The sequence below is a fragment of the Pan troglodytes genome, chromosome 12 (genome assembly GCF_028858775.2).
Source record: "Pan troglodytes isolate AG18354 chromosome 12, NHGRI_mPanTro3-v2.0_pri, whole genome shotgun sequence".
In the NCBI taxonomy this organism is placed as follows: Eukaryota; Metazoa; Chordata; class Mammalia; order Primates; family Hominidae; genus Pan; species Pan troglodytes.
Genome location: NC_072410.2, coordinates 36,614,455 through 36,758,633, shown reverse-complemented (window position 1 = coordinate 36,758,633; position 144,179 = coordinate 36,614,455). Strand labels below are relative to the sequence as shown.

At 45.5% G+C, this 144,179-nt stretch overlaps 2 protein-coding genes and 1 non-coding gene across 3 annotated transcripts; 2 read left to right on the top strand and 1 right to left on the bottom strand.

Moving 5' to 3' along the window:
- Window positions 1-25,361: 25,361 nt before the first annotated feature.
- POLR1A (RNA polymerase I subunit A) lies at window positions 25,362-111,904 on the bottom strand. The gene is made up of 34 exons (XM_016948898.4): window positions 111,722-111,904; window positions 105,985-106,189; window positions 104,629-104,778; window positions 95,865-95,972; window positions 94,827-94,912; window positions 94,608-94,711; window positions 88,944-89,030; window positions 87,459-87,564; window positions 86,674-86,836; window positions 83,957-84,127; window positions 83,702-83,824; window positions 80,915-81,145; window positions 75,912-76,166; window positions 71,125-71,316; window positions 58,443-58,592; window positions 57,122-57,305; window positions 53,461-53,543; window positions 53,185-53,343; window positions 51,466-51,564; window positions 49,906-50,058; window positions 49,567-49,649; window positions 48,429-48,594; window positions 47,267-47,488; window positions 46,183-46,397; window positions 44,882-45,049; window positions 43,829-43,964; window positions 43,202-43,359; window positions 38,159-38,285; window positions 36,772-36,882; window positions 35,830-36,135; window positions 34,696-34,896; window positions 33,103-33,220; window positions 32,394-32,558; window positions 25,362-32,032 (listed from the first exon to the last, which is right to left on the bottom strand). The coding sequence occupies exons 1-34, from the start codon at window positions 111,796-111,798 to the stop codon at window positions 31,932-31,934; spliced, it is 5,163 nt and encodes a 1,720-aa protein (XP_016804387.1). The 5' UTR covers window positions 111,799-111,904; the 3' UTR covers window positions 25,362-31,931.
- A 347-nt stretch (window positions 111,905-112,251) lies between these two features.
- On the top strand, window positions 112,252-143,854 carry PTCD3 (pentatricopeptide repeat domain 3). The gene is given in 24 exon segments (NM_001280214.1): window positions 112,252-112,370; window positions 114,364-114,416; window positions 114,514-114,550; window positions 117,125-117,170; window positions 122,240-122,308; window positions 122,766-122,870; window positions 124,644-124,767; window positions 127,198-127,313; window positions 129,419-129,480; window positions 130,713-130,800; window positions 131,173-131,233; window positions 131,513-131,598; window positions 132,879-133,023; window positions 133,659-133,709; window positions 136,365-136,454; window positions 136,800-136,828; window positions 138,037-138,143; window positions 138,895-138,973; window positions 139,063-139,153; window positions 140,009-140,094; window positions 140,557-140,705; window positions 142,239-142,280; window positions 142,700-142,858; window positions 143,187-143,854. Coding segments are annotated over 24 exon segments (2,070 nt in total). The 5' UTR covers window positions 112,252-112,266; the 3' UTR covers window positions 143,278-143,854.
- On the top strand, window positions 141,588-141,724 carry LOC112208274 (small nucleolar RNA SNORD94). The gene has a single exon (XR_002942688.1). It is a non-coding gene; the product is annotated as a small nucleolar RNA SNORD94 (small nucleolar RNA).
- Window positions 143,855-144,179: the final 325 nt, after the last annotated feature.

The window sequence follows — 144,179 nt, the reverse complement described above, 5'->3', positions numbered from 1 at the left end:
GAGACCCTGAGAGCCGGGCAAACATTCTCTAGGACAGACAGGCAGGAAGGTCAGAGGTGGGGGTGGAGGCACTGCTTCCACCCCACCCCCTGCAGAAGAGGCAGGATTCAGCTGGGACAGAAGGGGCAGACCTGTGAGAGGCCTAATTATGCATCCTCTTTCCTGCCCTCCCTGTGGCATCTTTCCTGTTCCCTGGGAAACACTCTAAGATGGACATAGGTGGGCAGACAGTTTATTGTGTGCCCCGGAGTCAGGACACACAAGGAGAAGGAGGGAGTGGCAGTGGGAGAAACTGGGCTGTGATACAGTCCCAACAAAGACCTTGGCCAAGCCCTGGAGGAGCGCTGGAGCTGGGCTGGACGCTGACAGCTGCCCTGAGTTGGGACAAGAGTACCTGGCCTTTATGCCTCTATATTGACCAGTCATTGGATTTGGGCTGAATTGCTCCCAAAGAGGGCTTAGCTGAGGGACAACCACTGGGGTGCAGGCCCTTCAGTCCTGGAGGAGTCTGGGTAGCACCGTGCCCAGTCCAAGTGGAACCAGGGTCTCCACCAGAGGCAATTTCCCTCTGAGTCTTGGAGGCCACATTCCTGAGAGAGAGAGTGTCATGACCCCACTCACTTGTCTGACCCAAGCTACCCAGGTCAAGGGGCACTGGCCAACCCATGGATTGACCAGTGTTTAGGTGAGGCATGCAAGAGTCTCCAAGCTAAATTAATTAATAAATTTAGAGACAAGGTCTCACTCTGTCACCCCGGCTGAGTCTTGTCATTCCTACAGGTGAATTGGTAGAGGAGAGACACAACCTGTTGGCTTCAGTGTGGGAAAAAGGCACAAAGAGGGCATGTGTCACCTGTCTGCCTCCCTCTCCCAGGTGAGCAGCTCCTGAGGAACGCATGTCTGGATTCGGGATCTCATATAGTGTCTGCCCTGGGAAGGCCCCCAACAGCTCCACCCTTTCCTGAAGAAGAGGAAGGAGGTGGGTATCTTTGGAGGCCCCAGTCCCATCTCATAGCACAGTACACAGGGGCATCTGCAGGACTAGAGGGACGACTCCCCTGCCTTGCACCCCCTCCTCCCCACCCCATGAGAGAGGTGGGGCTCAAGAACCCCCACACAATGTCTTCATTGACTCTTGTGGCCAAGTCAGCTTCTGGGTGCCATGGAAACCTCTCTTGGGAGCCCTGAGGGAAAGCAACAGCCCAGCCCTCTCACACTAAGCTCATTGTCCCCTGAGCAGTGAGAGCAGCCCCTTATCAGCCCCTTCCCAGGCCTGCAGATCCTGGCTTCCACCCCAGCAGCAACATGAGCTTTCCTCTTGCCGGCCAGGCCTGGGGAGCTGGAGGGGTCTCATCAGTCACAGAATCCACCACCTGGGATCCTGTACTCCTTGGCCCCTTCCTTATTCCCCATGAAATCAAAGGCAGCCCCAGTAGTGAGGCAAGAGAGCTCATTTTTTAGTTGCACTAAAAATTTTTTTAGTGCTCATTTTTTAGCTCATTTTTTAGTTGCGCTGAGCCTTGAGAGTGGAGGGGGCACCAGGCAGAGAGAGGCCCCTCCCTCTGTTTGGGGCAGCCTTATGCCCTGAGCCAGCCACAGTGTCCCTCAGGCCTGCAGGAAGAAGGCCAGGCTCTGGAATAAATCCATCTGGCCCACCCCATGCCTGGTTCTGGCTTCAGGCTCCACTCATTCTTTTCTCCTCCCCCAAGTCCTGGAAACTTCCCCAGAAGTCCCTCCCCTGCCAGTCCCTCCCTTCCTTCTACCTCCCATGTCTCCTTGGGCCAAGGCCCATCTGCACAGATCCTGGCAGAATAAAGTCAGAGAATGTCAGGGCCAGAAGAGGCCTGAGAAATCAGAGCCCCGCATCTCTCTGCCATTCCATCCCCACTTACCATTTTATAGAGGAGAAGCTGAAGCTGGGTATGAGGAGGGACTTGCCCAAGATCACAAGCCAGGGCCTTCCCCTCCATTGGGCACCATTTCACCGGCCTCATGGGCTGCTTCTCCCTGCTCTGACCCGGAACTTGATCATCACAAACCAGGATTCTGCTAGGTCTTTGGAAGCAGTAAAACCTATAGAGATTGGAAGGCCCCGACCCAACCCTACCCAAAGTAGGGGTGTCAGCAACTAGAAAGAAGAAAGGCTCAGGATTACAGCACCTCCTCCCTTCAGCTGTCTGTCACCCAGGTGTCCCCATAACGACTCCCTCCACAGATACCCAGATGGCCAACAAGGGCAGCTCCCTTGAAACAAATGTCCCCCAAACTCCTCAGCCCCAGGAGGGAGGGGCCATTGGGATGGGCAGCCCAGAGAGCCTGGGCTTTGCACCCAGAGCTAAGCGAGCTCAAATCCCAACTGGGCCACCTGGGACAGGTTATGCAGCCTCCCTATCACCCTCTGTAGAAGGAGAATCACAAAAAATTCTACCCACCTTATAGGGTTGCTATAAGGATTTTGCAAGATATTGGATAGAAAGTTTCACACAACACTGGGCACAGAGAACACAGAGTGAACAGATGGTGTTGCTGTTCTCATCTATGACAAACTTTTACCCTTAGAACTCTGGGCACCAAGTTAGGGGTGGGGTGCCGGGTGGGGAGGAGTGCCAGGGAGCCAAGGGGAGGCCCTTAAGTGACCCTCAGAGAGGTCCTGACCTTCCCCAAAGCAGGAGTCCTTGGCCCAAGGGAGAATGAGTTTCGGACAGCCATGTGGCCCCCAGTAAGGGGCCCCTTAACATTCCATTTGGGCTTTAACAGGGGGTGGCCCGGAATGTCCAAGAAAAACAATCTGGTTATTCTGAGTGAAATTACAGCCTGGCTAAGGCAGGCTGGGTCTGCTTTAAATTAAACATAGCATTTCTGAGATTCTTTTCATCTCCTTGCCACTGCAGGTTAGCGGAGACATTACCTCACCTCACCTTCCACTCTGAGGTGGGAGGCCGACAGGGTGTGGGCCTGGGGGTGGGGATGAGAGAGGGAGGCCGGAGAGCCCACCAAGGGGGGCCAGGGGTCCCTCCTCACTCCAAGAGCTCAGGCTCTCACTGGGGCTGGGAGCAGTGGCTGTGTGGGGAAGAGGCGCACCCATGCACAGCCCACTCCATCCTTGGCATTTAGCAAAGGAATGACAGCACTTTCAAATACACTGCTTTCCTAGGAGCACTTGGGGAAACTGGGTTGCGGTTTCACAGGTCCAAGGTCAGTCCCTTTCTTGCTCCCTGTCCCACACTTAGGTGCTGGGTGGCCGCGCCTGCGAGCTCCCCAGAACTCCAGGGTGTTGTCACTCAAAAACAGATGGAGACACCAGTTTCCTCACTGAGTGGTTTTGGTTGGGGGTGGAGCTCCCTCCTGGCTTTGGAAGTTGCTTTTGGCCAGCTTTGCCTGCCTGTGGAGTCCTAGAAAATTCCACAGTGCTGCAGTCGGGTAGACCCGAGTGTGAGTCCCGCCTCCCAGGATAAGGTTCACCTTATCTTACTCAGATCCTGAATCCCCTCTTCTTTAACATGGGGAAGGAGACAGGGTTATGGGTTAGATGAAATTAAGCATGCTTGAGGTTCTTGTTTTAGATGAAGTACACCCAAAATTCTTTGGTTATAAGTTTCTATGAAACTTGAGGAAGTTTCTATTTCTTATAACCAAAGAATGTTGGGTATACTTGAAACTTGAAACTTTGGGTATACTAGAAACTTGAGGAAGTTTCTATTTCTGCCTTGTGTAAAACGGAAATTTTTTTTTTCTGAAATCAGGGTACTCTCATGGAAACAGGCTGCAAAACCTCTCAGAGAATTGGAATCAGGAATTAGGAAAGGGATTTGCAGTTTCTCTCCCTCTGTCTCTGCCTGTTCTCGGGTATTTGCTTCCCTCAGGGCCTCAGTGGCAGGCTCCTGTCTGTACAAACCATTTACTCAGAGCCCCAGCCTTGGCCTGACATCATTTCCTCACGCTGGGTCCATGGTTAGAGCTCAGTGAAAGACAGCGGGTTTCTGTTGTGCTGCTTGGTTTTGCACATCAATATTAGCATGCTGAAGATTTCGTTTGTCCCTCCAGACCCACTCGCTCTCCTTTCTTCTCCACCTTGCCCTGATCCTGGGACTGGCCTGTAGGAACCACGTCAACTGAGCTCCCGCACCTTCTGGGTTCTGGTTGAGTTCAGCCCATCGTGGCCAGCAGCAGGGAATAGGAGGGCAGGAGGAAAGAGCCATCCTGGCACTTACTGTTCTCCCTCTTTGCCATGGGGGGTGGCTTGGTGGTGAAGTGTCTGGTTCCTCTACTGAAGGCCATGGCACCCTTTCCAGCAAGCCCCTCCTTTGGCTATAGCTCTGTCTGCGTTCTTTTGTTGTTATTGGTTTTTTTGTTTGTTTGTTTTTTGTTTTTTGTTGTTGTTGTTGTTGTTTTTTGAGACGAAGTCTCACTCTGTTGCCCAGGCTGGAATGCAATGGCATTATCTCAGTTCAGTGCAACCTCCACCTCCCAGGTTCAAGTGATTATCCTGCCTCTGCCTCCCGAGTAGCTGGGATTACAGGCGCGTGCCACCACATCCAGCTAATTTTTGTATTTTTAGTAGAGATGGGATTTCGCCATGTTGACCAGGCTGGTCTTAAACTCCTGACCTCAACCCACCCACCTCGGCCTCCCAAAGTGCTATCTCTCTGCATTCTTGATGCCACGTTCCCGCCTTGGTCCTTCACGCTTAGGGTGGTGATGGCTCCCCACTGTTACTAACCCAGAGGTGCTGCACCATCCTTGTTCATTTTTTTCCATCTTGCCCATGTCTGCTCACTGTATTCTCTCCAGCGACTGAACTGTAACTTTGAATTGCCATCTCTCTCCTGCTGGGACTCTGACTGATGCAATAAGATCAAGGGGAAGTCAGCTTTGTCTCTTTGCCCCACCTCCCACTCCGGCTCCCATAGGAAGTGGATGAAGAGCTTTAGGTTTGAGATAAACATTAGCAATAAGATAGAACTGAGCAGATACCCATTATTCTGCTAGAGTGAAAAAGAATGCATGTGCACTGGGTGGAGTTACTTCTTTTGTAAAAAACTTCATTTTCCCGGGAGAATGTGACCGCGGGGAAGAGGCAGAAATATGCTATCAATTTGGTCAGGGCTCTCTCTTTTTCTGGGCACACAGATGCCTAAAATTTCAGCATCATACAGGGTGTGGACAGAAAATATTTTTAAATTGTCAACTTCTAGGTATTTTTCACTCTCAAATTCATAGGATTAGTCACCGGAATCCCTGTCTTTTCCTTTCCTTTGGCAGTTTGGCTCATGGATATCTTGCTTTTGGCTTTGACTACTACAATAGCCTGTGACCCTGTCTCTGGTCTCTTTTTCCCTGTCTGTTCCACAGCCCTCTGTCAAGTTTGTCTTGGTTTGACCCAGGTCTATACATGTCAAGACCCAGATCAAAGCATTTTATGGCTTCCTGCTGAAGTGTCTGAACACTTCAGCCTGACATTCAAGGCTTCTGCAGCAGTCCTCAACTTTCTGGTCTACCTCCTATTTCAGGAACTTCCTACACCTGACAAATCAGATCTTCCTCACTGACCTTCCAACCCCTGCTCCCACTCTCTCCATCTGTTCTTCAACATGCTGTCCAAATCCCACATCCCAGCTAAGGCCTTCCCTGCCCACTCAGCTGGAGGTGACTCCTCACGGTTAACCCCTGCCATTCTGAAGTGGGAGTGCTCGGAGATTAAGGAGGAAGAGCTGATAGAAAGAGAACCATATTCATACACCAGTTGCAGCCTCTGCACTGTCCTGTTTGGATATCATTCAGGGACACACAGAGGACCCTCTGTGCACCTCACTGCACAGATGCATAGCCAACTTCATCCCAAAGGAGCTAAGGGGAGACCCTGTGGCTCCAGGCAGTGTCACCTTCTCTTCAGGCCTCTCCATTACCTGGTTTTGTCCTCTGGCTTCATCATGTGATAGTGCCGGTCACTCTCTCTTGACAGAAAAATCTGGGGCCCCAGGTTGTGTCATCTGAGTGCTTGGATCAAAGGGTAAGATAGGGGACCTTAAGCAAGTATCAGGAAGAACTTCACCCAGGAGGTGCCTTCACAGCACAATCTGCCTATCTTCAGATGGGGAGTCCTGACCTGGCCTTGTGAATGCTGTGGGACCCCAGGCCTCCTTTTGCCCATATAGAAAGTCCAAGTCTTTGCTGCTTTTGAGGTTAAGCATCAGTTGGTTTCAACTATCTTTGGCTACACACACACATACACACACACACACATACACACACAGAGCTTTGAGGATTCATAATACTTTTGCTCATTCAATCTTGAGTTGCAATTGCTTTGACCATAGCAACAGAGTCCTCTATAACAAAGGCCTTTACAACATTTTAACAGTGAATATAATGCAATTAATTTTTTGCAGCAATTAATTACACATGCGTTAAGAAACCATAAACTTGTAGATTTCTGTCTCTCCCTGGGAAAATTCTAGAATGGTTCATTAAACATTAGGTTGTGACTACATAGAATATAAATTAGAAATAAAAAGAATTTAAACTGGAATATTTTTAAGTTAAAAGAAAAAATACAAATCATTGGAAGCCAATATATTTTCTAAGAATATATCATGTCAAATTAATCTCATTTTCTTTTCTCGCAGAGTCAACAAGCTGATCTGTTAGAGATTTACTATAGATATAGATTTGAAGAATTTTAGGTGAAATGCATTGGTTTCCACAAAGCACATAGGAATCCTCTCATAAAAGCTGTGATAGTCATTACAGTGGTGCATAGATAATCAGTTTTTCCTCCTCTCATCCCCATAGTAAGGTTGTATTTTCTTGCCTTCTTTGAAGTTAGATGCTATCATGTAATCTGCTTTGGCCAATGAAATGTGAGTGGAAGGACACCCCATGATGAATGAATCAAGGTACCAGGTAGTTCTTGGATGAACACTCACAGACAATAAATGAAGCCACGCCTGGGCAGCATTATCAGTCCCTCCAAAGGGCAGGCTAAAGAGAGAAGAACCTTTCAAAGTAAATAATGGCAATGACTTTGGAAGCAAAGAGGTGTTAATCAGAAGAAAGTGCTTGAAGTGACACAAATCAGCCTTCTGGGTGAGACGTGGGGCCCAAGCACAGACACATCAGAATCAGGGTGGTCAGAGCCAGGAGGCATGACACCATGGTCTGTCTGGTGGCTGGCTCTGTGACCTTGGCCAGTTCATACCTTTGAGCCTCTGCCTCCTTCCCATATGTGACTGGGGGCTCGATGAGGGGTAAGTACATTTAGAGAGAAAAGCTGCCAATAACTTTTCCATCTCTGTGGAAAAGTCACCTTGGATTAGATCTTGGTTGTCTTCTCCCCCTGAACCTCACTGGCCACTCTGAATTGTGCAAAAACAAAAAAAGGGGCCCCTATTGCCACAGGGCCAATGTATAGTAGGAGCCTTGGCAGCCAAGCAAGATCTGTTTCACCCAGCACCCTCTGTATGCAGAGATGGCTGCCTGGGGGACAAGGAAGTTCCTGGGGAGGCAGAATTAAGACCCCCAACTGCTTCCTCTCTGAATATCACTGTCATTAGGACCTCCCTTGTGGATTGGAAGAGACCCTACTCAGGACATCATTATCGTGAAAGAAAAGGAGGGCAACAAGGCCTAGAGGATTGTGGGGAAAGGCTGCTCCTGGCCAAGTACAAGAACAAGTATAATAATGCCCTGGACACTCAGACACACACAACTTCTGCTGAGGCTGAGCATAGAAGGGTGAACTTGGAGTTCCTGCGCAGGAGGCTCCTGGGGAATCAGGCCAATGAGGTCATCACTGTAGAAGGGACAAAGCTGCAACATATGGGGCAGGACTAGTTTTTAACCAAGACACAGCATGGTGGCAACAGAAGCAACAAGAACAATCCCAAATCCCAGCCTCTTCTCTAGGCCTGGTGGCTGGGGCAGACTGGGCTCTTTGGATGGTCAGCCTCTAAGGGTCCTTGGGCAATGGTGTTGGCAATGGGGTGGGGAAAAGTGAGAGGAAAGCCTCAAAAAAGAGATGCCAGGCCTGGCGCTGTGGCTCACCCCTGTAATTCCAGCACTTTGGGAGGCCAAGGTGGGCAGATCACTTGAGGTCAGGAATCTGAGACCGGCTGGCCAATATGGTGAAACCCCATCTCTACTAAAAATAGAAAAATTAGCCAGGCATGGTGGTGCACACCGTAATCCCAGCTACTAGGGAGGCTGAAGCAGGCGAATTACTTGAACCTGGGAGGTGGAGGTTGCAATGAGCCAAGATCGTGCCACTGCCCTCCAGCCTGGGCACAGAGTGAGACTCCATCTCAAAAAAAGAGATGCCAGACCTCCCTGCTAATATACGCAAATGGGTGCTCAGGCAACTAATAGGGAAAACGGAACAGATACTTTGATTTAAGCTTGCAAAGTGAGTCAAAGCTATTACGTGAATATGTGTTTCCAAAGACCAGCCCACGTTTAACCTGTGGGATTGAGATAATAGACAAGAAAGTGAATTTGAAAAGAAGAGTTACACAGGCATGAGGGTGGCAGGAACTACCACTGATTCTCCCTTCCTTCTTTGTATTAATAGATTTAGTCTTCAGATTAAGCTGGGCTTATGGCTGTCCAAGTAAAGACTTCATTTCCCAGCCTCGCTTGCAGCAAGATGTGATCATGTGGCTAAGTCTGAGCCAATGGGATGTGAGTAGCAGTGATGTGTGCAACTTACAGATCACACTATTATCAGTAAATGGCCTGTCCTTCACTTTTCTTCTGTTCTGTGGACTGCATTGTGGACATGGTGCTGGTGAGTGAGCAGTTTTGATGATGTGGACAACCTCATTAAACTAAATGGCCTTCCCACCTTCTACTGCCAGTCTACTTCTGACCAATTTCATAGGCAAGGCATAGACTTCTATCTTATTTGAGCCTTTGTAGTCACTGTATTTCGAGGTGTCTGTCACCTTACTTGTATCTTCACTAATATAAGGAGTGGTGAATCCTACCACCAAGAACATTGTTCAGCTTCCTGCTTCTAAAGATTAATGGGGAAGCAATTTGTGGTTATGACTGTCTTGATATAATTTTTTCCATTCATTCAGCCTGTCAGTCAGTCCATCAATGTTTAATGAGAGCTTCCCAAGTGCCAGGTGCTATACAAGGGGCTGGAGATACAATGGCAAACAAAACAGACATGGGTTCTACTGTAATAGAGATTTCTGTCTAGTGGGGAGAGTCACATGAAAGAAATAATCCCACAGATAAATATTGAATTACATACTGTGATATGTGTTTGAATTAAAAGTACAGGATGTGGGAGGCTGAGGCAGGAGAATTGCTTGAACCCGGGAGGCAGAAGTTGCAGTGAGCCGAGATCGTACCACTGCACTCCAGCATGGGTGACAGAGGGAGACTCTGTCTAAAAAAAAAGAAAAAAAAGCACAGGATGTCATGAAAGGACATAGTAGGGTCTTCATTTAGTTTTGAGAACTTTAGAGGACCTTCTGTGTTGAGACTTAAAGAATGAGTGAGTAGGAATTAACCAGGTGAAGAGTTAGGGGGAAGTGTTCCAGAAATGGGAACAACTTATTTCAGAGGTTGATACTTCAGGCACAGGAAGGTTAGTGTGGCCAAAGGAGGGCAGACAATGAGGACAATGGCTTGGACCAAGTCAGAGGGAGAGAGACATAGAGGCCAGACCATGCAAGGCCTTAGAGGCCACTGTGGTAGGCAGGATTCTAAGATGAGCTCCAAGATTCCTTCCCCCTGTGTACACACCCTGTATTATCCCTTCCCCTTGAGTGCAGGTTGGACCTGTGAATATAATGGGATGTCACTCCTGTAAATAGGTTACATTTTACGGCAAAAGTAGAGAGATTTTGCAGATGTGATTAAGGTTCCTAATCAGTTGACTTTAATTGATAAAAAGGAATATTATCTTTTTTATTTTTTTGAGATGGAGTTTCGCTCTTATTGCCCAGGCTGGAGTGCAATGGTGCAGTCTCAGCTTGCTGCAACCTTCGCCTCTTGGGTTCAAGTGATTCTCCTGTCTCAGCCTCCCGAGTAGCTGGGATTACAGGCATGTGCGACCATGCCCGGCTAATTTTTGTATTTTTAGTGGACATGGGGTTTCCATGTTGGCCAGCCTGGTCTTGAACTCTTGACCTCAGATGATCCACCCACCTCAGCCTCCCAAAGTGCTGGGATTACAGGCGTGAGCCACTGTGCCCAGCCTGGAACATTATCTTCTTGGGTGGATGACCATTAGGTCAGTTGATGTGAGCCATTTAATGGAAGGCCTACAAGCCAGTTACAAACAGACGAATACTGTACGACTCCACTTATATGAGGTACCTAAAGTAGTTAAAATTACAGAGACAACAATGTGAAAGTACTTAATGCCACTGAACTGTACACTTAAAAATGATTAAGATGGTCAATTTTCTGTTACGTGCATTATGCCATAATTTTTTAAAAAAGGGTCTAGATGTCAGAGTCAGAAGAACCAGCAGAGATTTTCTCTCCTTGACCTTGAGGGAGCAAATTGCCATGTTGTGGAGAGGACCATGTGTTAGGGAACATCAAGCAGTCTTTAGAGGCTGAGTGTCAGACCTATAGCTGCAAGGGACCTGCTGAAAATGAGCAAGTCTCAGATGAGATCATGGTCCCCATCCACACCTTGACTACAGCCTTGTGGAGTCCTGGCCAGAAGACCCAGTTTAGCTGTGCCCAAACTCTTGACTTAAGAAACTGGAATTATACGTGTGTGTTCTTTTAAGTTACTACATTTGTGGTAATTTGATATGCAGCAACAGGAAACTTATACACCATGCTATAGGTTTAAGGTCTTCTACATACTTAGGAATAAATTTAACCAAAGAGGTGAAAGATCTCTATACTAAAGACTATAAAATGTTGATGAAAGAAATTGAGGAAGATACAAATAAATGGAAAGATATCCAATGTTCATGGATTGGAAGAATTAATATTGTTAAAATGTCCACACTACCTAAAGTGATCTACAGATTCAATGCAATCCTTATCAAAATATCAATGACATTCTTCACAGAAATAGAAAAAAACAATTCTAAAATGTGTATGAAACCACAGAAGACCTCGAATGCCCAAAGCAATCTTGAGCAAAAAGGACAAAGCTGGAGGCATCACACTACCTGATTTCAAAATATACTACAAAGTGATAGTAATCAAAACTGCATGGTACTGGCATAAAAACAGACTCATAAGCCAATGAAACAGAACAGAGAACCCACAAATAAATCTATGCATTTATAGCCAATTGATTTGCAACAAAAGAGCCAAGAACACACAATGGGGAAAGAACAATTTCTTCAATAAATGATGTTGGGAAAACTGAATATTCATACGCAAAAGAATGAAATTAGACCCTTATCTCCCACCATATACAATAATCTACTGAAAATGAATTGAAAACTTAAATGTAAGACCCATAACTATGAAACTACTAAAAGAAAACATATAAGAAAAGTTCTATGACATTGGTCTGGGCAATGACTTTTTGGATATGACGCCCAAAGAACAGGCAATAAAAGCAAAAGTTGACAGTGAGATCATATCAAACTAAAAAGCTTCTCATAGTAAAGAAAACAATTAACAGTACAAGACAGCCTACAGAATGGGAGAAATATTTGCAAACTATATATCCAATAAAGGGTTAATATTCAAAATACATAAGGAGCTCAAACAATTCAATAGCAAGAAAACAAATAACCCAATTAAAAAATGGGCAAAGGACCTGAATAGATATTTTTCAAAAGAAGACCTACAACTAACAGATATATGAAAAAATGCTCAACATCACTAATCAGCAGAGAAATGCAAATTGAAACCACAATGAGATATCACTTCATACCTGTTAGAATGACTGTTATCAAAAAAGACAAAAGATAAGTGTTGACAAGGATGTGGAGAAAAGGGGAACACTTGCACACTGTTGGTGGAATGTAAATTAATACAGCCATTATGGAAAATAAGATGGAGATTCCTCAAAAAACTACAAATAGAACTACCATATGATCCAGCAATCCCATTTCTGGGTATATATCCAAAGGAAATGAAATCAGTATGACAAAGAAACATCTGCATTCTCATGTTTATTGCAGCACTATTCACAACAGCCAAGATATGGGATCAACCTAAATGTCCATCAATAGATAAATGGATAAAAAGAATGTGGTATATATATATGCAATGGAATACCATTCGACTATAAAAAAAGTATTAAAATCACCCAGGCATGGTGGCTTATGCCTGTAATCCCAGCACTTTTGGAGGTCAAGGCAGGAGGATCACTTGTGTTCAGGAGTTTGAGAGCAGCCTAGACAACATAGTGAGACCTTGTCTTTACAAAAAGTCAAAAATTAGCCAGGCGTGGTGGGATGTGCCTGTAGTCCCTGCTACTTGAGAGGCTGAGGCGGAAGGCTCACGTGAGCCCAGGAGGTCAAGGCTGCAGTGAGCTGTGATTGTGCCACTGCATTCAGCCTGGGTGACAGAGTGAGACCCTGTCTCAAAACAAAACAGAAAACAAAATCCTGTCACTTGTGACAGCGTGAATGAATTTGGAGGCTATTATGTTAAGTGAAACAAGCCAGGCACAGAAAAACAAATACTGCATAATCTCACCCCCTTTTTAGATGTGGACTCTAAAAAAGTTGATCTTATAGAAGCAGAGGGTAAAATGGTGGTTAGCAGGGGCTGTGGTGGTTGGGAGCGGAGTGGTTGGGAAGATATTAGCCAAAAGATGCAAAATTTCAGTTAGACAGGAGGAAAAAGTTCAAGAGATCTATTTTTAAACATAGGGACTATGTTAATAGTAGCTATAATAGTAAATATAGTTAATAGTATATTAGTAAATATAATAGCAATAATAGTAAATATAGTTAATAAGATGTTGTGTTCCTTACAAAACAAAAATGATGACTATGTGAGGTAATGCATTAGTTTATTAGTCAGATTTAGTAATTCCACAATGTATATATACTTCAAAATATCATGCTGTACATAGTAAATGCATACAATATTTTTGTTGATGTAAAAATAAAATAATTTTTTGATGCTCATGATCTGAAGTCTAAAATAATACTATTTTTTTTTTTTTTGAGACACGGTCTCATTCTGTTGCCCAGGCTGGAGTGCAGTGGCACAATCATGACTCACTGCAGCTTCCACCTCCCAGGCTCAATTGATCCTCCTGTCTCAGCCTCCCAGGTAGCTGGGACTACAGGTGTGCACCACCACACCTGGCTAATTTTTCTTTCTTTTTTTTTTTAAGAGACAAGGTCTCCCTATGTTGCATAGACTGGTCTTGAACTTTTGGGCTCAAGCAATCCTCCAGCCTCGGCCACCCAAAGTACTGGGATTACAAGCATGAGCCACTGCACCCAACTTAAAATAGTAATAATAAATTTTGAAAAGAAAAAATAGAAATTGCTATTTTTTAAACTCTTCCCCTGTGTCCAAGGAGAATCCATGAAATAGTTTAAGGATGGAGAGCAAGAATCATATTTGCACTCTTGAAAGATTACTCTGGCTGCTTCAAGGAGGGAGAACATGGAGGCAGCAAGATCAGTTGGGAGGGGACTGCAGTAGCAGAGGCAAGATATAAAAGAGGGGCTGGAACTCCACTGCTGGCAAAAAATAGGGAGAAATGGACCAGTTCAAAATATATTGGGGAAGTAGTTGGTAGATTAGGAGGGTGGAGGTGAGTGAAGGAAGGGTCAATGATGTCTTCAAGGCTTGAGCATAATCAGCTCTGATGGGAAACCCTAGAAGGGAAAACTTGTTCATTGGACATGTTTCTATGGATTCCTTACTGGGAAATCACTGTGCTAGTTAAGAATGCATTTGGGCCGGGCGCGGTGGCTCATGCCTGTAATCCCATCACTTTGGGAGGCCAAGGTGGGCAGATCACCAGGGCAGGAGATCCAGACCATACTGGCCAACATGGTGAAATCCCTGTCTCTACTCAATATACAAAAATTATCCTGGCTTGGTGGCTGGTGCCTGTTATCCCAGCTACTTGGAAGGCTGAGGCAGGAGAATTGCTTGAACCCAAGAGGCGGGGTTGCAGTGAGCCGAGATCATGCCACTGCACTCCAGCCTGGGCGGCAGAGTGAGACTCAAAAAAAAAAAAAAAAAAAAGAGGCCGGGCGCCGTGGCTCATGCCTGTAATCCCAGCATTTTGGGAGGCCGAGGTGGGCGGATCACGAGGTCAAGAGAGATCGAGATCATCCTAGCCAACATGGTGAAACCCTGTCTCTACTACAAATACAAAAATTAGCTGGGTGTGGTGGTGCGCGCCTGTAGTCCCAGCTACTCGGGAAGATGAGCAGGAGAATCGCTAAAACCTGGGAGGTGGAGGTTGCAGTGAGCCAAGATCAAGCCACTGCACTCCAGCCTGGTGACAGAGCAAGACTCTGTCTCAAAAAAAAAAAAAAAAAAAAAAAAAAAAAAGAAGGCATTTGGCCACAAGTAATAGAAAACCCAAATGACTAGACTTAATAATAAAAATGTTTAATTATATTATAATTAATATAACAAAGGCCTAGAAGTAGGAGTTCCAAGATTGGGTCATGAGTTTGTGGAAACAAAAACTTACAAGCCATACATTTTTAAACTCAGCTTTGGCTATAAGAGTTTAATCCAAGCTCAAGCCTGCAAGTCTGAATCCATAGTTATTGAAGAACAATGACAGAATGGGCATCTAATGACATACATGCTTTAGGAAGACAAGCTCTGAGTCAGCCATTATAAGACAAAGAAAAGTTAGCAAATATTTCCATACCTATTACCAAACAAGGTAAGTTAAATCTATACCTTGTCCCCCCTATTTTTATCATAAAATTCAGTTTCCAAGTTTTTTTTATTGAGAAGGGCATAGAGATTTTCTGAAATAGTGATAGTTCTAATAGTAATAGTCCTAAGGATCATTGATTGACTTACAATCTTGAGACCAGGATATGTTTGTTACAGTAACATCTGCCAGGATGTGTGTTGTAGAAAACTTTTGTTCACACAAAACTGCAAATTGTGTTTGGCATAGGCATTTGATCTTATCTACCAGTTGAGGTGATTATTAAACCTGACTTCATTGATCTCAGTTTCATTTACTCACCTTATAAAAGAGGACTGTGCAGGTTTTCTTAAATTTAGGAACATGGTGAAAGGGATAGTCTTCCTTGTAAAATGTAAGAGTGGTGACAGCAAATCAACTTTAAAATATAATGCAGAGGCCAGGCTGGTGGCTCACGCCTGTAATCCCAGCACTTTGGGAGGCCGAGGCAGGTGGATCACAAGGTCAGGAGATCGAGACCATCCTGGCTAAAATGATGAAACCCCTGTCTCTACTAAAACTACAAAAAATTAGCCAGGCCTGGTGGTGGGTGCCTGTAATCCCAGCTACTCGGGAGGCTAAGTCAAAGAGATTCACTTGAACTCAGGAGGCGGAGGTTGCAGTGAGCCGAGATCACACCATTGCACTCCAGCCTGGGCAACAGAGTGAGATTCCATCTCAAAAAAAAAAATACAATGCAGAATGAAATGGGTCACAACCACTCAACCATGCCAGGGCCCTAGGTCAGCCCTCTGCCAATCTCTAGGCATGCCAGTGGCAGCAAGGTGACTGCCCCAGCTCCACACCTGCACAGGACGGTGCACAGAGGCAAGGGAAGAAGGGGATGGACCTCTCCCTATGGATGTAACTAGGTATTTTCCCAGAAGCTACTTACATGCCATTGATAAGGGTCTGGCCAGTCAAGAGCACAGGGGCTGGGGTTGCTATGATTGGTTTAGGCCACTTATAGCTGAACATATTACAGCCTGATTGAAACTGGGGTTTTGTCAGTAAGGGAGGCAGAGCAGGCAGAGGGGCTGCAAAGTAGGGAGTGAGATGTCAGACAACTGCCTTTGCTGCCTCCCCCTAGTCCCCCTTCTGGGAGCCCACTGTAGAAGACACAGCGGGCGGTAGGAAACATATGTGAAAAAGCTCGATTTTTACAATGCAATAAACATTAAACAGCTTTGTTGGAGAGCAAGGAGCCTCATAAAGTGAGTCACCCAGGATCCTTCTCACAGGACTGGGGCATGCCAAAGAGCAGGCTTTGAGTGTAGGTAGACCTGGCCGCCTCTCAGTGCACCTCTGATGGCACCAGCTCCTGGGCAGGGAGCTGTTCCCCCAGGGCACTGGCATCTGGGCAGGGCCAAGGAAGTCCTCACCTCTGTGACTCTGCTCCCAGGCACTCGACATCCTTCTTGGCTGGGAAAGTGTGACCTCCAGGAAAATGCTGGGGACGTGCAGAGGCCAGCGCCCTCTGCGTGGGTCTCCTGGGAGGCCTGTGAGGGGCCTGGGAAATGATCACAGGCTTTTCCCAGCCTTCCTTCATCCTTGGGAAATTCGCTGAAGGCCAGTCCCCTGTTGAGTGTGGGGCTCTAGGCCCTCTTGGGTCCTGAGCAGAGCTGGGCCCCGCTCCTTTCTCTTCCAGCAGTGACCGTAAGACACTGTCCCCAAGTGAGGAGAGGGAGCCCTGTGTGAACCGGCTGCAGGAAGCCCTTGCTCCTTTCTCAAGGCTGCGAGCCAAAGAGAGCAGGCTCCTGGGGCTGTCTCTTCACTATCCAGTCCAGCCCTAACAACCTACTCCTGCTTGGGTCTCCCCGCCCCCTACCCTCTGCCCTGTGCTCCCACCATCCACTTCAGGTGAAAGGGAGAGTGTGCTGTCCTGTACATGCTCACACATTCCTGTGCCTATTACCTGGCCCCTCACCTGGAAGGCCTGTCTTTGATCTTCCACCTAGACAGAGTTGCCCCCCTCTGGCCCTCCCAACATGCAGCCGACCCAGGATGGTCCTGCAGCCCACATTGGCCTCGAGGAGCACATCTCACAGGGCTAGGTAGGGGGCACTGGCTGAGAATTAGCACCCAATGGGGAGAGGCTGCAGCAGGACCAGAGCAGGAGCATGGCCAGGGCAGGATGCCCACCTGCAGCCGTCCCCAGGGGGCTTGGCCATGTGGCATGCACTGCTGGTGGACGAAGCTTGGCTGAGCATGGGGGCAGGGGAACAGGCCCCCACACACACTCAGATGCATGTTTACAATCACATGAGCTGCATTCTAACAGCTAGTGCATGTCCTTTTTATTCTCAAAAAAATTTTTTTACTGTAGTGAAATACACATAATATAAAAATGACCATCTTAGCTATTTTTAGCTGTACAGTTCAGTAGCATTAAGTACATTCACATTGCTGTGCAACTCTCACCACCATCCATCTCCATAACCCTTTTCCTCTTGTAAAACTGAAATTCTGTACCCATGAAACACTAACTCCCCATTTCCCCTTCCCCCAGGCCCTGGCAACCAGCATTCTGCTTTCCATCTTTATGGTTTTAATGATGCTAAGTACTTCAGTCTTGAATACTTTTCTCCATTCCCCACAGCACCCCGCTCCCCAGTCGCAGACACCCTTGCCTGCTCTTGATTTGCCTGTGACATTGCAGTGGTTAACATGGGTCCCCTTGCCTCCAGTCAGAAGGCAAATCAATCCCTTCCCTGCTCTAGCAGGATTGGAAGTCACTGAACCTATTTGCTTCTCATTCAAAGTGATGGCAGCCAGAGGGTGGTGTGGCAGTGCTGGGATGGGTGGGGTGCAGGCAGTGGAGATGGCAGGAAGGACAAAAGCCTCAGCTGTTCTAGGGGACAGTGGCAGGAAGAGCCGCCTGTGATCCAGACAGACCCCAGTATAGGCATCTGTGCAGCATCTCTAAGACAGATGCAGCATATCCCATACAGGGGGAGGAAAGAGAAGGGTGAACCCTTCACAAGAGACTTTCAATTGTCTCTGATGGCTCATCCCTACCTCACAGCCTGCTGTGATGCTTAGAGTTCTCTAGGCAGCCATCCCTAATTGAGTATAATGGACTGAATGTCTGTGTCCCCCCTCAAATTCATATGTTGAAGCCCTAACCCTCAGTGTGGATGTATTTGGAGATGGGGCCTCTAAGGAAGTAATTAAGGTTAAATGAAGTCCTAGGATGGGGCCTTGATCCAATAGGATTAATGTCCTTCTAAGAAGAAACATCAGAGTGTGCCATTCGCTCGTGCTCTCTCTCCTCTCTTCTCTCTCTGCCTCTGTCTGTCTCTCTCTGTCTCCTTGTGGAGGAATGAGGAAGGGCCATGTGAACACACAGCAAGATGGCAGCTGCCTATAAGCCAAAGAAAGAGACCTCAGAATAAAACCTACCTTGCGGGCATTTTGATCTCGGACTTCTGGCTGCAGACTGTGAGAAATAAATTTCTGTTGTTTAAGCCACCCAGTCTGTGGTATTTTGTTACAGCAACCCAAACTGGCTGAGACATCGAATCATCATGAAGCCACGGGGCAAAGGCATGGGAGTATTAACAGGCATAGCTTGTATCAGAAATGGGGAGTAGCATGGTGTGTCCAGAGGCCGTGGCATTTAGAGAGGGGTGTAACTAGAGATGGAATCAGAGAGCGAGAGCCTCTATATCATCTATGGCTATGCAGGCCATGCCAGGGCCTTGGGACTTACCCTAAGAGCACTGAGGAATGATCTTCACATTTGCATTTAGAAAGAGCTATCTGACTGCTCTGTGCAAGCTTGATCAGTAGAAGTGGGGAGGAGCAGTGGAAAGGGTGGGGATGAAGGGGCAAGAGATCAAGAGGCAGCTGTTCCATGGATCAACCATAGGGTAGATGTGGGCCATGGGAAGGGATGGGCCTGGTCACCAATTAGCTGCAGATGAAGAGGCAGAGCTGAATGACTCCCCAGTTTCTGGCCTGGATCATGATGAGTTGCACAAATAGTTATCCCCTTGACAGAGATGTGATTGACTCCCAAGCCTGGGCAGGTCCCAGGTTCCAAACAGAACAGAAGTCCCCGAATCTTATTTCTACCACATTCAGTTGGTCAAAGTTAGTCACAGGCCAGCCCAGATTCAGTGCTGGTGGGGCCTACCTGACGGTGTGAATACAAGGAGGCTCAAGTCGCTGGGATCATTTCATAACACCCCACCACCACATCCAAGTTCCAGACAGGAAGAAAGGGAAAAACAAAGCCAAAGGCCAGAAGCACTTGCCACCTAGCTAGGCCTATCCTTTTGAACAAGCTTTCCCCGAAGTCTCATTCAGTGCCTTCCTCGGGTCCAGAGAAAGAAATGGGTCACATGACTATCCCTAGCTGCAAGGGAGTCTGGGAAACAGTATTTTAACCTGAGCACACTGACACCACCAATAAAATCCAAATTCTCAGTAAGGAAGAAGGAGAGGATAGATCTAGAGGAAGCAACTAGCAGGGCCTGCTGCAGAGGCCATGGAGGAGTTGGGGGGGGGACCACCACCACTAAGTGCTTTTATGGGAGAGAAGCCACACTCAGCATGCACCAACTTATGAGAAAATGGAGAGGCTGGTTCATTAGGTCTGCGATGGGGTCCAAGGTGTGCATCTCCAACACGCTCCCAGGGCTGCTGATCCTGGCAGTAGGAAGATCACACTTGGAGTGGCCCTAAACTGGGTTATACTGGGGTCACAAGCAACCCCACATGTCAGAGGCTTAAATAGCTGAGATTTGTTCCTTACTCATGCAGCCTGTGCACTGTGAGTTGGCTGGGGCTTTGCGCCTGGGAGCCAGGTGGCCAGAGCATCTACCATCTGGAGCAGCACTGGTGACCAGGCCAGAGGGAAAGAAGTCATTCATGGCAAAGAATTAAGCAACTCTTAGAAGTCATTCAAGTCAAATGGCCATGCCCAACATCTGGCAGGGAAGGGAAGCTGGTACTGGTGAACCATACTACAGACTAAGACAGCTTCACAGAAGAGATGGGATTTAAGCAGAGGGGTCTTTGAAGGATAAATAGGAGCTTACTCTGTAGAGAAGGGGCCAGAACATTCTAGGCTGAGGGAACGTCATAAATAACTATAACACCAATGTTGAGCACCTGTCATGTACCAGAAGCATTCAAATCGTTTCCTGACTGGTCTTCATGAGAACCCTGAGGTATTATTAGTCCATTTTATAGAAGAGGAGGCTGGGGGTCTGAGATCAGCTGGCCACTTGCTGAAGGTCACAGGGCCAGAAAGTGGGGCCCAGGAAATCAAACCCAGTGTCCTAGTCCTTCCCTCCCCTGCCACAGTGGAGTCATGGAGCCTCATGACTGTGTGGAGTGTTTGCAGAATAATCTGTGGGCTGCTCTTTCTCTGGAAATGGCCCCAACACCCACAGGGTTTTTTGGGGGTGGATGGGGAATTATTAAGGGGTTGCAATATTTTTTTATTGTGGTAAAATACACATAATGTAAAAGTTATCATTTTCATCATTTTTAAGTGTACAGTTCAGTGGCATTCAGTACATTCACATTATTGTGCAACCATCATCACCATCGATCTCCAGAACTTTTTCATCTTTCATAATTGAAACTGCCTCCATTAAACATTAGTTGCCTATTCCCTCCTCACCCCAACCCCTGGCAACCACAATTCTAATTTCTGTCTTTAAGAATTGGAGTGTTCTAAGTACCTTATATACATGAAATCATACAGTATTTGTCCTTTTGTGTCTGACTTTTTATCTTAGAGTAACGTCCTCAAGGTTTACCCATGTTGTAGCGTGTGTCAGAATTTCATTCCTTTTTGTGGCTGAATAAGGTTCCACTGGATGTATATACAGTATTTTGTTTATTTATGCATCGGTCCACGGATACTTAGGTTGTTTCTACCATTTTGGCTATCGTCAATAATGCTGCTATGAGTGAACAAACATCTGTTTGAGTCCCTGCTTTGGGTCCTTTTGTGTATAGACCCAAAAATGGGATTCCTGGTTCTAGAGGAGTTTTTCTGTTTGTTTTGTTTTTTTAGACAAAGTCTCACTCTGTCGCCCAGGCTGGAGTACAGTGGCACAATCTCTGCTCACTGCTACCTCCACCTCCCAGGTTCAAGTGATTCTCCTGCCTCAGCCTCCCAAGTAGCTGGGATTACAGGCGCGTGTTACCATGTCCAGCTAATTTTTGTATTTTTATTAGAGACGGGGTTTCACCATGTCGGCCAGCCTGGTCTCAAACTCCTGACCTGTGATCCGCCCTCCTCGCCCTCCCAAAGTGCTGGGATTACAGGTGTGAGCCACCGCGCCTGGCAGGAGTTTTAAACATACAAGACAAAGGTGCCTGTGGGCTTCGTTGGGGTCTGGGAAAATGCTGCGCAGGAGCACTGCAGGAGGATGCCAGGCCCTAGGATGTCCTAGTTCATCTCCCTTCAGCTGGCTCTGGGGAGGAGGATCTGTGGGAGCCCCGCATCCCATCCAAGATACACAAAGCTTCTCTGCCAGTTGTTTAACTGCTTCACAGGCACAGACCTTGTCCCCAAGGAGTCGGAATGTTCTCACGGGAAAACAGTCGATAACACACCTGAGTCTTCCTTTCCTTCATCTATAAAACAGAGGTGCTGGTGTCGCCCGCCTGCCTCACAGACAGTTGTGAAGTTTGAATGAACTAATGCCTGCAAAGGATGCAGAGAGAAGCTGGCGGCTCATTCTGCACCTGCTGCTGCTGTAGGCCTGCCACGCCCAGCCCGCTTGCGGGTCAAACTGAGGCGCTGACAGGAGCTGCTGTCTGCAGAGGCTGGGGGCCTCTGGGGCTATTTCCACACACCCAGGCGAGTTCTGGGGCTGAAACAGCTAAAAAGAGGGCAGACTAGAGGTAAGATGGCTTCCTCATGACAGTTCTAGGGCCGAGGTTCTCAAACTGGAGCATGAGTGAAAATCCCCCGGATAGTGTTCAAACTCAGATAACAGCCTCCACCCTGCAGTTTCTGACTCAGGAGTCTGGGGTGCGGCCTGATAATTTGCATTGTAACAACTCCTCCTGCTCCGGCTCCTCCTCCTCCTCCTTCTCTTCTTCTTTTTTTGAGACAGACTCTCGCTCTGTCACCCAGGCTGGGTGCAGTGTCACGATCTCATGATCTCAGCTCACTGCAACCTCTGCCTCCTGCGTTCAAGCAATTTTCCTGCCTCAGCCTCCCAAGTAGCTGGGATTACAGGCACCCACCACCACGCCCAGCTAATTTTTGTATCTTTAGTAGAGACAGGGTTTCACCACATTGGCCTTCTGGTCTCGAACTCCTGACCTCAAGTGATCTGCCTGCCTCGGCCTCCCAAAGTGCTGGGATTATAGGCGTGAGCCCCCGCACCTGGCCTGCATTCTAACACATTCTTAGGGGCTGCCGTTGCTGCTTACCTGGGGACTTCACTGTGAGAACCACTGCTCTAGAAAATGAAGGAGAAAAAGATGTTCATTTTTGAGGACCGTGGACACATGGATTCCCTCCTCCTTCTCTTTTTTCCCTTTCCTTCCTTCTTTGTCCAATATTTAATTGAGCATTAAAATTGGGACTACAGAGAGAAAAAAAAAATGACAGAGTCTTGGCCTATAACAGAGAGTCTAGAGCTGGGCCGGCCAGATGGTCGCCGGCTGCCCAGGGCCCCAGCCTGTTGTGACCGGACGCGGAGGAATCCCAATGAGTCAGCCTGCGGGTGGAAGGGAAACACCGTGTCCCAGGCCAGGGGCCAGGGCAGCTTGTCAGGTCCTGTGAGAGCCCAGGCAGAGCCCGGGCAGCCCTGTCCCTGGGGTTGGGTGGTCCCCAGGCGGCAGGACGCTGGGTGAGGAGCCGGTTTGTGGAAGAGCATCTGCGACAGGGCTGTGCCCGCCCAGGCCAGGCCTTCAGAGGCCACGATGGAAGGCGGATGAGAAGTACAGTGAGCAGGACAGACGTCCTATGGGCAATGGAGTGGCCTTGGCTCAATTTGTTCCATTTCCCCTTTTCAATACTCTGCCCCTCATGCTGAGCCCCGCAGGCCACCTTCCCATGGATCCACCCTCCAGGCTTCTGTAGCCTTCCCTTCCCTCCCTCGCCGACCTGGCTTTCATTCCTCAGGAGCCTCCTATTTTCAAAGGAGAGAACTAGCCACTTTGATCAGCACGACCTAGGAGATGTCATCCTACACCAGTCAGAACCCGAGGACGATGCCAGAGGTGCCCCACGCAAAGGCACAGCTCCAAGAGGGGCAGCAGACCTGGCCTCCCCTTCACCACTAGATCCATTTCTTCAACTGTGAAATGGGGCCAACAGGACATGTGTCGCCGGGCTGTGGGGATTTGATGAGATGATATCATGAAGAGGTTCTTTGTAACTGGTACAGTCCATAGCCAGGTCCTCTCCGCAGGAAAGCCCCAAGGCTGGAAGATCCCTTTGGGTTAACCCACCACTATTTCCTCAAACTCTTCAATATTGACTTGTGCTTTGATTTGGGCCATCACTTGGGAGTCTCAGTTCCTTAAGGTGACTGCTTGTTATTCATTTGCTCTAATTTCATCTCTTGTGAGCTGCCAGCTCCCCAACTAGATAAACTGCAGACCCCACCTCCTAGTAGTCTCGTCTGTAGCTCCTAGAGACATGCCTTAGAAGAGGTGTTCTGGGGCCTGGAGAGGCATTTGGTGCCCTCACATCTACCTGCCATACCACATGCAGGGCAGCCTCTAACAAAGTCCCATCCTCAGGGTCTGTCCAAGCAAAGGGGGTGGACACAGGGAGGAGATTAAGGACTGGGACTCTGGAGACACCTGCTTGGCTTCAAATACCTGTTCCACAACTTGATGACTATGTCTTTGGGTGAGTTACTGTAAGATGAGGAGAGTCACCGTACTCCCTCACTGGGTGGTTGTGAGGAGTGGATGGATGAACAGGTATAAAAGACTGGGGCCAGCCTGTACCTGGTGAGCTCCAGGTCAAAGTGAGCCCCTGCATTTGTAAGCGAGCCAAGCAGAAGCCATGAATGACAGCAGGGCTGCTTCATGTTGCTCCTGACTTCTGGTAATTTTCTGCTCTTACCACAGTCCCCTCCAGCACAACTGGACATGCTGCTGTAAGTGTAGTCTTCTTATCCATCACAATAGGTAATTTGCCTTTTTAAAAAATTTTATTTTTGAGACAGAGTCTGGCTCTGTCACCTGGGCTGGAGTGCAATGGCACAATTTTGGCTCACTGCAACCTCCACCTCCCAGGTTCAAGTGATTCTCGTGCCTCAGCTTCCCAAGTAGCTGGGACCACAGGTGTGTGCCACCATGCCTGGCTAATTTTTTGTATTTTTAGTAGAGATGGGGTTTCACCATATTGGCCAGGCTGGTCTCAAACTCCTGGCCTCAAGTGATTCTCCTGCCTTGGTCTCCCAAAGTGCTGAGATTACAGGCATGAGCCACCATGCCCAGCTGTGCTTTTTCAATCAATCTATGTACCTTAGAAAAGGTTGCAGTGAGCCAAGATTGTGTCACTACACTCCAGCCTGGGCGACAGAGAGAGATTCCATCTCAAAAAACAAAACAAAACAAAACAAGAACAAAACAAACAAAAAAAACTGCTCCAGAAGCCCTAGCCAAAGTCTAAAGGTGGCCACTGGCCTGGGTGGCCAAGAGCTAACATCTTTACTCAAGGTTTTACACAATGCAGGGACTGCGCTGAATTCTTTACCTGGCTTGGGAGAAAAATGTTTAGCAAGTGACAAAAGGTTATCTATATCTATAGTAAATACAATTCTTTAAAATTGACAAAAGCAATACCAATAACCCAATAGAAAAATGGGCAAAGGATACAAATAGGCAGTTCTCAGAAGTGCAAATCAGAATAACCAATAAACATGTGAAAAGATGCTTAGATTTATTAATAGAGAATTGCAAACTGAAGTACAAATGAGGCTGGGCATAGTGGCTTACACCTGTAATCCCAGCACTTTGGAAGGTGAAGGCAGCAGATCGTGTGAGCTCAGGAGTTTGAGCCTGGGCAACATGGTGAAACCCCGTCTCTACAAAAAAATTAAAAAATTAGCTGGGCATGGTGTTGTGTGCCTGTAGTCCCAGTTACTTGGAAGGCTGAGGTGGGAGGGTTGCTTGGTCCTGGGACTTCGAGGCTGCTGTGAGCCGTGATTGCAACCCTGCACTCCAGCCTGGGCAACAGAGTGAGACCCTGTCTAAAAAAAAAAAAAAAAAAAAGATGCCACTGCTTCATCTATCAGAATGGCTAAAATGTAAATGATTCCACTTTGTAAAATAAACAATGTTAACCCGCATCTGTGTGTATGTGGCAGGGTTTCCTCAACCTCGGCATTATTGATATTTGGGGCTGGACAATTCTTTGCTGTGGAGACTGTCCTGTGGACTGTAGTTTAGCAGCATCTCTAGCCTCCACTCCCTAGATGCCAGTAGCACCTCCCTCCAGTAGCAACCAAAAATGGCCACAGACACTGCTGAATGTCCCCTGGGGGGCAAATTGCCCCAAATTGAGAACCACTTAGTATATAGGTAAACATGTATAGTTGTGTGCAATTTAATGAACACAATTAATTTTATCACCATTTTACATAAAAGGAAACTGAAGTGCATTTCTTAGGGTCCCACTGTAAGTTGAGGTCCTGAGATTCCAAGAAAAGTCTTATTTCAGAGCTCAGTGTCTTGCCCAAAACGCAGTCTCACTGCTCAAACACGTTCTTGAGGTTTGATTGGCTGAATGCACGTGGAACATCAGGTTCATGTTTCCAAGCAAGAATCATGGGTTGGGGAAGGCAAGTGTTTACTGTGGTCCAGCTGAAGACTGTGGTGTCTGAAACTCTGTCACATAGGAGGCTACAGGCCCGGGGCTGGCTTGGCTCCCGTGAAAACACTGCAGCAGGCAGCCAGTCCGGAAGGCAGCATCTGGCAGGGCCTCCAGGCCTTCTGAGTAAGGAAGACCCCAGCTTGCAAAAGACATAGAGGCAGCACTGTGACTGGAACTGAATAGCCACACCTATATCACCTATATTCAAGGGCAAAGGGCCAGCAACCACGGTGGAAGTGGGGGCAGGAGGTGGGGAGGGGATGGCTGGACTCCTGATTCTTTTTCAGTTTCCCTCCCTTCTGGCTGTTGAACACCCAAGTACCTCCCCACTGTCCTCTCCACTCTGTCCTTCCTACAAAGCACCCTCTAGAGTGCAGCCAGCTGGGCAAGGCATGGTCCTATAGGGGGCAGTGTGCATGTGCATATGAAGCCTGCTGGGTACCTCAGCCTTTGGCCTGATCATGAAGATGGTGAACTGGCTTGTTTGGGGCAGAAGACTACAAGTTCTGTGAGGGCAGGGCCCACATAGCTTGTGCATCTTAGGGTGCCTGGGACACAGTGGAGATCAAGGTTGGATGGATGCAGCATGGGGGAGGGAATGGTGAGGATGGGCATGGTCAGGTATCTGTCAGCTGGGACAAACCTCCCAGGCCATTGAGTCCAACTTGCACGAAGATAGTCACTGAGGAGCTGCAGTGACACCTGAGCCTGTGAATAAACCAGGTCCTATCAGGGGGCAGTGTGCACATGCACATGAAGCCTGCTGGGTACCTCAACCCAGGCAGTTACCCAGGTATCCTGCTGGGTAACTCAGAGTTGAGTTAAACCCTGCTCCTTGATGACCACTCGTGGTAGGGCAGCGATGCTGCTTAAAGAACTTAAGGAACGAATCTGATTAAATAATTATGATTTAGCATTTTAAGTGGAAACCTCTCATGGAGCTGCTTGTAGGAAACGCTGGCTGGCTGAGTTCCCTCCTTCTGCCCCTGCTGGACAAATGGCCTCACTCGCTGTGCTGGGCTGGCAGAGCTGCAGGCCTCCAGGTTTCTGCTGGAAGCATCATCCCTTTCTTCTTTCAGGCTTTGTTGAGCCCCAGGTGGAGCTGATGGTGGCATCCTTTGGACCCCACTGTAAAGTCCTTGCAGACATCTGTCATGGCACGATGACAGCTTTACTGCACGTGCACTCACTTGAGGGCAGAGATCAGATCTTAAGATCCTACTGCAGAAACCTAGGGCCAGTGACTCCTTGAGATGTCATCGTACCGATAGGTGGTGACGGTGGCCGTGCATTTCCACAGTTTAGGGCTTTTTCTGTCCGTGGCTCTCAATTCCGCTGCACCTTAGACTCTCTTGAAGATTTTCTAATGCCTAGGCCACACTCCAGGCCAATAAAATCAGAATCTGGGCAAGGCCTTGGGATCAATCTTTTTTTCAGACAGGGTCTCACTCTTGTCACCCGAGCTGGAGTGCAGTGGTGCGATCACAGCTCATTGCAGCCTTGAACTCCTGGGCTCACTTGCTCCTCTTACCTCAGCCTCCTGAGTAGCTGGGACCACAGGTACATGTCACAACACCTGGCTAATTTTTGTAGATACGGGGTCTCACTGTTTTGCCCAGGCTAGTCTCAAACTCCAAGCTCAAGTGATCCTCCTGCCTGGGTCTCTTGAAGTGCTGGGACTGTAAGCGTGAGCCACTGTGCCCGGCCAGAATCAATCTTTTTTTTTTTCCTAAGACGGAGTCTCACTCTGTTGCCCAGGCTGGAGTGGCGTAATCTCGGCTCACTGCAACCTCCAACTCCCCGGTTCAAGTGATTCTCCTGCCTCAGCCTCCTGAGTAGCTGGGTGAAACCCCATCTCTACTAAAAATACAGAATCGATCTTTTTAAAAAGCTTCCTAAGTGTTTCTAAGGTGCAAAACTGAGAGCCTCTAAGTGGACTTTGGACGGAAGTGGGGTGGAGGTTGATGGTGTAGGAAATTTGGAATTTTTGACTGTAGCTATTTTGGTGGTTGTAATTGAAGTAAAACTGCACCAGGGTCAGGAGACCTGTGGTAGGCCCAGCAACTCTGTGACCTATCTAAACTACACAACCTCAAGGGCAGGCTGTGGTACGGGGCTGCCCCACTGAGCCATCTGCAGAGATGGTATCACTCAACGATGAAAGACTCAACGAACCAGCCTTTAACGACCAGTCTTTTCTATTTCAAGAGCAGTCTGGACTCTGACAGCCCCTGATTCAGGTGCAAACTAAAAATTTTAAGATTGGCAAGCAACAGACACTCCTTAAGTGGTTCCTAACTCTCCACAGGTGCAGAACACTTAAGGGTCCCAACATCTGATTGAAACACAGCCCACACCAAACCACGAGAGATGGCACCTCATACACATTAGGGTGGCTACTATTAACAAGAACAAGGATGTGGAGAAACTGAAATTGTTGTACACCATTGGTGGGAACATAAAATGGTGTAGCTGCTGTGGAAAATGGGACAGCAGTTCCCCCAGAAAAATTAAAGAATTACCATATGATCCAGCAATTCCACTTCTAGTATATATTCAAAGGAAAGCAGGGTCTGAGTTTTTTTTTTTTTTTTTTTTTTTTTTTTGAGACAGAGTCTCACTCTGTCACCCAGGCTGGAGTGCAGTGGCGCAATCTCGGCTCACTGCAACCTCCACCTCTTGAGTTCGAGATTCTCCTGCCTCAGCCTCCCGAGTAGCTGGGATTATAGGCGCGCACCACCACGCCCAGCTAATTTTTGTATTTTTAGTAGAGATGGGGTTTTGCCATGTTGGCCAGGGTGGTCTCGAATCCTGACCTCAGATGATCTGCCCACCTCGGCCTCCCAACGTATTGGGATTACAGGTGTGAACGCCTGGCCTGGCCTCAGATATCTGTATATCCATGTTCACAGCGTTATTTGCAACAGCCAAGAGGTGGAGGCAACCCAAGTGTCCACCAACAGATGAGTGATTAAACAAAATACGGTATATACACATGTTGAGGTATCAGCAGCCTCAAGCAAGAAGGCAATTCTGACACATGCTACAGCATGGATAAACCTTGAGGACATTATGCTAAGCGAAATAAGCCGGTCACAAAAAGACATGCTGTACTTTTCCACTTGTATGAGGGACCTAGAGAAGTCATTCATAGAGACAGAACGTAGAACAGTGGTTGCCAGGGGCTGGGGAGGTGGAAGGAATAGGGAGTTAGTATCAATAGGGAGTCTGTATCAATGGATACAGACATTTGTACATATTATTTGGGGGTAGGGCAAAGTGAAGAGAAAAGAAGGTTCAAGTTCCAGACTGGGGATGAGACAAGGTGCTTCACCCCTTCCTCGGTTTTATTCTTACTCAATGCAGGATAGAAAATGTTTCAAAGACTCACAGGAATAATTGTGGGAATGCTGATAGTGTTTCTGGTGAGAACCCAGAAAAGAGACACTAAAAAAAATTAACTGGCCAGGCACGGTGGCTCACACCACCCAGCACTTTGGGAGGCCACAGTGGGAGGACCCCTTGAGCCTAGGAGTTTGAAACCAGCCTGAGCAATAAACCAAAACCCGTCTCTACAAAACAAATAAAAAAACTGTTAGAAGCAAGCAAGTAGGTATGGATATCACCCCAAAGGGCAAGGTGAGAAGGATGTCCAAACAGTGGCTAGCTAATGGCATCTGAGGATTCTGAAAGAACTCATAGCTCTGGCCGGCACGGTAGCTCACGCCTGTAAACCCAGCACTTTGGGAGGCTGAGGCAGGCAGATCACCTGAGATTAGGAGTTCGAGACTAGCCTGGCCAACATGGTGAAACCCCATCTCTACTAAAAATACAAAAATTAGCCAGGCGTGGTGGCGCATGCCTGTAATCTCAGCTACTCGGGAGGCTGAGGCAGGAGAATCGCTTGAACCTGGGAGATGGAGGTTGCAGTGGAGCCGAGATCGTGCCATTGCACTCAGCCTGGGTAACAAGAGCAAAAGTGCATCTCAAAAAAAGAACTCACAGCTCTCATGAAAAGTTTGTGAACCCCACCAGATGATCAATCTCCATTACATTTTGATTAAAAATGACAACGCAGATTAGTCCATGTTCTTGAATCCATCCATCAGATTTGACTTGGGCCTACTTTCCAAAACTCAAATGCATCCTCAATGGGCACTTACAGTCCTAAGAAGACTCCAAAGCCTCTGCCATCTTAAGCTGCCAAGGCCACTCTCAGAGGCTTCCGAGCATAGAGAACCACCAAAGTGAGCGTGTAATTCCCTAAGGCCACCACAGTGAGAGTCCTTGCTCATCAGGATGTGCAAGCTCCCAAATGTCTGTTTAAAAACCAGACATGCTGTCTTAATACTCATCCATCAGGAAAGACACAGGAATAAAACAGAGCTGCCCGGGAACCATGTGGATGGGTGGGGCAGGAGGGCATCCCTCACATCCCAACACAGGTCGGGGGTCTGATCTAAGTGTGATGGTCACAGCCCTGCCAATATGCAGGGCTTGCTCCTTCGCCTCTGCGCCCTCAGTGCCTGGGAGAGATGGAACCCACGGACCCTGTGTCACAGTCACCAGGTTACTTTGTGATCTCCTTTAAGGACACTCTCACAATTCTAGTGTGTGTAGAAATCATCAAGTGAATATGGCCTTTAACTCAAAGAATGAATGTCTTACCCTGCAGGCTGGGCCCTTCCTGCCTGCCTCAAAACTGTCATATTCCTCTGTGCCCATGCCTTGGTGAACCTGGCAGACCCTGTTAGGAGGTACTGATTTCTGTCAGGCTTTCCCCAGTGTAGGCCTAGGAGGTGCAGGCTGGGTCCTATTGCATGGATGTAGGGAGCAACATGGTCACTCTCCCTTGACAAAGCCTCCCTTGATCCCCAACCCTACCCCTAAGGTCACAGCAGCAGCCTCCCCACCCCAGGCCAAGGCTAGCACAGCTTCTGCATAAAGGCTTCTCCCCTGTGCTTCTCCTGGCCACAGGGCCAGCAGCTAGCTCTGGAAGGAGGTCACAGCAGAGGCAGGCCAGGGGGAGAGGTGGAGGAGGCTGCAGAGGCTGAGCTCTTTCCCCTAAGGCCTCAGACAAGAAAGCACAGGAAGAGGGACCCGAGACCTGACTGTGCCAAGAAAATCCCCGCCCTGGGTTCTCAAATCCAAATGCAGAAACTGCAAACCAAGGGAAAAAATTGTTTTTAAAAAAACCAACTTTTTTTTCTTTCCTAATAGCTAGTTCCAATGATGTTTATTACCCACCCTGAGCTGAAATAACAGTAGACAAAGATAGAAGCTAGCCTCTGGTTTTACAAAGCCTTTGTACAAGTCCTCTCTGTCTTTTCTGTCCATGCCAGGGAAATGTATTGCTGGTGCTAGAGGGAGAGGAAATATGGACGGCCAAGAACAGGGCGGCACAGTCCTCTGGGCTGGAGGCCTGTGTTCCTTCCCATAAGCAGGGCCTGTGGGGTGTATGGGGCGGAACATAGGCCTCCGCACCAAACTGACAGCAGAGAAAAGCCAGGCAACCTGTTCAATCGCCCTGCAGTGACCTGGGTTCTATGTGTGGGAGTGAACTGCTGTGGCCCTGGAGCGACTGCTCCAGCCTTGGGGCTGATGTGGTCTAGAAGGACACCTCGCCACACAGTGGCAGGGCCAGGACCCTGGCCAGGCAGAGAGGTTGGGTGGGTGGAGGACTGTGCTACGCTGTACTTGACTCAGGGAAGAAGTCTTGATGGGGACTCTTTGTGGACTCTGCCCCCAGGGGCTGGAGCAGCCGGAAGGAGCAGGCCTTGGGCAGCAGGCTCCACGTTCCTGCTCATCGGGAGCCCCCAGGAATCTTGTCTGTTGTCCCTGGCCACTCACAGCAAAAGAACCCCGCTTCCCTACTCCGGAGGTGCCTGGGGTCCCCAACAGCAAAGCATGGCTTCCCCTTGGTCTTCTCAGTGAATCGTGAATCAGGACTTCTCCTTAGGGGTTATGCCACAGAGGCCTCCTGCAGCACAGATGAGGCCCCAGCCATCTCAGGGGGACTCAGAAGACTTGGTAAACCTTGATAAAAATCCAGAGACAGGGAAGGGCAAGGATGAGCAACTCCGTCACTTTCCAGGTGAAGCTGGCCCAGCTCAGAGGCCCACTGCTTTCAGGCCCAAGGTCGCTGCTGTGCTCTGTACTGTCACTTGGAACTGCCCTGGATTCTAGTCTCCTGGTCCTCTCATGCAGAAGGCAGGCTGGGCCACGCCCTCACCGAGGGTCCTTGGAGCTGGGCAGATGGTGCCGGGGTAGCTGCTATCTCAGAGGCTGCTTGAGCTCGAACAGGCCTGTCCCGCCCTTGACGACCTTCCCGACCACAAGGCAGGCAGAAGGAGACCTCAGCTCATCGTGGGATCCTGACAGAGACACAAGAACACGTGTCAGGGTGTTGAGGTAGAAGTTGGGAATGTCATGAGGGGATTATGGGGCTGAACACTGAAGTCTCGGGACTCAGGTGGGTCCTGAGTCTCTGAAGCTGATGGGATCACGAGGCAGCCCCGCTCTAGCACTTGAGAGGGGAAGGCCCTCTTCCTGTTCCTTCAAAGCGTAGAGGCAGCTGTCGTGTCTGCTGTTCAGCCCCCTCCAGCCGCCCCCGCTCCCCTCAGATCCCAAGATCCCACTGGTGTGCAAGGAACCATGGAAAGATGCCCATGGGTGAGCCCGTGTGCCCAGAGTCATCAGTAGAGGGGAGGCCAGGGCTCCTGCCCACGCACTAACCCAGCATGGTGGCTTGCTTCAGAAACTGGAAGCTGGTTTCAAACGTCATCTGCTGTAGCGGGGAAGAGTTTGACCGGATCCCAAAGCGATTCAGTGGCTTGTAAACACCCTCGAAGCACATATAATCAGCAACCAGGGAGAGATGGCGAGGGTCGACCGCGATGCCTGTCAAACGGGAGGTAAAATTAGGAGGGATTAAGCAGTGACCACGGGAGCAGTCAGCAGACACAAGCCAAGCTGCCTCCACATCAGCACATGGCTTGGGAGTTAGACTCTGGGGCTCCCCTTCAGCTCCGCCACCTGCTCACGCTACTTAACCCTTCCCCGTGGTCTGGGGCATCTTTCCCTGACCCCTGCATCCTGCTTCCCACTTCCTTCCAGCAGCACAGGAAATGAGGATCTAACCGCACTGTTTTCACTTGGGAACTGAAACCCCAAAGGCAGGATGGGGCCAAGTTATCAATCAGGAGCTTTCTCTAAGGCACCAGCAGATGAGACACCACTGAAGCGGCCTCAGTGATGGGAGACGTCACCTCTTCACAGATCTGCAGTCTCCTACAGGTGCACTCACTGCACCCGTGCTGCAGTGCCTGCCTTGGTGCTGGACTGACTCGGTGCTGGACCGACACGGTCCTGACCCTCCTGCCGAGCCTTCTGGTGTCCTGGCTGGTGCCCAGACCTCGGGGTGTTATCTGCAAGCTCCCCTTACCATACACGGCAAACACATCCTTGATCTCCTTCTCGATCACCCGCAGCGCGGCCTCGATGCCATACGTGTTGGCCATGGCGTGGATGTCGTTGGAGTAGAGGCGGCGCAGATCCAGGACCTGGAGAGAGGAAGGAAGGGATTTATTTAGAGGGCCTGGCCTTCTGCTCCCTTCTGCCTGCGTATCTCCCCCTGGCCGCTCTCTCTCTCCTTGTGTCTGGCAGCTCGGTACAGCTGATGACAAAGTGGTCAAGAGGTGGCCCAGGATTAGCAGAAAGAAATGGCTAGGCAGAGCTGCTGACGGCTCGCTGGCCAGGGCCCAAGGTCTGTATCGTCATTACAAGAATCCAGGGATAACTTTGGACACGCTTTAGATTCAATAGGAAGAAAAGGATTTTTTCTTCTTATTTTTAAACTGAGATCTGTTTACTAGGATTAAGGCTTCCCTTAGGAAGCAAGGAAAGTTCCCCTAGCAGCGACACATTACACACCCCTCCAGGGTGCATGGAGTGGGGGCCAGTCAGCCGCACAGGCATGTGCCGGGCCTTACCAAGGGGCCAAGGTGCGGCTGAGCTGTCTTGGAGGAGCCTCTCACCCTGCACTCTTGGCAGGTGCCAATCTTCCTTGCTCATCCTCTGGGAAGTGTTTGGTAAAAGGGTTCAGGGGAGCAGGAGACTTTGCAGGGTGGTCATTGGTGGGGGCAGAAGTGTACGTGGCAGGGGGAGCTTTGCCAGCCTAGCATAGACTTGTTGGGGGGTTAGGCTAGAGGGCCCCAGTTCCTCAGTGTTCTGTGGGGGAAACCCAGAAAGTTCTGGGAGAGTTGGTGAAGTGGGAGTACTTGGAGACACAGCTCAAAGGACAGATGAGCTGGTGAGCAGGTGGGACAGGAATGCCAGGGCACCTCTACCCCTGGGACCCCCTTTACCAGATAAAGCGAACACCATCTAGGCAGGTGATGCAGCAATGATTTCTTACAACTCTACTTCGGAAGGGTCTTAATTTCTTTTTTTTTTTGAGATGGAGTCTCACTCTGTCCCCCAGGCTGGAGTGCAGCGGCGCAATCTTGGTTTACTGCAAGCTCCGCCTCCTGGGTTATCGCCATTCTCCTGCCTCAGCCTCCCGAGTAGCTGGGACTACAGGCACCCGTCACCACGCCCGGCTATTTTTTTTTTTGTATTTTTTAGTAGAGAAGGGGTTTCACCATGTTAGCCAGGATGGTCTTGATTTCCTGACCTCGTGATCCGCCTGCCTTGGCCTCCCAAAGTGCTGGGATTACAGGTGTGAACCATCACGCCCGGCCCGAGGGTCTTAATTTCAAGGAAAAAACTCTACTCAAATTAACCCGGGCGACTCTGGGTTGGATAAGTTCAGCAGGGTGCTTTACTGGGGACCTGAATGAGGCTAACGTGCCCCAGAATCCCCGGGAGGCGGACGAGGACACGCACACTTGGTTTGGGGAATGTGGCCTGGAAGCACGAATGGCTCAGGAAGGGCCAGAGTAAATCGCCTAGAGCGAGCCTCCCAGTGGCTGGGTCTTGAGACAACGTGGGGTGAGGACTAATGCTTTGTCCCAGGCCAGCAGACAGCCTGTCTTACCTCTGCATACTTGAACAGCTCTGGGAGGTTGATTCCTTCTGTGTTTAGCACAAGCTCCTTCTCGTTCTTATTGTTGGTTGTTTCATTCAGGAGGCACCGAGTGATGCCCTTGGTCGCATAGATGACGGCACCATGGGCCAAAGATACTACCAGGGAGCTCATGTCAAAGTTGATCTTCATCAGAGGGAGCTTCACTGTCACCTGCAAAAGGAGGGAGAACTGGGTAGGGTGACAGCTACCCCAGTCCCCACAAAGAGGACTGAGGCGAGACTCCTTCAAAACCTTTTCAGGAACTCCCTGGCTGGGGGAAGGTGGTCCTGCTGGGCAAGCCAGCAGGTAGTCTGAACATTGGAGATGGCTGAACTGTGTACAGGTCAGCCATCTCCAGTCCCCCAGATTCAGGGGGAAACAGTGGGGTTGTTTTCACAGCTGTCGGTGACAACATTGAGATTCACATCCACTCTGCACTGCCCTTAATGTCCTTAAAGACCACAAGGCAGGGTACACGTTGTTTCACGCGTGCAATCCCATCAGTGGTTCTTGTTATTACCCCATCACTTGGGAACCACTGAACTGGATCAAAGGAAAGACAAAGCGTAAGTGTGTGCACATGTCTAGGCATCCAGAACATCCAGGCTTTAAGGGAACCATGAAATCCCTAAAAAGATGGTGGCAGGGGCTGTGTGTGTGGGGAACTGAAGTGTCCCTGCCTGAGGGCACGAACAGTGTCTCTACAACACGTGTGGTCCATGGTAACATATCTGTTGTACTGAAGATTAAAGGAGGTGGTGTATTTGAAAGTACCTAAAGGGCCTGGTAGATCAGTCCTGTGTGTCTTGAAAGATCGGGGAGAAGTGGCTTACTAGGGGTTTGAAAATGACACGTGTGGGCCCTTTTTCGGGGCAGAGGGTTTATAGCCATCACCAGATTCCTAAAGGGATCTGGGATTAAAAAGAACGAATGACTCTCGCAGGCCCCAAACAGGAGGCCTGGGTGTGCTCTGAGTGGGAGACCATGGGGAATGTTGGCTGCCCCCTGCCCAGCTGTGCAGGGGAGCTCAGCAGGCCCCTCCCACAGAGGGATTTGGCCAGCTGGACCAACCACCCAAGCCCTGGCCTGCACGGCCACACTGACCTGGCACCACAGGCTCTCCTCGGTGTCGTACTGGTAGTCATCTATGAACGGGTGGATCTCACGCACAGCCTGGACCCGGCGCTCCATGGCCTCGGGCCCCTGGGGCTCCTGGCTGTGGGTGGGTTTCCGGGGCTGCGTCAGGAGGGCGGGAAGGGACGGGTCCTCCTCAGTGCCTAAGCCCACCTCTTCGTCTTGCTCTTGGGTCTTTCGAGCACCTTCCCTGTGGGGATTTCGTTCCTCCTCCATGTCTTCATCGTCGTTCTCCTCGCCCTCCCTCTCCTCCTCTTCCTCACTCTCATAATCAACCTGGCAGAAAAGGGAGCACAGGCTGTGTCACTTGGGGCCCCACCATCTACCTGGACTCTGCCTGTGGAACAAAGACCCCTGCAAAGCCTTGGCTGGCCTGGGCTACCTAGGCCCCACCTGCTCCACACTCCCGGCTCCTCTGCTCCGGCCTGGTTGGTCTTTCTTCTTCTTTTTGCCTTGAGAATGCCACCTCTCTGTCCCCCTGAGCCCCCCACAGAGGTGGAGCTCACCCTCACTCAGCCCTCACTGGTGTACCTGCTCACCGGTAAGTTCCCTCGGCCATTATGACAGCAGGGGACTGGTTTGTGGGAGGAGAGAGAGGTATATTTTCATTGTAAAAACCAGAGGCAGCCTGACTTTTTCTTGCCAGAAGCCTGTCTGGGTCCTTGAGTCCGATTTAAGTCCAGGGATGGCCACATCTAAAAGGCAGCCCTGGAGTGGACCCGTGCCAAATTCCCACCCTATGAACCCCATCTTCTCAAGAGAGAGGTATGCTGGGCAGGCAGGTGCTGCTTCAGGGTTCCTTGTGGGTTCATGACACAGAGGTGTGGCCTGGGTGCCGGGAGATAATCCCTCTAGGTTAACAGGGAAGGGGGCTGGGACCACAGCCCCTTCACCCCACACAGGGTCTCTCACCTCCTCCTCCTGCTTCTCCTTGCGTTTGGCATCAGAGGCATCGGCGTCCCCCTCCTCAGCTTCAGCATCCACAATGTGCCCCTCCTCTTCCTCATCACCCTCCTGCTCTCCCTGTGGTTTGTGGGCAAGGAAGAAAAAGATTAACTCCAATATCTAGTGCTCAGTGAATCCATCCACCCACCAACCCATCCATCCATCCGTGCCCCACCCTTCTAACCCCTTCTCCCATCCAGCCACCACCCTCCATCCACTGCCACCCAACCCAACCCGTCTACTGGCATCTACTCTGTCCAGTCCCAGAACCCAGGCCTCCTTCCCTTCAGTCTTCATCTTTACATGCACCACTTACTTGCAAAGTTTCATTCCCAAAAATTAAAAAAAAAGTGCCAGGACTTGCTTTCTTAGAAGAAGATGGTGTCAAATATTGTTCCAAATATTTTTGATCAAACCCAGTTGCAGGTGGGGATGAGGAGGAAGGGTTATCTTGTAGAATACTGAGTATCTCTTCCTTTCTCCTCCTGAACTTGGCTCCTAGTTTTTTATACTCTCCTTCTGGGTGAATTAAGAATCAAGACCAGGCAGCATTCTAAAGATAGTCCACACCCGCTTGTGCTTGAGTGAGCTAGCAGGTGAACTCACGGAGCAGGAGAGACCTAGCATTTTCCCTGGTGTAGGCCAGCCCCTCATTTTAGGGGTGAGAAGACAGACCCAGAGAAGGGTGAGACAACTGAGACCACAGAGCTGGTTGGGGGTAGTTCCAGTCCACATCATCCCCAACCCAGGCAGGCTCGCTGCTGGCTCAGATGGCACCCAGGGACCTGCTCCCACACCACCCTCAGGTCTGGCCTGCTCCTGGGTCTCCTGGCAGATATCTGATTATTTATTCCTGGACTATTTTGCTCCTCCTGGTTTTTTCCCTCTTCTTCCCCTTTTTGTCACTGCAGTCCAACTTCTCTGCTTCCAGATACCTCTCTGGTCCCTGTCAGTGCCCTGGTGGGCCTCAGTTCATCTTGCCTGGGCAAGTCAAAGGCAGAGCCAAAGGAAACCGGAAAAAGAACTTTCAAAGGCTCAGTGCACGCCATGACCTCGAGCCCCTCCTCAGGATGAAGACCAGTTACAGCGGGGTCTTGGAGAGCAGAGCTATGATGCGGAGGCCTGCCCCGGGGCTGGCTACACCATGCTGCCTGGCAGCCTCGCCTGCCTGGCCCATCAGGCCAAGAAGTGAATGCTGCTTCTGGGCTCTCAGAACAGCAGGTAAAAGCTGAGATAGGTAGGAGATGGGCCAGCACCAGGACGGGGCTGGAGGAGCACAGAGAATAGGCACAGAGCCTGCCCAGTCTGGGGGCTGTCCCTGTGCAACTCTAGCGACCCCCAGGGACTCACTCACCCGACTCCTCCCCAACTCCCCAGTGTTGTCCAGATCCCGCTGCGTAGCTCTTCGAGTGTTTACGTTCCTGAAGGTTGATGCTTTATTATTCTTCTTTTTGATGGATTCCATCAGAAGTTTAAAGAATCTAAAACAAGAAGAAAGCCAAAAAGCCCTGTGCAGTACCAGCATGTCCAGCCCTACCCTCATTTGGGGGATAGGATGCTGAGGGATTCCCACAGGGGATCAGTGCACGAGATGGAGGCCCAGCCTCTCCTAGCCACTCACTTGTCCCTACCCGCTGTTTTGGAACCGTCTCTGGCATATCAGGAACACCGGTTCCACAGTCCAACAGGCCTGGTCTCAATAGGTGCACTGCCACTCCCGGGGTATGAGTAGGACAGGCAGCTTCCTCAGCTTTAAGCCCCATTGTCTAGAAAATATGGGAATTACTACGTATTCTGCAATCTTGTTTGCTAACGATGAGAAACAACCCTATGTCTGATTCCTCTCACAGCGCCTGGCAGAGTGCGTGCTTGGTGAAGGACAGTTGTAGGTGCCGCTGTGGTCGTCCTCTAACAAGGAAGGCAGAATCTACTGTAGGAGAGGGGAACCCCACCCAGGACTAGGACCTTCCCCTGCCCACAACCTGCAGCATCTCCAGAAGGTGGTGTTGCTCTGGCCAGAGAACTCCCGTCCTTGGTGTGGGAGCCCCGGCAATGTGACGAAAGAACGAGGACTTCGGAAGGGCTCATCAAAATTTCGAAGGGCAGAGATAACTTAGCTTGTGGCAATGAATCGTGTCAACAAGTTAGAACCACACCAATTTAAAAGAACCAACCTGAAGCTCAGAACCTGGCCCCCTGCCACTTCCTCCAGAGCCATCTATTTTTAGGGCCCCTTAGGATCCACCCTGTCCCCTCCATACCACTTCTTTCCTCATGTAACCCCCTGCCTGTCTTTTCCAACAGGCCAGAATAGCACACCAAAAAGGGCTGCTTGTGACTGTGAGAATCGGGTCCCTCACACATCCAGCCAGCCGTCCCACTTTCTCTGAGCGCCTATACTGTGCCCAGCATGTGCCAGCCCTGGTGGCAAAGCAAGGACGAAAAGACAGACTCCAGGCCCTCAAGGAGCTTAGAGTCTTCATTTGAAAAAGTAGGCAGGTCAAATGTATACTATTTTGCTCATTAAAAACAAAAGAATGCCACTCATCTTCCCTAGTATTATTATTATTAGTTTTTTCTTCCCCCCCGAGATGGAGTCTCTCTATCCCCCGGGCTGAGTGCAGTGGTGCGACCTCGGCTCACTGCAACCTCCGCCTCCCAGATTCAAACGATTCTCATGCCTCAGCCTTCTGAGTAGCTGGGATTACAGGCACGCACCACCATGCCCGACTAATTTTTCTATTTTTAGTAGAGACGGGGTTTCACCATGTTGGCCAGGCTGATTGTGGACTCCTGACCTCAGGTGATCCACCTGCCTTGGCCTCCCAAAGTGCTGGAATTACAAGGGTAAGCCACTGCACCCAGACCCCAATATTATTTTTTAACTTTTTAAAGGTGTACGTGGTTTGCCCTTGGTAGAAAAAAAGCCCCCTCATCCATTAATCCAGAGAAGAGCTTGTTTACCAGGCACTGGGGACAGGAACAGGATAGCCAGATGAGAGAAGGCCGGGCTTGACTTTAGAAAGATACAATCCCACTGGAAAGAGGGGGTGGGAGAGATGTTTCTGTAAGGACAGGTTCAGGTTAAAGTCCTGATCCTGCCACAGACTGGAGAGGAGGGCCTTGATCTCATCTGCAACATGGGATCACTCTCACTCTGCACCCGAGGCTACTGTGCAGAGCAGAGGAGATGGAATGAGGCGGAGTGGAGGTGCGGGGCTCAGCTGCTGCCACACACAGGGCTGCTTCCCTCAGCTGGGCGCCCCAGCCTGTCTCAACTTGTGGCAATGTCACGGCTCTGATGCTTTTGCCCCCAGCATTTCACATCCGGCCTCAACTCTAACTGCCCATCTGCTCCCTCCACCCTGTGCACCCTTTGGGCCTTTGCTTGAGCGGCTCACTCTGCCAGTAACTTCCCTGGCCAATATCTACCTACTGAAGCTGTACTCATCCTTCAAGGCCGGGCCTCAGCTGCTGTAACTCTTCCAAGAAGCCCTCCCTGATTCCCCCAGTTGGGGATGCTTTCTGCCTTCCCTGCCTCTTTTGGTGACCAGGACTTGTGGAGAACGTAGGAGGGAAGGAGGTGAGAAGGCAGAATGAATGGCTGGTGAGTAAGTGGTAGGCATGCGACTAGCGTGCCAGTTTTCCTGGAGGTGCAATTTGCCCTTCTATGGTTTTGCCAAGAGCAGGGGAACTAATGGCCCACAGTGACTGCCTTCTCAAGGTTGTGCAGCTCATCGGAATGTAGCAACCGAAAGGGAACAGGAGGGGCAGGGGCAGAGAAGCCTCCCGTCCCACGTAAATAATTACAAACAGAGCACATGACCCCTGGCGGTTTCTGAACGCGCCTGGCAACAGCTCCACCACCTGCTGTTTGGAAAGTCAGATTCACAGAAGCTACAATTACAGACTGTCAGCTGGGTCTTTTCATGGCTGGGGACCGGAGGCCAAAACTTACAGCCCCTAACTCCTAGCTCAGTGCTCTTTCCACTTCACCTCCCCGGCCACCTGCCAGACAATTTACACAAACAGCCCATGTGATGGGTGCCAGTGCAGAGATCTGGGGGGCCTTCTACACTTGTATATCTCTACCTAGGGAACCATCTGTCTCGTGCTGTTTTTCTCCAGGCTCTGTCAAGGGTCTCATGACTCCACAGCTGGGAGAAGGGAGGGTGAGGGCAAAGAGAAAGAAAAGGAGGGTGGCAGAGAGGAAGGAAGGGGGAGGGATGGGAGAAAGGAAGGAGAAAAAGCTTCTTGGGGGTTGGCTGCTCTTTTGAAAGTGCACTCACACTTCCTCCCATTTCCTGTGGGCGGCCAGAGGCCTGAACGCAGCTGCTCTGCTGCCTGGGGCCTGACAAAGGGAGTCCAGACCGCACCCAGCTCATCCACTGCCCCATCTTTTAGCTCTGCCTAACCCCTCAGCCCCATTCTGCTGAGTCCTTGAGGCCACCTCCACCAAAAGCTACTGCTCATGGCTTTATTTATCACAGATTTTCAAGTGCACAAGCAAAACACAGGGAGGAGCTGAAAAAGTACTTCACGGCTGGGAACAAGCCAGGGCTGTCCCTCATCAGGAAGAAGTCTTAAAAAGTGATTTCCTATTTTCAATTCCATGAGGTAATATAAGTAAAAAGAACCCCAGCATGGGCTGGCGCCAGCCTCGTGCCAACCTACCTGCTGGGCAGGCCTGGGCCTCCTGTGAACAGAACTGGGGCAAAACATCTAACTCCGCCCACCCTTAGTTATTCTCTAGAGGCCATGAAATCTGAATTCCCATTTCCCAGAAAACCACTGCCAGGCCAGCACAAACGCCCCCTGCACTTGGTAGTTACGTTCCTCGCTGTTAATTAAGGAGCTGGCAGGCAGGTGCACAGAGCACTCCGCTGCCACTCTGCCCAGTGCCCAGATAGCACGGAGGACCACTTGACAGAAGGAATGTTCTCAGCCCAGGCTGGCACCAACGCAGGTGCTCCTGAGGCCCAGCCAACAACAACTTCACCCAGGGCTCGTGAACTGGGGCAGGAAGCACCTGGCCAGTGACCCCCGTCCAAAGGACTGAGTTCACATCCAAGCTCCTCCACCCCAAGACCCACCATCCCAAATGCCACCTGCACAGAGGGCTGGCTCGAGGCCAGGCCCCATAAGGTGAGAGGGCAGAGGGCTGAGGGCAGAAAAGTCGTACTGTGTTGCCCACGCCTGCCCCTGTGACTCAGCGACGAATGGGCATGGCTCAGTATGTGTTTGTGGGATGGCTGAGTGCAGGGAGCTTTCTGCTTCTGCTCTGTCATTGCTTCTCTATCGGAGCAGCTCCCAGAAGACCGAGAACTGGTCTAGATTAGAGGCAGTGGTCAGTGGCCTGTGGCCAGATCCTGCAACAGATGAGAACCATCTGGGCCTTACTGGGCTTTTAAAAACACATGAATTAGTTGCTGATGTTTAAAAGTCAGGAGACCTCAATTATATAAAAGCAAAGGCAAGTAAACAAGTGACCCAAGAAAGAAAAAAACGTAGGGGGTGGGAAGCTTGTTTTCTTTCTTTTTTAATCAAAAGATGTGGCCCCCCGGGCCTCCATTCCTGCATAGTAACAGGTGCCCCTTGACACAGGTTCCACACTCTTCAGTCTGCCGGGGGCCTCCCAAGCCTGCTTCACTGGCCTGTCACCTGCTGGGCTATGCAGCCTGTTTGTGTTCACACTTCACCGTCTAGGGTTAGCTGGTGAGTCAAAAGTGCTTCGTGGGCTCTTCCAGGCTTGCCCCAGTCCCCAAAAAGCCCATCCTCCTGCTCCCCGGAACTCAGCATTGTGGCCTCTGCTTTTCAAATATCTAACAGTAACTTGAACTTGAGACAAAAGTTCCTTTTCCCTACTGGACAGGAACTCGAGACAGGAACTCGAATTTCTCTGGAGGCAATCCTGGTTATAGAATGGAGATCTAACAGCAGCATGCCACCAGCACATTGTTCATTAGTCACAGAATCTAAATGCATCAGGAACCACATTATACTGCCTGGAGTAACACCCTAGCAAACATTAACAGCATGTGCTGCTCCGACACCACAGAAGCACCGCTTTGATGGTGCTCCCTTCTCTTTACCACACCCACATTTCCATGTCTTAATGCCTGCAAGCCCCAGAAGACAACAATCCTGACGTCAACCCAAGAGAAGAAATGGGCTCAGGGAGTGACGTGTGGCTAATAAAGTCATACCCACAAGCCAGATTGTGGTCAGGTTTCCAGATCAGGCTGCAAGGCCCTCTGCTTCCTAAACACTTCCCTTGAAGGGCTCATTTGGGCAAAGGCACTCAATCTCTGGGAGCCTTGTGGCTAGGTGCTTCCTGCCCTAGTTCAAGCGCATTCTCTGGGTCAAGGTCAATGACAATCACAGCCTGAGCCCTGACCTTGTTTCCATGAAGTGCAGGATGTCCTCGGGTCTCAGGCACTTCTCCTGCTGGTAATATGCATGTGGCAGGAACTGAAACCGCAGCTGGTACACCTGGAATTTATTCTGTTTTTCTTCCATACAGAAGGACTCCTGGACGTCAATTTTCTGCAACACCTGGAACCAGACGGACAGAGAGAACTTGACTTGTTCAGGTCCTAGGTGACTGCGCAATGTGAGTGGGTTACGAGACCCAAGGGTTTACAGAGACAGCAGCTGAGACCACAGGCCAAACCCCAAAGAAACCCTGGTGAGCTATACTGGTGTGGATCTGCTGGGGGACCCACAGCCTGCAGTCACCTCCAGAGAGTGGCCTGAACCTCCTAGGAGTGGCCTCAGCAGAGCGGGGAGGCAAACTCAGGAAATGGTTTATTTTTCAGGCACAGGAGGATGCTGTGGAACTAATGACTCTCTTAAAAGCTTCCTGGTCCATCTCTCCTCAGCACCTGGCAGAGACAGCTTATCTCTCATTGGTGGGAATCTGAGCCTAGGGTCAGAGCAGTAAGCAAAGCCTGTTCTTCACACATGGGGAGGATATAGGAACATGCCTTCACCCCGTCTGCAACCTGGGAAGGAGAGACGTTACCTCCCCCAAGCACACCCTGGTGAGTTGCTTCTTCAGGCTTTTCACTCTCTTCAGGGCTTTCTTGGTGTTGAGCACGGGCACGCGCATCATGGGTGTCTTGATGTTGGCGCTGGCCACCATGAGAATCTCCCGCAACCTGTCACAGAATAAGGGCACATCCAATCATGAGTGGCAACCAGACCTTCTGTTTGGGTGCAGCTTCTCCTAATGATGTCAGAGTTCTTTTGGAATCTGAGAGAGGCCTGGGGATCTCACAGGGATAATATGCTAGATCAGAGAATCCCAGCTCTGGCCTCGTGTGCAACAGTAAGGGACTCCCCTGTCAGTTTCCTCCCTGGAGGGCCCACTCCTTGTGCTCAGGGCTTTGTCTGATTCTTGTTTCCTATCACCTGTGCCTTGCAAACAACAGGTGCCTGCTGACGCTTACTGAATGAACAAACGAAGGCAACTAGCACCCACAGTGCTCCTGCTGAGCTCAGCCAGCCCTCATTGCCCGGATGTATAGTGGGTCCCAGCCTCTGGCCTTCCACAGAAGGACCCCCTGAGGTTTGGAAAGTGAGGTACCTGTCCAGAGTCTTTCTGCTAGAAAAAGGCAGGGCCAGGGACTGAATGCAGATGGGTCTGACCCCACACTCATTCCCCTTGTCCAGCACATATATTTACCTGAAGGGCCAGGGCCCAGGGCCACGTGGGGCCACGTTCTATGTGAATGGTTCCCCTGGAGTTGGGCAACCAGGCACCTTGTGTGGGGCTTGTTAACAATGTACGTTCCTGAGTCCTTCCCCCAGCAGTGTGCAGTCTCACGGGCATCCCCAGGAACTTGGATGCAGGAGTTGGCAGAGGAATAAATGGAGATCCTACCAGGCCTGGGCACCAAAGAAACCAGCCGGGCTCTGGAAATTCTAACCCTGATCCCCACTTTAATGAGACCCTGTCCCTCTCTCACACACACTCTCTCATTCACACACACTCACTCACTCCCTCTCATTAAATGGCTCCTTCTCCAGGAGAGGCTAGGACAGACCCCACCCCGTGCTCCCTTGTGCCCCATACCTTGGAATGCCCAGGGTGACGTTCATCTCGCCTCTGCCTGCAAAGTGGAAGGTGTTGAGGGTCATCTGGGTGGAGGGCTCTCCGATGCTCTGGGCAGCCAGCAGGCCCACAGCCTCGCCCGGCTCACACAGTGAGCGCTGCCACTTCAGCTGCAGCAAGGTCCTCAACCTAGAGACGGTGGTGGGGGGTCAGGGTGGGAGTTGTGGCAGGGGTCAGGAGCAGACACCACAGACTGTCAATGCTGCCCGAAACCAGAAACCTGAAACCTCTACCTCTTTCTGGACTTGTTTTTCCTAGGCAAAAGATCCCTCTAATCTTCAAATTCCCCCCAGTGACCCTGAGATGTCCTCAAATTACACAGCACAGATCCCAGCTGGGTGGCTGAAGCTCTAGACATTCATGCTTGGACTCCTCATGTTTGCCCCCAGAATGTCACATGTCCACTCTGGGCCTGTTACCACAAGCCCCCTAAGCAGGAGAATTTCTGGGTTCATTATTCACTTTTTCCTTTATCCATTCTTTCTTCTCAATTATGACAATTTGGAGACAGCTTAAACCTCCTGCTATAAAAATTAGAAAGAGGTTCACTAGGCCATTATGGGGATGGGGGTGATGAGAGTGTTTATATTTTTAGTTAGTGCAAATGGCTGCAGACCACATCAGAAGTATTCATGCTGCACAATTCTGTAATTTACTAACCATTTTTCCTATGAAGCCTGACCCTGTTAAGAACAGCCACTAGGAGCGCTGAGCTACACTGTGTGTGTGTGTGTGTGTGTGTGCTGAGCTACAGTGTGTGTGTGTGTGTGTGTGTGTGTGTGTGTGTGTGTGTGTGTCTGTCCTAGTCCAAGCTGAGGCCTTCAAATGGGAACCCAAAGCTCAAAGGATTACTGGAGTAATCAGATCCAAGGCCTCATGAAAAGTTAAGACCTGATGTCCCTGGGCATGAATGACCTGCCCTGGGTCACACGGTTGGCAGCAGGTGAACAGTGACCAGATTCCCTGATTCTCAGTCAGCCCCACCCACCACACCAAACCCAAGAGAGCAGACTTTCCTGCAAGCCTCTGTCCCAGCAGACCACTATCCCTATCTTGGCCCAGATGGGGGTGTCCACTCCTGCCTCCCTTGCACTTGTTCACTCCTGGGCCCTCGGGGCTTGTGCGTTGCCCCTGGCTGTCTTACTGCCCTCCCTCTAGCTGAAGTCTCAAACCCAGGAGGCAGCCCTCTTCCGGAGTGAGTAGGGCAGGGGCTAGGAGGCAGATTCTCCCGCACATGTTGTGCAACAAATCACTGTCAATACCTGTCGAGAGAAAGCTCTGATTTCTCATAACTCTTCTCTGTTTGAGCTGCCCACTCTTGACTGTAGTCATCAACCTTTGTTTCAAATGTTTCTGACACTGATGCAAAGTAGATGTCAGGACGCCAGACAGACAGACTGGGGTCAGGACAAGCGGCCGCCTTCTTCTGGTATTTCCTTCGGCTTTCCTCATCCAACTCATACCACATCCTCAGCATCTGAACAGAAGGATGGGTCTCAGCTATGTGGGAGGGATACCCAGTAGCATAAGAGGGATCAAAAGCATTGGCTTCCAATGAGAATAAAGGGAGACAGAAAGAAACCTGATTGCAATGAGAAACCATCTCCCCATTTAAAATGGGGAGAGACTTCAACCTGTCCTAGGGCACCCTGCTTGACTATAAGCCTAGCAGCTCTTCATCCTGGCCCATTCAAGCCCAGGGAGGGCAAGCATGTAATTTACTGAGCAAACTGGGCTTCTTTTAGAGTGAAACAGGAGACTGTTATGATTAGGCTAGGACAAGAGGCAAAGCCACGACTGTCTCAGGCCAGCTAGGATGCAGTCACTGTGCTGGATCCGTGGTTATTTCTGGATCCAGGCTCTTTCACACGCTCTGTGCCCTCAAGGCTGTCCTAAAGTGACTGCTTCAAAGAGATCCCCTGCTTCCAGCTTCCAGGTGTGCTTGGCTGATGGGAGGCACCAGCAGCAGAGGGAAAGGCAGGAGGAAGGGGATCCTGGTATTTATCCTCAACCCCCTTTAGTGGATCTCTACCCAGGGCTCTGTCCAGTGGCCCTAGCACATAGTCGTCCTCTCCGTTTCTCATGACTGCTCCCCATTCCTTCACACCTGGGATCGTGGGGAACCCCGAAGTCACAGGCCCCAGTTAGTTCCCCCAAACCCTGCCTACACCCTTGTTAAGAGTCCCCACCTTACATTCCCATTTGAGAGCCATTCTGTTCTGACTGACGGTGAACAAAGCTGGAGTTCATGATTCTACCTTCTCTTAGGAAAACAGCCCCTCATCCCTCACCCACTGACTAAGCCTGGACGTGCTGGACATTAAGGACACCACCTCCCTGCATCACCTCCTGAGTCCCGGGGCTGCGGCCATTGCGGTTTTCACTCTCAAGTTTCAGGGCTTTCACAGCTTCCTGAATTTTCTGGGAATAACTCAAGAAGGCGCCTCTTCTCAGCAGGGTGTTGGGGTGCTTGCTTTGCCATTTTTTGACAGCTCTGAAGTGGCGGAGAGCTTTTTTGGGATCTGCTCTGGATAAAACTTCATGGAGATGCTGTGATTTCATTATCACCTAAACAAACAAAAAAACAAACAAACAAATCACACACATGAGATCAAAGAGATGAGGGCGTGACAAGAGGGCCATGGAGCACAAATTCAGGGGACCCAGGTGGCTGGTGTGGAGCCCTCATGATGGGGCCGAGCACCACTCTCAGAGAGGCTGAGCATCCATTGTTAATCAGGGCCCTCACTTTGTGCAAACCAGATTTGGGAACCAATGGTCTTGGGAGCAGAGGGAGACACAGGAAAGAAAGCAGCACTCTCAGAGCCCCTCCAGGAGCACAAGGGAGTTTCTGGGAAGAAAGGAAGAGGGGAAGAGTGATGGCCAAGCTCAGGGATAGGAACCAGGATGGAAAGGACTCAGCACCAGAGCACAACCCTCAATTCTACCATCAGCTTGATGACCTTGGACAGGTCACATCGGTTTCAGTTTCCCTATCTGCCAAATGGGGTGACTGCCCAGTCAACAGTGATGGTCACTACAAGGGCATTAAGGTATACAATGAAAATCATGAGTTTGTGTCTGACGGGCCCATGTTCAAATGCTGGCTCTGCCACTCACTGACTGTTTACTTATGCTTTGATACTCAGTTGCCTCAGCTGCAAAATGGGCAGAGTAATGCCTACTTCCCTGGGTTGCAGTGAGGAGGAAAATGGATAGTATTGATAGTGTGCTTTAGCTGAGGGCCCAGCACACGGCAAATGGCCCCAAAGAGTAGGTATTATTCCAGAGGTGCTCGTGCCCTCCAGCCACCTCAAGTGATGAAAGTTCACAGGCTTTGAAATCGACAAGTGTTCCAGGGCACTGACCGGTGTCTTCTAAACCCTTCCCACTCTACTTTCCAGTGGCCACTTGGACTGGGTTGCAAAGCTCAGTGCATTCCAGTTCTCTAACCTCGGTGGGGGAGGCCCACTGCCCGGCCCCCAGGCTCCGGGGTCTAGCACACTACCTCGTAGTTGCTGGCCAGGAAGGGGAACTGCTTGGGCTGCAGGAACTGTGTCTTGGGGATGTCCAGGCCATCCTCCCCATACAGGAACTGCACCACACTGCCGTCACTGTCACGGACCGTGAGATCATACTGCACGACCAGCCCCTCCAGGTGCTTGATGATGCACCTGTAAGGACACCATCGGCTCAGTCCCCGCCGGCCCATCACCTCCCCAGGGCAGCCTCTGATGAGGTTTGGGGGCAGTGGAGGGGAGGGAAAGGGGGGCTCCTGTTCTGCAGGCAAACAAGACTTCAGAACAGGCTGGATCCAATGCCCCGGGGTCTGGGCTTGCTCCAGTGTCCCCCAGCCAGGGGCTGCATTTCCTGATGGTTTTCTAGGAGGAGGAGGCTGCAGCCATGTTACTGAGCGGCTTGGCTGCCACCCCTAGACCTGGGCTCCCATCTAGCCCCAGCTGCTGAGATGACTGCCTGCCCCTACACTCTCCCACAATGCAGAGCTCCCCAGAGACCAGTGTCCTTAGAACCAAAAGACGGGCGAAGCAGGGGAGCTGTCAAGGATTCTCAAACTTGGTCAGCCCAGGGATTGCCAAGGACACTAAGGGGTACTGGGAACCACATGCTGATGTGAATCCCTCCGCTGGCGGCCTTTCTCCTCAGTTTTATCTCAACTTCTCCTGCTCTCTGCCCTGGTCCTAGCCCCTTTGCTTACCTCTCCGGACACTCTGCCTAGGTTTCCCCTCCTGCCACCCTAACAGTGGGCTTCCCAGGAGTCACTGTCCCTCCACCCCAAGCTGTGGGACAGAGCTCAATGTTAGTCACTACTGTCTTGGCAGCTGAGCCTTCTAGGAAGCAAGACAAGCTTGCCACCGCCCAAGACCTTCTCCCACAGCCATAGCTTCCCCCAGGGAATGGCAGACCCTCAGAACACAGAGCCCTTGGTATAAGCCTCTGAGCTCATGCTCTACCGATCCTGCGAAGGGGAACAGTGTTTGCTGCTTTCTGTCTCAGGCCATTCATGGAAACTTTCCAAAAGTTTTTTCATCCAAGGAATCTTAAACGAGCTGTTGATATAATGTGAAAGACGATGGGAGGAAGGGCCCTGGCACTCTACCTCAAGGGGCACGGCAGATACATTTTACCTTTGGAGATAGCCTGAGCGGCTGGTTTTCACAGCAGTGTCCACCAGGCCCTCTCGTCCTGCCATGCAGTGGAAGAAGAACTCCTGCAGAGAATGGGACCCAGGTCCCAAAGGTGACAGTGAGGACAGTGCGCTTCCTGAAGGGCTCAGGCCAACACCTCCAGCAGCCTTTCCTGACCAGACAGGCCACTCCCTTCCCTGATCTCCTAGGACTTTTTGACCTCAACAGCTACAATAGCCCCCAGTGTCTTCTGCCCTACCCTGTAGGGCAGTCATAGTTCACCTACAATTAAGCCTAGAAATGAGGGAAAAAGCTAAATGGAAAAACCAAAATACATACAGGAGGTTTGATGCCGGTGAGGAATCTGCCAGTGACAAAGCCACCAGCCCTGGGGGTGAACTCATAAGGCTCAAAGCAGGGCAGTGACTTGCCAGACGCCATCAGCGGGGGTCTCCGACCTTCCAGTTCAATCTGGCCCAGCAGGCACGAGATCTGGAGGACAGGAAACCCACAGGAAACTGAAGATCCACATGTGTGTTTAACAGTGCTTAGTCCCAGCAGGGAAAGTATAATCTGACCTTGAAGAAAAGCTGCATGGAAACCGAGTTCTTGAAGGCTAACCTACATTTCTAAACAAACCAGGAAGCCTTCATTTTAAGAAAAAAAAAATACCTTCCTTTGGTTGACTGATCTGGATTTTCACATTTGGGGTCAGTTGAAAATGGGTGCTCTCTATAAAAAGAGCCATGTCTCAGAACCATCTCATGTTATACCTGTAAGGGACTGGAGGGTCCTGATGGGGAAAGAGAGGCCTGCAGGAAACAGCCATTTATTGCGATCCTCACATTCTAGAGCCAAAAGGGAACTCAGGGCCGGGTGTGGTGGCTCACATCTACAATCTTAGCACTTTGCGGGGCTGAGGCAGGAGGATCCCTTGAGCCCAGAAGTTTGAGACCACCCTGGGCAATACAGGGAGACTCTGTCTTATTTTCAATTAAAAACAAAACAAAACAAAACACAACACAACAACAACAACAACAAAATGGGAACTCAAGCTATTGAGCTATTTGCTTAGAAAGCTGCCTGTTAATACTCTTGGCGTGTTGGAGGAGAGCAGTATATCTAGGTTTCGATGTAGTCAGGGGATTTCCTAACGGCTTTTGGCCTTTCTGTTGTCACACTCAACAGACAATGGGGTGGGCCTTTAGACCCTCTCAAGGTCACCAAGGTTTAAGGTTAAGAAATCTCTAGGACAATGTTTATGTTTATAATTTAATATTATGAAAAGATCGGCCAGGTGCGGTGGCTCATGCCTGTAATCCCAGCACTTTGGGAGGTCGAGGTGGGCAGATCACAAGGTCAAGAGATTGAAAGCATCCTGGCCAACATGGTGAAACCCTGTCTCTACTAAAAATACAAAAATTAGCCAGGCATGGTGGCGCATGCCTGTAATCCCGAGAGGCAGGAGAATCTCTGGAACCTGGGAGGCAGAGGTTGCAGTGAGCCAAGATTGTGCCACTGCACTCCAGCCCGGTGACAGAGCAAGACTCCATCTCGAAAAAAAAAAAAAAAAGAAAGAAAGAAAGAAAGGATCATGCAAAATTACGTGAAAATTGTGTGAGTATACATAATGTATCTATATAACGTGAATATATGTAATAGTACAGTTTGTAAATTTGTAATATATATCTACGTTATACATATCCCATCTGCATATTCATAACTACATCTGCCTTTAACATTGGCATGTTAACAGTGGTTAGCTCCTGTAGTGATTTCTACACGCTTTCCTCTTTTTACTTGTCATGTTTTATAGGGAACAAACTGAAACCACCTCCTGCTATCCCCCACCTGCCTTTGCTGACACCTGTAAAGCTGCCAACCCGCCTCTGCACATACCTGCATCGTGTTCACAGTTGAACCTTTGGCTCCCGACTGCACCATCATCTGCAGGCTGTTCTCTGGGAACTGTCTGTGTAGGCCAAAAGGCATGCATGCCTGCAGATTAAATCAGCACAGTGGTCAGTGACTTCACCTTCTTTAAAAATCCCAGAATCAGGATGTAAATCCAGGAAGCAGAAGCAATACAGCCAGAATATTTATTCAGACCTAAGTACCAAATCCCACTCGAGGTAAGAGAAAGCCTCATTCAGCATTAATCCTTCCCTGGAACCCCTGAGAGGTCAAACAGGTGCTCCCTGCCCTGCACTCGCTGGACTTCCTCTGCCAGGATCCCCGAGGTTTCATTCATTGGCCAAAGAGCAGCAAAAAGGGAGAAGGAAAAGGAGAAGTAGAGGGGCTGGCAGATCCAGTTCGTGATTCTAAAAAGAAGCTGGAGAAGAATAAAATTTAAGGTGATGCCCTTGATTCGCCCAGCAGAGCCTGGCCTGGGTCCTCTCCCAGCGTGAATACCAACATCCGCATCATGTCACATTTACGAACATGCCACCCAAGCCCCATGTAGGAAGCTCTGTCTTGGCTCAAGAGCCAGCAGAACCAAGCATGCCCCTTCAGGGGGATCCTGGGGAGATGCTGAGAAGGGGGCTCTGAGTCTGGGGCTTCTAGCCTGTGCCTGGAATTCCACAGACTCGGCCCAACACAGGAGAGGCAGAGCCTGGGTGGGCGGAGGTGGTGGGAAGAGGGCAACTGGAGGGACAAGAAACCATTCTGAGATGCATCTGAAGACAACTTCCCTACTCCTAGCATCCCCAGTCAGCCCTAGAAGCTGAGCTTCCTGGTTCTCAGGGTGGTGCTAGGAAAGCTCCTGTCAACAAAACCCCTCAAGGATGGAACCTGTCCCCATGAGAAGTCGGTCTTCTCAGCAGCCTAAGGGATGCTAAAAGCCAGGCAAGAGAGCACTACAGACGAACTTTGACTTTTGACGAGCGTTGGCATTGCCTCCTCCTCCCCACTCCTCAGGCTGGGCCCCAGGGCCCAGGAGGCAGGGTGAGGGCCAGGCCAGCTCCTCCAAGCAGCAGGATGGAGAACCCTGGCTCTGGGGCAGAAAGGCAGAGAAAAGCAGGCTGTGGTTTCAGCTCATGCAAAGATTTCCCCTCTCCTTTCTCAACTGCCCAGGAACTGGCTTGGCATTGTGTACTAGTAGCTCCTGAAGCCTCTCTGCAGCCCTGTGAGGTGGTGCCCCTCACAGCCCCACTTCCAGATAAGGAAACCAAGGCAGGGACTGGTTATCTCACTTGCCCAAGGTCACACAGCAAGTTCAAGGCAGAGCCAGGACTGGAACCTGAGCCTTCATTCCTGGCTCCGCTGCACGAGCAGCCGGGGCGATCCGGGTCCCTCACCCTGCTTATTCACCCCTGGTGGCCCCATTCAGCCCCTTTAATGCAGTCACCCCAAAATAAAAACATTTATAAAGAAAAACAGCACAAAGCATTCTCTCTTGGCACTATTCTGAGGCCTGTATAGACCCTAACTGGGGCAGTAAACAAAGCCCTGGGCCCTTCAAAACAACGAGTTCTACCCATCCCACCTCGCATCTCACCTAGTCAGCTGTTCAACAGCCAAAGTGCTCTGTAGGGCCCGGGTGAGAATCAAAATGTAAGTTTTTTAAAAATCAGCATTCATAGTGGTGGGGATAAATGCATGCAATGCTGGGCTAACCTTGTTAATCTCATTGCTGTAATGGTTCACTTCCTCCTTGAACTTCAGATCAATCATGTTAAAATCCCTCTGGTCCTTGCCCAGATGGGCATCCTGCCATTTTCCTCGGACCTCATCATATGATGCGGCTTCTGGCAGGTTTAATGCAGCCCTGACAGCCTAGAATGAGAACAGAAACACAGCGGAGGCTGAGGCCAAACGACGAGGGTGTGGTTTTTGACTCAGCACACACTTCACCCCTCTAGGGCAGGCCACGGCCTCGAAGTCCCTCCTTACCTGGGGCCCGCAGTGGGTGGATTCTTCAATGATACGTTGCCTCTTGACATCTGCCTTTGGCTTCACCAAAATGTCTTCCACGCCTGTGAAGTGAAACAGACAAGCTTGTAGGGGACCTCAGGCCTGATTTCTCCCACCAGACTAAACTCAGTAAGGCCAGAGCACAGAGTCCAGTGCCACAGATGCAGGAAATACCTGAGTAAGGAAGATGATATTAACATCATTAACAGATTGCCACCATCTCTTAGGTGCTTACCAGAGCCCAAACCTTATAATCCCCATTTTACAAATGACAAAACTCAGGCTCAAAATTGGGCTAATTTCCCGTGGTCGTATGGGTAGAAAGTAAACCCAGGCCTGGGTCCCAAATTCATGTTCTTAGCCACCAGCTATACTATCTCCACTCCACAGACATGTGTTGGATGAATAGGCTGAAGGTGAAGAAGAGGTTTTGGATGAAAAGATAAGCTCAGGGAAAAAGAGAGAGAGAACATCTCAGTCTGGGGTCCCAGAAGTCACATGTCACAGGGGCCACCCTATATAGCTGAGTATACCTGTGTAGGCACACACACAGACACACCCAAGCCTGGGTGACAAGGACCACCACCGCAGGTCCCTCAGCATTGCTTCAGGAGGATGACAGCCTGGGTCACTTCAGTGAAGCCTGCCCTTCTGGCTCAAAGGGTTGAGGAATTCCTCATCCTGGGCAGCAGTAGGTCTTTCCACATCAACTCTTGATCAAATTAGTGTTTTTTTTGTTTGTTTTTGTTTTTGTTTTTTGAGACGGAGTCTTGCTCTGTTGCCCAGGCTGGAGTGCAGTGGTGTGATCTCGGCTCACTGCAACCGCTGCCTCCCAGGTTCAAGTGATTCTCCTGCCTCAGCCTCTCCAGTAGCTGGGACTACAGGTGCACGCCACCACGCCCAGCTAATTTTTGTATTTTTAGTACAGACGGGGTTTCACCACGTTGGCCAGGATGGTCTCGATCTCTTGACCTCATGATCCACCTGCCTTGGCCTCCCAAAGTGCTGGGATTGCAGGAGTGAGCCACTGCACCTGGCCAAAACTAGTTCTTTTCTGCAACTGTAAGTGCTACTGGACTCAAAAGTCCCTCAGCCAAGATCTGAGTGGGAAAGAAAACAGCAGGTGTACTGTTCAAAAGATGGGGCTGAAATATTTGGAATTCCCAATGCAAGGTCCTGGAGGGCTTCTAAGAACACGTGTGAACAGAAGGGGAAAGAAACAGTTCCTCTGTAAGCAGGCCACACCGTGAAAGTGGGCATTCCCATGGGTTCAGCTCCAGGCCAACTAGCTGTGCCCTTTATGGACCCCGCTAGCTGAGACGGGCTGGAGTGAAGTCAATCTCTCGCCTGTTCCCCCTTGTAGCCCCACTCCCAGCTTGGCCCTGCTTCCTTCTGCAGCCCTGAGCCTCTGGATCATCTTCACACTCAAGGGACCAATTGCTCTTTGTACCATGCACTAAGCAGAGCTAAAGCCTGGCACCTTTGTTAAGTTTGTTCCTCATCATGAGCTGGGTGTGGGATCTTCCTCTATTTTCGTTTCAAAAGCGCTCTGATTTTTTCTAGTTAGCAGAAATCCTTGTGCTTATTCTAGGTCACCATTTGAAACTGAAATATACATTTCATGAGGTGTAGTCATCATGCTTCACTTTCTTTGGTTATCCTGGAAGGTACTCTAGTCTGGTTCCCAACTGGAAGTGGGTGACCTTGGACCTTGAGCCCAGAAGTGGCTCAGGTCTCTTAGTGGAATTAAGATGGGGGAAGGTGAGTTTCAGCTGCCAAACAGACTTAACTTATAATCCTTATCCTGGTAAAATAATGGGACATATAAGCCAAGATGTTTGTTCAAGGATGCTCATCCCAGCAATAATGTGAAAATCTGGACGCAGCCTAAATGTTTAATTATAGGAACTGGTTAAATAAACTACAATATGTCCATAAGAATGGAATAATCTGTAATTACCAGACATGAGGATGTAGACTTGTATTAGCTGATCCCAAAGGACCTTTATAAATACATTTGGACATTTGGTGGGTGGTGGGTAAGGGAAGTAGAGTATGTAGCGTAGGATCCCACTTTTTCCAAATGTATTTGTACTAGAAAAGTCTAGAAAAACAAACATCAAATTACTATTAGTGGTTATCTCTGACAAATGCATGCTGGGTGATTTTAAATTATCTTCATGTATGCTTTTTTTTTTTTTAACCTTTCCATGATTAAATATATGATACAATTAAAATAGAATAAAATGTGTAATGCAGGCCCCAGTGTGGGCCAATGAACAAACTCCAGCTGCAGCAGCTGCAGGTCCACAGGCCCTACGCTGAGACTCCCACTCTGTCTGCACATGAGTGGGTCTGTGAAGCAAAGGAGCCTTACTTCCACCATGAACCAGACAACGCCTATGCAGACTGCGGTGCATGCCTGACACGCAGCATCTCGCGTCCCCCTAACGCGAACAGCGTGGAAGGGCTGGACCCTGCTCTGTGTACATGGAGGTGCAGTGTCCTCCATAAGCCTGGCCAGGGGCTGAGCCTTTGGACAGATCTGATCTCAAGCCCACACTAAAAGGGGCCAGGTGACTGCTTCAGGGGAGCCCCAGGGCAGTGAGCCCAGCACTCACCCAAGGTGAAGCCTCTTTATCAAAGCCATTTTCCTAAAACAGCGTGCACTCATTTCTGGGGTGCAAACAAGGTAGTTCCTCTTCGTGTCTTAGGATCACCCCGACAGGTTTGCCCAGCATAGTGTTTCCAAGAGTGCTGATGGCCCCACCGCAGTGGGAAGGCGTGGGCAGTTCTTTGGCTCCATCACCCAGGCTGGAGTGCAATGGCACAATCTCGGCTCACTGCAACCTCTGCCTCCTGGGTTCAAGCAATTCTCCCGCCTCAGCCTCCTGAGTAGCTGGGATTACAGGTGCTTGCCACGACATCTGGCTAATTTTTGTATTTTTAGTAGAGACGGGGTTTCTCCATGTTGGCCAGGCTGGTCTCGAACTCCTGGGCTCAAGTGATCCACCCACCTTGGCCTCCCAAAGTGCTGGGATTACAGGTGTGAGCCACTGCACCCAGCCGGCAGTGGGCAGTTCTGACAAAAAGGAAGCCCCTCTGTGGAGTGGGATGGGCCCTGAGAATTCTGAAAGGGCACTTGTGTAGCAGGGAATGGGGTTGTAAGAGTATGAGAAATCAGTCCGAGGACAGAAACCTGTAAAGGGAGGGGTTAGGAAAGAAACAGAATGGAAATGGGCACGAGGGTGCCATTCTGCACTGTGAAGGGGAATAAGCACTAGCTGTGGAGGAGAGGGATGGCCAAGTGAGGGCGCCTTTGTAGGAAGAGCCTGGTTACTTCCCAGCTCCTTCCCGAGAAGACACAGAAAAGAATTTCTAGCTGTGTAATGTAGCACACATGAAGCATATGGTCTACAAAGGAAAAGAAACCTGGCAGTTTTGGGGGTGAATGGACTATCTGTTAAGACCCTGTAATAAAGCGTGGTGCACTGGGGACCTGGAAAGACTTCTCCACTGGGAACACACAGAAGCCTTGGAAATCTTCAGTGTGGACGGCTCTCTCTGTCCTGGGCCTGGGAGACGGCCAGGCGGCTGCGCTGGCGGGTCACTGCCCCAGGGCAGCGAGCCCGGCACTTACCCAAGGTGAAGCCTCTGTAGAGCTGTAGGTAGGCGGTGAAGAGGCGGGCCAGGCAGGTTAGAACCTTGCCGCTGGTCTCGCCTCCATAGATCTCATAGCAGCAGTGGACCAGGCCGTAGGCGGAGCTCCCATAGTGCGCCTTGTCCAGCACTCCGCAGAGCAGCTCCCCTTCCCTGATGATCACCTGCGGAGGGCAAGGCCACCAATGCCGGGCTGCGGGTAGATGCCTCCTGTGGGAGCCACCCACCCTCTACTCCGTGTGTGACCCTCGTTGTGCAAGTCCCTCTACTGTGACCCGCCTAGAATCCTTCATGGAAAAAAGTAGGGCATATGTGAAACTAGTATTTTCTCTCTCTATATATTATTTTTTAATATAACAGAGGCAAGCATATACAGACCAGCAGTTTTTTTTCTTCCCTTCAGGGACTATACCACAGAGACATACACACACAGTCACACTCTTTCTCTCCATGTGTTTTATATCCCCTTCTCCCCACACCCACCCACGCTGACTTGAGGTCAAGTATCCTTGACAAAGACCTGTGACCGGACATGGGAGCTTCTAGTTACAAGGTCTTCCTGAAGTGGCGAGCTTCAACCTCATAACTGTGCCTCTGGCCTAGGTACTTCCTCCCTTGAACTCTGGGAGTAACAACAAAATCTTCCTAACATCCTCTAAGGCCTGAATGTGTACTTTCTCAAAGCTGGGTTAAAGCATTAGAAGCCAATGAACAGAAAAGCATTTCTAGCTGCGTAATGTAGCACCCATGAAGCATATGGTCTATAAAGGAAAAGAAACCTGGCAGTTTCAGGGGTGAATGGACTGTCCATTAAGACTCTGTGATAACGCGTTGTGCACTGGGGGCCTGGAAAGACTTCTCCACTGGGAACATGCAGAGGCCTTGGAAATATTCAGTGTGGACAGCTCTCTCTGCCCTGGGCCTGCCCTTTTGTGGCCTGGTTCCTAAGGCTCAGAGTTAGGGGTGTGGAGCCTTACACCAGTTTGATTATCTGAAGCCACTCAGCAGTCTTGCGGGAAAACAGGACTCTGCATTGCCAAGCTTTGCATAATCAATTTCAGCCTTTTTGCAGGAGAAGCCTTCCTAAACTGCTTGTGAGTTTTATACTGAGGGTCAAATGCTGGAGATCAACCCTGAACCCTTCCAAAACAAAAGCTGACAACAACTCAGGCACAATGCCTTCTCTTCTGAGGCACAGTACCTGCTTCTGTGAATGTGCCTCCATTTCTGTCTCCATTTTAAACCAATCTGTCTAACCCCGGCACTAGAAGTCTCCACTCCACACAGCTGGACAGCCATACCTGGGACTCGCACATCGAGTCAGGGTTAAAGCCAGGAACGGATTGAGGAGTTTCCTTCACCCAGGCTTTCCCAGTGATTTTCGCCTTTCCAGATAAGTTCAGTGGGATGTGGTCCTCTGGGATTATATTTATGAGCAGCGTTGACACAACCTGCAAAGAAAAAGAGGACAAACTGATGGCAAAAAGAAAAGTGATGGCAAAAAGAAGAGTTAAGAACTTCCCTTTTAGGACCTCCTGCCCTTGCAATGCCATTTCTGATGATCTCAGGTATGGCAAGAAAAACAGACAGGTCCACCTCCATACGACAAGGTGATTTCAGGTTTTATTTAAACCAATGAGGAATGAAAACAAAAAAGAACTTCACTGGGATTTTTACTCCCTATAATAGTTCTTAAAGTGAATAATCCCCTAGACTTGAATTAAATTCCTAAATAGACCAAAGGAAGGAGAGGAAAAAGTAAATTGTTTTCATTTTATGCCACATACTCAGATATTTCTTTACTATGACTGGAATTAATTATAGCTACTGAAAAGCCAAGGAATCTTTCCCTGGCCCCAGTTGGATCCCTCAGAGGGGTCATCCACCCAACAAGCACTGCTAACAGGAAGCCAAGAGAAGCACTTTCTCAAGCGGCTGCTCTGCAGAGAGCTCAAAGGGAGACAGCTTTATCTGGAGATAACCAGAGTTGGCTACAGAAGGGCCGAATGCAGGCACACACATTCCCAGAGAGGAAGCAGGGCAGGGGCAGACCGGCAGGTGTGACAGGCTCCAGGGCTGGGAGACTAACTGCCATCAACAGCGCTTAGTGTGCCTGCAGCAGGCCCCACAAAGTAGTGTCTTTAGATGTGTGCAACGAGGGCGCGGTGGCTCACGCCTGTAATCCCATCACTTTGGGAGGCTGAGATGGGTGGATCATGAGGTCAAGAGATCGAGACCATCCTGGCCAACATGGTGAAACCCCATCTCTACTAAAAATACAAAATTTAGCCGGGCATGGTGGCGTGCACCTATACTTCCAGCTACTCAGGAGGCTGAGGCACGATAATCGCCTGAATCCAGAAGGCAGAGATTGTAGTTAGCCAAGATCACATCACTGCACTCCAGCCTGGGTGAGAAAGTGGGATTCTGTCTCAAAAAAAAAAAAAAAAAAAAAAAAAAAGAGTGGGCAATGGGACAGGGCAGTTATAAGAGCAGCTGCCTTTTCACCCACATGCACCAGGAGCAGGGGACAATGGACAACAGCATTATTAAAGAGAGCAGAAAATATTCCGTTTTCTCAGCAGAAGATGACCAGAAAGGTTATGACCCACACTCTCCATGCCTCAACTACATAGAATGCCAGCACTGTGTGGTGAGTGGGGTGAGGGAGCAAAGGCAGGAGAGTGACACTTCCTGGGGTGCCTACTTCAAGCTGCACCTCAACCAAGGTGCCACATGCACAGTGGGGACCCCCCAGGCTAGGCATACTCAAGACTGGAACTTGGTGTGAAAGGTAACAGAAACACACCCATCCAAGCGCAGGGAAATATGACCTGCCACTTCATCTGTAAAATCAATGGGGCAGAAGAGCATTTGATAAACTCCAACACCCTTTCAGGATAAAAATACTCAACAGACTAGGAACAGACCGTCACCAACCTAATAAAGGGAGGCACCTATGAAAAACCTACTACTAACATGCTCAATGATGGAAGACTGGATGCCTTCTGCCTAAAGTCAGGACCAAGACAAGGATGTCTACACTTGCCATTTCTATTCAACAATGTACTAGAGGTTCTAGCCAGGGCAATTAGGCAAGAAAAGAAATAAAAGACATCCAGATTAGAGAGAAAGAAGTACAACCACATTTGCAGATGACACGATATTATAGAGAGAAAACCCTTAAGTGCCAACAAAACAAATTATTAGAGCTTGTAAATGACTTCTTCGAAGCTGAAGGATACAAGATCAACGTATAAAAATTAATTCTCTTTCTATATATTAGCAATGAACAATCTGAAAATGAAATTAAGAAAAAGTTCCGGCCAGGTGTGGTGGCTCACACCTGTAATCCCAGCACTTTGCGAGGCCAAGGCAGGCGGATCACCTAAGGTCAGGAGTTTGAGACCAACCTGGCCAACATGGTGAAATCCCGTCTCTACTAAAAATACAAAAATTAGCTGGGCATGGTGGCGGGTGCCTGTTATCCCAGCTACTCGGGAGGCTAAGACAGGAGAATCGCTTGAACTGGGGAGGCGGAGGTTGCAGTGAGCCGAGATCGCGCCACTGCACTCCAGCCTGGGAAACAGAGTGAAACTCCATTTCCGCCCCCACCAAAAAAAAAAAAAGAGTTCCATTTACATTAGCAACAACAACAAAAAAAGAATAAATTTAGGCAAAGAAGTGCAAAACTTGTACATCAAAAAGTCTAACACACTTGAAAGAAAGAGGATCTAAATACAGGCATATCTCATTTTGTTCTCCTTTGCAGATAACATGGTTTTTTACAAATGGAAGGTTAACGGCAACCCTGTGTGGAGCAGGTCCAGCACCATTTTTCCAACAGAAAGTGCTCACTTTGTGTCTCTGTGTCACATTTTGGTAATTCTCACCATATTTTCAAACTTTTTCATTATTATTCTATCTGTTATGATGATCTCTGATCAGTGATTTTTGATGTTCCTGTTGTTGTTCTGGGACACCCCAGGCTGGCACATCTTATAAGATGGCAAACTTAATCTCTAAATGTTGGTATTTTGACTGTTCCACCAACCAGCTGTCCCCCATGTCTGGCTGTCTGTCTGTCTGTCTCTCTCTCTCCTTGGGCCTCCCTATTCTCTGAGACCCAACAATATTAGAATTAAACCAGTTAATAACCTTACAATGGCCTCTAAGTATTCAAGTGAAAGGAAGACTCACAGGTCTCTCACTTTAACTCAGAAGCTAGAAACAATTAAGCTTAGTGAGGCTGAGACAGGCTGAAAGCTAGGCCTCTTGTGCCAAACAGCCAAACCATAAATGCAAAGGAAATGTTCTTGAAAGAAATTAGAAGTGCCACTTCAGTGAATATGTGAATGATAAGAAAGCAAAACAACCTTATTGCTGATAGGGAGAAAATTTTAATGGTCTGGATAGATGCTCAAACCAGCCACAACATTCCTGTAAGCCAAAGCTGAATCCTAATTCAGAGCAAGGCCCTAACTCTCTTTAATTCTATGAAGGCTGAGAGAGGTAAGAAAGCTGCAGAAGAAGTTTCAAGCTAGCAGAGGCTGGTTCTCAGGGCTTAAGGAAACAGGCTGTCTTTATAACATCTCAGCACAAGGTAAAGAAGCTAGTGCTGGCCGGGTGTGGTGACTCACGTCTGTAATCCTAGAACTTTGGGAGGCCGAGGTGGGTGGATCGCCTGAGCTCAGGAGTTTGAGACCAGCCTGGCCAACATGGTAAAACCCCGTCTCTACTAATAATACAAAAATTAGCCGGGCATGGTGGTGCACGCCTGTAATCCCAGCTACTAGGGAGGCTGAGGCAGAAGAATCACTTGAACTTGGGAGGTGGAGGCTGCAGTGAGTTGAGATTACGCCACTGCACTCCAGCCTGGGTAACAGAGCGAGACTCCGTCTCAAATTTAAAAAAAAAAAAAAAAAAGGCCAGGCACGGTGGCTCACACCTGTAATCTCAGCACTTTGAGAGGCCAAGGTGGGTGGATCACAAAGTCAGGAAATCGAGACCATCTTGGCCAACATGGTGAAACCCTGTCTCTACTAAAATACAAAAATTAGCTGGGCGTGGTGGTGCATGCCTGTAATCCCAGCTACTCGGGAGGCTGAGGCAGGAGAATTGCTTTAACCAGGGAATTGGAGGTTGCAGTGAGCCGAGATTGCGCCACTACACTCCAGCCTGGGCGACAGAGCGATACTCCATCTCAAAAAGAAAAAAAAAAAAAGAAGCTAGTGCTAAGCGAGAAGATCTAGCTAAGATCACTAATGAAGGTTGCTGCACTAAACAACAGATTTGCAATGTAGATGAAAGAGCCTTCTATTGGAAGAAGATGCCACATATAGGACTTTCACAGCTAGAGAGAAGTCTGGCTTCACAGCTTCAAAAGACAGTCTGGCTCTCCTGTTAGGGGCTAATGCAGCTGGTGAATTTAAGTTGAAACCAATGAACATTTACCATTGTGAAAAATCCTAGGGCCCTTAAGAATTATGCTAAATCAACTCTGCCTGTGCCTATAAGTGGAACAACAAAGCCTGGGTGACTGCACATCTGTTTACAGCATGTTTTGCTAACTATTTCAAGTCCCTGTTGAGACCTACTGCTCTGAAAAAAAAGGTTCCTTCAAAATATTACTACTGTTCATTGACAATGCATCTGGTCACCCAAGAGCTCTGAAGATATGCAAGGAAATTAATGCTGTTTTCATGTCTGCTAACACAATATCCATTCTGCAGCCCACGGATAAAGGAGTTATTTTGACTTTCAAGCCTTATTATTTAAGAAATACATTTCATTAAGGCTGTAGCTGCCATAGATAGTGATTCTTCTGATGCATATGGGCAAAGTAAATGGAAAACCTTCTGGAAATGATTCACCATTCTAGATGTCATTAAAAAATTTGTGATTCATGGGAGGAATATCAATATTAACAGGAGTTTGGAACAAGTTGATTCCAACCCTTAAGTATGACTTTCAGGGGGTCAAGACTTCAGTGGAGGAAGTAACGGCAGCAGTGGTAGAAATAGAACTAGAATTAGAAGAAGAATCTATAAAGGAAAAAAAAGAACAAAAAATAAGTGTTGGTGAAAATGTGGAGTAACTGAGACCTTCATACATTGTTAGTGGAAATGTAAAATAACACACCTGATTTGAAAAATAGTTTGAAAGTTCCTCAGAAAAGTTGACTATAGAATTACTATATGATACAGCAATTCTACTTTTAGGTATATACCCAGGAAAACTGAAAACACACGTTCATACAAAAACTGGTACACAAATGTTCATTGCAGGTTTATTTGTAGTATCCAAAAAATGGAAACAATCCAAATTATCCATTTATCAACTGACAAATGGATACAGAGTAAACAATGGAATGTTATTCATCCATAAAGAGGAATAAAGTACTATTACATACTAAAAAATGGATGGAACTGGAAAACATTAAGTAAAAGAAATAAGTCATAAAAGGCTACATATTGTTTGATACAACTTGTATGAAATGTCCAAAACAGGCTAATTTATACAGGTAAAAAGTAGTTGTCAGGGGATGAGAAGGAAGGAGGAATTGGGACTGACTGCTGTACCTATTAGGTACATGTCATCTTTTTGGAGTGATGGAAATGTTCTGGCATTAGAGTGTGGTGATGGTTGCACAACATAGCGAATACACTAAAAACCGACTTATACACTTTGAAATGGTCCTTTAAAAAAAAAGAGAGACAGGGTCTTGCTCTGTCACCTAGGCTAGAGTGCTGTGGCACAATCATAGCTCACTGCAGCCTCATATTCAGCCTCCCAAGTAGCTAGGGCTATAGGTGTGTGCCACCATGCCCAGCTACTCTACTCTACTCTCTCTACTCTACTCTACTGTATTCATTTATTGAGATGGAGTCTTGCTCTGTCGCCCAGGCTGGAGTGCAATGGCACGATCTTGGCTCACTGCAAGCTCCACCTCCTGGGTTCAAGTGATTCTTTTGCCTCAACCTCCTGAGTAGCTGGGATTACAGGCTCGTGCCACCATGCCTGGATAATTTTTGTATTTTTAGTAGAGACAGGGTTTCACCAGGTTGGTCAGGCTGGTCTCAAACTCCTGATCTCGTGATCCGGCCGCCTTGGCCTCCCAAAGTGCTGGGATTACAGGTGTGAGGCACCTCACCCAGCCTTTTTTTTTTTTTTTTTTTTTTAAATAGAGATGGGGGTCTCACTGTGTTGCCAGGCTGGCCTTGAATTCCTAGCCTCAAGCAATCCTCCTACCTCATAAAATGGTAAATTTTATGTTGAATATGAATTATATCTTAATGAAAAAAAAAATAAGGGACCCAGACAAGAGGAACTGAAGTCTCCTCTTGCACTAACATTCTAGAAATGTATAATTTACTTTCTGGTCATAAACTATGCTAGGGAGAAAAAATCTGCAATGTTTTCTTAAACCAAGAAGGGCAGCAATATCTATGGGAATTATTATTTATACTAAGCCTGTATTAACCTTAAAAAAAGTCTTAAAAATAAAATGGATTAAAAAAAATGTATTGAAATGTCTATATCCTTTGACCCAGCAATTGTACTTTAAGAATTTATCTAACAGATATACTTGGTTGGGAGGCGGAGGCAGGAGGATCACTTGAGGCCAGGGGTTCGAGACCAGCCAGTGCAACACAGTGAAACACCAGCTCTACAATAATAATAATAATAATAATAATAATAAAAGATATGTCAATGAAAGTACACTAACATATACAGAAATGGGTGTTCACCACAGCACTGTTTAGAATAGTAAAAACCAGGTAATAATTGGAACATCCACTAACAGAGGGACAGTTAAGTCATCTGTGGTATACCCATATCACTGAATACAACATAGGAGGGGTTAAAAAGAACGAGGCAGATCTACACGTACAGACACAGAATGAGCCCCCAGTACATCCAGTGAATGAAATCAGTCACAAGACAATTACAAAAACATTTGTCAGCATAGCCTATGAAAACATTTAAATGAACTTCTTGCCATATTTAGAGTGTGTTAGTGTGGTCCCAATGAAAAAGCAGACTGTCTGATATAATGGAGTTCCCTTTGGAGGACTTGGTGGCTCGTTCAGAGTAAGCCATCTTAAAGACCAGCCAAATCTGAGGTCCATGTGCCTGGCCATCAGGAAAATGCATGCTTCAGGTACCAGGATGTCATGGTCAAACAGGTGGTTGTAAATATCAGATTTATCAGGTGGTTGAATGTCAGATTTAATTGTGGTTCATGGTTCTCCTGAACAGTCCCAGGGAAGGTATGATATGATTTTATTATTTCTTTTATTTTTTTTGAAACAGAGTCTCGTTCTGTCGCCCAGGCTGGAGTGCAGTGGCGCAATCTCAGCTCAATGCAACCTCTGCCTCCCACGTTCAAGTGATTTTCGTGCCTCAGCCTTCTGAGTAGCTGGGATTACAAATGTATACTACCACCCCTGGCTAATTTTTATATTTTTAGTAGAGACGGGGTTTTGCCATATTGGCCAGGCTGGTGTCAAACTTCTAGCCTCATGTGATCCACCCACCTTGGCCTCCCAAAGTGCTGGGATTACAGGCATAAGCCACCATGCCTGGCCTCATTCTTATTTATTTTCTATGAGAGTGTGTGTGTATATGGAGAGTGGGGTTGGGGAGGGAGGGAGTTTTTCCTTTTATGTTTATCTTTATCAATAAACTTGTTTACTTTTATAGTTTAAAAGAACTTGAAGGACAGAGATCTAATAACTGAATTCATAAAGCTTGTTGAATATAAGGACAATATACAAAATTAATTGTATTTCTAGACACCAATCATAAACAATTAGAAAATTTAATAGACAGTATCATCTACCATAGCAGTATCCAGGAGTGAATCTAATGAAAAGATGTATAAGGCTTTTACATAATTGAAGGACATACTGTGTTCATAATTTAGATGACTCAATAGTGTAAATATGTTGATTCTCCCTAAAGTGACCTACAGAGGCAATGCAATCCCAATGAAAAATTCTAGCAGGTATTTGTGTGCACAGTGTGAAAGTTTACAAGCTGACTTTAAAATTTATATGGAAATACAAACACCCCAAAATAGTTGACAGTCTTTTTTTTTTAAAGGTATATTGAGATGTAATTAAAGCCTATCAAGGCAGTCTTGAAGAACAAAGCTGGAGACTTTTACTATCAGAAGTCAAGATTTAGTATAAACCCACAGTAATTAAGACAGTGTGCTGTTGGTGCAATGGAAACAAACAGGGTCCAGAAACACACCCACTCATATATTACTACTTGGTTTGTGACACAGGAGTACTAGCAGTAGAGAAGTGGACTTTTCAACAAATGATGTTGCATTCACTGGCTAGGAAATCCATATGGGAAAATATGACTCTTGACCCCTACCTCACTTCATGCACATCCACAAAAATCATCCCTAGGCAGATAGCAGACCTAAGTGTGAAAGGTAAAACAATATAGCTACTAGATGATAACAGAGGGGAATACCTACAAGACCTCAGGGCAGGCAAAGAGCTCCTATAGGACTAGTCACAAAAAGCCAAGATTAGCTATAAATTAGAAACTTCTGATCATTAGAAAACAGTATTAGGTGAAAAGGCTAGCCACCAAGTAGAAGGTATTTGCAATGTATATATCTGCTAATGGACTTATACCAAATTAGAACCTCTCATCTGTCAATAAGAAAATGACATAGAAATAGGCAAAAGATTTGAAAAGGCACATCACAAAAGATGATATCCAAATGGCCAATAAGCATATGAAGAGGTGCTCAACCTCTCTTGTCATTAAGGAAATGATAATTAAAACAGTAAGATACCACTACATACTCACCTGAACAGCTAAAATTAAACAAATAAACCAGAAAAAGAAAACAACAACAACAGCTGGGCGAGGTGGCTCATGCTTGTAATCCCAGCACTTTGGGAGGCTGAGGTGGGTAGATCACCTAAGGTCAGGAGTTTGAGACCAGCCTGTCTAACATGGAAAAACGCTGTCTCTACTAAAAATACAAAAATTTGCTAGGTGTGGTGGAGCACATCTGTAATCCCAGCTACTCGAGAGGCTGAGGCAAGAGAATGACTTGAACCTGGGAGGCAGAGGTTGCAGTGAGCCGAGATGGCACAACTGCACTCCATCCTGGTAGAAGTGTGTATTATTACAAGCATTTTGGAAAACTTTAGGAAACTATCTATTAAAGTTAAACACATATCTTATGACCTAGTAATTCCATGCCTCAATAGTTACCCACTGAAATGTATATATGTGTTCAACAAAAGATACACACGACAGTGTTCACAGTAGCCCCATTTGTAACAGTCAAATGAAGGTAAGTGAAGACAACTCAAATGTGTATCAACAGAAAAATGGATAAATACATGATGGCATATTCACATAATAGAACATTATAAAGCAATAAAAAATAAACTGCTACTATATACAATAACATGGGTAACACACAAAGATACATTTCATTTAAATAAACTTCAAGGAAAGACAAAACTTGTTTATAGTGTTGGAAGTCAAGTTAGTAATTACCTTTGACGAGGGGTAGAAACTGGGAGGGGCCATGGAGGGGTCTTCTGGGGGTGCTGGTGATATGCTACTTTCTGATCCGGGTGAGAGTTTGCAAAGATGTATTCACTTTGTGAATGTGCACTGAGTTATAAACTCGAGATTTGCAATGACAGGCAAATCTCTTTCTTTGCATGCTCTTTGAACAAATAATGAGAGACCTTCGGTTTGTAAATAGAAAATCAATCAAGAGGCTGTATGAAATGTCCTGGAGAAACACTCTAAGATTTCATTTCCCAGGGCAGTAGAAATAAACTTCCTAAGCTAAGTTCCTTATCTTCTGATTCTAAACATGGTTTTTCTCTGTAGCACCAGGCTGAACCATGAACAAATTCTTGTGTAGTATAGTCACTCTTGCCCTTTTCACCTATTTGCAAAATAAAAAAGCCTGTACCAACCTTTAGAGATACAATGAAAAACTTCACCCATGACAGAAGCAAAACCTGGGCCTATTTCCTAATTTTATTTGGTACAAAGGATTTGAAAAGGATCCAAGGTGCAGTCTCTAGGCACAATGAAATTAAACCGGAAATCAACAATCGAGATATTTGGAAAAGCCCTCAATATTTGTACTTCTAAATAACTACACAACATACTTCTAAATAACTCATGGATCGAAAAAAAAATCAAAAGGGAAATTAGAAAGTATTCTGAAGTAGATGAAATGAAAACACAACATATTAATTTGTGGGATGCTACTTAAGCAGAACTTAAGGGGGAAATTTATACATAAAATGCCTACATCGAAAGAAGAAAAGGGGTCTCAAATTGACTTAAAGAACTTAAAGAACTAGGAAAAAAAAAAGAGCAAATTAAAACAAAGTAAACAGAAGAAAGGGAGTGATAAAGTTCAAATCAACGAAATAGAAAACAGAAAAATAAAGTCAATAAAACCAAAGACTTTTTTTTTGAAAATAAAACTGATAAACCTCTAGGCAAACTGATCAGGAAAAAAGAGAAGACACAAATTATCAATGTCAGGAATGAGAGAAGTGACACCACTACAGGCAATACAGATAGAAAAGGTCAACAAAGGAGCATTATGAACAACTTTGTGCCTATAAATTCAGTAACTTAGATGAAATGGACAAATTCCCTGAAAAACACAAACAAGTAAAGCTCATTCAAGAGATAACCAAAAATAGCTCTATGTCTACTAAAGAAATAGAAATTTTAATTGAAAATCTTCCCACAGGTTGGGTGCGGTGGCTCAGGCCTGTAGTCCCAGCACTTTGGGAGGCCAAGGTTGGTGGATCACCTGAGGTTGGGAGTTCGAGCCCAGCCTGACCAACATGGAGAAACGCCATCTCTACTAAAAATACAAAATTAGCCGGGCGTGGTGGCGCATGCTTGTAATCCCAGCTACTTGGGAGGCTGAGGCAGGAGAATGCTTGAATCTGGGAGGCGGAGGTTGCGGTGAGCCAGGATCACACCATTGCATTCCAGCCTGGGCAGCAAGAGCAAAACTCCATCTCAAAAAAAAAAAAAAAAAAAAGAAAGAAAACCTTCCCACAAAGAAACTTTAGGCCCAGATGCCTTCACTGGTGAATTCTACAACACATTTAAGGAATAAATAATATGAATACTGTACTACACAAACTCTTACAGAAAACCAGGGGAAATACCTCCTAACACCTCATTCTGTGAGGCCAGGATTACCCTGATACCAAAACCAAACAAACATATTATAAGAAAATAAAACTACAGACCAATATCTATCACAAACACAGAAGTAAAAAAATTCTAGACAAAATATTAGCAAATTGAATTCAATAATATATAAAAAAGGATAATACCTCACGACCAAGGAAGGTTTATCCAGGAATGCAAGGTTGGCTTAAAAAGGAAAATCAAGTTCCAGGTCCACAGACTAAGAACTGGAGAGCAGGAAGAGACCTTAGAGATCATGAACTTGAAGCTGAAGTCATTGATTTGGGACCCTTTTTCTTCTTTTCAACCTAGGCATTTTATGTATAAATTTCCCCCTTAAGTTCTGCTTCAGTGGCATCCCACAAATTTTGTTGTGTTTTCATTTCATCTACTTCAGAATGCTTTCTAATTTCCCTTTAGATTCCTTTGACCCATGAGCTATTTAAGAAGTACGTTATTTAGAAGTACAAATATTGAGGGCTTTTCCAAATATCTTGGTTGCTGATTTCCAAATTCCATTATGCCCAGAGGCCACATCTTGAATCCTTTTAAAATCCTCTGTACCAAATAAAATTAGGAAATAGGTCCAGGTTTTGCTTCTGTCACGGGTGAGATTTTTTAGTGTGTCTCTAAAGGTTGGTACAGGCTTTTTTTTTGCAAACAGGTGAAAAGAGCAAGAGTGACTACACTACGCAAGAATTTGTTTGTGGGTCAGTCTGGTTTCAAAGAGAAAAACCATGTTTAGAATCAGAACTTAGCTTAGCAAGTTAATTTCTCCTGTCCCAGGAAATGATGAGGAACTGAGACACGCAGGGCTAAGATCACATAGCCAATTAGAAGTTGATCCTTAAGGCTGAACTTGGAGACTCAGGAACAGCAGAAGAACATATTTTACTGTTTTTCATTATTTGGTCGCCACATATCATGTAATTTGGTTACTTTGAGAGGAAGTATGGTATGATGCTTCTGGGGTTGAAAAGTCCTGGGTTTGATCTGTCTCCTGTAGTCTTGGGCATGTAATTTATCATCTCCTAAATGGAGATAATAATGGTGTCTGCATTGCAGATTAGTCGTGAGTATTAAATCAGATAATGTGTCTAAAGCACTCAGCAAACATATGGAACTTCCCAACAAATATTACTATTACTCCACCAGCACCACTGCCTATTACCACCATATTTGTATTATGAGGACACCAAATTTAAGTTAGAAGCAAAGGACAGAAACTATGCAGTCTACTTTTTTTTTTTTGTGGAGATGGAGTCTCACTCTGTTGCCCAGGCAGGAGTGCAGTGGCTGATCCTGACTCACTACAACCTCCACCTCCTGGGTTCAAGCGATTCTCTTGCCTCAGGCTGAGGCGATTCTCTTGCCTCAGCCTCCCGGTAGCTGAGATTACAGGCACTAATCCCACACCCAGCTAATTTTGTACTTTTAGTAGAGATAGGGTTTCACCATGTTAGCCAGGCTGGTCTCAAACTCCCGACCTCAGGTGATCTGCCCGCCTCAGTCTCCTAAAGTGTTGGGGTTACAGGTGTGAGCCACCGCACCAGGCTACTATGCAGTCTACTCTTGCTAGACACTCCCTTGAAGACACCCAGACTCAGGAACCCCAAACAAAGGGGAAAGAAAGTCAGACTATTGCTGGCTTAGCCATTTCTCTGTCTCTGGTCTGGACTCTTCTGAGAATAAAACCTTTTACATGAGTGGCCTATTTCCTTTTGTTACATACACTGGCTGTTCTCTCCCAATTACCTGTTTTCCTGTCCACAGCGCAAAGGGCTTCAGGATGGAAGGAGAAAGGAGCTTCACGCGCCCCACTTTGTCCGTGAGTCCTCGGTACACCAGCTCCATATACTGCTCCCGGGTGAAAAAGCAACCCCGAGTAGTCATGCTTGCCCCTGAAACCATGTGATCCTGGATCAGTCCCGCCAATGGTTGGCCATCCTATAAGCCAAAACAGACAACACAAGAAGAATGAAAATAAATCTTAAGTCAAACTCTAATCCCTAATCGCCTGCCTGGAAGCCACTTTCTATCAAGAGCCCTTCTTATATCCCTGTCTTGTCTTGCCCACATCCTCACTATGTTCTTGCTTGGGAGCCAACTGCTTCCCAAAGCACATGACCAGGGTTTAGCACTGGCTTCTACGTTTGCCATTTGCCCACTATCCTATATGAAGACTGCTTCAAACTCATCCCGTTCCCCAGGCCTTCTCTGTTTAATCCCATCTGGTTCTAGTTACTCCAGCATATTTTTGGCATTTATGCCTAAATTTGGTCTGGCTGCTGTCAGCTGTGTTCTTGTTTTTATACTTTGGTTTTATGCTTTAGTATTTTTCACACGTTTCTGGCCTGGCTCTTCTGTAAATCAGTCATGCACTCAACAAATATTTATCAGGAACCTCCTGAATGCCTAGGCACTGGGTAGGCTTTTCCCTACTCCAGGGGACCAAACAGACATGGTCCTTTATGACGAAGAAGAACTAGACAGTAAACAAATGATTGGATAAATACAATATCACAAAGTGTTTTAAATGCCAAAGAGGAAAATAACAGGGTGGGTCATAATATAGACTTGAGGTGAGGGGGATGGTCAGAAATAGCCTCTCCGAAGGGCAGTTTCACAGTTGAGGCCTGAGGGGTGAGCTGGCCAGTGTTGGGAGGAAGGGGTTCCGGCACAGGTTCCTCAAGAGAGCTGTGAGTGGGCCTGATGTGCATGACTGCAGAAGGGAGAATAGCCATTATTAGTTATCTCTTCACAACACAGCACAGGGTTCATGGTGGGCCCTTAATAAAGGCTGTTATCTACCAGATGCCAAAAAGAAAGGCTTTTATGAAAAGCCTGAGATTTGGTGAGTGCATTAATTTCATTTGACACTTTCACAGCCATTCTGATCCCCAGTCTCCTGAACCTTATCTGTCGGGTCTGTGTTCACAGCAACATAACGCACGCTGAAGTAAAAATAGCTATGCTCACTGACGTTCTTTAAGATGTAGATTTTGTAAACTTTTCAATGTTTATAGGAATTTGAGAAAAACCTGTGCCTTGGATATAAAGATTATTAATCATTTGATTATTTGTTAAATACTAGCCAACAGTATGGTCATGTTTTATAACTAAGGCTAAGGGAACTCACAAATGCAGTCTGGGAGAAGCACCAGAAATTTAACCATATGTACTAACTCAAAGGCTAAAAAAGGATCCTTGTCAAATGGTCTAAACACTACAGTGATGGGCTCTATGTAAACTCAAAGATAACGATTACAGATGGGCTGGAAAGGTGGCACAGACCTAAGGCAAGATCAGATGGAGCACACAGCCCCTCTTATGAAGGCTTTCACTTAATAATGTACATAAAAAAATTGTACTCTACCTCTTGTTGCCTAGATGGTCTTATTTTGCTTGGGGGAAAAACCCAAACCAGTATTATGCATTTGACTCATCTCACAGTCTTTGGGGGGCAGATACTGATTTTTCCTTTTGTTTTTTTCCTTAAAGAACATAGATTTTTCCTTAAAGAACACAGAACACAGATCAGGTTCTGTGATCTATTCAGTGCCTTTTCCTCTCTCTGTCCAGATTTTTCCATGACTAGACAATTACTTTGATGGCTAAATCATTTTCAATGCAATCATCACAAACTCTATGGCAGAATGCTGATTAAAGCAATTACTAAAGGTCTACTTATAATTCTAAATTTCCTAACTCCTGCTTTGGATCAGAAAGAACACCTCTGAATCAAAACCCCAGACAATTGTCAGCTTTACTATTCTCCTTAATAGCACAGCAAAATGACATTACAATTAATGTCTCTGGTGAGGATGCTTTGTGAATAGGGTATCCCTGTAACTTGAATTTTCTAGCTGACTAAGTAGAAGTCAGGAAACATATCTGAAGCCTTGCTTAAAAACTTTCCACAAAGCACAGGCCCTCAATAAATAAACAGAAGGAAAAAAAATTAGTCCAAAAAGTAACACATAAATGAAAAGTTTAACTGTTTTCATGGAAAAGAAATGAGTTCCATTCAACTCCTATTTTAAGTAAAAAGACGCCACAAAACTCTACTAAGTACATAAAACCAACGACAAAATGTACTTTAATTCAGTATTATGGTTACTTAAGGAAGATAACCTGGTAATAGAGAAGAAATTGAATTATAAATAAAGAAATATGGAAGCTAAGGGAAATAAAGATATGCTAAGAAAAATTACCTCAAAATACTGGTTTTCCTAGTTTAACCAAATCAGCTCTTGTCCTTTTAGGACTCTGCCAATAAAGACATGTTGCATTTTTATAACCATTAGCAAATATAAGGATTCCACTTCTTGGCATTTACACCAAGGACTAAATAAAATTTATCAAGAATCAAAAGCTCTTTACCTCCGACGAAAGTGAATGAAAGTACAGTGAATCTTCAAGCCATCTCCCATAAGCTTTTTTCAATAAATTAATTTATTGACATTAAGTTTATTTACCTGTGTTCTCCTGCCTCCCTTAAGTGTACGCCCAACCTAAAACTCATAGGCATATGAGCATGTGATGCGGTCCACTTGGATTTATATGTCAGCCCACTGCAGGACACAATGTAAGCATGAAGTCTCCTATGGCTTTGCACCGTATTCAATCAAAATCAAGCACAGCACATTCAAGGTCATTGGTCTGAGGACTTCAGAGCACCTCAACTCCCCACATAGCTAATGCCTCAGGTCACTCTGCCAGCAAAAAACCATCTGCTGCTCCCCGGTAGTGTCCCCTCTGGTGAAATATGACTCGGCTGCTATAGAGTCAGAGACCCACACAGTTCTGGCAGCCACTTCCTGTCACCTGCCTTCCCTTAGTCCCAGCCTTGGCTGTCGAGTGGGGCTAAGAACACGCTAAGAACACGCACAGCCAAGCACATGGGCGGGGGGGCGGGGGGGTGGGGTGTCGTCCAAAGCTGCTGGGTTCAAGTCTTAGCCTCATTGCTGGCTGACATGTTACTCACTTGGTGTTTCCTTGTCTGAAAATCACACCAACCTCATAAGGAAGGGAATGTCTGCAAACTGCTTACAGCAGTGCCTAAGGCCTGTGACCCACTTAATAAATGGCAGCTTTTACTGCCACCACCACAGAGCCACATTATTATTTAAATGAAAACATAAAAAGCCACTTTTCAAATTAGCAAATGTATTTTTTTTAATTTCCAAGTAATCTGGGTAGGCCCTTCACCACTTCTTCCTACATTTAGTCCCTTTGCTAATCCACAGCCAACAAAGGTGGGCAGAGAAGGGAAAGGCCAACTCAAACAACCGGGACCCTTGTGAAGCCACAGTGGTGCATCTGGTGGGAAAAGGGTCCGGGATGCCGGGCTCCTGGCCACCTGCCTGATTCCCTCGTGGCAGACGGCTGATGGGAATAGAGAAGCTCCAAGGAGCAGAGGATGCTGATTGACACTAGGCATCTCTGAGCAGCCCCTGGCACTCCCTGTGCACAGAGGTCTCCATCCCTGTGGTAGCACAAACCCTAGGAAGATCCAGGAACTCCTTGTCCTTCCTGCTGCTTCTCAGCTGAGTGTCCTTGGACAAGTTACACGAATCCTTCAAGTGTAAAATGTGGACATGAATAGCACCTACCTCCAAGGACTGTGGGGAGGGTGAAATGAGGAGCCTCTAAAGTGCTCTCTGCACAGTGTATGGCACTGAAAAAGTACTTGGGAAATGGGAGCCTTGGTTTGACGTTACGATTGTTCTTCATACTCCACCACAATCCAAATGAATGATGTATAACTATGAATCATTGTGGCGCAAATGGCTTATAATTTAGGAGGACTCAGACCTTTGGGTGGGTGGTGAGGGTGAAGGAGGCACTGGAACACACTCTGTCTTCTTTCCTGCAGCCTGCCTCTTTCCCCGCTCTGTCCCTCCCATGAGCACATGCTAACTCAGGCCCCTGCCACTCCTGGCCACGAGTCACCTGCTCAGGAGACGAGGGAGGAAGTTCTATCCTTCCCTCGTGTCCCTCTGGACAGCTGTGACCACAAGGGGTTGCCCTTGAGGAGTGAACTTGGAGAAAGAAGGAAAGGATTCAAAGGGGACAGAAGATGCCTTCACGGGCTGCTGCGGGATCTCTTCTGGGCCCTTGGGGTTAGGCTGCTTCTTAAAACTCATGTTTGTCAGAACAAAGGATCAAAGTCATCAGTGGACCATGAGAACCATTACAGTGTTGGGATGCTAATGCTGGCCGGGGGCTACTAAGTTGCAGAATCCAAATTTAAGTGCTGAACACAAGACCTATCACACAGTTATTAAGGTTGGCTTTCTGGGATGGCTATCACAATTTCTGTCCTGATTTACATTTTACAACGCAGCAAGACAGAAACATTTCCCAGCCTCTAAGCAACTAGATGGGCTAAAAGCCCCACCTGGGAGAAACCAGGACCCTCCATTCCAGGCGCCCCTGTCCTGGAGCTGCCCAATGACCCCAGGGGCTGGCAGGGCCCAACTTAAAAGTGCTAAGTCATGCTGACGATGACCACGGAACGGCCTCAAGGCCAGACCTACCTTGGGAACAAGGTACTGCTGATCGGTGCAGGCCAGGACGTAGGCCTCGGCCCGGCCCAGCTCACTCTGGGGGAAATGGGCATTCATCTCGTCTCCATCAAAGTCGGCATTATAGGCCTTGCAGTTGGCATAGTGGAGCCGCAGCACTTTCTCTTCAGGCAGGATGCGGGCACGGTGGGCCTGGATGGAGGGTCTGTGCAGTGTGGGCTGTCGGTTCAGTAGCAGAATGTCCCCATTCTTCACATGCCGGCACACCTGGGAACAGAGTGGACAGGTGGGTGATCAGTGCAAACGTCAGTATCACCACGGCTCTTTCCAAGTGCTCACCTCAGCTTGACCAAGGTGTGGCTTTTGTCTCACGTTCTAGTTAACTAAATGCAAGGGGAATTTTTCATCTGGAGCAAAACCCTGGAAATCTCTGAGAAATACGTCCTAGGCCCTTCTGGTCCTGGCCCTTTACAACCCTGATCCTGGCTCTAGGCTCAGAAGTATAAGGAACAAATAAGACCACAGGTCTTTGTCTTCTTCAGAGATGCATAGCCGTCCCAGGTTTCTGGATTACTCTGAAAACTAATCCAAAGAAAGAAATGGATACAACTCCTGAAGACATAACCATAACAAAATGAAGACATAACCATAAAACCACTGGGTTTGAAAGGCATTGGCAGACTTTCGAATCCCCCCCCGTGATCACATGTGAGTACATTATTCTAAACAGAAATTCTACATTTCACAAAAAGTTTGCCCAGCTTCATATAGCAGAGCCAGAAAAGGGTTCTTAGTTAGTTCAATGCCCTCAGAGAACACTTTATTGCACTTCAAAAATTAAGAGCTGTAAATTGTCATAGTCTTTCGGGAACGGAGTTTGAAAATAGCAATTAAAACACTTAAAACACATTTTCTGTTGGATCTTCAAGAAAAAAAAAAGCACCCACACAAGGTTAGATGAGTATGTATGTTTGTGTAGCAGCATTTACAGCGGCAAAAACTAGAAATAACCTGACTGCCCCATAGAAGGGGCAATAGTGTATCCACACTATGGAATATTATGCAGTGATGAACAAGGATAAGGTAAATGTATACAAGGCCTAAAATGATAGCAATAATGTATTACAGCAAAGAAAAAAAAAACCCAGGTGGCATGTGACATGATGAAAAAAAAAAAACAATTTCAAAACCAACCCAGCTTCTCTCTCTCTGTGTGTGTGTGTGTGTGTGTGTGTGTGTGTGTCTATGGGAAAGGGGTGGTTGGATCCTCACTAGGCTGTACTATTTTTCTGAGACAGGGTCTCTCTCTGTTGCCAGGCTGGAGTATAGTGGTACAATCATGGCTCACTGCAGCTTCAACCTTCTAGCCTCAAACGATCTTCCCGCCTTGGCCTCCCAAAGTGCTGGAATTACAGGCATGAGTCACCACACTCAGCTACTTTCCTACATCTTAGCATTGTTCTTCCTATAATGAGTATGTGATGCTTCTGTAAATTTTAAAAAAGGTCTTCGCTTATTTTTAAAGAAAGAAAGAAATATTGAACAAGTGCTATGCTCATTGCTAGAGGGAAAACAGAAAATACAATTTAAAGATAAGAATTTAAAAATCACAAGTAATTGTACCCCTCTAAGATAACCACTGCTCATACTTTTCCCCCCTTATAAATATCTGGCTGGTCATGTCCTTCTGACAGACATCTCTCTCACAAAGCTGACTTTCCTGTACCGCCTATTAAGACCCTTACCACCCTTATCTTTAATTATATTAACTACTGGGCCTCCTAAACACTGAACATAAAGTGACACCTTAAAAGACAAATGTATGAAGGTAACTGCCACCCCATGCATCCTGAAGGGCTCCTCTAAGTAGTACAAAGGAATTATGAAGACTTGGTGAAATCTCTGCCACCCCAAATCTCCTCTAAATCACAACAGATAGCAGGCAGGAGAAAACAACAAATTATTGGAAGTCTAGTTTCTTCTTATGTTGCCCACATTTATGAAACTGCATTGGAAAGTTCATTAAAGAGAGAGGCTAGAAGTAATTAAGAGATACTCCCCAAAACTCTCTCCCCGATTCCTGTTCAGTGAGGTTAAAAGTTTTCTCTCTCTAGCTCAGAGAAGCAGGGAGCAAAACCCTCAAGTGCTACAAAGCAATCTTAAAAGTACCTAGCATGGAGTCCGTCTTTTTGCTCCCGAAGGAATTCAAACCTTCCCCTCCCCATTGCCAAGTCCCATGTTTCCAAGGAGACCTAAACTCTGAGGGTTCCCATGAGCATCTGCCCAGGGCACTGGCTGCTGTCTGACTGCGTCATACAAGCTGAGGTCTTCTTTCTTTAGCCTCTCAAGGGAGAAACTGCCTAGACCTGTGGCCCAAGCCCAATAAGCCAGGCTGGGCCTAGGATTTGAGTCTTGCAAATTTGAGACATCCTCCAGCGTAAGCAAACTCGCCACAGCTGGGAAGGTACACAGGCCAGTCTGGTAGGCACCGGCCAATCCAAACAGAAGCCCTGGAGCACAGGGTATTCCCCTTGCCAACCCAAACCCAAGGCCCTTCCTTTCTCTTGTCTCTAAATAAATACTGCAGTGAAAATTAGCGTGCCCCAGTGCCCCAGGGTCAGAATTTTCAGAGGCAGGCTCGGAGCCAAAGGCCTGCTTCTGGCAGGCTGCTGAGCAGGGCAATGAGCCTTGGCTCTCCGGGCCATTTCCTCTTTTATTTACAAGGCCCAGGGGATGGGGCAGAGCTTTCATACTTCATAGAGGAAATGGGTCCTTTTGGTCTTTCCCCTCCTCACCTAGCCTGTGGTTCCTCCCCGGACGAGACCTCAGTGTTTCCTTCCCATCAACCTCACACAGCCCCTTCAGCCTTGCCCTGACCCATATGCAACACATTAACCAAAGTCTTCAAAAATTACAGGCCAGGAGCAGTGGCTCATGACTGTAATCCCAGAACTTCGGGAGGCTGAGGAGAGCAGATCTCTTGGGCCTAGCAGTTGGAAACCATCCTTGGCAACATGGTGAAACCCCATGTCTACAGAAAATACACAAACTAGCCACACCTGTGGTCCCAGCTACTCGGGAGGCTGAGTCAGAAGGATCACCTGAGCCCAGGAGGTGGAGGCTGAAGCAAGCTGTGATTATACCACTGCACTTTAGCCTGGGAGACAGAGTGGGACCTTGTCTCAAAAAAAAAAAAAAGAAAAAAAAAATCACAGGTTTTGGTGGGTAGCAGACTACAGTTCTCAGGCTGGCCACCTGGTTCTGTAAATAAAGTTTGATTGGAACACAGCCATGCCTATTTGTTTGTGTACTACCTGTGGCTGCTTTGGTATTAGGTGGCAGAGCTGAGCAGCTACAGCAGAGCCTGCATGGCCCAGGACCACAGAAATATTTACTATCTGACCCCAGAGGAATGAGGGCTTGCTAAGGCCTGAGAGAGCAGCAAGAATTCGCTGCCTTCAGTCCCCTCTTTAGCCCTGAGGCTGGCCCCAGCACCTGGCTCACAGTTGCCTCCTGATGACCCCAAACTCTCCCTGCCCACTTGCCCTGCACATTCCCCTCAAACTTGTTTCTTCTTGGACATTATGTGCTTAAAGTCACTGTCTGTCACTGCTGTTCCCTATGGTGTCTACCACACCCCTCCGCAACAGCAATACATTTATATGCTCACTTCCTAGTGGTTCCCCCACCATGCTGTCAACTCCAGGGTGGCGAGGATCCGTCCGCAGGGACTGCAAAGTGCTAGCATGCAGGGGGCATCAGTACTGCCTCATCCCTCACCCCTTCTCCTAGTCTCTTTCTCATCCTTTCCTATTGTGAGTCTGTTTCACATGTTTGACCTGAGTTAAATGTAAGTGAAGTGAAACACACCTTGCTTCTTTTTGCATTGCTCACACAGTGCCTAGCGAAACACCAGGCACTTAGGAAAGGCAGACCGATTCTACGAACCTGAATACAAACCTTACTTCGTGCACTAGAGAAGAACAAAAGAGGTGACTTGATCTATGTTTGCATGTGCCCTGTCACCAAAGGAGAATACAGTAATACAGGCGGTGTATTACTGCTGCCCCTCAGGACGGCGGTGAGAATGAGAGGAAGCAAGAAGGCCTGTGATGAGCACTGATGGGCACCGCCACAAGGCCAGGAGCATTTCCTTTTCCTCTCGGTTCCTCCAAAGTTCCTTCAAGGCTGATGCAACTTCGCAGAGGTGAACTCAGTGTTAAAGAAGGGCAGGTCAGCCATGGGTATGGGTGGGCAGAGGGCAAGGAGAGGCCTGCCTGCTGTGCAGGTGGGTGAGGAAAATCCAGGCAGTCACCTATTGACTCCAGTAGTCACTTGTGGGTTACATCCAAGTCGAATCCATTTCCCTCCAACAACTGCTGCCACTGTTGCCTAGTTAGGGGTCATCTGCTACTCCCCTCCCAGCAGGAATGGCTATTATGTGACAGAGCCACAGAGCTGTCACCTGCTGATTTCATGCACTCAGCAACATTGTTAATCGATCATGTGCTCCTTCCAGTGGAACCCGATAGAGCCTCAGGATTCCCTACCACAGCACTATGGGCTGGCATTAGCAATTGCCCAAATTGGAAACATTAGTTATAACCTGTCATTTGTTGGTTATCACTGGCACAGAGCACTCCCTTCCTAAGAGTGGCTCTCAAACATCAGCATGCAGAAGAACCCTCTGGAAAGCACGGTAAAAAAAGATTCCGAACTCTATTCTCAGAGATTCAAATTCAGTAGAGGTGGGGGGATGTGCATTGCTCACAAGCTCCAGGGATGCTGCTGATGCTGGTCTGGGGACTGCCCTTTGAGTAGTCCTGTTTAAGGGCAGCCATTCTTCTGCCCGGAGTCTACAAGGTGAATCTAAAAAGCCACCCACGTGTCGGGGAGCTTCCTCCTAGGGATGGGCTCCTGTGTCAGTGCGCACTGGAGTCACACCTGATGGCCACCAATCACCAGGATCCGAACAGGAGCCGGATGGGTCCCTGACCAAAGCTGCCCTTACTCACAATTTTTGTCCCCTGGGGCTTAGGTGCCCCCATGGCTGGGGTCAGAAGCTGCTTGGCCACGGCCTCTCGCTGGGTCATGTCCACAGCGCTCAGGGCTGTGCGGCTGCCGTCCTCATTGATGACCATGGAGGCTCCTGGGTGCACATTAGGGCCGTTGATGACCGCTTGCCTAAGTTCCTGAACATTCCATGGGGTAACTGGCTGTGGGTAGGTCAGTTTTGTGGCAAACACCTGGAAATGAGGAATGGAGGTAGAAATTCAGGGCAGGGATAAAAAAAGGTCTGATGGACCCCAAATCTGTCTCAACAGGCTGTCTTTTCACCCAAGATGTGGAGGAGCTGTTTGACTTGGCCAAGAAGGTCTTCCAGTGAGCAAAGTAACATCCTGCCTGTCTTCTGCTACTCCCTTAATGGTATAGAGACTAGGCCTCCTTTTCTACCAGTTAGTCTGAGGAGAATAATTTAAGCGCAGCAGTTTATATAATTTTTTTTTTCTTTGAGATGGAGTTTCGCTCTTGTTGCCCAGGCTGGAGTGCAATGGCGTGATCTCGGCTCACCACAATCTCCGCCTCCTGGGTTCAAGCAATTCTCCTGCCTCAGCCTCCCGAGTAGCTGGGATTACAGGCACACACTACCACACCTGGCTAATTTTGTATTTTTAGTAGAGACAGGGTTTCTCCATGCTGGTCAGGCTGGTAGCAAACTCCCAACCTCAGCTGATCTGCCCGCCTCGGCCTCCCAAAGTGCTGGGATTACAGGCGTGAGCCACTGCGCCCAGCCAATTTTTTAACCCAGTCTAAAACTTCATTTTCTTATCTGCCAATAAATTCAAAGTTCCCAAAGGTGGCATGGGGCACTTCCTTGAGACAGGTGGCAAATGCCTGTCCTCAAATACCCTGACATCCCTCATCCACCCTGGCAGACATCACTAATGCATCATGGTGCTGTCCCTGAGCCCAGACATGGCATCAGAATATCTCAACTCCACAGTTCTGGCAGCCATTACAATCAAGGTGGTACTTGAGATAAAACTGATGCATTCCTCTGATACCTAAGAAAATGCAGTGTGCTGTGTTTAAAGCTGGGCCTGGGATACGCTCCAAGTAAAACAAGTTCCCTGTTAAATGAGTTTTTGAGCTACTGAATATTATAAACCTCTAATGCTTCCAAATGTACACAAATACACCAGAGGCTCTGAGATGTCCTAAATAAAGGAACTTGTCTAGCTTTGTACAGGTCCCGCGCAGCAACACTTTCTCAGAAGGCTCCTGGGGCTACCCCAGCCTCTGTGTTCCTCAGCTTGAGCCTGCTCTACTGTTGCTGATGCACTTACCACCCATCACCGTTCAACAGAGCATACATATACTTGTCTATCTATTTACTGTCTGTCTCCACCCCTGGACACTGCTTTATATGGGAGCACATTAGTCTGTGCTTCACTGCTGGTCTCTAGCTCCTTGCTCCTGTGGCACCTGTCAACAGTGCTCTATGGGAAGCGTGTGATCCAAGGGGCCAGAGGCAGTTCTATCCACTCTAATCTTCCCAGCTATCCTGTGAGGAATACCTACGCCCCAGGCCACCATGGCCCTGAGACTTGCGGCAGTCTGCAGGTGGGCAGAGAAGTGACTTCGGGGTCTTTCCTCCAGGGACAAGCCACTACCAAACAAACCCAGATCTAAGAAAGAGAACCCAGCACCTAGAAGATAGAAAAGGCAGCACAAAAGGTCTCTCACAGAGCTGGGACACTGTAGGCACTATGAAGTCAAGGCCAACAAGGGTGGCCCCTGCCCTGTCCAGAGAGGGCAACCAAAAGTTGCTACATGTCTCCTCAGGGCCTCAGATTTGGGAATGTCACCACTGGACTTCGCAAAGCTGGTCCTCACCACATGATCCAGCCTTTGAATGCAAGGACTATGGTTCCCAGGAGGCAGTGGGTACAGGACTGGGCCTTCTCAGACTGCTGTCTCCTGACACATCACGCCTTTGTCCAGGAAACCCAAGTGTGCCACAAAGAGATGAGGCCATGGGGACACAGGATGATCGGAAAGAACACTTCAGCGCTGCTCATCACCAGTCCCCAGAGAGGGGTGGAGGGGGTGGCGTGCAAGGAAATGAGGCTCTCCACGGAGGGAAATTAAACCACCTTCACATTACTGACATAGAGGCCGGCCCATTAAGGAGGAAGCCGATTAAAGGCTGCTGCTGCTGAGCACCACGGCATGAAGTGCTAAGGATGTGAGAAGACGAAGCTGGCTCCCGGAGGGGGTCGGGGGGAGAGCACTAACAGGTGAACAGCAAGCTGCTGACCCTGAGAAGCGAAACAGGACCTGGGCAACATGCACACGCCTCTCTCCGGGACTCACTCCCTTTCCTCTTCCCAGTAACCTGGGGTACACATTTCTGATGCCTGGAAAGTACACAGGACTGATAACTGATATGCCCCATGCCCTCTTCCTCTCCCCTGTCATGTATTCAATTTGGTGAGGAAGGTCAAAAGACTAGGCTGAAGTGGGCAGGAGGAAGCTATGCGGGCGGGGATGTGGAACACCCTGCAGTCAGCTCCCTGGTGCTGACTTGTTGGTAGGAGGTGTCTGTAAGCCTAGCAAGGAGTGACAGCAATGCCATCATGCAGCTTCCAGTCACCTCCTTGTGGGCTGGCCAGGAAGAGGCAGAAGCTAGTTCCGCCCAAGCCAGAATAATCTGCTGCACATCCTGTCCCCAGCCCTCTGCGGCATTCTCATCTGCCACCCACGGGGAGCAAATGAGACACACACACACACACACACACCATGGGAATTCCAATTTCGTTGGTGTTGATGTACATGTCTGGGCAGATGACTGAGCGCGCAGCGTAGTCCACTCGCTTTCCCATCATGTGTTTTCGGAACAGGCCTTCCTTCTTCTCCAGGATCTTTATGGAGAAAAAAGGCCATAAAAAACATTCAACAAGAATTCCAGTAGGCTTATTAGTTTCTTGTTTCAATACACAATGTTTATTATTTATCTTCTGTAGCTAGCAATGGGAATCCAGTTTTTTGCTCACCTGCCTAATGCCTGGGTACTTGTCCATCATTAGTTTGTCCATCTCGCTATCAAACACAATATTGACGTGGCTCTGAAGGCGAATCCAAATGTTGTAAAGTTTGTCTATGAGGGACTGGCCTGGAAGTGTACTCAAAAAGGATCGGTCAATAGCAATCAAAGAGTCTTTTTCCTGGAAGATGAAACCAAGAAAACAGGGATGATGGAAAAAAGCTCCAAAAGGCCTGGCTTGATTTAATTTTTCTTTCTTACCCTGGATCTGACAACTATGCACTCTGGAGTTTATCTCCTCTGAACCTGACAGATCAGAGACAAACATGCTAATAAATCAATCTTGTAAGTACATGTCAATAAGACATATCAGCACTATTATATATTTACCAGCCTGTCTCTTTCTAGTAGTAAGATGAACTCAAAATTTATAAGCATGCTTCTTTCTTGAGGCATTTTTGCTGAAATCCCTTAATATGCAATTCCTAAAGAAAACTAAGAAGTCCTTCCCACATCAGTACATTTCTTATGAAGTTCTGTTATCTTGCCAGATAACCAATTCTCATATGCAGTTTCAGTTTTATTTACGGCTTTGAAAAACTTGATCCAAACCAATTACAAACATGCAGGTGGAACAATTTCTTAAAAGAAACTAGGTTTGCCATACGATATTCTATGTCATCAACTAAGATGTGGGTCTCCAGCTGAGCTATATCAAGTTAGTGGCTGATTGCCAAGTCTCATTGGAATATTTAACCAATCCTTTTTTAATATTTTTGCCCCTAGCCCTGTCTCCTCCTCTCTCCCACTCCCTACCCAGGGGACAGAAATACACAGAAGCCTTCAGCTGGCTTAGAGCACCACCTATTGATACTGTCTGGCCATCTACTGGCCCAATCGACTGGGTATGACACAAGGAGACAGATGGTCCCACGTCTTCCAGTGTGGGCAGATAAGAGAAGAAACCTGTCAGTGTCTTGAGGTGGGAGGGTGAGGGTGGGTGAAGATTCAGTAAACGAGAATGTTATGAAAACCCAGTAGTGATGAAGTGGGCTTGTCATCAAACCTGAGGAACACAGGAATCTTCTTTAGCTCTAGGGAAAATAGATGTATTCTACATAAAACACTCAGGGTCCCCTTCTGGCTGGAGTCCCAGAGGGAGATACGATCACCTGCATGATGACTGGGCCCTGTTAGCCCAACTCACTGCTCATGGCATTACCTGGCTCAAGACCAGTGATTGTGAAATGAGTGAGAACTTGTCTCACTGGAGTATCCCCAATGCCTAGACGGTGACTGGCAAGGGCTGCCATGAGGATGGAACACAGAGAGTAAGGGGGGAGAAAAAACACATCCTGTCAATCACAAGGAAAGAGGGCAGTGGGACATAGGAATCAGAGGATGCTATTTGCCCCTCAGAGGCGAAGCATTTGTTTGACAAAGGGGACGACCAATTTTTCTTTTTTTTTTAATTATTGAGATGGGGTCTAACTCTGTTACCCAGGCTGGAGGGCAGTGGTGCGATCACAGCTCTCTGCAGCCTCGACTTCCCTGGCTCCAGTGATCCTCCCACCTCAGCCCCCTGAGTAGCTGGCACCATAGGCGTGAACCACCATGCCCAGCTATTTTTTGTATTTTTGGTAGAGACAGGGTTTCGCCATGTTGCCCACCTGGTCTAAAACTCCTGGGCTCAAGTGAACCTCCTGCCTCGGCCTCCCAAAGTGCTGGGATTACAGGCTTGAGCTATCATGCCTGGCCAGGCTGCCCGATTTTTAAGGGACATCAAACTAAGATTCTCAACCCTGGTCACTGGGTACAGTTATCCCATGGTCTTTTCTTGGAAACTGCACTAAGGCATGCACATGGCCGATGTCTTTTACACTAAGGAGTTTTTAAAAGCACACCAATGCGGGCCGATCAGGAAACAAGCAAAACCACAGAAAGCCCCAAGTGTAACCTGCACCATAAGTGTCCAGGAGACAGTGGCGCCACCTTGTGATGGGCCTGGCAGACAGCAGGACTGTCGCAGTGGCTGGAGTCTGAGAACCCGGACTGTCTACCCGAGGCTGCCTATTTGCATCCAGAGAGTACTTTAGAGCTGGGAAGGATCTTGATGACCTCAGCAAGCTTCCTGGGTGCCCAATTCACCTTTGTACCCACTGAAGACCTACTACTTAACCCGGCACACAGAAGGGGCTCAGGAAATGTTAGTTGAAACTGTCCTATTCTGAGAGGAATTTCCACTCTGCAATACTGCTTTCCTGACCCCAATGCTGGAGACATTAACGTGTCCAAAATAGAGCTGGCAACATGAGCTCTAGTACTGTGACCCAAAAGGGACACTCTTAAAGCCTGAGGGAAGTAGGCTATTCTTTCTAGAGCTGCTGAGAGCTGGTAGCCCGGAACAGCCTAGGTGTGAAATCTCACCACAAATCACATGCACTTTATAGCAGACACTAGTATAAGGAAGTGACTCAACTAGGGTCACCTGGCGTGGTCGTTCGGTGCAGAAGCTAGACCAGAACCCACACCTTTCCATGCTCAGACCCATGTGTGTCCCCCTAATGTTCCTAGGTGCCCCCTAAGCCCAGAGCTCACACTAAGGCTGCTGCCAGCTGCACAGAACATCCCAGGAAGCATCTCCCAGACCCAGTGTCTACATCCACAGCTCACAGAGTTAGCACTAAGCATGTGTGCTCATCACATCAGCAACAGAGCAGCCCTGACCTCATCTGTAGTGGGTGTGGCCACTTCCTCTGGCAGGTTCTGTTCTTGGGCCATCAATGCCAGAAGTTTTTGAATCAGAACTACATCCTTCATGACAGCCTGCAAGTTCACCGTCTGGCCATTAGTAAACATCTGGTCTCCTAGGCGACTGACTGGGCGATACCTGCAGGGGGACATACGGAATAAATGAATGTTTAGTGTGAGGAAAGGGTCATGTTCTTCAGCCTCTCACCCATGCCTACTGTAGGGAGCACACCCCACCATGCTCAAAACAACCAACCTTCCTAACCAACATTCCGGCTGGGTGTGGTGGCTTAAGCCTGTAATCCCAGCACTTTGGGAAGCCATGGCAGGCGGATCACTGGAGGTCAGGAGCTCAAGACCAGCCTGGCCAACATGGTGAAACCCCATCTCTATGTAAAATACAAAAATTATTTGGGTGTGGTGGTGCGAGCCTGTAATCCCAGCTACTCAGGAGGCTGAGGTAGGAGAATCACTTGAACCCAGGAGGCAGAGGTTGCAGTAAGTCAAGGTCATGCCACTGCACTCCAGCCTGGGAGACAGGGCAAGACTCCGTTTCAAAACAAACAAACAAAAACAACCAACATTCCTATTGCGTTCACAACAAACGGGAAGGAAAGCAAGCCCTCCCACCACCTGCACCTGGAGCGGAACTGCAGCTTTGTCTCTCAGTGCCCTTGGCCCTTTCACCTCTCCTAGAGGTCACATTTCAGTTCCTTAGTACGCTTTTTTTCAGGTGAAATAAGTTAATTAAAGGGTATTACCTTGAGGGCGGCACCACCAAGAAATCTAGAAAGAACACACTGGGATTGAATCTGGATTCCATACCATCATCATCCATTCCCGAAAAAAGGTAGTTCAGAAAGAATCCTGCGTTGGAAAGAAATAAACCAAGAAGACCATTTAAATCTATCACTAAGGGCATGGGAGGACAACCATAAAAATATTACTGAGTGAGGAAAAAACAGAATACAAGATAATATGTAGAGTTAAGGTCACAGTTTTCTTTTTTGAGAAAAGGTCTCACTCCTGTCGCCCAGGCTGCTGTGCAGTGGTGCGATCATGACTCACTGCAGCCTTGATCTCCCAGGCTTAGGCAATCCTGCCACCTCAGCCTTCCAAGTAGTTGGGACTACAGGTGCGTGCTATCATGTCCAGCTAATTTTTGTATTTTTTTTTTTTTAAGAGATGAGGTTTTGCTTGGTTGCCCAGGCTGGTCTCGAACTCCTGGGCTCAATTGATCCACCTGCCTCAGCCTCCAATATTGCTGTGATTGGAGGCATGAGCCAATGTGCCTGGCCTCATTTTTCTTTATAAAAACAAAAAATAGCCTCTGTGTACATGACAGTTTGTATGCAGGGGATATGATAGCATAAAAATGGGTACTACAGGGACAATAGCTCTTAAACCAGGGACTGAGATGGGCAAGGATGGGGAAGAAACTTCACTTGTTTTTAATCACCCTCCTGGACTATTAAAACATAGACATCACACACATCATTATTACTTTGATCTTCATTAAAAATATGTTGAATAAAAAAATTTTTTTTTAAGTTAGCCTCCTCCCACCCCTAACAGGTACTGCCGAGAAAGGATCTTCTGTGGATCAAAGCTTTATTTCAGGTTTCTGGTTACTTTAAAAAATGCCTAGAGAAAAAGATTAAAATGTGCTAGGGTCTGCCACAGAAGCAATCATACTAACTCCAGTGCTTTTTTTTTTTCTGATACCTCTTTAACAACATGTTCATTTGTAAGCGCTTATTACACAGAGGTTATAGTCAGCGTTCCACAACATACTCTCACAAGGGCTTGAATATACTGCGTAGGTTTTGTTATACACTCAAAAGGAAAGAAGGATTTCCCTTATAGTAAAGTCCCAATTTAAATAAGACAGAGTTCATTCTTTGATTCACAGAAGGACAAAGCATTTTACTTACGGGCATTTAAAATAAGTTACACTGAACCTTCTAAAAATATGCCAACCTGTATTAAGCGAGGCCCACCTGCAGTTGTCATTTGATAACCAGGCTCAGCTGCGATAATTGTCAAGTTTTTGGTGCTGGGTATGACCTCTCCTGCTCTATGACTCAATGTCAATGTGCCCTGAAGACTGCCCCAAACCTCTGGATCAGTTCCAGGAGGGAGCTACAATCATTACAACTTAAAAGAAGTAATAAGGCAGGGTTAATGAGTCCAGGAAATAAAAGCCTAGAGAAGATCAAGGCTATTTCTTTAGCCTGATACAGCACCTTCATTCTTCCACAGGGCAGAAAGGTGTTCGCGGGCACTGGTGGGTGTTAAGTATCCTCGTTTTCCTATCTGAGCTTCCTCAATTCCTGGAGCCAAGGAGGAGAATCAAAGTGCAATAAATCAGAAACAGGTACTCTTTCTGCAATGGGATTTATCAATTCTTTATCCCCAAGCCTGCAACTTGACCACAAAAATCAATCTCAAGGGTAGCATATTATCAGGCCTGGATTCCCTCTGGCCCTTAATCTCATTTCTATAGTAATAAAAACCATATGGCTATTGTATAAAACCTAAAAAAAAAAAAAAGCAAACTAAAAGAAAACATTACCCATAATCCCATCACATTAACAATTCCTATCACTTTTATATATTGTTTTCCAGGCCTTTTTGTCTATACACGTATTTTACACAACTGTAATCTTCAGTGTGGATTTATTTTGCACACTACTTTGCCCTTTTAGTATCATCTCATCAGCATTTCTGCATGTTGCTATGTAGCTTTTGCCTGATCACCATTTTTCATGGCTATGTGATATTCCATTAAGGATGATTCCTAATTCACTTAACCATATTCTCATAATTGGACATCTGGATTGATTTCCATATTTTGCTATTATAAGTAACATTATAATAAATATCTTTATCTACCTGGTTTTTACCAGAAAAGTTCACATAAGTTGAATTATGGATAAATAAGTATTTTTATGGGTAAACATATACTGACTTCTTTTTACAAATATCATACTGGTGTGTGAGGAAGAGATTGGGCTTGGTTTCTCACACTAAGCAAGATCACTCTGGGATGCCATCTACCAGCAATACCCAGGTTACATTAGAAAACCAGGCTTGGGACTGCCATTCAGGAGGTAGGGACCAGGCATTTAGATGATTACCTAAGACAAGTAAGTAGTGTGTCTTTCAGGTTCAAAACTTTCTGGGCACTTTGGGAGGCCAAGGCAGGCAGATCACCTGAGGAGTTTGAGACCAGCCTGGCCAACACAGGGAAACCGTGTCCCTGTGAAAAATACAAAAATTAGCCGGGCATGGTGGTGGACGCCTGTAGTCCCAGCTACTTGGGAGGCTGAGGCAGGAGAATGGCGTGAACCCAGGAGGTGGAGCTTGCAGTGAGCGGAGATCGTGCCACTGCACTCCAGCCTGGGCGACAGAGCGAGACTCCGTCTCAGAAAAAAAGAAAATACTGGACATGACTGTAATCCCAGCTACTAGGGAGGCTGAGACAGGAGAATCGCTTGAACCTGAGAGGCAGAGGCTGTAGGGAGCCGAGATCGCATCACTGCACTCCAGACTGGATGACAGAGTGAGACCCTGTCTCAAAAAAAAAACAAACCCAAAACAAAACAAAACAAAAAAACCCAAAAAAGCTTTTCTGGATACATCCACTGAAACTAAGCATTACTCAATTTTCCCTTTTTATTCACGTATCAGGACAGGAACTATGCCTTGTCTGTGTTCCTAACACTTGACAGGGTGTCTAGCTCACAGCAAATTCTAAATTAAGAGTATATGGCTCAAATATAAAATAGCCTAAGATAGTCTACACTTAAAAACACCACTCTTGGCTTTTCCTTTTTTTTTTTTCCAAGACGGAGTCTTGCTCTTGTCACCCAGGCTGGAGTGCAGCGGCACGATCTCGGCTCACTGCAACCTCCACCTCCCGGGTTCATGCGATTCTCCTACCTCAGCCTCTCGAGTAGCTGGGATTACAGGCGCATGCCACCACGCCCTGCTAATTTATGTATTTTTAGTAGAGACAGGGTTTTGCCATGTTGGCCAGGCTGGTCTCAAACTAACGACCCCATGATCCACCCACCTTGGCCTCCCAAAGTGCTGGGATTACAGGCATGAGCCACCGCGCCCGGCCTCCTCCATTTTTAAAAACTAGCTTCATTCCACCTCCAATTCTCCAGCTAGTTTCTTTAAAATCTGCAGAGGATATGTCATCATAAGTTTTTAGAGAAATCCCTAACTTGGAGAACAATTAACAAATGCACCATAATTTAAGTAGTCTCTGTTACTAGGTATTTAAGTCATGTCCAGTATTTTCTTTTTTTCTGAGACAGAGTCTTGCTCTGTTGACCAGGCTGGAGTGCAGTGGCACAATCTTCGCTCACTGCAAGCTCTGCCTCCTGGGTTCACGCCATTCTCCTGCCTCAGCCTCCCGAGTAGCTGGGACTACAGGCATCCACCACCACGCCCAGCTAATTTTTTGTATTTTTAGTAGAGACGGGGTTTCACCGTGTTAGCCAGGATGGTCTGGATCTACTGATCTCGCAATCTGCCCGCCTCAGCCTCCCAAAGCGCTGGGATTACAAGTGTAAGCCACCGTGCCTGGCCCATGTCCAGTTATACAGTATTCAAACAACACTGTGAGTATTCTAATTCCTTAGGATAAAGTCATCAAAGCAGAATTGCTAAGTCAAGGAGTCTGCATGTTTAAAGTTTTGATGTCGATAAAAGCAGAATATTTCAATGAGTTAACGCAATTGAAGGAAGCATGGGTATGCAATGAAGAATGGCCTTGACCTTCAGGGATAACCACAGCATTAGAAAGCTACATATGTTCAGTGGGAGAAAACAGACCCCATTAACCTGCATTTTGTGGGCATTTCTGAAAATGAGTGTCTGAACTTTCTCTTCTACTAAATAGGTTGGAAATGCTGAAGAAGATCGGTCAAATCTCCTCAGCTCCTGTCCCAGCAATGCCCCCACTGCAGTTTAGTCACCGTGAAGGCAGAGGCTGTTCTTCAATCACAGGATCTTAGAGTCAGAAGAGAGCTGTGGAAGCCCATCTCCTCACATGAGCTGCATCCCCTCCTAACAAGAACTTCTGCAGCTTGCAACAATGACTTCTGCCTAGCTGGGATTTCAGAGCATCTTGAATGTGTCTTTCTTTCAGCTGTAAGAGGTGCCATAGGAAAAAGGGATTCAGAGGTCAAATAACCTGGGATCACAATGGCTGGAAGTGTCTTGGCTATATGAATTCTCATTTTAAATGTTAATGTGCCTTGTGGGGCTCAGGGGGGCACATGGAGCACAGGGAGCGCACTGGAGCCGCACGTGTGGCATTTCACAAGCTGACAGAGCTCCTTGTGGGATCACCAGTCCATGGAGACTACTCAGGCACAGCCCTCACTTTTTTTTTTTTTCTTTGAGATGGGGTTTCGCTCTTGTTGCCCAGGCTGGAGTGCAATGGCACAATCTCGGCTCACTGCAACCTCCGCCTCCTCGGTTCAAGCGATTCTCCTGTCTCAGCCTCCCGAGTAGCTGGGATTACAGGCGTGCGCCACCACACCCGGCTAATTTTTTTTTTTTAGTAGAGACAGGGTTTCACCATGTTGGTCAGGCTGGTCTCAAACTCCTGACCTCAGATGATCTGCCTGCGTCCTGACCTCAGATGATCCGCCTGACTCGGCCTCCCGAAGTGCTCGGATTACAGGCGTGAGCCACCACTCCCAGCCTAGCCCTCACTTTTTGATTCCCTCTGATACCAGGAACATGGTCAGACCCACGCTGAGGGTGCTCACTTTCCTCCACATCACCTGCTCCCCAGGGTTACTGATCTGTGTCACTTGCAGCCCCTTCAGAGAGCAGAGACCACATGGTCTGGTCTGTGTCCTGGCATTGTGCTCATCACAAACATGGTCCTTGGCATAATGCTGAGCACCCAACAAATAAATGTGTGCTAAATACTGAATACCCAAGCCTGGAGCTGTAGAAGACTATGGTCTACTTGTTTCTAATGCACAGACTTTTGGTTGCACCATCATATTCGCATGGCTGCAATGAAAGATGACTTTAGAAGAATGGGTTTGGTGAAGGCATTGAAAGACTACTTACCTGCCGGACATTTGCCCCACGAAAACTATCTTCTAGAAAGAATTCTGACCATCTTTGTTCTCAATCTATGAACATTTTATAAGGCATCCTAAGGGCTACAGAAGCAATTCCCAACTGGTATTACAAGAAAATTGTTTTGAGGGCTATTTAATGGTTAAGTGTAGGAAAATCCACTCTTACAGTGTTAACTGCCAACCATGAAACAAAATTAAAAAGGCTTTCTAAATGCAGTGTGGTATCCTGGGTTGGATCCTGGAGCATAAAAAGGAAATTACTGGAAAACCAGCAAAATTTAAAAAGTCTGTAGTTTAGATAATAGTGTTGCACCAACGTTAAACTCAGTTTTGACAAATGCACCATGGTAATCTACTATGTTATACAGTAGGGCAAATGAAGTAAATAGTATTAAGGAATTCTCTGTACTATGTTTACTACTCTTCTATTAAGTCTAAAAATTATCCTAAACTATAACATTTTAAAAAAATAATAAACAGGTTTTTCATTTAGTCCAGGCCATGCCAGAGTGTTCAATGTAAAACATACATCATGCATCTCCAGGAGGGGATCTTATTTCCATGCTTATCCCATATTCTCAAACCCTGGTGAAAGGTTTATTAACAGTATCTGCTATGGACTGCCATGCATGTAATTTCCTCAATTCTAGGCAAGAGGCTTTATGAATGCCATTATACAGAGTTGGAAATGGAAACGCCTCAAAACAGCCTTCTATCTGCCACTCAGAAAAAGTGGCAGAGCCAAGTGACAATTGCAGGTTGTGCTTTTTCTTTCTTTTTCTGAGACGGAGTCTTGCTCTGTCACCCAGACTGGAGTGCGGTGGCACGATCTCAGCTCACTGCAGAGTGCGCCTCCTGGGTTCAAGTGATTCTCCTGCCCTAGCCTCCTGAGTAGCTGAGATTACAGGTGCCCGCCACCACGCCTGGCTAATTTTTGTATTTTTAGCAGAGATGGGGTTTCACCACGTTGGCCAGGCCGGTCTTGAACTCCAGACCTCAAGTGATCTGCCTGCCTCAGCCTCCCAAAGTACTGGGATTACAGGTGTGAGCTACCGTGCCCAGCCAGGTTATGCATTTTCTACCCTGGCACACTGATGACATAATAAGAAATGAACAGTTAACATTTACATAGCACATATTACACAGCAGGTACTGCTCTCAGTGCTTCTCTTGGAATACTCTATTTAATCTTCTGACCACTTCAGAATGAAAACCAAAAAACATTTTTTAATAAGCCTATGACTATAAAAATTAAAAAGTGGGAGTATTAAGTTATCTCAAAATTTTTCCCAAGCAGAGCTTGGGTAGGGCAGAGCTGAGGAAAGAACTCTACCTGGGGGGATCTGGGTGGACAGCCAGGAGTAGCCTGCAGGAGGCGCTAATGTTTTGCTGAATTCTTGCAGTTTTTCTTAAAAATTATTCGCCTACATTTTATTCCAAAATAGATCCACACTTGTTTTACAGTAAAATGTTTCAAAATATCTGTCAGGTAAATTTCTTAATTTCTTCCTGAAAAACCTTTCAGACAAACGACCACCTAAGGCAAGAGGCGCCTGTGGGGCACTGCCTCATAAAACAGCCCCTCCCATCCATCAGCTCTCCCATGTGAGAGGGCTGAGCTGGGCGCTCGCCAGGGTCCCCTCAGGCCTGAGAGGCCTGCACACTGTGCCTCTGCTGGCCCCTCCCAAATGCAGCGGAGAAACACGTGGTGAGGAGAACCAGGTATTCCCAGGGTTTAGGACACATCTGCTGGCCTCACATGGAGCTCCTCTCCAGACCCAGCCTGCTCACCCAGGGGCTCAGAGTCCTTCTGGCCAGCTGTCCTGTGCACCATGGCTGGAAACGTGATAGTCAACTTGCTGTTGTGTTCCTTTCGGACAATGGATCGCCCGGTCCTGTGCAGGAGGACAGTTGTGATTGAGGAGAGAAAAAACCCAGTAAGATATTTAATAATAGCAATGAGTGACTGCCCAGAGACGTCTCACCTGGGGCAAGGGCCCTGATACTTACTTGCAGTGGGGACAGCGCTTAGCATTCATATGCGCCTTCCAGAAGAGAGCAATGAGCTTGCTCCTGCTCTCACACACGTTCTTTACCTGTTTTTTTAAAAAAAGTCAGAGAACCTTGGAGTGCCATTTTGAAGAGAATCCAATATATTTACTTTATGGTTTTCACCTTTTATTTTTAACCAGAGGAAACACCCCCACCACCACTTTCTTAAACAAAATCTTCCATAGAACCCTAATACACTTGAACTCTGACAACTACTGAGTGACCTCTTTAAGCCTTCAGTTTCCTCAATTATAATATGGGAATAAGAATAGTAACCACCTCAGTAAGCTCTTACTAAGACAAAGAATCATGAATGCAGTGGGGGCCTGAAATACAGCCAGTACTCAATAAGCGCTAGTTACTTTCACTTGTAAAAGGAAGCCTTCTGGATGCAGCTGGCCTGCCTCAGAAGGACCTCAGGGTTCTAAGGAAGGCACATCCACAGTCCAGCCACCTGAGTGGCTCTGCACCTGGCAGCAGATGGGAATCATCTGGGAGCTTTTGTAACTCCACTTGGACCCTACCCCAGACCAATTAAATCAGCATCTCTGGTGTGAAACCAAGGCATGAAGTGAAGCAGATTCCAAGACTAGTATCACAGATGAATTATCTACCCATTCATTCATTCGTTGAACAAATTAATACTTAGGCAGTATATGAAGGGGAGAATAAGGTAGCGGTGGGTTAGAGAGAAGTGTTGGAGAAGGAAAAAAAGACCTGATGCCATTTTTTAAGAAGAGGCTTGCTGTATGCTATACCGAAATCATATGTCACATAATCCTCTCATTGGTCCTGCAGGCAGGCATTAGAGATTAGATAGTGGACACTCAGGGACAGTTGTGTAATTTGTGAGGTTGCAGGTCTCACGAGAGGCAGAGCTCAGATTCAAACTCAGGTCTACTTTGGGAAGCCAGAAGTATATGCAAAGGACAACACAGAGGGAAAGTGATAAAATGATGCCCAAAACAGCATGGGAGAAAGACAGTGTTAACTCACATGTGCGCCCTGGGACCCCAGGAGGTTGTTCTGCACAATTTCAGTTGTGTATTGTTCTAATTCCTCCCGAATTTCAGAGGCAGAGGGATCGGCATTTTCTTCCAGAAACTGGAAAACAAAGAGGAAAACTCCATTATCACAGTAATGTACACCTCTGATGAGCAGCACAACTGGGACCAGCCTCTCCAAGGGTGGAAAAGATTCATTTGAAGGGAGAAAAAGAAACTATGGCTACTGTGTTGCACTTTCAAAAGAGTGAGACAGCATCGCTGTTAAAAAAAATCAAACAAGGTCAGGCGTGGTGGCTCACAGCTGTAATCCCAGCACTTTGGGAGGCAGAGGCAGGCGGATCACTAGAGCTCAGGAGTTTGAGACCAGCCTGAGCAACATGGTGAAATCCTGTCTCCACCAAAAGTACAAAAACTTAGCCAGGTGTGGCGGCATCCACTTGTGGTCCCAGCTACTTGGTAGGATGATGTGGGGAGATCGCTGGGAGGCGGATGTTGCAGTGAGCCAAGATTGCACCACTGCACTCCAGCCTGGGTACAGAGACAGACACCATCTCAAAAAAAAAAAATCAAATGAGAACATCCTACGTCCAATAATGGTGGGCTAGATTCCCCAGACCAAACCTAAGACTGCAAAGAACCAAGATAGGTTAAAATATTTTTAAAACCTTAATGTTCTGAAGAGCTGACAGGACAGTGAGGAATAAATAACCAGAGCAAACTAAAGGGGAACTAGGAATCTAGCAAGATGAAAGAGCATGCAGCCACATGCGCTGATGCAGGGCTTTGGTGCTGTGCTGAGGCAGGACATCACTTGGTATACTCATGTGCCCCAGGGAATATGCCTATGATGCTCCCCAAGAGCCCTGGCCTTGAGTGCATTTTCCAATGCAGCAATTTTGAACTTTTTATTCACAAACTCTCAAATGATGTAGGAAACAGAAATGAAAGTCTTAACCTAAGCTGGGCACAGTGGTGCCTCTGTAGTCCCAGCTACTCCAGATGGTGAGGCAGGGGCTCGCTTGAGCCCAGGTGTCTGAGGCTGCAATGCGCTATGATCATACCTGAGAACTGCCACTGCACTCCAGTGCTTGCCTAAGCAACACAGTGAGATCCTGCCTTTAAAAAGAACAAATTTAAAAACCTAAAGCTTTTTTAGTATAAGGTTAGAAATCTAACAGGAAGCCATCATTCTTCACCCCCCAACACATAAACATAGTAAGCTGGAACACAAAGGACTATACTCTCAGGAACTACCAGCCCTTGTACAATCACTCAGGCCATCCAGGGAGCTTTAAGCGTTGAACCTGGATAATGACAGTCCCAAGTTGGCATCAGTGCCATGCACACAGCAGAAGCAATGAGAATCTTCTCTGGAGAAGGCAGCATCATCCTAGCCCTCAAATTATTCCCATAAATAATTTTTATTTTTACATTTATTTTTATAATTATTAGAAAACTAGAGATAGCATCTTGTTATGTTGCCCAGGCTGCTCTTTAACTCCTGGGCCCAAGCAATCCTCCCACCTCAGCCTCCCAAAGTGCTAGGACTACAGGCATTAGCCACTGTGTCCAGCCCCAACAAAGAATTTTTAAAGGTCAATGACAGACAAACTGTCAAAAATAAATACACAAGGGGACAGGGAAAGGAGGGAGGGTTTTTGGGGACATAAACAATATGCTGACATTGAACTGGACTGTAAGGGTGATAGTTACTTTGTATTGGACTGTACATATAATTAATGCATTTCTGTATATATTTTACAAAAAAAAGTTTAAGGTATAATAGCACGCACCATGAATAATTTTATGCCAATAAATCTGAAACTTTAAATGAAATGGGGAAATTCCTAGAAACATGTAACTTACTGTGAGCACTGGTTTAAGAAAATCCTTTCTTTCTCTCTCTCAATCTGTCTTTTGGACAAATTTGACCATGAGTTAACTTTTTAGCTCTGTTCCCTCGTAAATGCAATAAAAGTAGAAATAGGCCCGGCACGGTGGCTCACACCTGTAATCCCAGCACTTTGGGAGGCCAAGGCAGGCGGATCACCTGAGGTCAGGAGTCCAAGACCAGCCTGGCCAACACGGTGAAACCCCATCTCTACTAAAAATACAAAAAATTAGCCGGGCATGGTGGCGTTTGCCTGTAGTCCCAGCTACTCAAGGAGGCCGAGGCAGGAGAATCGCTTGAGCCTGGGAGGCAGAGGTTGCAGTGAGCCAAGACTGTGCCACTGCACTCCAGCCTGGGCAACAGAGCAAGACTCCGTCTCAAAAAATAAATAAATAAAAATAAATAAATAAAAGTAGAAATGTCAGTTGTGTTATTAGGCAACACTACTGATGGTAAAAATGACCCCAATTGGTTAGGCTATATCTGGACTGGAAAGACTACAGCTCTGAGCTTCCCTGGGTCCTAGCTGGGCATATCCTAGGGTCCCTGGAAGCACAGCCCATGGAACTGTTAGAAACGATATTGATTCCTTTTTGGGAGATGGGGCTTCTAGGCCAGGGGGGCTCCCATAGCCGCTGATGTGATCTCGTTCCTTTGCGTTTGAGCAGTCGTCTGTCATGTGGGGAGCCAAAGACAACTAGTCCCTGTGAGGACACCTGCTGAAGAGAAATGTGTGGCACTGCCCTGCTGGCATACTATGTCTCCAATCTCCTCCAGGGCTTTTTAAAGAGAGACTTATCTAACTCGGCTGGGCACAGTGGCTCATGCCTGTAATCCCAGCACTTTGGGAGGCCAAGGTGGGTAGATCACTTGAGGCCAGGAGTTCAAGACCAGCCTGGCCAACATGGTGAAACCCTGTCTCTATTAAAAATACAAAAACTAGCTGGGCGTGGTAACATATGCCTATAATCCCAGCTACTTGGGAAGCTGAGGCACCAGAATCACTTGACCCCGGGAGGTGGAGGCTGCAGCGAGCCAAGATTGTGCTGCTGCACTCCAGCTTGGGCAACAGAGTGAGACTCTCTCTCGAAAAAAAAGAATTATCTTACTTATTTTATGAGGCTGACATAATCTAGATACCAAAACCCAAAAAGACAATAGGAGAAAGGAAATGTAAACCAATGTCACTCATGATTACAGAGGCAAAAATCCCAAGTAATACATTAAGAAATCAAATTCAACAACATATTAAAAAGGTAATATATCATAAACAATTTGGGTTTATCCCAGGAATCCCAGGTTAATTTAACATTAGGAAAGGAATGGAGTTATTCACCATGTTAGCTGGTTTAAAAGGAGCCAAATTATCTGAAAATTTCAGTATATATTGAAAAGGTATTTGATAAAATGTAATATTTAGCCACCACAGCAAAATAGGAATACAAAGGAGCTTCCTTAATCCGATTAAAAGCTCAGTAAACACCATACTTAATAGTGAAATGTCAAAAGGGTTCCCTATTTTAAGGGCATAATTTATTTATATTTTGAAACAATCTCAAATTTATAGAAAAATTCCAAGTATTTCCAGAAATCTATCTTTCTTGAACCATTTGACAGTACACTGCTGATGTGATATACCAACAACCCCAAATACTTTGGTGAACATTTTCTATAAACACGGACACTCACAAATATGACCATGATACGATCATCAAAAAATGGTAATTTAGCATTGATAAATTATTACCTTCTAATCCTCAAACAACATTCAAATTTTTCCAACTCCTTTAATAATATCCTTCACAGGCTGGGAGTGATGGCTCATGCCTGTAATCCCAGCACTCTGGGAGGCTGAGCCAGGTGGATCGCTTGAGGTCAGGAGTTCAAGGCCAGCCCGGCCAATACAGCAAAACCCCGTCTTGACTAAAAAAATACAAAAATTAGCCAGGTGTGGTGGTGCATGCCTGTAGTTCCAGCTACTCGTGAGGCTGAGATGGGAGATCGCTTGAACCCCGGAGGCAGAGGTTGCAGAGAGCCGAGATAGTGCCACTGTACTCTAACCTGGATAACAGGGCCAGACTCTGTCTCAAAATAATACTAATGTCCTTTACAGCAAAAGTATCCAGTTTAGAGCCATCTGTTACACTTTTTAGTCTCCTTTGTTTAGAATAGTTCCTTAGTCTTTAACTTTAGTCATAAGCAGTTTTGAAGATTAAAGGCAAGTTTTATAGAATATCCCTCGATTGCGGGCATGTCTGATGTTTCCTCATGATCAGATTCGGCTAACGCATCTTTGGCAGGAATATCCAGAAGCGATGTTGTGTTCTTTCAATTGGTCCTATCAGGTATGTTTCACTTTGATCACTTGAGTAAGGGGGTGACTGCCAGGCAAGAAGTCTTCTCCATGGTAAAGTTATTCTCTCTCTCTGACCTTTGTAATTAAAAAAGACTATGTGTGTGTATGGGAGGGAGGGTACTTTGAAAGTACGTAAGTAGCCTGTTAAACTTTCAGTCACTCAATTCATTCTTTCATTTATATCAACATAAAAGTAGGTTCATGGATTCCTACTTTATTCAATGGGTTATAATCACTTAGTATCATCATTTATTATGATGCTCAAACTGTCCTAGATTTGGCCAGAGTGGGCCCTTCACACAGGCTTTTGTGCCCTTTGGACATGTCCCATCGTTCTTTGAGCACATACTTCCTTTCTGGCATGTGACATTCCAGGCTGGTCTTATACTTTCTCTGTCCCAGCTCTAGATCAGCTATTTCTCCAAGAAGTTTTTTAGTGGAGAATGGTATTTAGAAAACAAGAAGGGGGTGCTAGGTGCTATCACTCCTCTGAGCCCTTTCAGGGACAGGGCCAGGGGAAAATACATGTGTACACACACTTTACACCCGAACTTTTAATTCCATTTTAACAATACAGGATTAATTCTGTCTTCTCTCTTTCATATATTTGTAACTCTCTTCTCTGATAGTTAAAACGTGGCCCCCATTATCCTTAAGTATGTATTCGATCAATTAAGTACTTATTCATCAACGTGTCTCTCTCTCTCCCCGTATGTAACCACTCTCCCACCACTGCCGCCGTCATCCCCTCCTCTGTGTGGAGCCCTCACCCAAACTGGGCTCAAGCTCCACATGAGCCCACCCTCCTTGTGGACCCCTCTTTATCATATTTGGGCTCATACATCCCATGCTGGGTCACCCTGCACAGGCATCCTCTCACCTGATTTGGGCTCTCACACTCTAAGCTGTGTCTTTATCTCCAAATGAACATCCTCCTTACCCTATTCGAGCTCTGGTATTCCGCACAGGGCTGCCCACATTTGCAGGGATCCCCTCTCACTCTGCTCTGGCTGAGTCCCTGTGCAGGGACACCCTTCCCACGAAGCTTTGCTCACTCTGCTGTGGCTCAGACACCACATACTAGGCCATGTCTCTTTGGGGAATCCCAGCTTGCTCCGCCCACCTAATGTCTTCGGGACTGAAGCATCCAAGAAGAGGGAGGAGAAGAGGAAAGGGGAACAACTTTTCTATGTGACAAGAAATAAGACAAAGATACCCACTACCACTTCAACACAGTAATGTAGATCCTAGCCATCAAAAGAAAACATATAAGGCTTGGAAAGGAACAAAAAGGCCAGTATTTGCAGATAGGATTGTATTGAAAATCTAAAAATATCTACAGATAAACTGTCAGAATTGATGAGACAATTTTGCCACGTTGCTTCATAAATAATCAATAACATTTTTACATATCAACAAACAAAATGAAATTTTAAATAAGGTATTTTTAATAGCACCAGAAATTCTAATGTAAATATTAACTATGAAAAAGTATCTCTTTACAATAGAGATCTGGTCATCCCCACTTTATCCAAAAGTAACCAGCCAGAGAAATTAGGCAAGAGAAAGAAAAGGCATCCAAACTGAAAAGAAGGATGTAAAAATGTCCCTGTTTACAGATTATATATTCTTTTCTTTTTTTTTTTTTTTGAGATGGAGTCTTGCTCTGTTACCCAGGCTGGAGTGCAGTGGCGCGATCTTGGCTCACTGCAAGCTCTGCCTCCCGGGTTCACGCCATTCTCCTGCCTCAGCCTCCCGAGTAGCTGGGACTACAGGCGCCCGCCACCACGCCCAGCTAATTTTTTTGTATTTTTAGTAGAGATAGGGTTTCTTCGTGTTAGCCAGGATGGTCTCGATCTCCTGACCTTATGATCCACCCGCCTCGGCCTCCCAAAGTGCTGGGATTACAGGTGTGAGCCACCGCACCCAGCCGACATAATCTCATATATAGAAAAACCTAGACTCTACCAAAAACCTCTTAGAACTCATAAACAAATTCAGTAAAGTTGCAGGATAAAAAAAATCAGTAGCATTTTTATACACAAACAATGAATTAGCTGAAAAAGAAATCAAGAAGGCAGTCCCATTTATAATAGCTACCAAAAAAATACCTAGGAATAAATTTAACCAAGGATGTGAAAGACTCTTGGAAAACTGCAAAACACTGATGAAAGAAACTGGAGAGGATACAAATGGAAAAACATCCTATACTTATAGATCAGAATAATTAATATTGTTAAAATTACTACACTACCCAAAGCAATTTACAGATTCAGTACAATCCCTATCAAAATACCAATGACATTCTTTGCAGAAAGAGAAAAAAAAAAAAAATTGTAACATTTGTATGGAACCACAAAAGACCCTGAACGGCCAAAGCAATCTTGAGTAAAAAGAACAAAGCTGGAGGCATCACACTACCAGAATTCAAAATATACTACAAAGCTGTAGTAACCAAAACAGTAGGATACTGGCATGAAAACAGAAACAAAGGCCAATGAAAACAGGGAACCCAAAAATTAATCTGCATATCTACAGCCAACTGATTTTTTCAAAAGGTGCCAAGAACATACATTGGGGAAAAGGACAGTGCCTTTAATAAATGATGCTGGGAAAACTAGATATCCATATGCAGAAGAATGAAACTAGATCTCCACTGCTCCCCTCTACAAAAGTCAACTCAAAATTGATCAATGACCTAAATATAAGGTCTGGAAAAATATTTTATGAATCAGACCTCAAAGCACAGGCAACAAAAGCCAAAATAAACAAATGAGATTATATCAAACTAAGCTTCTGCACAACAAAGTAGTCAGTCAACAGAGTGAAAAGACAACCTACGGAATAGGAGAAAATATTTGCAAACTATTCATCTTAGGGACAGAGGCTTAATATCCAGAATATGTAAGGAACTCAAACATCTCAACAGCAAAAATCCCAAACAATTCGATTAAAAAATGGGCAAATGATCTGAACAAACATTTCTCAAAACACATACAAATGGCCAACAAATATATGAAAAAATGTTCAACATCACTAGTCATTGAGAAAACACAAATCAAAACCACAATAAGGTTTCATCTCATCCCATTAGGATGGCTATCCCCAAAAGACAAAAAAAAAAAAAAAAAAAAAAAAAGCAAATGCTGGTGAGGATGTGGAGAAAAGGGAACTCTTATACACTGTTGGTGGGAATGTAAACTAGTATAGCCACTACGGGAAACATATGAAGGTTCCTCAAATAACTACAAATACAACTTCTATATGATCCAGCATCCCACTATTAGGCATTTATCCAAAGGAAAAGAAATCGCTATATCAAAGAGATAACTGCACCCCCATAGTTATTGCAGCACTATTCACAATAGCCAAGATATGGAACCAACCTAGATGTCCAACAATAGATAAAGGGATAAAGCAAATGTGGTATATATACATAATGGAATACTATTTGGCCATAATAAAGCATGAAATCCTGTCATTTGCAACAACATAGATGGAACTGGAGGACATTATGTGAAATAAGCCAGGAACAGAAAGTTAAACACTGCAAGTTCTTACTCATATGTGGAAGCCAAAAATAAAGTTGATCTCATAGAAGTAAAAGTAGAATAGAGAATACTAGAGGCTGAGTAGGGTAGGGAAAGGAGGGGAACAGGAAGAGATTTGTTAAAGGAGATAAAATTACAATTAGACAGGAGGAATAAATTCTAGTGTTCTACACCATTATAGGATGACCATAGCTAACAATAGTATAGTTTCAAACAGCTAGAAGGAGAATATTGCATGTTCGCAACACAAAGAAATGATAAATGTTTGAGAGGACAGATACACTAATTATCCTGATCTGATCACTATACACTGTCTGTATCACACCATCACTATGTACCCCATAAAATATGTGTAAATATTATGTGTTAATACAAAAAAAGACCAAAAAAACCAAACACAAGAAGTAAACAAAGTAAGCATTACCAATAGGTGAACAACCTGACATATGCCTCCTAAATGATGCAATACAAAGTACCCTGTATCATGTAGGTTGTATTCTTGCCAAAATGTGAATCTAATTACAAGAAATAATCGGACAATCTAAAATGTAAGAAATCCTATAAGACAACTGGCTTTGAGTCTCCAAAAAAGTCGGTATCATGAAAAAGAATTTTCTACATTACAATGTTCTACTTTAAGACAGATCAAAGAGATGTAACAATCAAAAGCAATGTCTTTTGATTGAATAAACCTTGATTGAATCCTTGGTCCAGAAAATCAGAAAAAGCTCATAAATGGATTAAATGGTATTTCACTATTGTTTCTATGAACATTTCTTTTATTATTCTTATAGCTTCCTGTTTTCACACTCAGCTATTGGTATCCAGTTATAAGATATAAAGATCAAACGTTCTGATGACTATCGGCATGGTAACTAGGACAACATACAAGCATCTCTTGTTCCCCACACCACTTTGCCTTTTCTGATTTCTGTGACCACCACTACCCACCTACCCTGTTCAGAATTCTCTCAAGCTCGTAGACTGCTTGTAGGGCCCCGACTTCCAGAACCCTCAGCTGGCAGAGTAAGAGGTGAATCACGGCCCGGGGACAAGTCAGCATGTGGCAGTTTAAACAAGAGCCCCGAAGCAGCAGGTACAGCTTCTGAAGAGAGGGAATAAAAACAAACAGGATATTAGAAAGAGACACAGTAGCCATGGTGATTTTCGGTATACTCACAAGTTTCTTTATGTAGTCAGTCTATTCCTTTAAAAACTCTACTTCAGCCTACATGCTTAGAAAGGCCTTTGTTATCTTAAGAACCAGATAAATATTACCCTCTATTTTCTTTTAAGGTTTTATTTTAATCCATTTAGATTTGAAATTTACTTTGGGCGTACAACCTGAGGTAGAGAAATATCTTTATTTTATTCCAAGATTTAATTAAGAGACTTCTCAGCCAGGTGCGGTGGCTCATGCCCGTAATCCCAGCATTTTGGGAGGCCAAGGTGGGCGGATCACTTGAGGCCAGTCACTTGAGGCCAGGAGTTTGAGACCAGCCTGGCCAACATGATGAACCTGTCTCTCGTAATTTTTGTAAAAATACAAAAATTAGCTGGGCATGGTGGTGCGTGCCTGTAATCCCAGCTACTAGGGAGGCTGAGGCACAAGAATCACTTGAATCCAGGAGGCAGAGGTTACAGTGAGCCAAGATCGTGCCACTGGACTCCAGCCTGGGAGATGGAATGAGACACTGTCTTTAAAAAAAAAAAAAAGACACTTCTCTTTAACACGATTAACAGACAAAAATCATGTCCATGTATACCAACATATGTGTAGCTTAAAAAAAAAAATCCTGGAGGTGAGGTTAGCTGAAATAAAAAGCTGAAAATGTACCAGCATGACTCTAGACAGGAGCTTCATTCTGACCTCACTCTTGGGCTTTCTGGGGCTTTGCTTCTCCTGCCACCACACAAGTGCCTATAGAGACACCTGAAGGGCTCAGGGAGACCCTGAGAGCACTGAAGTTCTCTCTATTACCAGGCAGGTGCCACTGAGATTTCTGAAGAGCACAAAGCCCCTGCAACAAAAGGTGTAGGGGATGAATCTGAACTCTCCCCGACCTTCCACGCAAACGGAATCAGGCTGTGGCTCTATTCAACTGGAATCAAACTGATATTCATTTATTTAGGGCCACAGGGTAAGTTGAAGTTATTGTATTTGGCTCAAAGCTTCAAAATCTCATTCTACAGAATGCTTTCATTGGAGTGCCTGGGGCTTAACCTCCTTAGACCACTCTTGTGGGAGAGAGGCAGCACTCACAAATCCCACCAGCAGCCCGGAGACCCACACAACTAAGGCAGCACTTACATCGAAGAGGAGAGGGTTATACACTGTGAGTGGGAGCTCAATGTGGCCCAGGTGCCCAGAACAGTTGCTGAAGTCCTGCACGCAGGTGGAGCACACCTCTTTGGAATCTGCAGGGCCCAAAGCTAAATCGTACAGGCCGTTTGCCGATGGGTTCCCCAGGCTGTCCAGGTACCGAGGGTTCGTAATGGATTTAACACTTAATTTCCTAAGGGGATAAAAAAGACCAAGAGGAAAGCTAAAGTTACCAACCTCTCTGATGTTTCCTTTCCAGCACAAACCTATAGTTAAGTGATTATTTAATGCCTGCTTGATAGCTCTGGAGGGCACAATCTGTCTTTCTCACTAGTGTACCCCAACACTAAGTGCAGAGTTGGTACCCAATAGTTAATAAATACATATGTGCTAAATGAATAAGTCATAAAATACATATGTGCTAAATGAACGAGTGGTAACTTCTTAAAAACAGATTTAGAACAAAACTTGCACTAAGTACACTGGTAAACTGTTCATAAAAAGGAGTTAAGCATCTACTATACACTGACTGCTTCACAGGCAGCATTATTCTGTCTTTTTTTTTTTTTTTTTAACAAGGTCTCACTCCTGTTGCCCAGGCTAGAGTGTAGTGGTGCAACCTCGACTCACTGCAGCCTCAAACTCCTGGGCTCCAGTGATCCTCCCACCTCAGCCTCCCGAGTAGCTGGGACCACAGACATGTGCCAATATGCCCAACCAATTTTTCGATTAATATTTTTTTGTAGAGACAGGATTTAGCCATGTTACCCAGGCTGGTCTTGAACTCCTGAGCTCTAGAGATCCGCCTGCCTCAGCCTCCCAAAGTGCTGGGATTACAGGAGTAAGCCACCATGCCTGGCCGCATTATTTAGTCCTGATCTTAATCCTCTGAAATACTCATCACTACATGTACTTTTCAGAGGACGAAATCAAGGCTCAGGGAAGTTAGGTGATTGAATCCAGGTGACACAAACACAAACAGAATGTGGGGGAGGCAGGATATGGAATAGACTTAACTCCAAAGCCCATCCAGTTCAATGAAGGGAATGTGATGCAACAATCCCTGTATGCAGAAATAGTAAATTTGACAACATTAAACACATTTAGTCAAACCTTAAAAAAGGTTTCATCACATTTTATGTTTGGTTTGAAAGGTGCTCCCATAGGACACAACTATGTTTAGTAGGCTAACTTTGCTTTTACAATTTTCTCCTTTCTGATTTAGAAAATAAAGACAAAGAAACCATCCCAATCTGACAGCCTAGAGGAAATCTGAAGGTTGAAACGAGAGTCCCCTAATGATGTAAACACTCCCTTTAATAAAGCACAAAAATAGTGTCAAGTTTTCATGAGTGGTGACATGTTCTGAGTGTAAAACGATGTTAGTCTATCAGGAACTAAGCTGCTCAGCTCCAGAAGATTCTATGTTGCATGGCCAGTGTCACTCTAAGGGCCAAGGCGACAGGGAGGCAGATCTGCTGCTGTGGCTCTTGTCTATATGGTCACCTTGCTGCCAGTAAGCTAATTTCATGAGAAACTTGATCTAACTCAAAAGTTGTGCGTGTGGTCTCTTCCCACAAATCTAGAGTCCACCTGCAACCCTGAACTGGGTAACATTGAACAAATTACTTACCTTTTGTTCTTTAATCTTAATTTTTGAAACTGTAATAAAATATATATAAATTCATCATAACTGTTTCAATTAGTACAGTTCAGTGGTATTAAGTACATTTGCATTGTGCTACCATCACCACTCTCCATCTGCAGAACCCTTTTTCATCTTGTAAAACTGAAACCCTGTACCCATTATACAGTAATTCTTCATCTCCTCTGCTACCATCATTTTACTTTCTGTTTTGATTAATCTGACTACTCTAGGTACCTTATATTAAGTGGAATCACACCATACTTGTCCTTTTGTGACTGGCTTATTTCACTTAGCACAGTGCCCTCAAGGTTCATCCATGTTATAGGATGTGTTGAACTTTTTTCCTTTTTTAGGGCTGAACAATATCCCATTGCATGTATATACCACATTTTATGTATCAACCCATCCATTGATAGACACTTGGGTAGTTTCCACTTTTTCACTATTGTGAATAATGCTGCTATGAACATAGGTATACAAATATCTCTTTGAGACCCTACTTTCAATTCCTTGGATACACATTCAGAAGTAGAATTGCTGGATCACATGGTAATTTTGTCTTTAGTTTTTTGAGAATCCACCCTACTGTTTTCCATAGTGGTTGCACCATTTTACATTCCCACTAATGGTGTACAAAAAGCTTCCACTTTCTCCACACCCTTGTCAACACTTACTACTTTCTGTTTTTCTGATAGTAGCACCCTACTGGATTTGAGGAGCTTTTTATTTGCATTTCCCTAAAATTGGTGATGTTCAACATCTTTTCACATACTCCCTGGCCATCTGTATGTCTTCTTTGGAAAAATGTCTATTTAAGTCCTTTGTCCATTTTAAAATTGAATTTTGTGTTGTTGTTGAGTTGTAGGAGTTCTTTTTATGTTCTAGATATCAATCTCTCATCAGATATATAATTTACAAATATTTTCCCCCATTCCATGGGTTGCTCTTTCACTCTGCTGACTGTATCCTTTGATAACTACCTAATTTTTTTCTCACCTGAAGTCTGGGCATCACAGCAGCTCTATTGGGATGATTAGAAGATAACATACAGAAAATACCGTGTCAAACAAAGTTCCTCTCTCTTTGTAGAGGAGAAAGTCCCTCCCACCATTACAGGAGTGGGATGAAGAGTAGGGGCAACTAGCAAGGATTCCACCAGTCAGTAGAGTTTGAGATCAATAGACTTAGGTTTGAAGATGACCTTTGCCACTTCCTAGAGAGACATTTTGTTCTCTGGGCCTGAATTTTTTACTGGAGGTGCCACCACAAATGGTGTTGTTAAGAACTGAGAATGGGTGTCGTTAAGGACTGAAAGTGCCAAGCACTGAGCAGCTAGCTCCTCTATCCATCTATTCATACACTCAACAAATACCCAGAGTGCTCACTGTGTGCCAGACAGTGTTAAGTGCTAAGGAAACAGACAAGAACTGCTATGCTTACAGGCCTTACATTCTATTGGAGGAACGGGAACAGACACAAAATAAATGTATAGTCTGTTAGACGGCAGAAAGGGCTATGACGAAAAATAATGCAGGGAAAGGGAAGAGCAGAGTAGGCAAGTGGTCCTAGAAGCCCACTAAGGAGGAACTTGGGCAAAGGCTGAAGGAGTTGAGGGAGCAGGCCATACAGTCACCTGGGCAGAGGGTTTTACAGGAGGAAGAAGCAGGGAGTGCAAAGGTCCTGAGGTGGATGTGTGCCCGTGGTGCTCTGGATACAGCAAGGAGGTCAGGGTAGCCAGAATAGAGGTGAGATCAGAGAGGTAACAGGAGACTGAAATGACCCCTCCAGGCCATTTGTAAAGACTTGGTTTTTACTCTGAGTGAGATGGGAAGCTATTAGAACCTGGCACAATAAAAGGTGGCAGTATTATTGAAATGTCTCAACTCTAAACCTGTTTGAAAACTCCACCATTATCTTTTTAAAAATTCAGGCAACTTAAAACACTTCTGCTTTTGGATGAAATCGTATCCACTTATGGCGGTGATGATATAATTGGAATTTCTGGGCTAGCACACTGTTACCAATGATATCAGAGCTGTGGCTCAGGAGTTTATTCATCCATTTATTCAGACTTGAGGATAAAAGACAAGAGTGACACATGTAAGAAGCTCAAGGATAGTGGAGGAAGACAAATATACATAAGCACAAAAAGTCACTAAAGCACCATGACAGACAACTGTATCATGTGCAAAATGACCTCACAAAACAAGGGAGGTGAACTGAGCTTTCAGTTGTGTATGTTGGGTAGGGGACAGAGGGAAGTACCTCCTTTTGGCTGAAAGGACACTGCATGCAGAGGGAATAGCTTAAAGAAAGGCCCAGATGTTGAAATATGATGGCGGTTTCTGGAATATGCAGGTGGTTTAATAGGGCTGAAGAAGGGATGATGTTATAGCTAAAATCAGCATTGGTCTGATCATGGGAGACTTTGCAGGCTATGCTAAGAAAATATACTTTATCTGAGGGAAATGGAGAACATTTGGAGGGTTTTAAGGGTGACAGTAGCATGACTACATTTGCACTTTGCAAGAATAATTTTGACAGCAGTGTGGAGCATGCACTTGAGAGGTGTAAGGGGAGGGTGGAAGGAAAAGACAATTCAAATATGAGATAAGGGCCAGAGGCAACACAGTAGCAATTGGGAGAAAAAGGAGACTAAGAACAAATAGACATGTAGGTGACACAAAGTAAGAGCCCAATAAATAAGTTAGATGTCAGGAGAGATCTAGAATAATTTTCCAGTTTCTAGTGACTATTTTGCACTACGTACACCATTTTGGAGGGGTAAGTAACCCCTCCCTTTGAAGAGGGATGCCGTGTTGAGTTTTTTTTTTTTTTTTTTTTTGAGACAGAGTATTGCTCTGTCGCCAGGCTGGAGTGCAGTGGCACAATCTCGGCTCACTGCAACCTCCGCCTCCTGGGTTCAAGCGATTCTCCTGCCTCAGCCTCCCGAGTAGCTGGGACTACAGGTGCCCGCCACCACGCCCAACTAATTTTTGTATTTTTAGTAGAGACGGGGTTTCACCATGTTGGCCAGGGATGGTCTCGATCTCCCGACCTCGTGATCCGCCGGCCTCGGCCTCCCAAAGTGCTGGGATTACAGGCGTGAGCCACCGTGCCCGGCCATGTTGAGTTTCTGATATGCATTTAGGCCATGTTGAGTTTTTGATATGCATTTAAGATCTCTGTGTGAAACTCAATTAAAGATGTACAGACAGCTGAACAAATGGGTCTGAAAATCAGGGAAATAAATTTGCGTTGGGGATTTAAATTTGAGACTATAAATCATGAAAGTGGTGAGATTGTCTAGGGACAATATTTACCATGAAGAAAACATTATTAGAACATAATCTTGAAGAACATCAACATTTAAGGAGTAAAACGAGGTACAGACCTTGCTCACCAATGTGTCATTAACGCCTGCTTGGTGCCTGGAAAAAACTGGATGCTCAATAAATGTTTGTGAGGTTATAGATCGATAGAGGAAGAGAGGGAGGTAGAAGTATTTGTCATAAAAATAGGAGAACTTGAAGACAAATAAGGTTCTGGAAGAAAGGAAAGTTTCAAGAGAGTGCATTGGAGAATGTCAAATGCTACCTTGATCAAAATGAAGACTAAAGAGAGTTCCCTTGATTTAACAACCAGACCGAGAATATAGCAGGGTCCTAGCAAAGAGAAGTTAACGCCTGAACTGACACTTGAAGGACAATCGTTTTACAAACAAGAGGAAACTTACTACGTGCCTAATTAACCATGTCAGGTACACTATGGTTAATTCCACAAATGCTTGTTAGTTAACGAGGAGACTGGCAGATGATAACGCTGCAGACCAGGACCCTCCCCACCCTTATATTCCCCTACCCCAGCGCAAACTCTTTCCCCCAGCACCACCGGCCTCTTATCCAGGCAGTCCACGCCGGCCCAGGAACGTTCCCAGAACTACGGCTCCCAGCAGGACAAGCGCCAGACAAGCCTGGACTCAAGAGGATAGACTGGGCGCAAGCGCTTCTGGGAATCGTAGTTTAGGGCGCCGACCTCAAGCTCCAGGCTGGGCACGCTACCCGACCAACTCCTTACTTGAGCTCTTCAGCCGAATACATCCCGAAGGAAATGCCCTGCAGCCGCCGCCAGGGCATGTTCTTGGAGATCAACATCCTCCAGGTCCGTTTTGAATTCCGACACCCCAAGAGACGTTCCACTCACCACCTATTCTTAATTCACCCTCAAGCCCGGAGTCACCACGCGATTCAACGTGCGCTTGCGCGCGGAAGCGGTCGCAGGAACGACATTTACGTGGATGAGATCACTTCTACATGGGGGGGGGAACAAATAGTTGTACGACTCTCTGCTCGCTCTTTTGTTCTGAAAACAATCAAAGATATATAAGACATCAAAATAATCATTTAGGAAAATTCCTCCGAGGCAAATCGGGTGTATAGAGCTTTTAGCTTCCGTGACGAAGTCTTTCAAACCATGAGCTTGCAACCTCCCATTTTATGATTGCTTTCGTCTTCTTCCGCTTCAGCCAATAACGGAGCTGTTCCCTGCTCCCCGCCCACTGCGCCCCACCTTCCTGAAGGTCGAGGCACGCTTTCCCAACATGCTCTGCAGAGAAATCAAAGATGGCGGTTGTATCTGCTGTTCGCTGGCTGGGGCTCCGCAGCAGGCTTGGCCAGCCGCTGACGGGTCGGCGGGCGGGTTTGTGTGAACAGGCACGCAGCTGCAGGTAAGAGACGCTTAGGGTATCCGCGAAGAAGACCGCGGAGTCACCTTAGTCCTGTGTTTCCCAGCTGGCTGTGGAAGTAGGCACGATGAAATGGTTTGCTCATGCGCGCCCTTAACGGTCGCGTGCCCTTAAGACCAGGTACGCGGAGGTGGCCCTTTGAAATAGGATTCGCAACGCATTTATTCATTAGAGAAATACTTATTGGTTGCTTGCAATATTCTGTAGTTAACACCATCCGCAAAGCTAGGACCCTGCTCTCATGAAGCTTGCGTTCCAGTGAGTGTGGCTATTAGCAACACTACCCCAAATTAAAAATTATCCGCCATTACTCATTTTAACCCAATCAGGAGGAGCGAGGAGAACGTACAAGATCTTCCCAAATAAAAGGCAGTCTCTGGTCGCCACCGTGGGGACTTTGGCTAAAGAAGTTATCAGGTTTTCGTAAAAGCAGAAAAGTCTAAAAGATCTGACTATGCCCTTTTGATCTGTGATAGTTATAGCTTGGAACATGTATGACCTATCTGTGTAATTTTTTTTTCACTCAGTACAAACAGTGGCATTGTGGGAATATGAGAGGCAGTAATTTGTAGTGAAAACTTGCTAGAAGCCTAATTTTAGGTTTAGTGTTTGCCATTCGCTTAATTGGATGATAGTAGACAGATTTCCTCATCTGCAGACTGGAGTTGGTAATAACCATCCGAAAAGTTTGTGAGGTATAAGTGGGATATGTAATTTACAATATGTTTTTATATGTACTCTCCCTTAGTTCCCCTCAAGAAAGAGAAACCACTCCATCTGATACTGCAGAAACCTTTGTGCTGCCATTCAATGCCAGTCCTCCGTTTCCTGGTAGCCATCGTTAGCATTTTTCTACTCATTTTCTTTGCCTGAAGCAGAATCTCTCCCTCAGCATCCGTTCTCAAAATAACTGTGATCTCTGTTTTAAGGTCATGAGAAACAAATAGTGTGACTTGAAAGAGTTGATCTCAGAAACTTGAAAGAGTTGATCTCTTTCTGAAATGTCCTTAACGTAGAGGGGTGTTCTTGTTTTAAATGATACCTGAAACCAGATACTACTGGAGGAAGTATCTTTCTGTGCAATCACATCTTGACAATTTTCTGAATGTTACTGATGCCATTTAGTAAGGGGAAACACAAGATGATACTAACCGTCACATTATCTGTGGTGTATTGACTGTGTTTTTAGTGTGATCAGAACACTTAAACAGAACACTTAAAAACTCAGTCATGGGCCAATGATTCTATATTTTGGTTTAAAAAGGATTTCATATTGAACCTCTGAAAATAGAAAATATCAGCAATTCCAAGTCTAAATCAGGCCTTATGTATTTGGTACATTCTTGATTGTTGAAAGAAGTGGAATGAGAAGCCATGGGTCATCTTCCCTATGTTGTAATTGCTTTAAGTGAGGTAGTCCTTTCTGATCAGGGCAGTATCTGTATAGAAGCAAGAGCTCACTGAATTGTTCTTTTAAACATCATAGTGTTTTGGGTTCCTGAAGTTGAAAGTTCTTGCATTTCAAACCAGATTGTTCAAGTGCTATTAAAAACTTTCCTCCCTCTCTGCCATTTATGTAATGAGATTGCTTGCTTCCAAAAATTTTGACTAGCCGGGCATGGTGGCATATGCCTGTAGTCCTAGTTACTCAGGAGGCTGAAGCAGGAGGGTCGCTTGAGCCCAGGAGTTCAAGGGTTCAGGGAGCTATAATTGCACCACTGCACTAAAGGCTAGGCAATGGAACAAGACCCTGTCTCTAAAAAAAAAAAAGTTTTGACAGTCTTGTCCATATCTTGTATCCATTCCTTAATGATATTGAACATGTGTACAGACTGTCTTCTCAGCGTTCATTGACATGAGTTATCCAGTTTAATCCGTGATAATTGGAGAATTTGGGCTCAAAGTACACATAGGTGGAGGTGAGCTGGGTACTTCATTAATGACTATTAGCTTTAAGGCTTTTGTTTTTTTGCAGATTTTATTCTGGTAGTGCAACCCTCTCAAAGGTTGAAGGAACTGATGTAACAGGTATATTTTAAAATATATTGAATTCTATTTTTATATCAACACATTGGATTCCATTGTAGTACTAGGAAACTGATTCATGTTTTATTTTTTACATTAGGGATTGAAGAAGTAGTAATTCCAAGAAAGAAAACTTGGTAAGTATTCTATCAGTGTTCATTCAGCAAATGGTTGAGTGCTTACTATGAGAGAAGTATAAGGGTTAGGTAAGGAGACAGTGACAGGAAGAGCAATAGGAGAGCATTCTTGAAGAGAGTAGCTGAGCGGGGAGAAGCTAGGAGTTTAAAGGACAAAAAATGGAAAGGTGGAGAATAGTGAGTGAATGAGCAATGAGATTTACTTAAAAGAACAATTGAAAGAGATTTTGAATTAGTGTGGGTTACTATTTACGTGGTTAATAATACATGGTTATACATGAACATCATCATTAGAATAATTTTTTTCAAGGAAGTTCTCATATGATTCAAGAGCAGACAGTTACTGTCTTTATTATCTCTAATGAGGTAAAATAAAGTAAATGGTGTGGACAGCAAAATTTAGCTTTTTTATTCACTGGATATATCCTTGAACAACTTGCCTCATCTCATTTATTCAACATTTGTTGAATATGCAGGAACTAAAACTTCACAAAAGTGCTTGTTACAGTGTAGTCCTATTGAACGCATTTAGTGGCCCCTCAAAAAGCTAGGTCTTAAAATTATGTGACCTAAAGACTCGGGTTCGCCAGGCGCGGTGGCTCACGCCTGTAATCCCAGCACTTTGGGAGGCCGAGGCGGGCGGATGATGAGGTCAGGAGGTTGAGACCATCCTGGCTAACACGGTGAAACCCCGTCTCTACTAAAAATACAAAAAAATTAGCCGGATGTGGTGGGGGGTCACCTGTAGTCCCAGCTACTCGGGAGGCTGAGGCAGGAGAATGGCGTGAACCCGGGAGACGGAGCTTGCAGTGAGCCGAGATCGCGCCACTGCACTCCAGCCTGGGCGACAGAGCAAGACTCCATCTCAAAAAAAAAAAAAAGACTTGGGTTCATTTAAAAAGACTTTTTAAAAAACTTTATTAATCTGAATTGTGATTATTTTAGGGAGGCCAGGGAGCCCAGTGATGTCAATGCATAGGTAACTGGGATCATAAAAGAAGTGCAAATTAAAACTTACCGTATTGGCAGAGAGAGGATTTGAAGAAATACGTTTGTTTATGGGACAGTAAATTGGAACAGCTCTTTGGAGGGAAATTTGGCAGAATCAGAATTGGAAATGTGCGTACCTTACTGGTTAGCCACTTTGGAGGAACATTTGCATATATACATGGACAAGACTGTTCTTTATTACTTGGGAATAGTAACAGGTTGAAACAGCCTGAATGCCCATTGAAAAGTGAATGGATAATTTTAAAAGGTTATCATACAATAACTTTTTACATTGAAAGGAATTAATTAGCTCTATATTTAATAACATGGATAGTGCAGTCAAACTTATGTAGACACATGCAGAATGACAGTGTGTATACGTTTTTTAGGGAGATGTTTATGTGTGAAAATACCTTTAAAAGTTCTGGATATACAAATACCAGATTGATCGTGGAGAGGGGTCACAAGATGACACCAGACACTTTAGGTTAACGTGTAATGTTCTAGTTTATTTTTTTAAGATAATGTATGATACCTTTTTAAAGTAACCCTTTAAAGAAAGAGAATTAGTGAGTAATCTGAATGTCATCATTTTTTCACTGCCATTTGTTCAATATGTTAGGAAAGTTTGCTAACTTGATAAGACTTAAATAGGGCAATAAAAGATCTGCTGAAGGAATGCTGAGAGATGAGAGAATGTGTCGTTATCACACTTGCTGAAATTACATAAATGTGACTTCTAAACGTGGATAGAAAATTTAGTGGATATTATGTACATCAGGGAATTAGTTTTGATGAAATATAAAATTTCCTGTACTTTTGTTTTTCTCAGATGACTTATAGTCTTAAGAATGTTACGTTAAACTTTATTTAGAAAAATACTCTTGGTATAATTCCCTTTTGGAAAGGAAACACATTAAATCTAACATAGGAGCACAAATATATTTGAGATCAAATTATCTTGTCTGTCATTTATTCCAGTGAAGCCTTTTCTAATAGTTCAGTAAAGGTCTCTACTCAGAGGTGCAGTGGACAGCTGGCCTGCAATTCTTACCATAACGTTATATATGGTTGAGAGGTTCTAAACCAGGAGGTTGCATCAGAATCATCTGGGAATTTCAGTAAGAGTGTGTGTGACAGTCCTCCATGGATCTTGGGAGGCTTTGATGCAATAGGTCCAGAGTGAAGCCTGTGGTTTATTCTCCTATAACTGAATCAAGAGCTACCAATTAGGATAGTAAAGGCAACAGTAGTCCCGAAAGCCGCAGTAAGAATCCATAGGAAAGTGGGTAGAGGAAGTAGGCCAGATAGTTTTATGAGGGCGGGATGGAAATCACTAGCCCTGGGTTATGGCATTATGCACCAGGCCAGAGAGGACAGGCAAAGAGAGGAACATGTACCAACTAGGGGAAAGAACCAGCAGTTTTCTTAATTTCTAGTTTATTCTAGTGACCTTGTGACATAACCAGCTTCAGATGAGATCTGCACTATGTTATTGGCCAGTACACTGAGAGTAGAATCACTTGTTCAGTTTGTGGCTATGAAGAGCCCTGATGAGGATTAACTTGTGGTTCTTATTTTTAGGGATAAAGTAGCCGTTCTTCAGGCACTTGCGTCCACAGTAAACAGGGTAAGTAGGATTTTGTTTTTTTTTTTAACCTAAAACTTGGCTAATAACACACTTTTTAACTCAGCTAATAACACATTTAATACTCATACCTCGTCATTACTCAGAATTAAACTGTTGTGCGTCTAGAAAGTTTCTTTAAAATTGTCTAATCCAGCTGAGCCAGGTGGCTCATGAATGTAATCCCAACACTTTTGGAGGCCAAAGTAGGAAGACCACTTGACATCAGGAGTTCAAAACCAGCTTGGGCAATGTAGCAAGACCCCCATCTGTTTTTTGTTTGTTTGTTTGTTTTGTTTTGTTTGAGACAGAGTTTCGCTCTTGTTGCCTTAGGCTGCAGTGCAATGGCGCGATCTCGGCTCACCGCAACCTCCACCTCCTGGGTTCAAGCAATTCTTCTGCCTCAGCCTCCTGAGTAGCTGGGATTACAGGCATGTGCCACCACGCCCAACTAATTTTGTATTTTAAGTAGAGACGGGGTTTCTCCATGTTGGTCAGGCTGGTCTCGAACTCCTGACCTCAGGTGATCCACTCGCCTTGGCCTCCCAAAGTGCTGGGATTACAGGTGTGAGCCACTGCGCCAAACTTTTTTTTTTTTTTTTTTTTTTTAAATTTATTTTTTGAGACGGAGTCTTGCTGTGTCGCCCAGGCTGAAGTGCAGTGGCACAGTCCCGGCTCACTGCAAGCTCTGCCTCCCAGGTTCATGCCATTCTCCTGTCTCAGCCTCCCAAGTAGCTGGGACTACAGGCGCCCGCCGCCACGCCTGGCTATTTTTTTGTATTTTTAGTAGAGACGGGGTTTCGCTGTGCTCACCAGGGTGGTCTCCATCTCCTGACCTCGTGATCCACCCGCCTTGGCCTCCCAAAGTGCTGGGATTACAGGCGTGAGCCACAGCGCCCGGCCTTTTTTTTTTTTTTTTTTTAAGAATAAAATTATTGGCCAGGCGCAGTGGCTCACATCTGTAATCCCATCACTAATCCCATCACTTTGGGAGACCGAGGGAGGCGGATTGCTTGAGGTCAGGAGTTCGATACCAGCCTGGTGAACATGGTGAAACCCTGTCTCTACCAAAACAACAAAAACAAAAATTACGAGGCATGGTGGCACCTGTAGTCCTACCTATTCAGGAGGCTGAGGCAAGAGAATCTCTTGAACCTGGGAGGCAGAAGTTGCAGTGAGCCAAGGTCCTGCCACTGCACTCCAGCCTGGGTGAGTTAGACTCTGTCTCAAAAAAAAAATAAAAATAAAAATAAAATAAAATTATCAAATCCCTTTATTTGGCAAAGGAGGAAGCTAAGGTTTTGAAAGTGGCCAGTGGCTGGTTAGGATGTTAAAACCTTAATTAAAGGCTTAATTTCACGCCTTTTATCTCAAAATGCAGTGTTTTTCTACCATACCAGTGATCTTTAATCCCTGGAAGGGCTTGTTGAAATGTATGTTCTTAGGGGACGATTTGGCTGTAGTATACCAACTTGGAGAAATAATGTACCTGTCATGCTGACAATCATGTAATGATTAATAATCTGGGTCCTGGAGCCTACTGGTTTGTTTTAATAGCCAAGCAACTAGCTTTATGATCTTAGGGAAGTTACTTTACCTCTTGATACTTCTGTTTCCTGACTTATAAATTGGGGGTTAATTATAGCACCAAACCTCAAGGTTGCAGTGGAATTATTAACAAATGAATTAAGTATACGTAAGATTTAGGACAGAGTCTGGGACAAAGGAAATTCTTGGTACATTGTATTTTGTTACTGCTACTACTGTATTGTTGATTTCATTGACATGAAATTTTCTCTGTTGGCAACTCAAGAGTAGAGTTTGTAGTCTGGTAGATACACTGAAACTTTGGTAAATGCATCAGAAATGGAACTTTCTGCTTGGTTGTATTTTTTATTAACCAAAAACTTTTAATTTCGTCTGTGGGGAAAAGTCTAAAATAATGAAGTCTTTTTTTCTGCCACAGTATCTGTATGGATATTGATCCTCCTTAAGTCGATTATTACAAGTATGCAGAATTGTTCTTCTATTGTAGATATTAAACTACATCTAAAAATGGAACTACTAGGCTGGACATAGTGGCTCATGCCTGTAATCCCAGCAGTTTGGGAGGTCAAGGCGGGTGGATCCTGTGAGCTTGGGACTTTGAGATCAGTCTGGGCAACATGGTGGAACCCTGTCTCTACAAAAAAACACAAAAATTAGCTGAGCGTGGTAGTATGCGCCTGTAGTCCCAGCTACTTGGGAGGCTGAGGTGAGGGTCACTTGATCCTGGGAGGTGGAGGTGGAGGTTGCGGTGAGCCAGGATCGCACCACTGTACTCCACAGAGTGAGACCCTGTCACCCCCGCCACACACAAAAAAATTAAATATAAAATAAAGATGGAGCTACTAAAGATAGTGTTGGGTCTAATGTGCACTGGTGTACTCTACCAGTTTCTGAAAAAGGACTTTACTACATCTCCCTACTTGCAAAGCATTGAGATTTTCAGTAGCTCACTTATCCATAAATAGGCACCTGAAATGTAAACATAGAAATGGACCTCTGAGATATTCTCAACATTTCAATGAGAATGGCCCAGGGCCACCTTCAAATCAAAGAAGTTATAGAATTGTGTGTAGAATTGTGACTTATCTGGCCCTTAAAATCCAAGAGTTATTCGTTTATCCATTCATTCAGCAACAATATTTTGTGCCCTTATGATGCTTATCAAGCACTGTGCTGGATATAGAATTAGACACAGATATTGTGTAGTTCTAGAGGGGAAGACTGAGGTAGCACTGAGAAGGGGTTGTATCGCCAAGACTGGGAAAGGAATTCTTTTTTTCTTTTTTTTTTTTTTTTTTAAAGAGACGGAGTCTCCCTCTGTCACCCAGGCTGGAGTGCAGTGGCGCAATCTCAGCTCACTGCAAGCTCCGCCTCCTGGGTTCACGCCATTCTCCTGCCTCAGCCTCCTGAGTAGCTGGGACTACAGGCGCCCCCACCCCCACGCCCAGCTAATTTTTGTATTTTTAGTAGAGACGGAGTTTCACTGTGTTAGCCAGGATGGGGGGAAAGGAATTCTAAGCAGACATTTTAGAAAAGACAGCTATGTGGAGAATGGGAAAGCTTTCCACTTGAGAGTGTGATAAAGAGCTTAGCATATCCAAAACCAAACCCCTTTCCCTCCAAACATTCCTCACATATTTCTTTGCCATCTCATTAATGGCAACTCCATTCTTATAGCTGCTCAGGCCAAAATCCTGGGAATTGTTAGCAAAGCCTTTGTTTATCCCTTCAAAAGATACGTGTGTGCGAGGTCTCCGTGACCACTCCCAGGCTAAGAGTTATGACAGCAAGAAGATACAAAGCAAAGTCAGCAAAGAGAAAAGGCTCATTGGATAAAGACCAAAAGAAATCAGTCACAAGCTTCCAAAAGACCTCTCCAGAAGATTCAACACAGGACATGCTTAATTCCTCCATCAGTGACTTGTGACAACATATGCAAAGTGTCTACCAAAGCTCATTAGAGACCCAGTGCCCAGAGTTTTTAGGGGAGGCTGGCCATGTAGACCACCCACTGGCTGGCATATATTATACCAAGTTTCCATACTCCCAGAAGGGAAGCAGGTGTTTGGCACAAAACACGGTGTACAAACAGGTTAGGCACAGTGAACCATTCTTAGCAGTTCTAGGAACGGCGAGAACCCTTCCGACATCCAGGTTCCCAGATGGCAGCCAAGGGCCAGCCTTGGACGCAGACCTTCCTAAGGATAATGGTTTCAGGTCTGTTAACTCTTTTCTGCAAAATATCAAAATTTTAGATGCCTGATATCACGACCAGTCACCTTGGTTATTGTCGTCTTACAAGTCTGGATTAATTGCAGCAGTCTCTGTCGTCTCCCACTGCGCCTCCCTACACACTGCTCTCAGTTCAGCAGCTGTAGTGACCCTGGATCATATCACTCTTAAGAATTCAACATTGGCTTTCCATTAGTATAATTCAAATAAAAACTGAAGTTCACAACAGGGCTGCTAAGGTGAGGCTCAAGGGAAAGGGGTTTTTGAAAGGGGTAGCAGAAAGCTAGGTCCAAAATAAAACACTGCCTCCAGGTTCCAGGTATGAGCAGCTTTCCGTTGAGAGCTGCAGGGAAGCTTCTGTGCCCCCTCCCTGAGGAGTCCAGTCAGTAAAACAGCATTAAGGATATAGGATAAGTTTTTGCTTTGGAATAAAGGCCCAAGTAAGGCACTCAGACACAGAAGAGAATAAAGAAAGCAATTCTGGGGCATTTCTCAGTGGGGCCCCTGGTGGTATTGGAGAGTTGATTATGCTCAGGTTTAGGGAGCAATTTTAATGGGTAACAGGACGTGGGAGAAGGTTCTGTTGTTGATTCCTCAGAGGGCACGGTGATATCTTCCATTTGGAGGAGGGACTCTTGGTGAAGTTGAGCGTGGGTGGATAGTGACCTTGCTTTGGAGGAAATCCTATTCTGGGATTCTGCTGTTAGGACTAGTTAATTCACATGATTCTTACCTAGAGTTTAAAACAGTCCCCAGTGGTAGCAAACTTAAATATTAAAATCAGCCACGGGGAGGGAGGCTTAAGCCATTGTTTGCCTTGCATAATTAAAGGCAAGTCTTGTAGAGCTGAGAGTACAGTGCAGGTGTTTGTCTTTTGTCTTTTTTCTCTATATATACATGTATATATGCCCACACACGTTTGCGCATTTAGGTTACATACATAATTACAACTTACGGAATTTTTGTTTATCAAAACTCACAAGGTCCTCTTAAAAATTTAGCTAGAAAGACTTGTGGGCTGGATGCAGTGGCTCACGTCTATAATCCTAGCCCTTTGTAAGGCAGAAGTGAGAGAACTGCTTGAGGCCAGGAGTTTGAGACCAGCTTGGGTGACACAGCAAGACACCCTCTCTACAAAAAATTTTGTGAAATGGCCAGCTGTGGTGGCACACACCTGTAGCCCAGGCTACTTGGGAGGCTGAGGCAGGAGAATCCCTTGAGTCCGGGAGCTAAAAGTTACAGTGAGCTGTCTTCAAAATAAATATAGAAATTGTATTATGTCTTTTCCACAGGATACCACAGCTGTGCCTTATGTGTTTCAAGATGATCCTTACCTTATGCCAGCATCCTCTTTGGAATCTGTGAGTATTTTCATATAATTTTCTAGTGTTTTATCTCTCTGGTTTGCGTACAACAGTACATAAATAATTTAGTTGTAATAACCTGGGAAAGGTTTACAAATGCTGAGAAATTGATAGACTATGTGAATCCTTTACTACTTTCTTCAAAAAGATGTACATATCGTCAATGGGGAAAGGATTTTTGGCTTTGGTTTCTAATACTTAGGGCTTTTTCACACTGGAGTGACCCACTCAGTTTAAATGGCTTGCTTTTTATATATTTCAAGCTGTGTATAAGATGCTAACTGAAATTATATCACAGTAGAAAAGGTGGGATAGTCTATAATTTCTAATTGGGATTCTGCGTGTTGTTGCATTTGTTTTTTTTTTGTGAGGGGGGAGAAATTCTTGCTGAGAGTGTAACTATAATCTTGCTTGAGTTTAAATTACATGTATTTAAATCTTTTTCTTTATATAGCGTTCATTTTTACTGGCAAAGAAATCCGGGGAGAATGTGGCCAAGTTTATTATTAATTCGTACCCCAAATATTTTCAGAAGGACATAGCTGAACCTCATATACCGGTAAGGAGAGGTAGTTACATTATTTACATAATACTATTTTAAATGTAAATTAAACCAGGCTTTCATGGCTAATATTTCAGTAGCCATTTGAATACCCTCAATATTTGGATGATAAGCCTTTTAAAGTGTGGAGTTAGCTTTGATCACAAGACTAACTTTAAAATTCTTTCTGTATTTATTTGCTCTTCATCTTAATATTTTCCCCATTTGATTTTTGTGACACCATGCTCTTAGGTCTTTAATTCTATGACTGAAGTTTCCTTCACTACCTCTCTATACACATCTTTCTCTTCCTTTTTTTTTTTTTTTTTGAAACGGCATCATGCTGTCACCCAGGCTGGAGTGCAATGGTGCAATCATACCTCATTGCAGCCTGGAACCCCTGGGCTCAAGTGATCCTCTTGCCTCAGCCTCACAAGTAGCTTGGACTACAGGGGTGTGCCACCATGCCTGGCCGATTTTTTTTAATTTTTAGTTTTTGTAGAGAACAGGGTCTTGTCTCACTGCACTGCCCAGGCTGGTCTCAAATTTCTGGGCTCAAGCAAACACCCTTCTCGGCCTCTGAAATCTCTGGGATTGCAGGTGTAAGCCACTGCTGCTTGCTCTTGATCCGCTTCTTTTTTTGTTTGTTTTTGTTTGAGATGGAGTCTCACTCTGTTGCCCAGGCTGGAGTGCAGTGGCACGATCTTGGCTCACTGCAGCCTCTGCCGCCCGGGTTCAAGCAATTCTCCTGCCTCAGCCTCCTGAGCAGCTGGGATTACAGGTGCCTGCCACTGCACCTGGCTAATTTTTATAGTTTTAGTAGAGACGGGGTTTTACCATCTTGGCCAGGCTGGTCTTGAACTCCTGACCTCGTGATCCACCCGACTTGGCCTCCCAAAGTCCTGGGATTACAGTTGTGAGCCACCGTGTCTGGCCTTGATCCACTTCTTAAGCATGGGTATCTTTCTTAGATTTTTATGCTCATTTTCTCTTTTTATTGTATATACTCTTCTGTTTCAGTGACAGAAGAGTCACTTATAATCCATTTGGTACTCTTTTGTATATCTAGCCTAGATCCCTTTACTTTGAACTCCACATTGTATTTCCAGCTCCCTCTTTGTTCTGTAGTTTTGGAGTGAGGATTTATGCAGTGTGGTGGGTATTGTGCTTAGTGCTTGTCCATACAGTGGTGAGCAAAACAGATGCGCCTCTGCCCTCCTGAGTTTGTTGGTGGAAGTACTAATCTCAGACTCATCATATCTAAACTGCTCCCATACCCCTACGTCTCTCTGCTTCCCAAAGCTCACAGGGAAACACACACTTCTTGTTTTCATAGTAGAACTTGTGCATAGATGAGGAAGCCAGTGTGATTGTGTAAGTCAAAATATTAAAATCCTAAACTAAGACAGTGTCTTTCTCCATTAGATTGTGAGCACCCTGAAGGTAGAGAATGCCTTTCGTCTCTGTATCCCCAGTGCCAAGCTTAATGTCTGGGGTAAAATAGTAGGCATTCAGAAAGTATTTGAATAAGTTAGTGAATGAGGTAAAATCAGCATACCTTGGGTAGTATTAAATGTTTAGAGGATACATAGCATTAGAGATGAAAGGTTTAGTTCAATTCCCTGTGAAGACAGTGATGTTAAAATGATCAGTAGTATCTGGTGCAGGAAACATGAATTGGAGCAGTGAAGTTTTACTTTGGTATGTTGGTGATAAAAGTTTTGTCCTACTCAGTTATCCTTCCCTCACCTTTACCTGTTTGTAGTAACTTTAGTCATCTTGTTTTCCTAGTGTTTAATGCCTGAGTACTTTGAACCTCAGATCAAAGACATAAGTGAAGCCGCCCTGAAGGAACGAATCGAGCTCAGAAAAGTCAAAGCCTCTGTGGACATGTTTGATCAGCTTTTGCAAGCAGGTGACTGAGTTCGATTAAAGCACCTCTAATAACATGGGCTTTGAAGTGGGCCCCAGTTATATGATTCATATATTTTGAGTAAGAGTTACAGGTCCTGCTGTACTTACTCTGCTTTGATGGCTGCGTGCTTTATATTTTTCATAGTTTATTTCATTTTTAGCTTTAGTGTTACTTAAGAATTACAGGCGAAGTAGAATTGCAGCTTTGTTGGTTTATTGTAGCACTGGTAGAGAAATTGTATCACCCTTCTACCTTAGCTTCTGTTTTTAATGTTAGGTAGATATGCAGTGCTCCCAGATTTCCTGTACCCTTTTCCTTTTTTTTTTGAGATGGAGTCTTGCTCTGTCGCCCAGGCTGGAGTGCAGTGGCGCAATCTCGGCTCACTGCAAGCTCCGCCTCCCAGGTTCATGCCATTCTCCCTCCTCAGCCTCCTGAGTAGCTGGGACTACATGCACCCACCACCACGCCCAGCTAACTTTTTTGTGTTTTTAATAGAGGCGGGGTTTCACCATGTAGCCAGGATGGTCTCGATCTCCTGACCTCATGATCCACCCACCTCGGCCTCCGTAAGTACTGTGATTACAGGCGTGAGCCACCGTGCCCAGCTTTCCTGGACTCTTTAAGGATGTTTGGAAGATTGGGCCACAACACACAGGAAAGAAATATGTAAAAAGGAAAGCACACTCAACTAGGATCAGGGGCTTTGATGCAGGTGCCATCTGTGTCACTAATTGTTCTTAGCGTTCAAAAAGTTACTTAATTTCTCAAAACTTCTAGCTCTAAAATTGTGTGGTTCTCTGAATTGGAGCTGGATGTAAACTGGCGGAGCTACACACGTAAATAGCACAGCTGATACGTCAACATGAAAATCTACATATAGCAACATCAGAAGCAGCTGGCATTAAGTTTTTAGAATCTAGAGTGCTATTTGGTGATTTAGAATAAACATGGAAGTGGTGGAAACTGGACTGAGTCATTATACACTTGAACACAAGAAACATTTGCAGAAAGCTATGTTTGAGAATTTTGGTGTGTGGCTTGGTACAGCATCAGATGTATGGCTGAGTGATGGCAATAGATTGTAATTTAGTGAGGCGCTTCCCTCTGCTTGTTAATATGATCGGCATCTGGTGTGAGTCTGCATTGAAGTTCTTAGTGCTAAGGCTTGTCTTTTTCTAGTTTTACCCCCTTTATTGGATAGGTGTGTGCAGTCCTTCAGTAAAGACAGGTGTCAGACCCATAGCTCAGTAACAAAGCTAACATACCAGGGAAAGGATCCTAGAACATTTCATTGTCAGGCCCCTAATAAGTGCAAAACACTGTGCTAGCCATTTCACATACTTAATTCTACAATACCTTATTCATTGGTGTGTTTTATAATAATCTTATGAAGGTAATTATTAGGTAATTTTTCCAGGGTCTCATAGCTTTGAGATAGTGTGAACCAGTTGCTTCTCCATAGCCTGTACCCTCTGCCCTGCTTTCTCTTCTGGACTTTTTACATTTCCTGATGGGCATTTTAAATTTATCAATGTATTTTGTTTAGAAAGATAATTTATTGGCTAGGCATGGTGGCTCACACCTGTAATCCCAGCACTTTGGGAGGCCAAAACAGGAGGATTGCTTGAGCCCAGGAGTTCAAGACCAGCCTGGGCAACATAGTGAGAACTCATCTCTACAAAAAATTTAAAAATTAGCCAGGTGCAGTGGCACATACCTGTAGTCACAGCTGCTCGGAAGGCTGAGGTGAGAGGATCACTTGAGCCCAGAAGTTCAAGGTTGTAGTAAGCTGTGATGTCCTTGCACTCCAGCCTGGGCGACAGAATGAGACCCTATCTCAAAACAAACAAAAAGATACATTTACTTTTCTTATAAGATAGCAGATTATATCTCATACTTGTCTTCCTCCTGTTCCCTTTTTAGCCTTTTTAATGAGTGTCAAGATGGGGACTTAATGTTTTGAACAATTTTTAAGAGACTACTATAGTTCGACAATTATGCTAGTATTTCTAGGCAAGTTTTCAGTGAGTATCTGGATCCAAATGGAATAATTCTACTTGCATTTGTTCAAATGCACCTGGGCTGGGGGAACTAAGTGGGGATAGTTTGCAGTGTGTTCAGTTTGGTGATGATAATTAAAACCATGAAGTAGTTTGAGGATAATGAGTACATAAAATAAGTGAGCACAGGCCCAAACTTCATCTTGTGTTCCAATCTTCTACGTCAAATTACATGGTTAATAGGGGTTATGTCCCTGTCTACGTCACTTCAGGTGTTTAAGTTGACGTTGAGTGCATAAAGTAGTGGACAACATTAAGTGTGTAGCCATGAAGACCACCGCTAATATAAAAAAATGACACATTTTAACCTAACAGGCTTTAGTTCTTCATTGTTTCAAGGTTTCTTTATCTTTCTGTCTCTTACCCACAGGAACCACTGTGTCTCTTGAAACAACAAATAGTCTCTTGGATTTATTGTGTTACTATGGTGACCAGGAGCCCTCAACTGATTATCATTTTCAACAAACTGGACAGTCAGAAGCATTGGTAATAACTGTTGGCCTTGATTTTTTTTTTTTTCCTTAAGCTTCTTTTTGAAGAAATTGCTTTTAAAAATAAGATGGGTTGTTTTGCCATGTGTCAGGGTAGTAGAGATTTGTACTGAGATGTGTGGTACGATAGCCTTGATAAAAAGTGGTATAGGAGGAAGAGAGATTTTAAACAGTTACTTCTGTTCTAGTTTACTTTTTAACAATATGTTGTCCTCACCTACTTCATATTAAGGCAAAGCGTTGATCAGAAATGTTTGGGCTGGCCTGTGCCACTTAGAGTAATAACATGATGTATTCTGGCCAGGGAAAGACTCCGTGGCCTGGGCCCCCTCAAAAATTCATACGTGGACTTAGAGGAGAGAACACACTAGGCTGGAGACAGAACAGTAGTGTGCCGGGGGCCGCCTGTAAGTTGAGTCATAGCCTCTCTCTCGACTCGTGAATTTTACTTCTAGAACTAGGTCTCAAGAAATCCTTTGGATCAGTCAAATAGAGATGCTCATGTGACATTTTTCATGAGGAGGTATTTATACTTGCAAAAACGTTGAAAACAATCTAGATGTCCAACAGTAGATGATCAAATGATGATAAAAGTTAGTGTGGCCATTGAGCACATTAGAGTAGATGTGTTTGGGTATGGAAACATTCATCCAATAAGTGGGAAGCAGGCTATCAGCAGTATATATTCCATTTTTGTAAAAATGTTTTTACAAATGCATACAAAAAAATCGTTTAAAAAGTGTTTCTGGGTGATGGGATTATTGGTGTTTTTCTTCGTTTCTATCTTTTCTACTCTTTGCCCAACTAAATGTGGATTTCTTGTTTCCCCCTCAGAGACAGGGTCTCACTCTGTCACCTAGGGTGGAGTGCAGTGATGCTATCATAGCTTACTGCAGCCTTTAACTCCTGGGCTCAAGTGTTCCTCCTTCCTCATTCTCCCAAATAGCTGGGACACAAGTGTGGGCCACCATGTCTGGCTAGTTTTTTTTTGGGTGGGGAGGGCGGGTAGACATAGGGTCTTGCTGTAGTGCCCAGGATGGTGTCTTCAACTCTGGGGCTCAGGCGATCCTTCAGCCTCCTAAAGTTTTGGGATTACTGACCACTGCACCTGGCCAAATGTGGATTATTTATGTAGAGAACTTTACATTTTTAAAAGTGCATAGGCAGTAGGTTGCAGTTAAACCTTGCTTTCCAGAGTATCACTTCCTGAAGCCCTGCTCTGGTTGGCCCTCTGCCTCTCCAGCCCCAGCTCTTGAGGCAGCAGGCTACAGAGCCAGCACTGACCTCTGCAATGCCAACCAAGCCTGTATTGCTGTACGTCAGCCTCATCCCAGACCTTGGTTTATAAATAAAGACAAGATTTAGTCTTATAAGAAGTCTTGCCAGGTGCAGTGGCTCACACTTGTAATCCCAGCACTTTGGGAGGCCGAGGCGGGTGGATCATGAGGTCAGGAGATCGAGACCATCCTGGCTAACATGGTGAAATCCCGTCCCTACTAAAAAAAAATACAAAAAATTAGCTGGGCGTGGTGGCACGCGCCTGTAGTCCCAGCTACTCCGGAGGCTGAGGCAGGAGAATTCCTTGAACCCAGGAGGTGGAGGTTGCAGTAAGCCAAGACCACGCCACTGCATTCCAACCTGGGCGACAGAGCGAGACTCTGTCTTTAAAAAAAAAAAAGAAGTCTTAGTTTGCTTGGGTGAGTGTTAGGCATTAACTATATGTTGTTTATCTTGCTTTCACCCTAATTATGACAGTTTATCTGTATGGATCAAGCCAGATGTAGTCTCTGAGCAAATAGGCTGTGTTGTTTGGTTTTCCTCTTTCTATCTGAGGACCAGGCCATACAGGGAACTGGCTTCATCTTGTCTCCACGCTGTCACTTGTTGCTTTGAGAGTCAACTTGGCTTTTCATCTGATTTGCACTTAAGAAATTAACTGTATAGGTGTAAGCGTAACTGGGCTTCCTCTTTGCCTTCTGCTGGATCTATGTTTCCTTTATTTTTCTGAGTTCCCTTTGCCTTTCTGATTTTGAGTAGTCTGACTGGGAAATGCATTCCATTGCCTTAACTTTTATTTCTTTTGATGATTATTCATTTCAGGAAGAGGAAAATGATGAGACATCTAGGAGGAAAGCTGGTCATCGGTTTGGAGTTACATGGCGGTATGTCACACGTAATTAGAACCTTGAATTACAGTGTCTTACAGTGCATGGAATATGCCCCATCACCCTGTGAAGATGTTTTCTTGTGATGTTCTAAAATAATGGATTTTTATTGTGCAATATAAATTTCACTATTTGTATTCATACACATTTAGACCGTTTTTCAATAAGGTCTTTATCTCCATTCAACAACACAAGAATCTGTTGAGACTTTGACCCTTTTTTTTCCCTCATCTGTTTAACTCAGCATAACTTTCATATGGTATGGTTCCTTTGGTAGTTTCATTAACAGTGCTACCTTGGAATATATACCTCTAATTCTGAAAGATTTAATACTTTTGTTTACTAAAAATATCATGGACACTAGAGTGTACTGCTAAATTAAGACCACTGACAACATGTAGACATACACAGCAGTTAGAATGAAAGGTAATAACTTAATTATATTGGAGAATTAGCTGGGTGTCTAAAAGGAAGACATTTCATGTGAATGTCTGGAGAGGGAAAGCTACCATGATTATCTAAAATTGTTATTGAAGTGATGAATTTGATAGGATGAAAGATTAAATTCCTTGGGGTAGGCTGGACGCAGTGCCTCACACCTGTAATCCTGGCGCCGTGGGAGGCCGAGGCAGGTGGATCACTTGAGGTCAGGGGTTTGAGACCAGCCTGGCCAACATAGTGAAACCTCATCTCTACTAAAAATACAACAATTAGCTAGGCGTGGTGGCACGTGCCTGTAATTCCAGCTACTCGAGAGGTGGAAGCAGGAGAATCACTTAAACCCAGGAGGTGGAGGTTATGGAATGAGAGAAGAGTTAAAAGTACATGTGCTAGAATATGACCAGAAGGATCCAGAAGAAACCGTTTTGCCTCTGGGAAGTAGTATCTGAAGATTGAAGAAAGGTGAGGAAACTTTACTAGGGACTTTGTCATACAGTTGCTTCTTGTTTTTAATAGCACAGATATTTATATACTTGTTTATAAACTTTTCATTTTCAATTGTAATTCTGCCACTTAACCTGCAAAGCCCTGACACCACATTAAGATTGTTAAGTCTTGATTTTCCCCATTTTCAAAATGATAATAACCATAATACCCTGTAAGAATTGAGATAATGTATATGAAGTACTTGGCACATTGCCTAGAACATAATAAACCGTCAGTAAATGGTGGTAGCTCTCATTGGTATTTCTTATTGCCTGGGTTCACATTTACTCTCTTGTGTCTAGAGCAAAAAACAACGCTGAGAGAATCTTTTCTCTAATGCCAGAGAAAAATGAACATTCCTATTGCACAATGATCCGAGGAATGGTGAAGGTACATTTGTTTTATTTATTTTTGTCTTTCATTTCCACCGATCAGGGTGTTTCAGCCTCAGAACTACTAACATTTTGGGTCAGGTAATTTGTTGTGGGGTCTGTCCTGTGCCTTGTAGGATGTTAGTAGCTCCCTGGCTTCTACCCACTGGATGTGAGTAGTACACTCCTCCCCCACTTTCAGTTGTGACAAATAAAAATATGTTTAGGCATTACTAGTGGATAGAAAATCCCACTGCACTAGAGTATGAGCTTCATGAGAACAGGAGCCTGATCTATTGAGCCTGAGCTATATTACCAAACTCTAGGACAGAAATGTGCAAGGACTTCTTAAGTAAATGAATTTGATGATGCTTAATTTTTCCTTTTCCAGCACCGAGCTTATGAGCAGGCATTAAACTTGTACACTGAGTTACTAAACAACAGACTCCATGGTGAGTTTGAGAACTCCCCTCTGTCCCTTTCTCCATTTCCTTCTTTTAATTGTCTGTGTGAAGGCTTTGGATCGTGCCTCAGTCATTGGCCTACACTTTACCTTTTCCTGAGGCGTAGATGATTGAAGCAAGAGTAGAGATCCAGAGAGGAGAGTAGTTTTCCAGTTTTGTGGACATGTGATTAGTCAAGGGACACATAGGAATGACTGCTTTGCCTTAAACTCAGCCATTTAGGGATTAATCTTCAACCCCAAATTTTATCATTTTATTATTTTGCAGCTGATGTATACACATTTAATGCATTGATTGAAGCAACAGTATGCGCGATAAATGAGAAATTTGAGGAAAAATGGAGTAAAATACTGGTAAGGAGGAATCCTCAGTTTATTTTTTAATAGGGCCTAAATACTCTTTACCAGAAATACATGGGCTGGCCAGGTGTGGTGGCTCAAACCTGTAATACCAGCACTTTGGGAGGCCGAGGCGGGCAGATCACCTGAGGCCAGGAGTTCGAGACCAGCCTGGCCAACATGGTGAAACCCGTCTCTACTAAAAGTACAAACAATTAGCTGGGCGTGGTGGTGCACGCCTGTAATCCCAGCTACTTGGGAAGCTGAGGCAAGAGAATCTATTGAACCCAGGAGGCGGAGGTTGCTGTGAGCAGAGATCGCACCACTGCACTCCAGCCTGGGCAACAGAGCAAGACTCCGTCTCAAAAAAAAAAAAAGAAAAGAAACAGAAGTACATGGGCTGGAGACAGCATTTATGAGCATGTGTATGGCAGTCACTGTGTAGCATTTACCTGTTCACTACCCTTTCCGCAGCCCTGGGACTCAGCTGTGTCTGGCACATAAGAAGAAAAAGTTGCTTGACCCAGAGTATAGAGCTAGAATTCTGGACCATTTTATTCATTTATTTTTCATAATAGTTTTTCTGTTACAAAGTAATGCATATTTGCTGTCAAATCCTATCAGGTGTAAGTTCAAAAAGTTGAAATCACTGGATTGATTCTCCCCTAGTAACTTAAGAATAGAAACGGCTGGGCACGGTGGCTCATGCCTATAATCCCAGCACTTTGAGGCTGAGGCGGGTGGATTACCTTAGGTCAGGAGTTTGTGACCAGCCTGACTAACATGGTGAAACCCCGTCTCTACTACAAAAATACAAAAATTAGCCGGGCATAGTGGTGCTTGCCTGTAGTCGCAGCTACTCAGGAGGCTGAGGCAGGAGAATCACCTCAGCCCACGAGGCAGAGGTTGCAGTGAGCCAAGATCGCACCACTGCACTCCAGCCTGGGCAAGAAGAGCGAAACTCTGTCTCAAAAAAAAAAAAAAAAACCAACCACTTTTTTATATCATACTAGTCTATTATTTTTGCGTCTTTTCTTGGAAAACTCTCCTAGGTAGAAGACTGAAGACAGTTGACCACCTCTATCCAGTGGGGTGGGTGTTTGAATTAGCAGGCTTCTTTAAAAGGCAGAATCATGGAACCTGCTAATTAATAAACAGTTCTTAAAAGAGGGATATAGTTACTAACCTGCTTTAAACATAAGCAAGAAAGCTAAATTCTTTATTTTGTATGAAACATAGATTATTGGACAGATTACCCAGGCATGAAAGATACTTCTTGCTTTTTATTCAACTAGGAGCTGCTAAGACACATGGTTGCACAGAAGGTGAAACCAAATCTGCAGACTTTTAATACCATTCTGAAATGTCTCCGAAGATTTCATGTGTTTGCAAGATCGCCAGCCTTACAGGTTTTACGTGAAATGAAAGCCATTGGAATAGGTGAGGATGCGCCCTTGAGTTCTCTGAGGACAGAGACTGTGCCAGCCAGAGGTTTCAGGGCTACATAAGCAAAGAGCTTTAAATTATTCTTGTGCTTACATAATATGTTGGAAATTTTCTTTCCACGTTTGGCACATTTACTTACATGTACTTATTATAGTGGGAGTGCCTTTATCATCTTAGTGTTCATTAGTATTTTAGGTACTTTGTTTATGGATCTGTTGAATCTAAGGAGAAGTGATTGCTTTGAGTTAGCTAGTTTTAAATTCATGACATTTTCCCAACATAATTAGGTATTTGAACCTAAGTGTGTGCTAGTGTATTGTATATTTTTCATTAATTACTTTATTGAAAGTTGCTTTGGGAATCAATTCACTTCAATATATTTTACTGTTCTCAGTGAAGAATGTGACTAATAAGTATTTGGACTTTCAAAAAGTGATACAGTCTTTGTGATAGTTTTTTACCTTTACATTAATGAGTTGGAAAATAACTTTGTTCAAAGGAATAGAAATGCATATTTTGCTTAAATATTAACAATATGTTTTTAATTCAGTGTGTCTCAGTAAACTATATTTTGGATTGCTGTGTTTTTACCTCATTGTTTATTTTTTCTGTCTACCTGGTAATTTGAGAACCCTCGCTTGCAACATATCACCATATTATTCACCTGTTTGATCAACCTGGTATGTATGGCCTTAAATTGTGTTAATTTATATGGAAAATTGACCAGCTTTCTTGAGTTTATGTGATTAATTGTTGTAGGTTATCTTCTCTGCATATGAATTAAGAAGAGAGAATTTGTAAATTAACCTGTACAGCCTGAGCAGAAAGTTGTGGTTTTTTTAGAGACAGGATCTTGCCCATTGCAGCCTTGAACTCCTGGGCTCAAACAGTCCTCCCTCCTCAGCCTCCTGAGTAGTTAGGATTACAGATGCCCACCAGCATGCCCAGCTGATTTTTTTTTTTTTTTTGGACAGGGTCTTACTACCTAAAATTATTCTTGAGGGTAGCAATCTTGTTTGTGGTCTAAAACTTGAGCTGGAGGGGAGAGGGTTATGGATTGTACTGGCAGTGATGTTGTACAAACAGGAATTGGGTAGAATATATTTTGGTTGAAATTCCTTTTGTTCTCTGGAGCTGTGCTATTTAACACCATAGCCACTAGCCACATGTGGCCAGTTAATTAAAATTAAGTAAAATAATAAATTATTTTGTCACACTGGTGCTCAGTAGCCATGTGTCTAGTGGCTACCATGTGTCGTGATGCAGATTCAGAACATTTCCATCTTTGCCAAAAGTTTGTGGACGTTTCTGCTCCAGAGGAAAGGTAAACTTATTGTGAAGCGTTTTGGGAGGACCTCAAGGCTCCATTCGTTGTCCACTTTTAGGTCAGTTCCAGTGGGAGCTCTGCTCTGTAGTAGATGGACTTTGAAGAGAGACACACCTGAGCTGAGATGTCCACTCTACCATTTATTTACCAGCTATGTCAAAGCGACTAGATACCTACCTGAGGAATAGCAGCAGGGTGTGGTAGTTAAATGAGTTCCACACCGTGTCTGCTACTGTGCTTGGAGGGCACATATGAGGCACTCAAAATCTTTTGGTTCTTATCCATTATCCCCAGCCTGAGAAATAACCCTTGAGTTCAGAATTGACAGTTCTAGTCATTCTTTCTTGTGGATAGACTATAAAAATCACAGAAGGGAAGTTGTTTCTCTCTGGTTTGGAGGACTAATTTTGTAAAATCCATATCCTCACCTGTACAGGCAAATTTTATCTTTAGGAAAAGGAACCAGTTAATTGACTATACCTTGGAAACAGGTAAACAGTTTCCATAATTGTGTCCCCTAAAATTTTACTCAACCTTGGTGAGATTGTGATGGAGCTAGTATTTCTGACTCCAAAGTATATTCCTTTCCTCTATAACTCTCATCACTGGTTCAATTGCTAATCAAAGTCAGATGTACTTACATTTCCTAAGTAACAGCCAGGACTGGGGGATGGGGGATCTGGGGGAGCTGTGTTGGTTTGTCTTATGTATATAAATTTGCCTGTCTGCAGCAGTAGTTTTGGCTTACGCCTGTAATCCCAGCAATTTAGGAAGCCAAGGCAGGAGGATTGCTTGAGCCCAGGAGTTTGAAACCAACATAGAGAGACCTCCATGTCTACTAAACATGAAAAAAGTAGCTGGGCATGGTGGCGCACCCCTGTAGTCCCAGCTACTCAGGAGTGTGAGGCAGGAGGATTGCTTGTGGCCAGGAGGTTGAAGCTGCAGTAAGCTGCGTTTGCCCCACTGCACTCCAGCCTAGGTGACAGAGCAAGACCCTGTCTCAATAGTAATAATAATTTCTAGGAATTTACCCAAAAGAGAGAACCTAAAATAACCTAGAAACAATACATTGAAAAGAGAATATTATGTAACTAATAAAATTAAGAATGTTAGCAAAGGGAAGCATGCTTGAGTAAATTGTGAAACTCTATCTGTACTGTCATTACAGCTTTACTACCACAAACATACAAAACAGGTAGGGAAAGGAGTGTAGAGAAATATTTGACTGGGAATATTGCAGATGATTTTCTGACCTATTAGTGCTCAGTTCATGTTATATTTAAGAACTGCCCTGTCCATTAATTCTAGTTTACTTTTTCTTGACCTCATTCTGATTATATTTAAAGGGAACACAAATGATTACTAGCAAAAAACATTTTTGGCCGGGTGCAGTGGCTCATGCCTGTAGTCCCAGCACTTTGGGAGGCCGAGGTGGGCAGATCACGAGGTCAGGAGTTCCAAGACCAGCCTGACCAACATGGGGAAACCTCTCCTCTACTAAAAATACAAAAAATTAGCCAGGCGTGGTGGCGAGGGCCTTAGTCCCAGCTGCTCGGAAGGCTGAGGCAGGAGAATCGCTTGAACCCGGGAGGCGGAGGTTGCAGTGAGCTGAGATTGTGCCATCGCACTCCAGCCAGGGCAATAATGCAAGACTCCATCTCAAAAAAAAAAAAAATTGTTTTTCTAAGTATGCTGGTTTGGTGAGGGAGTGTGTGTTACTGTCTGCCGCCTACTTCAGTAAGTCAGGCTTCATGTGAAGAGACTAAAGGAAGGGGAAAGTCTCAGTGGAGCACACGAACAGAGACCTGTGATTATTCCGGATTTTACAGAGAATTGCTCTCTGCAGGGTATAGTGGTTCCTTTAGCAAGCATTGGCCTCCACCCAGATCTATGCGAGGACTTAGGCTGGAGGTGGAGAAAGGAGAAATGTGTCCCTTTGTATTAGGTACAGTGAGTTTGGTGGTGGTAAAGGAAGTGGATTAAACACATTTGCTTTCTTGTTCTGCAGGAGACCCTTTAAAGAGATCATCCTTCATCATTTATGATATAATGAATGAATTAATGGGAAAGAGATTTTCTCCAAAGGACCCGGATGATGGCATGTATAGAAATCACTTGTGTTTTCCTCCTCTAAAGACAGAGGGCCGGTTTACCTGAGTACCAGTTAGAGGCCTTGTGATCCCTATAGCTTAGAAGTATTTTTTTTTATTTTATTTTTAAATAAATTTGAGTACATAGTAGGTGTATATAGCTTAGTAATATTTGCCATGGTCTTTCTGAGAAAGCCAAAATTGTGGTACATTCCTGCCTCTCTTAAGTTTTTATGTTCTTAGCTTTATCTTGCATGTTACCAGTTTTGTTGGCAGGATTTTTGTTAATGTTACTGACTTGAAAATATATTTTATCCATTGTAACCAAAGCTCTTGTGAACTTTGATTTTCAGATAAGTTTTTTCAGTCAGCCATGAGCATAGTAAGTATCATTTCTTTATTAATTTGCTATCCATTTCCTAAATTTATCTGTAACTGGAGGGTTCTCCCTGGTTCTTTTCACTTTCTAACTCTTCTGTTCATGTCTTTGCTTCTGTTTTTTCTTCTTTCTCTAAAATCTATAATTTTTTTTTTCTTTGAGATGGAGGTTCACTGTGTCACCCATGCTGGAGTGCAGTGGCTCACCGCAACCTCTGCCTCCTGGGTTCAAGCGATTCTCCTGCCTCAGCCTCCCGAATAGCTGGGACTACAGGTGTGCGCCACCACACCTGGCTAATTTTTGTATTTTTTGTGGTAGAGATGTAGTTTCACCATGTTGACCAGACTGGTCTTGAACTCCTGACCACCTCCCAAAGTGCTGGGATTACAGGCCTGAGCCAACACGCCTGGCCTAAAATCTGTACTTTTCAATCACATACTATCCCTACCCTTTGTTTATTGTTTACATTGACATTTTTCATGCCCCTGAACAGATAAGCTTCCATAATATTTCAGATTTGCCTATTAGTAAGTTAAAATTGATAATGGTTTTTATTTTAGTTTATGTAATCATGCTTATCATAGGAAAAATTTCAGGCAGTTTTAGGATGAACCTTGTTCCCTAAGGGTAATTTAATTGCTTTACTATTAGATTGGTGCAAAAGTAATTGTGGCCTTTGCCATTACTTTCCGTGGCAAAAACCGCAATTACAAAAGCTGCTACTTTCAATAGCAAAAACCACAATTACTTTTGCACCAACCTAGTATTTAGTGTGGATCCTCACAAGGTTTTTACTCTGGGTACTCAAGCGTATGTATATCCAGGCATACTTTCAGGGTGTTTTATTTATTGGCAGCAATCAGTATTTCATAGTAAGAACCATAACTTAACTTTCCTGTGGGTAGATTTTGGAGTTATTTCATGGAGATTTTTACTAGTCCAGACTCTGCAGTGCAGGTGTCTTTTGTGCACTTGACCAGGTGTTGTTATAGGATTAATTTTTAATGGTATAATTGCTTAATTAAAATAATATTGTAATTTCACAGAACTTGGGATTTGTCTCCCCCCCCATTTCTTATAACTTATTTGCTGTCAACCAATAATATGTTGAATCAACATTATTTTCACAAGACACTCTACTGTTTTTATTTATTTGTGAACCACTGGCTGACAGGGTATCAGAGTGATACTTACTACTTGCATATTTTCAGTGCGCATCTCTCAGAGATCTAGAACTTGCCTACCAAGTACATGGCCTTTTAAAAACCGGAGACAACTGGAAATTCATTGGACCTGATCAACATCGTAATTTCTATTAGTAAGTGTGTTGGAAACATATCCTTTTGCATGAGTTACCAGATTCTGCAAGTGGGAGGCTGTTGATGTCCCTTCATACCTCACCTCTGGTTTCAGGCAGCGTGCCAATGATCTAATAGGACATGTTAATTGAGCACTTAGGAATTAAAGCAGTGGTAAAACTGCCAGATTTGAAAGACTAGTTTGTGTCCTTTAAGGGTTTTTTTTTTTTTTTTTGCAACACTGTAAAATCCACATATCTTTTTCCTCTACCCCCTCTCATTTTACATTTTCAAATTGTTATAGCAGGGTGAGCCCTGAAGATTTCCTTTCACCTCCCTTGCTTTTGTATTCAAAGATGAAGATACTGGAACCTAGAGATACTCCCTAAATGGGTTTGCTTTTAGGCAGATAAGAACATGAATTTAAGAAGGCAGCATGTTAACAGATGTGTGAGAATTGTTTTCTGTGTATCCAAATCCTTGTTTCACATTGAATGTTTTTAAAATGAATTTGAAATTCAGTATCTATTCACCATGACCTAAGAGTATACAGAGGAAACAGTTAGAAATGACCAGTTGAGGGTAGGGTGTTTAATTGAGAAGTCAGCACACACTGGCAGCTCTTAAACCAAATATTGGCTCGTTTAACTTGAAACTGTAAGTATTTTGAAATTCTTTGTAACATATAATATGCTATAATTTCAACCCTTATTTCCCCTGTTGTTAGACATAGGGACTTTAGACTAAACATACTTTTTGCCTTCATCACAGTTCCAAGTTCTTCGATTTGATTTGTCTAATGGAACAAATTGATGTTACCTTGAAGTGGTATGAGGACCTGATACCTTCAGTAAGATGGTTCATTACTTGTTATTTATCATTCTAGATGAATTGGGTTTCTGCAGATTAATGCTTTAAAAATGTGTTTCTCTTAATCAGGCCTACTTTCCCCACTCCCAAACAATGATACATCTTCTCCAAGCGTTGGATGTGGCCAATCGGCTAGAAGTGATTCCTAAAATTTGGAAAGGTCAGTTTTACTTTTTATGTGTCCAGGTGCATCTCACCTCAATATCCTCTACTTTGATAATGAATGTGCTAACATTACTGTTAGGGATGAAAACTTCCATTTTGACTGAACCGAATGTGTTAGTTGAGATCTACTTCAAGGTCATGTGCTCATGTTGCATGTTGGCTATCAGGAGAAAATTTTGTTGAAAATGACTTAAGTCAGTCCCTTCGTGACATAGGAATGAGCTGAGTTTTGTGCACCTGTTGTGGGATATGACCCAAAGAAAATAAATGCTAATGATGTGGCAGACCCTAAATCTGAATAAAGGTCTTTGACCCGAAAGCCTGTGTGATTCCTCTGTGCCAGTGTTGCCTCACTTTGCTAACCACAGTCAGTGATGATTATGTTTCCAAGTAATAGCCATGAGCATCACGCATCATGGGTGTGTGTGTCTTATGTGTATAACTTGGCTGCAAAATGAAATAGATACTCTGTATCTTTCACTAGATGACTACTGTATCATAAAGTCAGTAGGCTCTAGTCCCGCCCTCCTGCTTCACACGACTGCTCTAATAAGTGATAAAAGTATATCAAATTCCCAAGTGCTATAAAACAACGTCTTAACCACGTGGAGCTGGTGGCCGCTCCCATGTAGTGCACATGCCGTGATGAACACGTCACTGGAGCAAGGCCCAGGCATTGGCTTTTACATTTGTTCCACTGTGAATCCTGGTGGGTTTCTGGAATCCTGGGATAAGCCTAGAATAAATAACAGCAACTTATTTTTACCTACCAAAAAATAGGTTGACAGTGAACAAAAGTGTGTTGGTTTTACATAACAATGATCACTCCTTGTTCCTTTCTTGTTTCAAGATAGTAAAGAATATGGTCATACTTTCCGCAGTGACCTGAGAGAAGAGATCCTGATGCTCATGGCAAGGGACAAGCACCCACCAGAGGTAGGCCTGAAACTCACCAGCCAGTATATCCTCCCATACTGAGGTCTTCTTAAGGCTAGCTTCCCTGGTTTTATCTGCCATTTTGGAGAGTTCTGCTACCCAAACCCATATTTGAGTGATGATGCATCTAAACATATCTTGCCCTTAGCAGAAATCTGTTCTTAAAGTTACCCTCTTTCCTGTAGTCCAAAGCAAGCAACATGAAATTAGCTTCTGTCTTCAGCTTGCTTTTTTAAAAATCTCCATCTACAAAGGAAATGCATAGCTGAATTTGAAAGTTGTGGCTAATCAAAATACTTAGGACAGGGTCCTTTTTTTATTAAATTACTTGTGTGCTATACACATAATATATTCAAATGGTAAAATGCATTGCTCAGATTTTAAGGATCCTGTGTTAGTCTCCTGAACTGAAATTCTCATAAAATCAGTTAGGCAGTTCTGCTGACTCCTAAAGCTTCTCAGCTTCAGGTGGCATTTGCTGACTGTGCTGCTGATATCAAATCTGCGTATGAAAGCCAACTCATCAGACAGACTGCTCAGGATTGGCCAGCCACCTCTCTCAACTGTATAGCTATCCTCTTTTTAAGGGCTGGGAGAACTCAGGAAGCCTGGTGAGTACAGTACCACAAGTATACACTTTAGAAGCTTTTGTATTTGAATCTAAAACATTGGCCCACGCTGGTAGAGGTTCTTTCATTTGGCCATATAACAAGTATTTGATTCGGGAACTTGCAAATACCAACTAAAAAGCAAACTTTTGGAAGAAGACAGTATGCATGATGTAGTTGAGATAAGGCATAGTTCTCTCAAACCATAGGCTGAGAATTATCTTTCTACTTTCTGTGTCTATGGACAAGTAAGTCACTTAACCTCATTATTCCACTTAAATGGACTAAAGATCAAAGAAATATATGATCAAAGAAACGTAGTTTTGAAAATGTTTTGGTCATTTGGGTTATTGAAGTATTTTTGGATGCTTCTCCCATCCCACTCTCCAGCTTAAAATGTGGGCTGTGTACTTAGACTTCTGGAAGCTGGCATTTACGCACATTAACTAAACTTGGCCTTGACCACAACCCGTCCTTGATTGGTGCCACTGTGTTCTGGTTATGTTTTTATCAGCACTTCATTCACATACTAATTTTTAGTGTTTGTGAATGGGAACCTTATGCATATTCATGTTTCCAAAAATGAGCAAAAGGATCTTTTGTAGGGGTAGTGATGGGTGGTTTTCCTGTATTTTGTTTTGTATATAAATGTGTGTTCTAGAAGTCATTAGTGGGGGGTGCTTGTGCATGGCTCCTTGTACAAGAAAGTAACTTTATTTGAACATCTGATTGCTAGTCAGCTATCTCCAGGAAAAGATGATGAAGGCTTGTCTTTGAGGTGTGGCTCACACATGTCTCTCTAGCAACTATGCTGCTAGTGACAGAGACGTATGACATTTACATTTGGTTGTTAGCGCAGGCAGTTTGGCACACACTTGATACGACCAGGCTGTGATGATTGGCGCAGGGGTACGGACCTCAGCTGAGTCATGGGAGCTGAATGTATGTGTTTCTCCTTTGTCCTGCGTGTGGCAGGCTGATGGGGAGCACTTACATGAGACTGTTGCCTCAATCTGAGCCTGCACTTCATAACAGAATTCTAAGACAGACTGAACCCCTGCTGTACTTTAAGAGAGGGAAACAGCAGGTTCTGTTCTATGCCTCTTTTCCAGCTGTGCACAGGATGGATTCCCTCCTTAGAAGGACAGTGGTGATCCTCTACAAGAGGACAAATACAGTTGGAGTATCCCTTTTCCAAAATGCTTAAGACCAGAAGTGTATGGGGTTTTAGATTTTGGAGCATTTTTGGATTAGGAATATTCAGCCTGTACCAGCAAATCTCGACATTGGCAGCATATCAGATTTACCTGTGAAAACTGCAGTGTAGATTCGTTTGGGGAGTTTAAGCACCTGCGGTGATTCTCATGTACACACAGGGCTGGGAGCTAGTAGAGCCCACAGATGTGTGTCTTTGGGAGCTTACAGTATAGTTAAGAAAAGGGCATTTAGTCTCTGATTTCAGAGAGAAGACAGCTATAGTATCTGATTGCCTTGTTTTCCTAATAGTATTCATAATCTTTTTCCTTTCTTGAGCAGGAAAATGTTGGGGCTTTTCAGGAAGCATAATAAGATTCCTAGGTAAGTTGAAATCAGCCAGCTCTCTTTGGGTACAGCCTGGAAGTAGCCACATTTGGAATTTCTTCACCAGCCTTAGCCACCACATTTGGGCACTCTTCTGTTAGGCAAGCATACCGTCAACTCCCTACTATCCAGGGCATCCTGAGGCAAGCAGTTTTTTATCTGTGTTCACGGATCATCATACATTGGGGCTACATTGAATAGATCATCATGAAGTCATACTGAATGAATGTTGATAATCCATTTGGCCCTTTAGACTTTCTAACCTCACTGGAAACAAATAAAAATAAATGTTAGACTTCATCTTTGTCTCCAGAAATACTGTTGGGAATTCTGTTACTGAACTTACGCTGGATCTTGCCTATAAATGTTTTACTGAAGGGGTTGGAGAAAGTTCACACTTTGCCTTTCTTTTACAGAAGTGAGTTGCTGAATGAGCTTATGGACAGTGCAAACGTGTCTAACAGCCCTTCCCAGGCCATTGAAGTAGTAGAGCTGGCAAGTGCCTTCAGCTTACCTATTTGTGAGGGCCTCACCCAGAGAGTAATGAGTGATTTTGCAATCAACCAGGAACAAAAGTAAGTGGTCACCATGAAGCATAGTTTGTAAAATGGAGACCTTTCATCCATCTGCCCATTCAAAGTGTTCATAGCTTTCTATCCCTTCTATTTCCTTTCAAAAAGTCAGAATGTAGTAATTTAATGACTATTTCATTTGTCATGCAAGTCAGGAAAGCCTATAGATTTGACTGTTAGAACCTTTTTGTTTCTAATATAGTTTAATGCAACTGCAGGGTCCCTTTTTCTGATTTCAAAACTGACAGGCTATAGGTGAGTGTCAGAGACACCGAGAACCCCAGCACCCAGTTGAATTGCAGTGTAATCCTCCATTTTCTTTTCTTAACAGGGAAGCCCTAAGTAAACTAACTGCATTGACCAGTGACAGTGATACTGACAGCAGCAGTGACAGCGACAGTGATACCAGTGAAGGCAAATGAAAGTGGAGATTCAGGAGCAGCAATGGCCTCACCATAGCTGCTGGAATCACACCTGAGAACTGAGATATACCAATATTTAACATTGTTACAAAGAAGAAAAGATACAGATTTGGAGAATTTGTTACTGTGAGGTACAGTCAGTACACAGCTGACTTATGTAGATTTAAGCTGCTAATTTGCTACTTAACCATCTATTAATGCACCATTAAAGGCTTAGCATTTAAGTAGCAACATTGCGGTTTTCAGACACATGGTGAGGTCCATGGCTCTTGTCATCAGGATAAGCCTGCACACCTACAGTGTCGGTGAGCTGACCTCACGATGCTGTCCTCGTGCAATTGCCCTCTGCTGCTGCTGGACTTCTGCCTTTGTTGGCCTGATGTGCTGCTGTGATGCTGGTCCTTCATCTTAGGTGTTCATGCAGTTCTAACACAGTTGGGGTTGGGTCAATAGTTTCCCAATTTCAGGATATTTCGATGTCAGAAATAACGCATCTTAGGAATGACTAAACAAGATAATGGCAGTTTAGGCTGCACAACTGGTAAAATGACTGTAAATAAATGTTGTAATTAGTGTACACGTTTGTATTTCTGTTAATATAGCCGCTGCCATAGTTTTTAACTTGAACAGCCATGAATGTTTCATGTCTCCCTTTTTTTTTTGTCTATAGCTGTTACCTATTTTAGTGGTTGAAATGAGAGCTAGTGATGACAGAAGGATGTGGAATGTCTTCTTGACATCATTGTGTATTGCTGGTAATCAAGTTGGTAACGACTACTTCTAGCAGCTCTTACCACTATGACTTAAGTGGTCCTGGAAGGCAGTAAGTGGAGGTTTGCAGCATTCCTGCCTTCATGAGGGCTTCTACCACTGACCACTTTGCACGTACCTGGCTCCCAGAT

Bases quoted from the DNA above. Each gene is read 5' to 3' on its own strand.
- POLR1A (XM_016948898.4), bottom strand. From the start codon at position 111,798: ATGTTGATCTCCAAGAACATGCCCTGGCGGCGGCTGCAGGGCATTTCC. The intron at 51,565-53,184 runs GTTAGCCCAGCA...TTTAATCTGCAG, and splicing joins ACAGCAATGAGATTAACAAG to GCATGCATGCCTTTTGGCCT. The intron at 32,033-32,393 runs GTTAGTGCGTGG...TGTCTCTGTCAG, and splicing joins GAAGCAAGCCACCATGCTGG to GATCCCACGATGAGCTGAGG.